The sequence below is a fragment of the Ceratotherium simum genome, chromosome 3 (assembly GCF_057802395.1).
Source record: "Ceratotherium simum simum isolate JZ-2026a chromosome 3, ASM5780239v1, whole genome shotgun sequence".
In the NCBI taxonomy this organism is placed as follows: domain Eukaryota; kingdom Metazoa; phylum Chordata; class Mammalia; order Perissodactyla; family Rhinocerotidae; genus Ceratotherium; species Ceratotherium simum.
In genome coordinates, this window is record NC_141902.1 from 94,865,981 (window position 1) to 94,995,662 (window position 129,682).

The following is a 129,682-nucleotide window of genomic DNA, read 5'->3' on the forward strand; positions in this document are numbered from 1 at the left end:
GGTCCTGGAATCCCCAAGCCACAGGCCTCCATGCCTGGAGAAGAAGGGTGGTCCCAGCATCAGAGACGCCCAGGGACAGAGCACCATAGATGGGCTCCTGGGGGGGCCTCAGACCAGCTTCTGCTGCTTCCAGTACCACCCTCCCTGCCCCAGGCAACCCAAGCCAGTCCGTGAGTTTGACCACACAGTCAGTTGCATTCATGTCTGATAATTACCCAGTGCACCAGGACGCTGGACTGCTCCACAGGGGTCCAATGGACTCTGCTGGGTGGCTTAATTAAAACACTAAATTCTGTTCATATGTTTGAGTGAACAAATATTTATTAAGCACCTACTTTGTGCCAGGCACTGCTAGGCACCCTCACCATGTGCTGTTCCCACAGCACAGTAATCTGCTCAGAAATGAAAACCAAGAAAAGGAACATTGTTGCAACCCTACAAACGGGAGTGGGTGGAAGGGGGTCGAGTGGATAGGTGATTCCCATGCCAGAAAATACACCCACCAGAAACTTGTTTTCTTTTTCTGGACAAGTCTCTACCAAGTGCTTGTTTTAAAGCATCTCAATATTTACTGAGAGGGAAGTTGTCACCTCCATGCCCCACGCACTGGTGCCTGGTGGGCATTCAAACACTCTGAACGCTATTCAGAAAAAGGAGGTGTAAAGGATATTCATATTTGGATTAGAAAATACTTTTTTCAGTTCATATGGTTGCAACAGCCCTTAAGAAAGATATAAACATCCCTGCCCTAACTGCGTAAACATTTAAGGTAGACCTAGTTCTGGATTCCTGAGTCAGAATCTTCCAGTTGTCCACAACCTCGCAAGGCCAGACAAGCGAGAGATTTCTATTCTGGAGAGGAGAGAGTGGACGGCACAACTGGTTTGAAAACACGACAAACTGCGCCTGCACGTACAGAAGCAACGCAAACGGGAGAACGTCCTAGTCCTACTTCGTGTCACACACACACTGGGGACTCACGAGCGGGCCCAGGGCCGCCCTAGTTGTCCACGCCCAGCTTGGAGAGGCCTCGGCGGAAGTCGTGGAGGTCGTCGATCTTCCCATCCAGCACCTCCAGGAAGTTCTTTAGCTCCACCTTCAGGTGGCGCTGTCGGTATTTACTCTCCTCAACGTCCGTCTTGAGAGAACGCACTTTGTCTTCCAGGTTTTGATTGTCTCTCTCTGCCGCCTGAAGCAAAACAAAAGGGAGAAGGGTCTGGAGAACAGAGTGATGCGAGCTGTGCGTCCGCTGAGACCTGCTACAGCCAAACTGTCCACTCTCCTGTGGGCCTGAGTCCCCAGACGTGTTAAGTCCCACAGCACACAAGTGGGGACCGCTGATGGCAGCATGGGGCATTTCAGTGTACCCCTCCTTTCCTGCCTGCTCCCTGGGAAAGGTGCCCACAGGCAGAGTGTACGACCAACATCTGGTCTGAAAAACAACGTCCCTACACAGAATGCAGAACTTGGAGTCCTGCCTGGGGGAGCTTGATGCTAACGACCCTCTGACACAAGGTCCAGCAGAGAAAGTCTGAAATCCCAGCACAAGGGATTTCCACCCCAGGCCCAGAGTAGTCAGCAGAGGCTACCTTTCAGTTCCGTTCTGAGGGAGAAACAGAACCAATGGGAGAGTGACTTGTTCCTCTAGTTCCAGAGAGGGGAGGCCTTTGGCCCCAGGGGAGGACTGGCTGTGCCAGACTCAGGGACAGCCGGTCTACGCACCATGCGTCTGATGTGTTACCATGGAGACCTTCAAGCTCCCAAAGGCAGGACGGCAGGAGTCCTTAAACAAGGCTCAAGCTTTGCACTCTTCATATCAAATAAGAGCTTCTGTCTTATGAGTGGGAGGCTTTTTTGAACATCTGTACAGGAACCAGTTACTAATACTGGGGTTGCGTACCTGAACACAGTGCTCCTGAAGGGAGGAGGCCCTGGGAGGTGAAGGAGGACGTGAAAACCCTCCTTTTGCGGATCAGAAATCCGAGGCCAGCGAGGGGGGGCCTGCTCAAGGTCGTGTCCAAGGTCGGTGGCTAGGGAGTGGCGAGGTGGAACAGCACCCGGGTCTGATGCTCTCAGCCCCCTCTCTGCTGTCCCCGCTCACCGCCTCTCCGGCTCTGTAGGGACTTCTGTGGGTGGGAAATAGTCACCTACACTATGGTTATGCACAGGACACCTTTGTACAAGGGGAAAACTCAAAAGACACGCACTGCTGAGTCCACACCCAGGGGGCAGAGATGGCACCTGGCATGCAGTTACTGCTGGCTCTTTATGAATAGAAAATTGCTCGCGTTTACTGTGCCAGGTATGAAAGGGAGAGGCCTTGGAGAAACAAGCAATGTGAAAAACGCCTTCTCGTCTGAGCCAAGATGGACGTGCTCCCGGCCCTTACCTCTAACTTCTCAGAGACGTATTCACACTCTGACATGAGCTGAGGTATGATTTCACTTTGTTTTCGGAGGTCTTTCAACTCCTACAGGAGACAGAAATTTGAAAAAGAATGTGAAAACAAGTCAGATAAAATGTACTCTTGAAAATCTCCAACTTGCACATACACCCATCGAAGCAGCTTTTGCAACCTGTACTGTGCATAAATAATAATGGCGATGATGCTGACACTTAACACACATCAGATAATTCTAAGGGCTGAGTGTGTTACATGCATTATTGCGTCAAGTCCGTACACCCCCAAAAGAAGACAGGTATTCTTACGATTCCCGTTTTGTAGATGGGGAAACCGAGGCTAAGAGAGCTTTGGTAACTTGCCCATGGTCTCCAGTGTCTGCGTACTTAGTTGTCCTGCTCCCCAGAAAATACACGATTGTATGACTGATGGCTCTTGCTGCATTAATTTCACAGCAGAACTCAACTTCTGATGATAGGTCATTTATAAAAGTTTCTGAGTATTTTGTAAAATGTTCATCCCCTCTTGGATGCGAGTGACTGACCATACGACAAATACAACGAGGCTGCAGAGGGGAACGGTTAGGCCTCTGCTCTGCAGTATCTGTGCCTTGGTGTGACTCCTGGCTCTGTCTCCGTGCTGATGTCCAGGCAGCTGCCGGGGCCGGTCACATGCCCCACAGCCGCCTGCTGTGTCCTTGTGATCACCTCACAAGGCCCAGAGGACACCGAGAGCACCACTCAGAGCGCTGTTACTCACTGTCTCCTTTTCTTGGAGTTCCGATTCCAGCTCCTCAATTCTTCTCTTCAACTGAGTATTCTTCTCCTTCTCCCTGTTTATCTCACTGCATTGTTCTTCCAGCTCGTCAATCTTCAATAAATATCACATGTTAAGGCAGGGATGCTGGTTGACTTTAAAAACATCACCACAGCTCTGTCAGCCTTCTTTTAAAATAAACCATAAACTAACCCACTTATCAATTTTTCCTTGCGGCTATGAACGAACTCCACGTGATCCCCCCCAATCCCCCCTACCCCGAAAAGCTGTCTGCCCCTGCCTGCACGAGATGTCTTACTTAAACAAGTCACAAAACCTGGCTTCAGGGTGCTACGGGCTTCTGGTTTTCTCTCACAGCCACAGGACAGTAACTTTAGGTTTGCTTTAAGGATCCATCACAAGCAGGGGTCAGATGTCCCATGAATCTATCTGCTTCTCTCCAGAACGATTTTTACATCATTTTAATCATGTCTTGAATTATTCTGTTTCATCTCAAGGGTTTAAGCCAGCAGGGTAGAGAATCGAGCAATTCTGTGGGACAGTGGCCACCAAATGGGATGTAATGACATTTCAAATATTTTATATCAGGATGACCTTTCCCTATTGATGCATGCAGAAGGGGCTGGGCTGTGGGCCTCTTCCTGGAGGGATGAGAGGTACAGGCTGAACTGGCAAATGCCCAGAGTGCATCTTTCTCTCCTTCCCAAGCCTGACCCCTCAGAAGGGATGCAAAGGCCTGAGACCCCCGGCACTGCCATCTGATGCTGAGGGTTTCCTGGGGGCCGATGTGTGGGCACAGAGTAGACAGGAGGAGTGGAACCAACGCACTATATTGATGGGGTCCCCACAAGCAATATAGCAGCAGTCTTTGAGGTGAAGGGCACTGGGTGGTCACCATGAGGACACTTCTCAGGGGTGGCCTGCACCAACCCTCAGGGTCTGAACCCCCAGCCACAGCAGCTGCTGTAGACTCCACCAACTTCTTCCTCCTATCCCGGAAATCAAGTTTTCAGTGCTTCCCATCCAGGGAAGCTGACACTCTTCTCAGGGAGCAAGTTCTATGAGACGCACTTCCCCCCTCCACCAGCACTGCTGTTGGTTCTTACACTCAGGCGCAAAGTGAGAAATCCAGCTCTTTGCTTGGAAAAAAAAGAAAGGGCAATTGATCCCTCTGGCAAGCAGATCGGCCAGGCCTCAGAAGGGAATGTGCCAAGTCAGCACTTGGCCTGGGCTCCTCACTGCCAGCGCTCTCGGGAGGGAAGTGAAACAATGACACAAGGCAGTTTTACATGTCAGCTGTACCGAAGTAAGTCGGTGAAACAGAGGAGTGGTCGCTGGTGGCTCTGTGGGTTGGGTGGGCAGGTTATAAACAGGGGGCAAGGGAGAGTGAAGACCAATCTTACTGTGACATGTCCCACTGAAATCCTGCACTTACAAAGCAGCCTTTGTTCACGGCCTGTGGAGTAAATGCGCTGACCATCAAAACACAGTCAGCACAGCGACCTTGCGACCTCAACTGAGGATCCTCTGGCCACCCGAAAACTACCTCATCAACTCAGCCCAGCTACAAAGAGTCTGGGTGACTAAGTACAGGGAAGGCTGCAGGTGAATTCTGAAAAAATCAAAATGTTTGATGTCAACGTAAGAGAGCAGAGGGCACACGATGGCCGTCAGCACCCACCCACCTCGTACAAGTGCCACATTCCTTTTCTCACTTCCAAATTCACATTTTTAGAAATAACGATTTGCGTGGAAGCGGGGTTTCTGAGCAAACACTCCTCATGATTTCCTGAATCTATTTTCTTCACTCACCCTCTGGATCCCTTTTCTCCACCAAAGATCACTGAACCACAGAAAATGCCAAGGGAGGGCCACCACAAGAAAAGGCCCACCCACAACTAGCATCAGATGGTGCTCTTTGTGAGGGACAAAGCCGAAGCGTCTCATTTATCTTCTCCTTCACAACAGAAATTATAAAACTTGGTTCAATAAAAGTAACAAATCAGTTATTTATCGTACGGTTGCATTCCTACCAAGACAGGCAGGGAGACAGAGGGAAGTTCAAGGGGGGAGAGGCAGCAAGTCTTCCTCCTGTCTGTGGGCATGAGGGCGAAGTGAGAGGGAGGAAGGAAGGGGAGAGAGAGAGAGAGTGTGGCTGCCCTCTCCCAGGGCCGCCTCCAGCTAGCCTCGGACCCTCCCTCCTGCTGGCTGCTCCTCCGCTAGGCTCACCCAGCGCCCACCTTGTTCCGGAGCCGGTCATTCTCATCGCGGCAGATGGAGAACTGCCTCTTCCACTGCTCCACGCTGGCAGCCGACTCCTGCAGCGCCGCGGTCAGCCGGGCATTGCTCTCTCGCAGGGTCTGCAGCTCGATCTCCCATTTCTTCACGTTGACGGCACTGCAGGGCAGGGGCCAAGAAGTGACCGAGATGGCAGGCGCCATCCATCCTGCTGCACCCCCACCCGCCTGGGGAAGGAGGATCCTGCCACCCCCTCAGTTTGCCCCTAGGAGGGCCACACCCTCTCCCACTGGTGGCCTGGCTGCAAGGACCAGGGCCAAGAGTGACTGGTGTGGCTCTCTAGTGCACACATGTCACCTTGCTGAGCTATTTTCTTAAAGAACCACTTTAGAAAACAACAGAATTCTTCTAGAAGGAAGAGATGAAGCTAAGAATGAAGCCCTTGAGTATGGTGAGACACTCCTCCCTCCTACTCCCTACTGACTCCCCACCACAGAAGGGTTCTCTCACATCCGGTTCATTCCTGAAATGAGCCTCAAGGACAGAGGTTCTGAAGTGCTGGGCAGACCACTGGGCCCTCTGAGAATCTCAGGGAAGCTCCACGGACCTTTCTGCAAGTTCCTGACACTCCTCTCCGGAGCCCAAGGATCCCAGGTTCAACAAATACACAAGCCTGGCTGCAGGTGATATGGGTCCCACTGTAACTTGTGTCTTTAAACTTAGCTCAGAGCCTTAAAGGAATCCAGATTTGAGAGCTGAGGACTTGAGGACATGGGAGTCAGTGACCAGGAATCCCTTGAGGGCAGAACTGGGGTTCTAACCCCAGTGTGTGTAAGGGAGCCCTAGCCACCCCAACGTCACCTCAGGGGCGTGGCAAGACCACAGGGCTGAGGGGCACCTCCACGGTACCACGAAAACCTTGTATTTATCTTTGATCCTATGTGTTCAGTGAAGAAGTTTTAAAAAACAAATGAACTGGAATCAGGGTCCCCTCAGTTGCTGTTCGCTTTTGACACTCCTTTCGTTTCCTTGCTTGGAGTCCATGTATCTGTGGTGCTGAATGTGACCTGAGGTGACAGGCAGAGCTGCGCATGACAAGCCCATCACAACGTTTCAGGCGTCTAACAACACCGCCTGGCTGAGGAGAGTTCTCTCTAAAGGCTTTTGTTTTTTTTAAGTAAATAAAACTGTATCTGAATAATCTGTATTACCTTTCATCCCGCAGCCTCAAGGATTTAGGAATGTGATTGGAAAATATATACTTTCAGTTTCAAATACCACAGACTGGAAGAACAGTAAAATATTACCTGATTAATTTTAGAGTTGATGATGGAGAATTTAAGGAAATGGCTTCACAGCCACTCCTGTAATTCACTTCTTCATTAAATTGAGATTTAAAAACACTTATTTTAGGGTTGAAACATTTTTATTCAGGCAGCTCATTGTGACTTAAACGACTAAAAATAGCACCTATAATTGCCTGATGAGTAAGAAAAGAGACTGGTCACAGTTTTGTCCTTTGAAGTACCTGACAAAACCCACAATCCAAAGAAGGTGGCTGAAGCTAAAGGTCACATGTTCCTTCTGGAATTCCTAGGTCAGATCACAGGAATTAAGTTCCAAGAACTGGCCAGGCCAGCTGAGTTGGAGAGGTGGGTGCCAACCCTTTGGTGGCTCCAGCTGTGGGATATGACTGGCCACCTCAGGGAAGGTTCCTGAAGAGACTACAGCTGCAGCCTTACCTGAAAGGAAGGTAGTATGGGGTGGTGGAAAGATTTACTAGCCATGTGACCTTGGGCAAGGAAGGACTCGCTTTACCACTTGGGACTCAGTTTCGTCATCTGTAAAAGGGGGAATTCATATGATACAGCTCTTAAACAGGGCAACTCTGAGGAGAGCAGCTTCTCAGCCACAAAGAGGCTGGGGGAACCTGGCCAAACCCCCTGCCAGGTGAGCAGGATTCCAAAAGACAGCAGCTCTGAGTGTGCTAACGGGGCGAGCCCACACCGTGAAGTCCAGCCTAGCCTTTGGGAAATGGGCCACATTCTCAAGATAAAAAAACACAAGCACAGGGGCCGCCTGGTGGCACAGTGGTTAAGTTCACACACTCTGCTTCGGTGGCCCAGGGTTCGAGGTTCAAATCCCAGGAGTGGATAGACGCACTGCTCATTAAGCCATGCTGTGGCAGCATCCCACAGACAAAATAGAGGAAGACGGGCATGGATGTTAGAGCCAATCTTCTTCTTCAAAAAAAACATAAAACAAAAAACAAAAAACCACACAAGCGCTCATTAAAACTAAAATCTTGTTGATATCATTATGGGGACTGTATTAAATTTATAGATCAATTTAGGGAAACTGATACTTTTCAAAATATCAAGGCTTCCTACCACTTCCCAACAGAATATATCTTTCTATTTGTTAAATTATTCATTTATGGTCCTCAAAATCATTTTAAAGTTTTCTTCACATAGATCTTTGCATTTCTTAAGTTTATTCCTGTGTATGTTACGGTTCTGGTTTATATTGTAAAGAAAATCTCTTCTTCAAATATATATTCTATGTGATGTTTGTATATAAAAAAGCTATTGATTTGTGTGAGATTTTATATTATTTTTAATAGTTTCTTAGGCTTTTACATGTTTTTCTGGATGTTCAAGATTCAATCTTATCATATACAAATAAATGATAATTTTGGCTCCTCAAAAAACAAAACAAAACACAAGCACAGGGACACATCTCTCTCACATACACACACTCTTTCACACACTCATGTACTTTGTCACATACTACTCACATACACGCATGCAAACACAGTCACTCTCTCTCACACCAACACACTCACACACATGAATTGTGTATGATGTGGTCTGTCAGACAGAGAACAGCCATGAAGCCAGTGGTCTACCTTTGGCCAGGAGACAAGACTGGATGACGCTCTGAGCAGAACTCAGTCTCCTTTCTCAGTTTCGTGAACCCCCACCCAGCAGGAAAGTCTTCAGGGAACTGCTGAACTTGGAGATAATAGCATCTGGATTTTAAACACCCTTACCTCTGTGTCAAAGCGATCTTCAGCTTGTCATTCTCAGACTTCAGGTGTGTGTCAGGACCCGCATGAGAGGCCTTCTCATCGTCCGTCCCATTGACACTGGATGCCTGAGTAGAAGATGGGGTTTCACACCCAGATTCCTGGCCAAAGCCAATCACCTTCACACATTATTGCTCATCCTCACAGCGGCAGCAAATCAGGCATGAGAAAGTGTGTTTATGAGTGTGGGAGAACCAACATCCAACCAGAGTGCGGCTAAGACTAATAACAAAGAGGATCAAGAGCGAAGGAAAAGGCCTGAAGTGTCCACAGAGTTCAGAAAGTCTGTGCACTGTCCTGACAAGAGAGCAGCCGGGGCCGTCATTCAGAGCCTTTTCACTCAACTTTACAGACAAATCTAACAAGCTTGGATACCTGATCTCCTTAAATGATAGAGAACAGAAGCCACAGATTAAAAGGGGAGGAGGGATTTACAACAAGGAACAAGAAACAATGAATGAGGAGAGAAAAAGTATTAGAAGCTGAGACAACTTAAAAACCCTGGGGCTACAGAGAGTTAGATCAACACACTCATTAAAAAAACAGGAATCAGGGGCTGGCCCCGTGGCTTGGCAGTTGGGTGCGCGTGCTCCGCTACTGGCGGCCCGGGTTCGGATCCCAGGTGCACACCGACGCACCACTTGTCCAGCCATGCTGAGGCCGCGTCCCACATACAGCAACTAGAAGGATGTGCAACTATGACATACAACTATCTACTGGGGCTTTGGGGAGAAAAAAGGGGGAAAAAAAAAAGGGAGGAGGATTGGCAATAGATGTTAGCTCAGGGCTGGTCTTCCTCAGCAAAAAGAGGAGGATTGGGGGGCCGGTCTGGTGGCGCAAGCAGTTAAGGGCACGCGCTCTGCTGCAGCAGCCCGGGGTTCAGCGGTTTGGATCCTGGGGGCGCACTGATGCACTGCTCGTCAGGCCATGCTGTGGCAGGCGTCCCATGTACGGTGGAGGAAGATGGGCATGGATGTTAGCCCAGGGCCGGTCTTCCTCAGCAAAAAGAGGAGGCTTGGCAGATGTTAGCTCAGGGCCGATTTTCCTCACCAAAAAAAAAAAAAAGAGGAGGATTGGCATGGATGTTAGCTCAGGGCTGATCTTCCTCACACACACACACACAAAAACAAAAAAACAGGAATCAGATATGGATGTTTGCTGTCTCCATTACTATTTAGCATTGCTATGAATATCCTGAAATGTTTTCTGTGATAAGTCATACCACATAGAGGTGAAATCTCATTTGGTCTTGGAGAAGATCTTAGAAAGACCTTATTCAGCCCCCAGTAAGCATAGAGGCAAAGGAAGGAACCATGAAGGGAATGAGGTATAAATTTGACTCACTTTAAATTTCTGCATTGCAAAAAAATGCCATAAACAATATTGGAATGCAAACAAAAACACGGAAAAAATATTTGCAGCAGATACTAATACCAGAATGTTAATATCTTCCCTATATTAAAAAACTCTTAGAGTCTTCATCTTTTAGTGCTACACACTGAAATATTTATGGATGAAATAAGATGCCTGGGATTTGCTTTAAAATATAGGGGGAGACAGAGGGGGTGTAGATAAAACGACTGGTCACAAATTCCTAATTGTTAAAGCTGACCTACGGGTCCATCGGGTTCATCACACAACTCTGCCTAGCTTTGTATACGTTCAAAAATATGCATGTGAAAAAATAAAGTTCTTGAAAATCAATACAAAAAGATTAACACTTTAATTTTTTTAAAAAAGGAAAGAATACGCAATTGACATTTACAGAAGAAATGCATGGGCTCAACAAACAAAAAAAATATTTACTATCACTAGCAAAGAAATACAAAATGAAAAAAGCCAATAACATATTTTTCTTCTGTCAAATCATCAAAGCTTTGTTGGTGAGGCTGTGGGAGGAAAAATCATTCTCATTCACTCTTAGTGGGAGTTAGAATTGTACATTTCATTTCTATTTATTATTTTTTTTGGTGAGGAGATCAGCCCTGTGTCAACATCTGCCAATCCTCCTCTTTTTTTGCTGAGGAAGACTGGCCCTGTGCCAACATCCATGCCCATCTTCCTCCACTTTATATGGGACACCGCCACAGCATGGCCTGCCAAGCAGCGTGTTGGTGCGCACCTAGGATCGAACCGGCGAACCCACGCGGAGTGTGCGCACTTAACTGCTTGCGCCACCAGACCGGCCCCTAGAATTGTACATTTCTATAGGCTAAGTTTGCAGAATTCATCAAAAGCTTTTTAAATGTTCCTACCTTTAACCCAATACTTTCACTTCAAGAATTGGTTCTGCAGAAGACATCAAATGCACAAAGATGTACAAGAACGTTGATCATGCTGTTATTTATATTAATAAAAAATTGGAAACAACATAGATGTCCCAAATTATAGGAGGTTAATGGAATAAGCTGTGATACAAACACTGGAATACTGTCTAGCCATTAAAATAGTTTTGAAAAGGGGATATTTGAAATCATGAGAAAATGATCATAACATATCTAAGTAAAAAAAAAAAGTTAAAAAGAATAACATAAAATATATTGGAAAACTACATTAGGAAGATATACCAAAATATTAACAAAATAGCTTTGAGTGGTATGAAAGCAGGTAATTCTTATTCTCTTCTTCATAGTATGGCATATTTTTTATTTCTGCAATAAATATGTATTGCTTTTATAGTCAGAAAAAAACCCACATTAAATGATTTGTAATGAGGTTGTTCAAAGTCTTCAAATATTTGGAAAACTTGGCCAAAGTGTTCATTTACTTAGAGATTCAAGAAACCAAGCAATTGTATGATTTCTAACAAAAAGAAAAAGAAAAATGTACGATGAGCTCTACATCTGGGGAAACATCAGGAAGGGTAAATAAAAACTTAGAGGTAAATAAAGCTTAGAGGCAAAAAACTATATATAATTAACACATACATATAAAATAATATATTATGGGTACACTTGATTTTTTAAGGTTTAAAACACTTTTGGGGGGAAAACAAACATTAAAACAAAAACTTGAAAGAAATTCAGGGGGCCGGCCCTGTGGCACAAGCGGTTAAGTGCGCGCGCTCCACTGCGGCGGCCCGGGGTTCGCTGGTTGGGATCCCAGGCACGCACCAATGCACCTCTTGGCAAGACATGCTGTGGGGGCGTCCCATATAAAGTGGAGGAAGATGGGCACACATGTTAGCCCAGGGCCAGTCTTCCTCAGCAAAAAAAGAGGAGGATTGGCAGATGTTAGCACAGGGCTGATCTTCCTCACAAAAAAAAAAAGAAGAAGAAGAAGAAAGAAATTCTGATATTAAAGTTTAAAGATATTGCTATAATATGTGGTATTCAGAAAAAGATTGTATATTAGAAACTCTTTAGACCATGGACCATTTCAGGTACCCAATTTTATAGATCCTCAGAGATTACTCAGTACAGTAATTCGTATACTAAATTAACAGTATCATTTAGATTTATACTAAAAATTATTTATAAAGATTCAGGAAAGTTCTTGATCACCTGACGTCTAATGTACATTCATCTCCATAAATCCATGTGAGGCATCTTGTGTATGATGCAGCCTCAGCCACGGCTGCTGTAAGGCTGACGGTCAAGTCTAGAGTATTGATCCTGACTACTCGAGATGCCCAGGCTTCCCGGGCCTCTTCCTACCAGTTGTCCCTGGCATCCATCCCTGTGGCTGCTCTGGCCCAGCTGTTCTCCACCTCCAGCCTCCTTGCCACCAGTCTTCCTTCCCTCCATCACTCCCTGACTTCCTTACCATCCACATGCAACCCTCATGTCGATTCCTGTTCCGTAGTCATAAAACACCTCCAATGTCTGCCAACTTCCAGCAATAAATAATTAAATAAAAAACTAAGAAATAATAAACTATCCACTAATGAAGAATTCCAGGTCTTTCACAGTATCTCCAAGTTTATCTCTGTTCCTCCCACAGCACACCTCAGCCCAGCCAGGCAGACTCCTGGCTGTCTTGCTATTACATCATGCCTATTCCTAATCCCAAACCTTTGATCTTGATGTCTCCCTTTCCCTGTCTATCTACACATAACCTTGTCACTAGGTGAAGCCTTCCGCCCACCACTACATATGCCAATCTAGACATCAGGAATGCAGGTGTTTTTATTTCAGGTTAAAATAGGTCCCTTTTAGTCACTTATCACACTTTTAAGTAGAGGGACTACTCAATTCCTGGCAAAGCCACATCTCCTTTGGCTAAGCCAAAGCTGTTGGAACACCATCTCCCACCTGACTTTGTTAAAATAGGCCAACAGAGATGAGGGCTCTCTGGTATCAATCAAGTTTTCTCTCTCACGGGCACAAGGCACCTGCATTTGTCAATAAGCATCCTTCATATAGATCTCACCTCCCAGCAAAGAAGGGAGACATGCTGCCTTGCCATTGGGATTTAAACACAGGGACCAGAGAATGCCTGTCAGAGGCCAGGGACACGTATTAACTCTAATCTCATCAACTGTTTCCTGTCAAAAATACATCATCGTATCCTGAAAAATTCAAGAGTCTCATAAAAACATATCACATCCATCTCACTGTGAGCCAGCTAATAGTTGAAAAAGCCTTCAAAATGCCCTGCTGCTAAAATTCCCTATTTTTTGTCAAAAGTGACAAGAAACAAAGAATCTCCATCACTGATCGCAGTCAGACTTACTTTATGGACAAACCACTTACTTGGGAATGATTACTCGGGGTCTCGATTTTCTCGTGGGACTTGTCTCTGGCTAGTCTGGCCGCTTCTTTCACTTCCTGGAATTTCTCTGCAAACTGAACACAAAGAATAGTTAACGAGGTTTTTCGTAACCTTATACACAGCTGATATTCAGAACCTACGTTTATTATTTTGCATTCACTTTAAGCCAATAAATTCTGTATAAATCCAGAAGAAGAATCTTATTTGAGATTAGAAAGAAAGGAATATAAGGAATGCTTTTCCAGGAAACACTGTTAGCCAAGGTCAGATCTGAACCTATTTCTAAGCTATTAAAGCTAGTTTGATGATGAAGTATTAAAAACAAACACTTCTGGTCAACAGTAACTAATGCAAATACAAGAAAAGAAATTTATCTGTACCACAAAAAGAATCCATGAAAAACTTCATAATCTCTATCAAAAGATCCAAGAACTCTTACAAGTCACTGTCACGAAAAACAAAAAGTTGGGGAGAAGGAACTGTTCTAGATTTTAAAAGCTTAAGATATAAAATAGTAAAATGCAGCATGTAGCCTATGAGTCAATCCTGTTCCAAACAGACCAACTATAAAAGACTTCCGGGGAACAATGGGGGAAATCTGAACACAGACTGGATTAGATGACATCAAGGAATTACTATTAATTTTATCAGAAGTGCTAATGATGTAGTTATGTTGGAAAATGTCATTATTTTTTAGAGATAAATACTGACATTTTTAGGCATGAAATGTCTTGATGTCTGTAATTTACTTTAAAGTACTTCAACAACAATAAAATAGATGAAGAAATGTGGCAAATGTTAACAACTGTTAAATCTAGGTGATGTGTATATGGGTATTTATTATACTATGCTCTCTATTTTTTTTAAATGTTTTAATATTTTCATAATAAAAAAGTTCTTAAAATCCCAGGACAATCACATCAATCACTGGCTTATAGTTACTGACAAGGCAACTGATTTTAATTAGCAACTACACTGTTCAAACAAAGAACATTCTGTGATAGATAATGCTGGCATTAAAAGGCAAAAGAGACCTAAACGTGGTTGCTGAGAAACAAAAAAATCTAGCAAGTTGCAAGGCTACCGGCAATTCAGTGGCTTTTTCCAAGAACGCATTGATTTCTGAGCAGAGGCTACACTCCGAGTATCTTCCTAATGCCGACAACAGTGGTCTGCTTTGGGAAACCCTACTGGACGACAGACACTGGTGAACCAAGCCCCTGTCGAAGCAGAAAAGGCCAGCTTTTCTGTTCTGGCCTGTGTTGCTTCCACAGGCCTGTAAATAAAGCCACAGCCACAGGGCTTCATATTTAACCATTCCAGAGCTCAGAGGAAAATCACATTACCTGTTGCTTAAACCATGTGAGGTCCAGCAAGGATGGACAAGGCACCAACCCTCCCTTTTCGGGGCTCCTTTAAGTAAAAATATCATGTCATGTACTCCTTGACAGCAGAGACCATGCCTTTCCTCTTTGCACCCGCCCTCCACTCCTGGCAGAAAGCAGGCACAAGCAGGCTTGTTCAGTGAATGAACGAACTCTAGGCTCCAGGTTTGCACACCTCGGCCACTTGAAAAAAAAAATCATGTCAAAGGTGCAGGCCTAACCTAAGAAAGGTACAGCTCTTCCTCGGCCAGATAACCGAGAACGCAGCTCAAGGAGGTACTGTGGTCAGCGTCTGGGAGTATTCTGCCCCGTCTTTCTGCTTCCTAAGCTGACCTGATTGGATCAACCTAGGAACTAGGGAGGGCATCTTTCACAATATGAAGCTTATCCCAGAAGAGATTATGCACAGGTACCATAAAGGCTTTCAATCTTATTAAGACATTAAAAGATGCAAATTTTAAAGGTATTATTTTAAATGTTTTGTGCCTAGTATCAAAGTCAAATATGATTTGAAGAAAATTGTAGCACACAAGGTTCGCAATAGACACCCCTGCTAATTGAGTCTTGCCCATGCTGTGCTCAGTAAGGTCGGGGCTGGCTCTCTCCCCACAAGCCTCTCAATGCTTTACCAGGCTCCCAAATCAAAAGTGCTCTGTTTTTTACAGATCCTTCCCGTCTCTGTCAGGTCCCTTTCTCTCAGGGGTCTTATTCAAAGTTGCTTGTAAACTAGATTGGACATGTCATCAGCCAGTGTCATGCTCATTTAGTCACCAAACATGGTCCAAGCACCACTCCCCCTTTCAGTGAACAAATATTTCCACTGTACCTGAACTGGGCCGTGCACATAGCTGGGTGCTGGGGCATGTACACTGTGTCAGCATCAGATACTGCTCCTGCCTCCCAGAGGGCCAAGAGTTGAGTAGTAAGAGACAATGGCAAACAAGTCAGTAAATAAAGTTTTGTAAGGCTTTGATAGAACAAGTTGCCTCTGGACAGAGCTTGGGGCCTCCATTCTGTCTGCCTTCTCCTACCTTACCCTGAACATCCCCAAATGGTGCAGACCTTAGCTCAACTCTTGGAGACTCTCAGCCCAGGGCACAAACCTTCAGTTCCAATGGGCTCTTCTCTCTTTGTGCCCTGACACCCATCATGGTGGCCCTTCCTGTTGTCCCATAGTCCTTGCCTTGGATGGGCATACTTACCACCCTCTTCCCCCAGACCCTCAGCACAACCACGTCTATACGTTAAGGAGTTTAACGGCTTCTTGACACACATTCTCTCGTTTGCTCCTCATCACCATTTCTAGTTTGTAGGACAAACTAGAACAGGAATTCTCATTTCTAGTTTCCAGAGAGGTTAAGACTTGTCCATGGTCACATGGCTAGTAAATGGTAAACCCACACCTGGGCCCAGATCTGACTTCCACACGATCATTCTACATGCCCAGTTACCTCCTTGTGCCAACAGGAATGCCAAGAGTCTTGCCCATAGCAGTTGCTAAACATTTATTGATCGGATTTTCCATTTGTAAAGAGAAGCCCCATCACCTCAAAATGTAAAACAAAATCGTACTCACTCTCTTTTTAAAAGAAAATTACTTATAAAATAGACCATGGGAATCTTTAAGGCAAAGACAGAAGATCAGACATGGGGTAAGGGGCCCGGATTACAAGTTCTGATTTCACAGCTCTCCTCAGCTACCTTGTTTAACTGTCCTCCTTCTCAGTTATAAAAGGGAGACAACGAGCAACTGTCACATGTACATCAAAACACACATCCTTACAGGACTTCAAGGTGATAATGCCGTTATAAATAATAACAGCCTAGAACCTCTTAAAAAAAGGAAAAAAGGACATGTATTCTTGGCTCATAGGGATGAAATAAGAGTGGTTATAACATATAGAGTCTTACCATGCACTCACAGGACCCTTAGGTACGCTTACTACTATCAATATACAGATGGGGCACAGGTGGGTTTTGTTAACTGGCCGAAGTCACACTGGGATTGAACACAGGCCATCTCACGCCAGCACTGGACGCTACAGTGTCCTATGATTTACCTGCTTAACTGCTACCTCAGCTAAGATGCCCAACCGTGACCCTTATCAGCCTTTCAAACGCAGGCAAATGAACCACTCTGAACCTCAGTTTCTTCATCTATAAAATACGGATAATACTGCTCGTCTACGGGTCACTGGAGGACAAAAGACAGGGCTCTGCTAGGTGTCTGACAAGGGTTCAACAAAGGGAAGCACAGCTCCTCTGGCCTTGATTTGACTTGTTTCTTCAAGTAAAATGACATCTAAAGCCTTAAAACCATGACCTTTAGTAAAAGAGCTCCACAAAAGGGCAAATTCATTCATTCAAAAATATTTACTAATTATTTTGATGTGTTAGGGACAGTGCTGGGGAAGCTGAAACACTTAAGAAAGACTTGGTTCTTGTCCTCAAAGAAACTCTGAGTCCATAGAGGATTTTGTTTTACATTCAAACAGGTGCGAGTCAAAAAGAAAATAAGCTTAAAACGTAATGAGGTAGGATAATATCAGATAAATTTTAAATAAATACTCATTTAAGAAGATGTATATTATCATGCATTAGTAGATGCATGATGGAAATAGCCCTACCATTTGTACAAAAATTAGCTTATGACAAAGGAGCAATCACAGATTAATGGAGAAGATTATTTAACATATAATGATAGAGATAACTGTAGTAAACTGGGGGAAAATGAATTTAAATCCTTACCACAAACCAGTAGCTTGATTAAATTATTGATGAATTAAAGGGGTAAGTATTTTTTAAAAAACAAACCTTAAAAAAATCTGTATGCAAACAAAATCGAACATTTACCAAACTTGTGCTTGAGGAGTGAGAGAGTAATTTTCTAAACTTGGAAGAAACGAAAGAAAATCACAAAAGTGACAGACTTGACTATATAACAATTTCAAGCTTTTGAATATAAAAGGAAAAAAACTAAATCAGAAGGGAAACAACAGCCTGGGGGAATATCTACAGCTAGACCAGTACAACAGAAAAAAAGGCTATTACGTTCAGTATAGAAAGTCTGTACAAAATGAAAAGGAAAATATGAAAACTCCAATATATAAATGGCAAAATTCACAAACAAAAAATACAATGAGTAGGGGGCTGGCCCAGTGGCGTAGTGGTTAAGTTCATGCACTCTGCTTCAGCAGCCCAGGGTTCGCAGGTTCGGATCACAGGCACGGACCTATGTACCACTCACCAAGCCATGCTGTGGTGGCGTCCCATATAAAGTAGAGGAAGATGGGGCATGGATGTTAGCCCAGGGCCAATCTTCCTCAGCAAAAAGAGGAAGATTGGCAACGGATATTAGCTCTGGGCTAATCTTCCTCACCAGAAATAAAAAAAAAATACGAGTAAACAACTTATAGAAAAGATCGTTCAGCCTCGCTGGAAATGCAAATAGAAATAATGAGGTACCATTCTTTGCCTGCTGAATTAGCAAACACTAAATACAACGATAATACCTGGTGCTGGTGAGAAATTTCTGGAGCATTGGCTATTGGTACAGGCCCCCTGAGAAGCAATTTGGAAATACCTATCATAAGCAAAAAAAATGGTCTTACCCACTGACTTAGTGATATTACTTCTGGGAAACTAGTCTATGAAAATAATTGAGAATATGAAAAAAAAGGCCTTCAATATAAAGAAGTTAATCCTAGCATTATTTACAATGAAAAGCTGGAAGCAATCCAGAAACCCGAGGAGAAAGGTGGGAGAGCATTTCCCGTCACAGCCTCCAGCTGTTAGGAAAAGAAGACTAGTCACTGCGAGAGATGCCAGACGACTGTCCTTCAGTGAAAAACCCCCTCTAAGTCTTCAGTTTCCTAATATTCCCCCCTCATTATAAACAAGCACATACGCTTGTAAATTTAGAAAGTATAGTTTAGAAAAAAATATTTTTTTAAACCTGTAGTCCCATCCCAGAGATAAGCACTAACCACATAAACTTGTTATTTCTCTATCTGTATATATGCATTCATCACACATATTTCTTTTAAAAAATGGAATGATATTGTACATCCCATTTTATAGCTACTTTCACAATTAACAACATGACATTAATATTCTCATGCAATTATACGATCTTCTGCTACATCATCTGAGTTGCTGCACAATATTACCCTGAAGGATATACTGGAGTTCATTTAATTTCCTACTGCTGGACATTTAGGCTGGTGTTTTTGTTTTTGCTGTTATAAATGATGCTGCAAGGAAAATCCTTGTAGCTAAATCTTTGTACTCAGTGACAATTATTTCCTTGGAATAGATAGAATAGAATAGAATAAATGAGGGCCGGCCCCGTGGCTTAGCGGTTGGGTGCGTGCGCTCCGCTGCCGGCGGCCCGGGTTCGGATCCCGGGTGCGCACCGAGGCACCACTCCTCCAGCCATGCTGAGGCCGCATCCCACATACAGCAACTAGAAGGATGTGCAGCTATGACAGACAACTATGTACTGGGGCTTTGGGGGAAAAATAAATAAATAAAATCTTTAAAAAATAAATAAATAAATAAAAAAAATAAAAAAATAAAAAAAAAAATAAAAAAAAAGAATAGAATAAATGAAACCCATGGATCTAAGGATATTCAGACCATAAAGCTTTCTGAAGTATATGCCAAATTCTCATGTCCTTACTTACTAGAATCATTTTCTGCAGTTTTTAAACTTGTGGTAATAATGTTAGTCAAAATCAAAATCATTATCTTCGTCATTATCATGATAGAAAATGAGAGACTGTTGTTTTATTTTACTTGTGGCTTTTTTTGGCCTTGGCCACTGAAGACCATGTGGCAGACGCTACCTACTTGCTTATTCAAAATCCATTTCTTCTTTTCTCTTAGCTCAACAGAACCTCAAATTTGTCTGGAGCAGGAAATTTCCTGGGTAGTAGAGAATGAGAACTAGTCTAAGCTGGTCATGGCAACCTACTTTCCTGCCTTTTTTTCCTCTGGGTGTGGGTGGAAGAGGGTGGCCTAGGGATCCAAGACTGACAATGGGACCCAAGAAGAAGTCTGCCAAGGGAGTTTACAGGGAGGCTACTGTGGAACCACCCTTCTGCCTCTTGCCTCTTGCCATGAATGCAGATGTGATGGATGAAGCTTCAGAAGCCATCTTATCACCATGAGGGAAAGGCCAATAAAAGAAACAAACAAAACATGCAAAGCCCTCAGCCCCAACACTATGGAGCCACTGTACCAATGCTGGCAATCTCCGGCCTTAGGACTTCTCTTTTGTATGAAAAGAATACCCTATTTGTTTAAGCACTGTGATTAGGTTATCTGTTACTTGCAGCCAAAAGCATTCCAACTAAAGCATATCAAAAGAATGATCAATATCCCCTATTAAAAAAAATTGGCCCCTAATTCAGGAGACAGAAAGGTACGAGATGAGACAGGGCAATGTTCTTACAACTACACTGAGTTAATGCAGTGAACATAACGATACAAATTCAAATTACAGATGAAATCATTGAAACGGGTAAAAGCGAATGCCTTGTGTGTGTCAGGGTTTAGACAGATCAATCACAGAGCACTAGCAATGCCATCCTGGATCACTCCCCTCCATGGCAGAATGTGTTTCCTTCTGTCTGTGATGAATGAGATGGAGCCAAACTTAGAACAGTGACATCTCAAGGTCAGATGCCAGAAAGAATCTAAACTTTAACAACTGGCTCATTCTCACATTTGGTTCTCCTTCCTTTCGTCTTTTTTCACAAAATCCTCCTTTGATCAGAACATGCAAGTCTCTTTTCAACATCCTTTAGTAGCTGGGGTATTACGTCCTCTCCAGTGGGTGGACAGATGAGGCCCAGTGTACCTCTGCGAATACACAGCTTCTATCATTTTTGGAAAGCCTATCTAAAGAGCAGAAAGTGTCCCTGTAATCCTTTTTGGATGGTGGTGTGAAGTGGTCCTTATAATGGAAGCAGTGAAGACTAAGGTATCTATTTTCCTTCTGGGGGTAGAGAGCGAGTTGTGTATAAAGTGTTCTTAAATGGAAATACACACTGCCGTTCCTTTTTCTAGCCTAGTTATAGTGTTTGATCACCAATTCCTCTTTCAGGTGGTTGCTCTGTGGAGTCAGGAATATTCAGCCAGAGCTGTCCCCTCAGCAACACATCTTGGGAACCCTTTGGGCCCAAGCTCCTCTTTGCTAGCTAATTGCCATGTGTCGACACGGCCAGCCTCCCTTCATAGTAATTGATCAGTGTGTGGTTAATCATTCCTTCAAAGAGAAGGGGAACAGTGGATTTGGAACATTTTGAACAAAAGAAACATCTGAGGCCTTATCTGATAAGTCTTTGTGACAATGGCAGGTCACAGTTACTGAGTGGAGACTCCCTCGCTGCCAGAGGAGACTGAGTGACTCAGGAAGACGGGCACTCCTCCTTAATGACAGGACACTTTTTCCTGTCTAGGAAAAACCAGAAGTGGCCACACTTAGAAGCAGGTGCAGCTCAACATCTCCCCAGTTCTCAGAGGCACAAAGAATTGAACGTTAAGAATTTGTTCTGATTTTTGTTTTGAGTTCTCCCTTCTTTCAATTCTTTTCACTGAAACTTTTCCCCTTTATCCTTCCTAGCTGCTTTGATTCCTCCAAAGATGGAAGAAATTGGTCCAGGCAGCTGGGAGTGATTCTCTCAAACCATCCTGGGCTTCAGTGAAGAACTCAGGCCCTGGGCGGGATCAGGGGCACATGACCGAGGTGGGCCTGGCCAACACCGTGTCTCTGACAGCAGACCCCCCATCTCGCCCTTCTCCAGAGGTCTGAGGCTTCCAACCCTATGAGTCTGGATATGAGGCAGGTGTGGGAAGGGGCCACTTGGCAGGGGAGGGGGCGCTCCCACCACTCCTCTTCCCCCTACCAGGTACTTCTTCAGAGGGAAAAGGCATGCAATTCCCACTCCCCACTTCGGACAGAGGTTCTGGTATCATTCTTTCAACAAATCACCATCATACTTGCCTCCACTTTATATAAATTCTCTCTGATCCTCACAGCACCTGTTCCTCTTCCTCTTTTCAGAAAACGGCAGCACCATCCATTTATCATCATTGCCGAGTCTTTGCCTCCCACGTCCACTCACCAAGTTCTGCCACTTGAGCTCCTCAATACCTTCTAAATCTCTCCAACTCTTACTCAAGCCTTCATCATCTCCGATCTGGACTAGAACAACCTAATCTGTCTCGATGCCATAAAAATCTACCTAAAATGCAAATCTGATCATTTTCCTTCTTGGCTTAAAATCCTTCACAGGCTATAGGATAAAGTCCAGAAAGTAGCATGACATATAATGCCTTCCAAGGGCTGGCCTCCACCAGCCTTAACCCCCCAACCCAAAACCTGGACACCCTGTTAACAGTGAACCATTTGCAGCTTTCCTCGCCCAGTGTCAACGATTTTGCTCATGCTACTCCTGTCGTCTGAAGGATGACGGAAAAGAGAAACCCTCCCTGTAGGCATGACGTGGAACGTCTCCTTGTCCAGTGTGCACAGGGGAGGCGCCTGGAGTAGGGATCTACACTGAAACCTGGGAAATGGTGAAGGGCTGAACTGCACGGGTAGGGACTGGGAATAAATAAAGTCAGAGGGTTAGTGACAAATAGATCTGGGAAATGGCTACAACAATGGGCCCAAATGGAACCAGAGCCTGAAAATATTCACGTTCCACATGAATGCTTGCAATGGACTGAACGGTTGTATCCCCCACAATTCTTATGTTGGAATCCTAACCCCCAATGTGATGGACTAGGAGGTGGGGCTTTCGGGAGGTGATTAGGTCATGAGGGTAGAGCCCTCATGAAAGGGATAGTGCTCTCATAAAAGGGACCCCAGAGTGCTCTCTTGCTCTCTTTCTACCATGAGAGGATGCAATGAGAAGTTGGCAGTTTGCAACCTGAAAGACGGCCTTCGCCTGAACCTGACTAGGCTGGCACCCTGACCTCAGACTTCCAGCCTCCAGAACTGTGAGAAATCAACTCCTGTTGTTTATAATACCCAGGCTATGGTATTTTGTTATAATAGCCTGAACGACTAAGACAGTGCTCTTCCAAAGTCTCCACCCTTCGCAGCAAAGAGAATCCTTAAAACTAGGAGGCAGGCACGGCTGCTCTCTGGATCCCCAGTCATTCTCCTCCTGCAGGCAGCCTAGCGCTTGCTCAAAAGGCTGATGGACACACTGGCCTTGGTGCCAGGGAGAGAGACGCCACGTGGCCTTGACAACACATACTCCTGCTCTCCACGGCCACCAAGACTTCTGACCCTGCTGAGTGTCAACTGCCAACAACAGTGACCCACTCTAAGTCCCCAATTCTGCATCACACCTCTAAGTGACCAGCCAGCTCCCTGGTGGAAAGCTGATTACATCAGGCTCCTTCTTCCAGAGCAAACAGTGCTTTATCCTCATCAGAACAGACACTTCCTATGGACTGGTGTGCCTCTGCCAGCCCCACCACCCAAACACTGACTTAACGTCTTCTATACCACATAGCACTGCCTCAAACCAACCAACGCACTTCTCCACAAATCAAATGAAGCAAGGGTGTGATTGCCATAGGATTCTCAGTCCTCCCATGTACCTTCTCAGCAGAAGCAGCAGGCCTTCCAGGACTCTGCTGTGCTGCCTGCTAGAACACCACGTCTTTCAGAGCTGTGGGACGTGATGCTTCTCTGAACCACAGTCCAGGGACCGAGGGATCAGGGATGGAGAGACGTCTCCCATAACTATACCCAATGTATGTATGTCTGTGCACACACATATGCACATACGCTAGACAAATGAAAGGTGAAAATTAGCAAGCCTCTGTCAGGGTGGCTTCCTGACTCACCTTAACCCTCCCTTCTTTGAAAACTGTCCTCAGTATACACAGGGAACCGGAGCAGCCCTGTCAATTCCTAGGAATCTGGAATTTTGTAAAGCCCTCTGGGGACAGGACCACATTTCTGCCTCAGTGCCTAGCACGGTGTCGGCACAGCAGGAGCTCAATAAATACTTGCCCAGCAGTCAGTCAGACGCTCAAGGCAACCAGTCTAAAGCGAAACAACTCCTATGGCTGAGCTTCCCAAAGCCAGCCTAGCTCCAGCCCTTCCCAAGGCCTGGATTTTCAACTCTCCCTAGGACTCCTTGAGAGACTCTGAGATTCTTCCAGTAAGTTCCTGTGTCATGTCTTGCTTTCAGCCAAGTCTTGCTTTCAGCCAAGACATTCTTAATACCTACCCAGCGCTTTCCTGCCACCCTAAAAGTAAACGTATTTTCCTAAAACAAGCTTTCGGCCCCTTCAACTGGCTGGGTGAGGCCTCTCAGAGACCATCAGTTTGTTCCCACAGATCTTGGGGTTCTCCAAGTCTGTGGTCAGTCAAGATCTGCTCCTCAACACCTTTCTAACTATCCACAGGTGTGCCGTAGACCCCTCAGAGAATTGAATCAAAGCTATGAACCCACTCCCTAGACAAAAAGCAACACACACAGAAAACACTGCGTGACATTTTAAGGGGTGAGGGGATTCCAGGTTAAGCCCTGCTATTAAGCATCGCCTTACCCCCTCTCTCTAAGGGCTCCAACCAGAGAGCCATCGACGCTGATGGCTGTCAGAGAGACCTGGGCACGGGGAGCAGGGCTGATGTGGGGAAGGATCGACTGGCAAAGCTGCTTCCTGATGTTGCAACCTCAGGCTCTGAAGCAGCATTTGTCACATATGTTTTCCTTCCTCAAATGATGTCACCATTTTCAAGGAACCTGGTGTTTCTAAAAGGTCATCTGGTTTGGCAGCCCTGCGGTGCCAGAAGGGGTGGCATGGAAGTCCAGAGAGGAATCCTGCTCACCAACGGCACCACTCAGTCCCTCAGCAGGGATGACCTAATGAGGACTGAGTGCGCCGCGGAAAGGACCACGTTACCTTTGTCAGCTGCTGCTCCGAGGAAAACCCCAAACCAAACACCGTGTTGGCTCTGCTGTCGGCCCACTGCCCAAACTTCTGCGACGTTTTGGTGAAAGTCATATTGGGTGTGATTGTGCTGTTTATGATCACCTACAGAAAAACAGCCCAAAGAGCAGAAATTTAAACACTGAATTAGACACCAAAGTAACTCCTTACAAAGTCTTCTGTTGGCAAAGCTAGTACCTAAAGTATGCATCCCCGTTCATTACACTTGGTCCTGAGCTCTTCCTCTTCTCGCACGCCCCATGCTGAGTCAGACATACAACCATGATAAGGGCTAATCTCAGAGACTTAAAAACAGTCAGTCAGCCTAAAATAAGATCTTACAAGTTATCAGTGGGAGAAAGCCTCTCTTGAGCATAGTTTCTAAAACTGCTATTTATTTCCCCAAAGCTGCCATGCATCCAATTGCTCTTAATGACTAGCCATGTCACACATTCTCTGAAGAACTGCACTGTATACCTTTATAAGTGCCTGGGGCCCCAGTGTCCAGCTCAGACAACTTAAAATCTCCATAAGCAGTTGGGGCTTGCTGCTTCCCAACAGGAAGGAAAAGGTACACTCCAACCGGGATAATTTGTGGAGGGTTAAATTACAAACAGATCGATTATACAGGTGTGAGCTGGGTGTAGGGAAAATCAGGGACAGTGCAGGGACCTGGTGCTAGGTCTCACCACTCCTTGGCCTTAAAGGATAAGGGAAGGAAGAGGCCATAGCATGTGGAAGGAGAAACGTGGAGAATAGTTGCCTTGACAAGAGAAGTGACCTTCTGTTGAGGGACACACCAGCACATGGTGACCCCCACAGGAGGGGGAGCCAGTGGAACAAATACCCTCGCCTCTCTCCCTCTGATCTCCTGTCATTGGCCAAACCCAACCAGAAGCCAGAGGCCCCGGGGGCCCGCTGACGTCATCTGCAGGTTGGCCTCTCAGGGACCAGAGCAGGGTGAAGAGGGGCAGAGAATGAACCTGGAGGGGTAAAAGGGTGCTGTCCAACACACGATGCATTCATTCACTCCACAAACAGTTACTGAGCAGTTACTACATGCCAGGCATTCTGCTAACCAAAGGCACAAAGATGAGCAAGTCATGATTCCAGGTCCTCAAGTTGCAGGCAGTCAGGAAGAGGATAGAGACATGTAAATAAATAATCACCCAACAATTGATAAGTGTTATGAAGAATCAACAATAGGCTCACTCTGGCAGAAATCCTTGCAAGTTCTAAGACTCTAAGAAACACTCAAGAAAAATGTCCTTGGAAATAAGGGATTCTTAGATGTTTACTTATGGGCAGGGGTAGCATAATCCACTGACTACTTCCTCATCCAACAGCTTTTGATGATCTGAGCAGGGAACAGTAGCAATCTAAGCAAATATTCTAAAAAGTGAATCTACTAGCAGTTTTACTTACTAGGGCTGTGTTTATTCTCAACAGTCAACTCAGAACACTTCTCTTTTAACTGTTAGAACAGAGAAGAGAAAACATTTTTGAATGGTACAGGCCTTGCTTAGCTTGGTAGGAATATCAGCCAATTATTTTGCTAAAGGACAAAACTTCCAGACACAGATCCTTACCTTAACTAATAAAGACACGCAGGCAGTAAATCATAGTTGTCACTGGTAAGAGAAATGTCCTTGCTATGTACATATGCAAGAGCCTGTTGAGTTCGCTGATGATGCATTAGCTCAAGAATAAACTTTAGCTTAGTTGGCAAAACAACTTTTAGAAGTTAGTATTAATAGCAACTACTATTTATTGAGCACTTATATAAGCTCACTTAAACCTCACAACAAGCCTGTGAGGTATGACTATCACCTTCATTTCACAGAAGGAGAAACTGAGCTGGTATGTAGCAGAGCCCAGAGATAAAACCCAGATTGTCTGATTCCAAAACCTGTATTCTGAACTTCTATGTTACGTCTTTCTCATTTTATAGCATGATAACTTCTCCTCTCCCCTCATCTGTGAAGGACCGATGCCTTCACTGCAGTCCAGGCTGCTGTTCCTTCTTCTGTGACAACTCTTCCACAATAACAAAGTCCATGCGAGTTGAGACACTTTATCAAGTGTTTTCCAGATAACTGAATGCAACACAGTTACTAAAGAGCTCTGCCTGCAGTCACTGGACACAATTAGGAAATGGGGGCAGGAGAGTGGAAAATGCAGACCTAAATCAGGGGCAAGTATAAGGGAATGCTCTGGGACCTCAGAGGCTGGCTGGGGTCCGGCTCAGTCACAGGCAGGACTGATATGGTGGAATCAAGGCAGGTCTAGGGAAGGTGTGCAGCTGGGACTGGATCAAAGTGGATCACATGATCCCAGAAAGCCAACCCTGGTCATCTCTCGATTACCAGGCTCCTGGGAGGGCCAAGCAATGACCAAACCCATCCAGAAGCTTGATTCATTCTAAACCTTTCTGCTCCTTCACAGGAGACCTACGCCTTGAGGTCAGCCTCCACATCCCCTCTCCGAAGTCCCCTTAAAAGGCAGAGGACAGAGGCTGACCAGAGTTTAGCACACAACTCTGAAGCCTGCCCCAACAGGCCGTCCCAGAGTCAGTCAAGCTGGAATAATAATGGTGATGTCCCCTGGTATCTCTTTAGAACTTAATAGTTTATAAGGTAATTTTTCACAGTCTTTCATCTAATTCCCATTTTTACAGATGGGGAAACTAAGGCTCAGCAAGGTCAAATGACTTGTTCAAGATCATAAAACTAGTAACAGGTTAAAAAGAACATAATGTCTGGATTACTTATACAAAGCAATGATTAACTGATTTTGAGAGCTAAATCTGTTTTTATCCTGCTTGGGGGTTCATTCAGCTTCTTAAATCTGTGAACTCATCAATTTTGGAAAATTCTCAACCATCCTATGAATACTGCTTCTGCTCCATTCTCTCTCCTCTCCTTCTGGGACTCCAAGTACACATATGCTAGATCTTTTGAGTGTGTCAAATACGGTTTACATTCTTACCAGTTTTTCACCCCTTGATTCTTGGTTCTCTCTGTTTCAATTTGGGTATTTTCTATCGATCTGTCTTCCAGTTCACTAATCTTGGCTACTGGTATAGCCAATCTGCTGTTAAACCTATCCGTTGAGTTCTCAATTTCAGACTCTGTATTTTTTAGTTCTAGAATGTCCATTTAATTCTTAAAAAAAAAAAAATCTAAGTCTCTGGGAATATCCTTCTTCTTTTCATCCATTCTGTCCTCTATTTCCTTGAATATATTAATCATAGTTATTTTAAAATCCTTAATGCTAACTCTAATGTCTGGATTATCTTTGAATCTGTTTCTATTGTCTGGTTTTTGCTCTCTTCATTCTAGGCATATGGTCTTGCCTTTCTGCACATCTAGTAGTTTTTTATTGTATGTCAGAAAATGGGTATAAAAGAACTGTTAGGGCTCCACACGATGTCATCATCTGCCAGAGAAAGGGTCCCCTTTCCTCTGCTAGGCAAGTAGGGTAGACAGGGAGTCCTTAATCCACTCGGGGACTCGGGGTTCAGTCTCAGTTCTGGTAAGGCTCAGTCTACTTCTGGTTCACCCTGTTTTTAGGGCAAGCCCTTGAAAGCTTTCAATTGAGAGCCTGAAATGTCTTTATCTCCTCCTCCTTGAAAGACTGCAGGAGATTCAGTTCTGTAGACTTCCAAATCCACCCATCTTCAAAATTGGGGAAATCTTGAAGGAGAAACTAGCCATGCATTTGGGGCCACTCAAGTCTCTGATTTTGTCACTCAAGCTCCAAAAATCTCTGCTGGCTTCTCTGTCCCTCAGCTGCAGTCTTTTCCTAAGGACTAAGCCTGGATTTCCAGCCTCTAACTGTTCCTAGAATCAGTGAATGCCCCAGGTGAAGAGGGTGTATAGAGGCCCAGTGTCAATTTCCCACTCCCTCTGGGGCTTTCCTATCTTTACGGTTCTCTTTTCAGGCTCTTTGGCAGGTCTTTGCTTTGTAAGCACTCTAAATATGAGGGAAATTGTACTCTGCCCTTCAGAAATGTTCAGCCTGACTCTTTACACTGGCACAGACTTGGAATTCAGCAAATGTCTTGTGGGGAAAACCAGCCATAGGCATGAAACCCCTCAAGTCTCCACTTCTGTCACTCTAGCCCTGTACACTGCTAAATGCGTTCTCTTTCTCCCATCAGTGCCCCTCTACCTGGGCCAACTCCCAATCTTCAGCCTGCACCTGGAATTGGCAAATGCTCCCAAGAGAGAAAAGAGCTGCTGATTGTCACCTCTGAGTGGTCCTTGCCTCTCTAGAATTTTAGTCCCTCTAGTCCTCACTGTTTCTACAGTTCTCTGATGCCTTTAAATTGTATTTATCCAGCTTTTTCTAGCTGCTGTCAGAGGTAACACTAGCCTGCTGAAATCTGTACACCTTATTCAAAAGCAGAAGTGCTGAATCTGTAAAAGTTCACAGAGACACAATTTAGTATGTGTCTCAAGTGACATTTTCTATAATGTTCATGGGAAGCATGCAACCTCTCATAAGGTTGCTGTTTATATTAAGAGGCAAAATTGTACTTTGATACGCCAATCAAGCTTATTAGTATGACCTCAAATGGGTAGCTAAGATTAGCTGCAGACATTCCCCTAATCCTCCAACATCTCCTTGTACTCACTGTAAGCAATGACTCCAGACCTCTCCATCTCTTTACTCCCCTTGTACATCGAGTGTGTGAGGAGGGTATCAAAATACCTCATTCTCTGCAGTCTCACAAGAGAAGGGTCCACTCATCTGCCCAGAACTAAGCCTCCCTTGGTCCCCTCAGTCCCATCTCCTCACCTCCACCTCTAGGATGTCCCTCCTATCCACACCACTGCACTGGGCAATCACCACCGCTGACCCAGAGCAGACAAAACGTCTAGATGGAACACAAGATGCTGGTCTTGCAGGAAGTCTTCTTCAGAACTTTGCAGTGGGAGTGGCTTTGTCCCCTCATTCCCTACTGACATGCCTGCTCTGTTGCGGTATTGCTTTGATCCTGGTTCAGCGTGGCTACCTTGCACTCCGTCACCAGCAACAAGGTGTCCAGGCATTTACCAAACACAACCTACAGGATCCCACAAGCTGGAGGTCAGCCAGGAGGGAAGAAAAGGAAAGCCTGCTCCCTTCACAGTGCTGCTCTTGCAATCCCTCAGGCTGGTTCCCTGCAGGCTTTGTAATGCCCTGGCTGTCTCCTAACAGCTTATCAAAGGCTCTGGGCTTCCAACTACTTCCAACTTCCAAGACCCAGAGGGGAGGAGGAAAGGGGTGGGGAAAGAAAGGGAAAGGAAAGCCTCATACTTCTACAACATCCCACACTGCCACGACTCACCAGAAGTAGCTAGTCTGAATAATCCCAAGGCCATAATAGTAAATCCATCTCTACAATTAGTGAGACAACCAGCTGGCTGCTCTCCCAGGAAATCCAGTGCACTGACCTTCTCAAAATCAGCAAGATTGACAGCAGGAACAATCATGCTATCAAAAATAGTCAATTCCAGAGCCTTCTTCTTTCATTTCCCACTAACATAGGAACTCTACCCCATGCTACACTTGGCTCAGCCCACCAAGACTAAGTCCTCCTGAAAAGTTACGCAGATAGAAGATTCTAAGGATATGCTCCTTCTGTTTATGTTCCTCTCAGGCCCCCCAAATCATTTTTGGCTGACTGCTCTTGTACCTGGAATCCACCTGAATGCCTCTGTTTCTCTTTGAGGCTCTGACTCACTTCTGACTTTCACCCTCCTAAGGCATGCATAAAGGAGCAAGAGGAAGTGGACACACAGGAAAAAACTACTACTCTGGGTTTGCGGTGGTGAGTGCCCGGTGCAGTGGTGTGGGCAGGAAGGACATCCTGGGGGTGGGGGTAAAGAGATGGGACCTAGGGCACTGAGGGAGGCTTAGTTCTGGGCAGGTGAATGGACTCCTCTCTTGTGAGACTGGAGAGAATGGAGTGGGGTGAGTTTGATGGACATATGTTAAAAGCTCAATTTCACTAGTAATGTGGAAACTGCATTACCGTTATTACCCTTATATCCTCACCGAATTCAAAATATGTCTGATGATACCAAGGGTGGGGTGAGGATGTAGGGCAATGGGGCAATCACAGATTGGTAAAATCACTTTGAAAAACAATGTGGCTTTCTCTGATGAAGTTTAAAATGCACATTCCCTGGCACCCAGCAATTCCACTCCTAAGTATACATCCAAGAGAAACCTTTGCACAGGTATACCAGGAGAAATGGACAAGAATGTTCACAGTAGGAGTGTTTGCAAAAACAAATGTCCACCACCAGCAAAAGAGATAAAATGTGGTATATTCATACAATTAAATATTATCCAGCAGCGAAAATGAACCAAGGCTGTAAGCATCAACATGGATGAATCACAAAAACTTAATGTTGGAAGGTAGTCAAAATGTACAAACTTCCAGTTATAAGATAAATAAGCACTAGGGATGTAATGTACAACTTGATGACCAGAGTTAACCCTGCTGTACGATATACAGGAAAGTTGTTAAGAGAGTAGATCCTAAGAGTTCTCATCACAAGGAGAAATTTTTCTTCTTTTATTTTACTGTATATATAATATGAGATGATGGATGTTAACTAAACCTACTGTGATAACCATTTCACAATACAATATGTAAATCAAACCATCATGCTTAAACTTATACAGTGATGTATGTTAGCTATTTCTCAATAAAACTGGAAAAAAAACGTTAGCAAAAGAATAAAAAGGAAGTCACAAAAGGAGGCATACAGTATGGGTCTCCAGTATGATTCTACTTACATAAAGGTCAAAAATAGGCAAAACTAAATAATATATTATTTAGGGCAAGGGTCAACAAACTATAGCCCTCAGGCCAAATCCAGCCTATAGTCTGTATTCGTAAACAAAGTTTTATCGGCACACGGCCACACCCATTCATTTACACATTGGTCTATGGCTGTTTTCTTGCTACAAGAGAAAAGCTGAATAGCTGTGACAGATGCTGTATGGCTCATAAAAAATAATTTACTATCAGGCCCTTTAGAAAAAATGTTTGCCAACCTCTGGTTTAGGGATATATACACAGGTGGCAAAACTATAAAGAAAAGTAAGGCAATGCTTAATACAAATTTCGAGAGAGTGATAACCTCTTGAGGGGTGGACGGGAAGAAGAGATAATGAGAGCGAGGCCCAGAAAGACTTCTGAAGGACTAGTAAAGGACAGACCTCCTCAACTGGGTGGTGGTTATATGAGTGTTTGCTTTATTATCAGACATGAAATGGTACAGATAAACAGTTAAAAATAAAGTACACAAAAATATAACAGAGTACTCAGGAACTAACCTGCAGGGGGAGCAGAGGCTTGTGAAAAGAGCACGTGGTGCCCTGCACACGAGGACACTGGGAAATTGTGTTGGGGGTAGAAGAAGTGGCTCGACCTGTGGGTTCTGGCCTCAGGGGAGAGGGGGGCTCAGCAGACTACAGGATGAGAAGTAAAGGGGTCACAGGAGTGGAGGGTGTCACCCAGCAGGAAGAGACAGAAGGACAAGAGAAGGGGCCTGGGCAGAGGCTGACATGAGGCAGCACCAAGGAAGAGCCAGTGAAGGAGCACAGAAGGTGGTGGGGACAGTCAAGAGGGAACAAGAAGAATAAGGTCCTGAGAGCCAAGGGTGAGGGTACTGAGGAGAAGGGCACGCTGTGGGTGGCAAATGCAGCAGAGATTCAGCAGGATGAGAACCAGAACCTCCCTGTGGAGGCGGAAGGCGAGTCTGGGGGAGAAAGTGAAGCCCAGAAGGTGCTTTATGCAAAGCATCCTGGGGCATCAGCTTTAATGTGGGCTCCTGGCTCCTATGCACACCCCATTCCTCCTTCGTGAGTTTTCTCTGAAACTTTCACAGAGGGAAAAAAAAAAAAAAAGACTCCCTAGTAAAAGACCCAGTTCCTGCAGCTCACTGGAACCAAGTTTTCAGAAAATACACAAAGCATATGTAATCAAGAGCTACCTGAAGAAACAAAAAGCTAAGCTCCTCCAGGCTCTAGTCCTGTTCTGGACTTCACAGGAAGCTGCTCATCACAAAACAGGAGACAGGCCCCCAGGATTCCTCTTCATGGAAAGTCTTTCCCAAATCCAGGGAGAAGGAAGTTGGCAGAACTTGGAAGTTTTCCACAAGAAGCTGGGACTGGGTTACAGCAATTAAAAGACACGTTGCCTGCCTCCAGAGTAGGTATTAATACATGCTTTTTTCCTTTTTTTTAAACCACAGTCAGGAAAGAAACCAACATTGTTTGAAAGCCTACTGTGTGCTGAGAACCTTCCATATGCTCACTTCCTTAACAGAAAGTGCTGTGTTTTATCCAAAAGAGAAAACTATAACTGCAGGTGGAGGAGGGGACCCTGACTGTGTTCTTGAAAGTAATTTCACATTCCCAGAAGAAAATACCAAACAAGTCAGGGCTTCAGAAACATATCCTCTGGACTGTCACGATTAGGCAGTATTTGCTACACAGCAGGAGCTGTTAAATATTTGTAGAATGGATGACCTCTAAGGTCTCTCCCAATATAGGTTTCTGTAATCCTATAAATAACTGAGAACCAAGGGCAGCAGAGCCATCCACAGCACCTGGGAGAAACACCTGCTCCAGGCAAGTCTTGTCTGCAGGCGCAGGCGATTTCTCACAAGGATGGCAGTGATGAACGCGGTCTGCAGAGTGCCAACAGCACAATGAAATCAAGTGCTGGGATGGTTCCATTAACAAATGCTCCGGAAATGGAGTTCCTTTAGAGTGGAGCTGGCTGTTCTGCCCGAATTTCGCCATAAATCTTACGGCTGTTGGTGTGCAGCTGTTGGTAATGCGATGGCTCACATCAGTGCTTTGGGAAGCTGGGAGCTGGGAGATGCCTTCAGGTGGCTCCCATCTGTCCATGCACAGGGCTGACCTTGGGTGACGTCCTGAGGTTTTGGTTCTGGTTCCCTCTTGGCAGCAGTGACCCTACCCCTGCCCACTGTCCTTCTGTTGACACATACACCTGCTGCAGGCCTGGAGAGCACGTGGCCAGGCCTGACTTCATTACCCACTCATTCTCCCACCCACTTCTATGGTGCTGCCCACTCTAGCTTAGTGCTGGGACTCCAAAACAAGCCAGGCCTGGTCCCCAGTCCTCAAAGAGCACAATCTCCTGGTAGCCCCACACACAGAAACGGGTCCACATAACCCCCTAGAGTTCTGGCAATGCTGAGGCGATGCACCACAGCATTCCCACTGCTCATGTCTCTAGCAGCAGCTGGGACTGACACGTGAAACATTTCCCCCGAGAAGAAGGAAGCACCTTAGTGTTTCATGAAGAATGAAGAATAGGTCTGAGCAGAGATTTTCCCTATGATGAGCAGCACCAACTGCTCTTAGGGGAAGGGGAGCTTCCCATGCCTTCTTCCCCAAGTAGAGCACGACAAACGCTTGAACAGGGCAGAGAAGCTTCCTGTGCCCTGGTGTGGAATGAAAGCTGCTAAAGCTGCTGGCTGCACTTCCTCCTTCCTGGGGAGCCTGTGCTCTGCGGGCTGCCCACGGCTGACTCAGTGGCTGAGTCTGCCTTTGCTCACAACCACCTCCAAGCACACACCACACCCTTCCACACCAGCTTGTTACTGAAGCCTGTCGACTCCTTCATTTGGGAGGGGCAGAGCAGGCTTGCCCTTCCAGCCCACAAGAGCCTCCTGCCTTGGGAGGGACTCAGAAGCACCAAGCAGAGGCTCGAGGTGATGGACCTGACGTGCCCAGGTCAACAGAGAGGCAGGACCCGAGCCCTAGACTGCCCAAGGTCAAAGGTGCAGCCCATGGGCCAAGACACAGCCCCAAAGGCTAAAAGCATCTGACCATCTGTCATCTCAGTTCGGATGAACATTTGGGACTGAGGGCCTAAGACAAAGTGGGGTTGTCCCAATATGGTGGAAAACAATGAGGGGGAAGCCAAGGGCGGGGCTGCGGGTGGGCAAGGGCAATAGACAGGAGGCCTGTAAGGGGAGGTATTGGCATCAGCCCAGCATATGGCGCCCTCTTCCCCCAGAAAGGAAGGAGAGCCATCTGGATTATTCAGGCAGGGTGGAAGCTGGGGCTGGGGGATTAGGAACTCAGCCATGGGGAGGGAGGGGGAAGGTGTAGAAGACCAGACAGTGGCAAAAGCTGCTACCACCCTGAGGAAATCACCATCCTGGGGTCCTTCTCCATGCCCCACCCGACCTGTGGAGCAGTCGGAGGCACAGGATCTGTTGGTTTTACCCATTGTTGCCCACCAGCTTGAGGAAACGTCCAGCAGGGCTGAGGCAGTATTGGGACCACTGTCCGCTGTTCTGTGCTCCAGTTCTCGGGGCAGGAAATTTGCCCCCACACTTGGCCCCAAGTGCCAGTCACAGTAATTAAATGATTGAGGCCCATCCCTACCTCCCCACTCCCCGTGGGCCTTCTGCTCCCTCACAGGAAACCCCCTTTGCAGGACAAGGCCCTGCCACAGTTCTGGTGCCACACTGGTAAGGCAGGAACTCTGGGTGGGCTGCAGGAACACCAGGTGGCTGGCGCCATAGGAGGGGTGGCCTGAGATTCGTGGGCTCCATCTCTGAATTTCTGGCCTGGGTTTCCAACTCCCTTGTAAGTGACTCCATAACTTGATGGACACCCCCACACTGAGCCTGAATTAGCTCTATTCTGTAGCTAGGGGTTAGCCCACCCTCCTACACTCATCCGATTTCTTATAGCTGGCTCATTTGGCTTGGACCCCACCACACTGTCACAGCCTTCAGGAACTGCAGAGCCATACAACACAGTAGCTGACACTTTGACAAATTACTAAAAGCCCAGCTAATAGGAGTAAAGCACTTTCTCTAAGAAAGTTGTTTTATCTATGTTTAAGCCCAATATATCCTTGGATAATTCAAATGACAAAAGTGCAAACCCATCTCAAGGATGGCAGACGAACTGACAGAATCTACAGATAAAAGACAGCAGGTCAGCCTTATTCACCACCCCTATCAGAACATCAGTGTGGTATCACCATGTCTCCCAGAAGAGAAAAGATAATGAAGGCACCTTTCAGATATGCACTCGTCACCTACTACGTGCCAGGCTTTCACACTTCCTTAACACCCACCAGAGCCCCCGCCACACCTTATCTTCCTGCTTGCTTAGATGAAAAACCAGTTCCTGCGCCTCTTTCGACATGTTTGCCAGACCAGCTATTGCAATCTGAACACGGAAGGAGACAAAACAACGGCCTGTATGATGCCATGTCAGGACCTGCTCCACCAGCCAGGGGGAAGCCTGCTCCAACCCAAAGAGCTGGGAGCCGGTGTGCCAAGAAATGGGCATAAGCACCAGCCTCCAAGCCTCACCGGAAGTGTGAACTCGGCCAGGTCACTGCTTCTGTGACCTCAGCTATAACGTGAGGACTTCTGGGCTCCCCTCCTGAGGAGGAGGAAGGGTTGTGGCAACCGGAAGGAAGAGAAAGAGGATCAGGGGGCCAAGGTGACTTTATCTGCAGTCTCCATGGCACGGAGAGCACAGAGGTGGTACTTAGAGAACATGGCTGAAGGGAGAATTTTGCCTTAAAACAGGGAGCCTCCTCAAGAGATCCGGAAGCACCAGCAGGCTCTCATGCCTTTCCTGGGGGATCTTGCAATGGAGAGTTCTCGCATCTTCTGCTCTGTGGTTGTGGGGCTGTGGAGGGAAAAGCCTATAACCAGGGCCCATCCTACTTCCTGGCCCCCAATTCCCCTGCTTCCAACTGCCTAGGAAGGCTGACCTAGAGGCAGACAGCAGCAGAGACTGTGGGTGGGAGAGCAGGTAGCCAGTCAAAAGACTACGGGAGAAGTCCAAGCAAGACTGTACCAGGACAAGGGTTATGGCCCTGAAACAAAACATCAGGCATAAATGTGAGACACCTCGGAGGCAGATTCATTTGACCAACGAAAAACAGAACGACTCTGTGCTTTTCTGTATTCCTTTTTTTTAGCCCAAGTGATTGGGCAATGAAAATGGAGAGGTGGTTTAGAGGGCAAATAGGCAATTCAGCTTCAGATACATTGAGTTTTAGGTGACAGCAGATAATCCATGTAAAAACGTCCAACAGGATGAACACAGATTAAAGACAGAAAAGAAATTATACAGCATTGTCTACTTTTTTTTCTTTTGTAAACCTAGTGATACTTCTATTGATATCCCTTCTTTATTCTGCTCCCATAATAATGTGGCAAAAATATCGAGGAAAACAGCAGAAAAATGAAAGTACCAGGAAAAAAATTATTTCAGGAAATACTCCAAAGCCATTTAATAAAATTTGACTCCTGTGTCTAATAACACCAAAACTAGACTAGATAGAATACCCATTGCTGGCAAGGGTATAATAAACTGGCATTCTCTTTTTTTGTGTGTGTGTGAGGAAGATCAGCCCTGAGCTAACATCCATGCCAATCCTCCTCTTTTTGCTGAGGAAGACCGGCCCTGAGCTAACATCCGTGCCCATCTTCTTCCACTTTATGTGCGACGCAGCCACAGCATGGCCCAACAAGCAGTGTGTCGGTGCACGCCGGGATCCGAACCCCGGTCGCCAGCAGCAGAGCGCGCGCACTTAACTGCTGTGCCACGGAGCTGGCCCTAAACTGGCATTCTCATACATGCTGGAAGAGAGAACTCTTTGGAAAGCAATTTGGCAATATCCATCTAGAGCTATAAAGTGTTAATATCTCGACCTATAATATTACTTCCAGGAATCCGTCTTAAGGTAATATCCAAAAGAAAGCAATAGGTACGTGATGAACAAATGAGAGTATGTGTTGCATTAAGATGCTCATTACCTATAACAGCAAAAATTGGAAGCGACTTAAATATCTAACTATAAAGAGAGAGATTAAGAACATTACAGGTCCTTGGTGGAATTATTACACAGGCATAAAATGATAGTTATGAAGACAATGTGGTAACAGGGAAATCTTTGTTTTTCACTTGCCATAACTTTAAATGAAAAAAAAGGCAGGATATGTGATAACACATACATTATAACAATAACATCCGTGTTAAGGTGGCAGGATTTTGTGTGCGTCTTTCCCTACACTTTTCAAACATATTGTATTGCTTTTGATGAAAAGTAAGTGACTGTGAATGTTAAAATCAGCCGGTGGAGTGGTACCTTGGCTCCGTCAACACTGATGATCCGATAGCTGTTCCTGGTGACATCGTAGAAGTAGGACACTGTGACTGCCTGCTTGCTCGCAGGCATCCAGTTCTTCTTGGTGTTGGGGTCAATCTGGAAGACATGCGCTCGGGTGGTGAAGATGGGCTGCTCTCTGCGAGAAAAGAGAGAGGCGTGTGAGTTGATGGAACAAGACTTCATGTATAATTGATGATTTCTAAGCCACATACTGCCCCCAAAGATTTTAATAGCTTCTAGGGAAAGATACATATGCATGAGGACAATTAAAATAAGAAAAGGGAAGAGAGAAGAAAAAAGGGACGCCAGCAGAGTTACTGCAACCCCACGCCCTGAGGCTGCAGAGCAATTGGCCAAATGAGCAATTTGCTTAAAATGTGACTCCTTGTCCAATGTTTTCACATCCCGTCAAGTGTCTCATTCTTTTTCTGACATCTGTGGGCATTTTTAGGATTTTGCAACAAATTTATTTTGGGGGATTCTGCAACAATTTTAGGATTGTGCAAACCATTTGCGACTTCATATTACGCTTCTATTAAGTACTTCTCAAATTCTCAGCACTTTATGAACGATGCATTCATTCATAATTGACCAAGCCTTAAAGTTTTGTCTCCAACTTATAAACCCTTTGAGTTTTATGTAAAATTCATCACATCTCTCTCTTGCTATTCTTGCCTCTTACTGTATTGTTGCTTTTTCACTCCACAGACCTGTAAATTGTTAATGTGATTATTAACCAAATTAGCACATTATCTATGAGTCTGCCTAATGGGGAATTAATTAGATTTTGACAATAAGCATTAAGAAATAAGGCAGATTGATAAAAATTGTAATGCATTTCATTGCATTTCATATTTTAAGGTATCTACTTCACAAAGTAACACAAAATGAAACAGGCTCGTTACAAAATAGACTTATTTTTGAGGAAAGGGTCTTCAGGCAAACTGGCTCAAAAATCCTTTAACGTGTTTGAAATAAGATAAAATAGGGAGCAAATGGCCACCAGGATGTAAAAATAACCCGATCATTCATAAAAATGCTACGGATTTAATAAGCATTTATTAGAGATAAAAAATGAAATCAAAACGTAGCTTAGACAAATTAATTGTTTTTTAATTCTTACAGTGTCAAAAGACGTGACATAAAAGAAGAGGACACCCAAGTAGATACAAAAAAATCAAAAGGGAAAAATGAATTTTAAGTTCTGGTCTCTAGATGCAGCAGTTTTAGGCAGTCTTTGAACCCATCCCGACTACAGAAGGCTCATTATTGGAAAGAAAGCTCTTTTTTAGGAGAGAAAATTTTTCCTAGAAAAGCAATTTATTATTTGAGCATCACAGAAGGGACACTGAACAATACCATGAATACCAGCACCAACCATCAATTGTGGTTGTAGAGAAATGCAGAAACCTCTTTTGTGACTATTTCTCCAAATGAAGAAAAGCCAGGGCATACTCTTCACGCTACCAAAATGCAGCTGTTTCTTGAGGCCGGCTTTCCAGAAGAAGGGACAAAGACCAGCATTCCCTGCCCCCTGAATTTTCCCTTCTAGATCCTGGGAGCAGGACAAGTGATTCCGGGGCTGTGGATTACTAGGACATTTCTCTTCCCTCAACACAGACCAAGTTCACCCACCCGCTCAATTCCAAACCGACGCCCTCCCAGTGGCAGGGTGACAGCTGTAGAAACAAAAGGAATATTCCCACTGTAATTTCGGGCATCTGTTGTCAAGAGAGGCCAGCCTGTGGGGGAGCGTGTGTGTGTACACGAATACGAGCCCTCCTGATCAAGTCCATGTGGGGAAGTCGCACGTCCGGATCCCCCAGCTGTGCGACTGCCAGCCCAGGCACCATATTTTGCTCATCATCTAAGCACATCACCATAAAGGAAAACACTTGCTCACATGGTATTCTCCTGCATGTGTAAGAGGAGAGAGCAACCGGAAGGACAGTAATACACAAAAGGATTTTAAAGAATCGAATTATGCTAAAATCTCTGCATCCTTTGTGCAGAGCACTAACAAGCTGGGCAGGAGTCCACAGGTCAGGCAGGAGCCCTCCTCGAGGAAACGGCCGGCTTTCAGGCCTTGTGTGCCCACACCGAGGAAGAGGGATTGGGTCTGGGTTTTAACACCCTTAGACTGGTGTTTTCTAAACCTCCAATAGGAATTAGCTGGGGCACTTAAACTAAAAATACAAGTTCCCAGGCTGCAACCTTGCCCCCCGGAATCTGGCTCTCCAAGGAAGGGGCCTGAGTAGCTCTATTTTTTTTTTTTTTTGAGGAAGATCGGCCCTGAGCTAACATCCGTTGTCAATCCTCCTTTTTGCTGAGGAAGATTGACCCTGGGCTAACATCCGTGCCCATCTTCCTCTACTTTATATGGGACACCACCACAGCATGGCTTGACAAGTGGTACATCGGTCCACACCCAGGATCCAAACCTGTGAACCCCAGGCAGCTGAAGCAGAGTGCACGAACTTAACCACTATTAAGTGATTAAGGCCCCTGAGTAGCTCTATTTTTAACAAGAGCTCCAGGTGATTTTTATCCTCAAGGAAGCTGGGGAGACTCACATTAGACATTATCAGATGATCTAGAAAAAAATGGACAAAGTGACCCTACAGCTGGCATATCTGCTCCAGAATACCAGGCTGACTGTGAATGACACAGAATGACTCCAGAATGTCCTCCCACAGCCTGAGGGGGCAGCAGTGGGACCAAGAACAGGATCTTTGGGTGCAAAGGATGGGTGACAGGTGAGAGGAGACAAGAGGAGCTCTGGTCAGGACAGAGGGCAGCTTGTCATGGCCAAGCAGTGACCTTCTAGAAGCACTGTATGTCCCTGAAAGCCAACAGGAGTGAGAAAGTGAAGAAAGCAAAGCAAAAGAGACAGAAGAAGCGGGACAGAGAGATAAGAGAAGACGGCAGAGCTTTCTGATCAGGGATAAGCAAGTGCAGTGAGTCCTCAGCTGGGCATGATTCAGGTCAGCATGAGCATGCAGACCAAAGGGCCCCATCTCCCAATCAGCCTGCTCAGCTCTAGAGTGGACTGAAGCCATCGCGGGTTGCCCTCAAGACCCCAACGAGAAATGCGATTTCTTGGGCAAGCACAGTGGGCTCAGCTGGCCACACTCTGGGTGGCTGCAGCCCTAGTCACCGCGGTCAGGCCTCTGCAGGGGAAGGAGCTGCTCCAGCGCAGGGAGAAGCACAGAGCCCAGGAGGAGAGCTGCAGGGACTCCACTAGCCCCATTCCAATGGTGGGCCCTATGGGAGGAGCCACGGCCCTTCTGAGGGCAAAGACCTGTGTTCCTTGGTCCCGAGGCCCTGAGCAAGCCAGGGAGGACCTGTACAGCCAGCCTGGCAGCAGCTTTGTGCCCAGGAAACTACCACCAGACTGGGGTTTCCACATGAATAACCAAGTCTGATACCACTGGGGGGATTGCATTTCATTCTTCTAAAATTCAAAAATCTCATGGTATTTAAAGAAAAAGAAAAAAAAAGACAAGGATAAAAAGAAAAGCCAGTATCTAATATTTACTGGCTACTTACCATTCTGCCAGGCTTTACATGTGATCTCTCATTTAGAATCACAAAGATCCTGTGGGGAACGTGCTGTACAGGTAGGAAAAGAGAGGCCAAGGACCTGCCTTACATTACACAGTTAGGAAGTGGCAGATTGGCAGATCTGAGATTTGAAGTCAGTTCTAAATGCCATGGACACCCTCTCTCTTAATCATTATGCTATACTCTCTTCCTAAAATAACAGCTGTCTATAGAGGCAGCTTCTGATGTGTCTCCCAATGATCCCCAACTCCTGGTGCTCACATCCTTGTGTAAGCCCCTCCCTCTGAGCATGGGTGGGATACTGTGACTTGCTTTTAACCAACAGAACGTCGCAAAGGTGATGGGATGTCACTTGTGCGAGTAGGTTACATAGGGTTGTGGCTTCTGTCTTGCTAGCAGGCTGTCTCGATTGACTATCTCTTGCCGGCTTTGATGAAGCGAGTTGCCATGTTGGGGAGGCCCACATTGCAGGAACTGAGGGTGGCCTCCAGCCAACAGCCAGAGAAGAACTGAGGCCCTTAGTCCAACACCCCTCAAGGAAGTAAAGTTCTGCCAACAAATGCTTGGAAGCTTAGAAGTGGATCTTTCCACAGTTTGGGTCTTCGGATGAGACCCCAGCCCTGACTGACACCTTGATGACACCTTAAGAGAGACCCTGAAGCCGAGGACCCAGCTAAGCCATGCCTGCAGTCCCGACCCACAAAAATGTGCTCTGTTTTAAGCTGCTAAGTTTGTGGCCGTTTATTACACAGCAACAGATAACTAATACACTGACCTTCAGAGAAAGTTTACTGCACACCAAGTAGATCGTATATGTTCTCATTTAATCCACTGGACAGGACTGTGCATGGGCAGCATCATCCACACAGAAAATTGAGGGTCACAGGATGACTTCAGGCAACCTGGACAACAAATCTTTAGATCTTTATCAGCAAACTCAGAGTACTCCACAAACCTCACCAGAAAATTCAAAAGGTAGACCCCAACTCTGAAAGAGTATCTTGTCTCACCTGAGAAAGTAAGAGTTGGAACTAGGACAGACACACAAGCCAGTTCCTCTAAGTGTGCAAATCAGTATAAATAGAAAAGTTCAAAAGAAGCAGAACTTTCCAACCCAGGAGGCCACCTTTCCTTCCCAGCAGGGAAAAGCTGAAGCGAGTATGTATCAGAGAACAGAAACTTACCTTCATACCCAATTTTATTCTTCTTTCTTTAGTGTTCAATGCCTAGAGAGTCTATTTCAAATATACTCCCATTCTTTCTTCAGTGCTTTAAATAGAAAGCAGATGTTTCTGGATGGCAAAACGTCTCTTTAGGCAGACACTATAACCTACTGTTACTTTGCATGGTCTTTTTATAGCTGAATAAACACCAATTGCTGCTCATTGAACATAGTTTGGAACCTGACAGTAATTATCCCCAAGAATAATTAGACGCTCTGTACAACATATGTGTGTTTAGAATATGAAAACACTCGGCAGAGACCACTCCGGCTCTGAACGATTTCTGGCTCCACGTGAAATGATTCTGCAAAGAACTGGCATGACTACTTTTTTCAAAAAAAAAAAAGGAAAGAAAAGAAAAATGCTGTTTTAATTTATCATAACCCCTCACTTGCAGTGCTCCGCTCCGGGCTTTTTCTGATATGAACCTCTAAAACTTCACAATTCTTATTATTTCCACTTCTATTTGGTTTGAATTAAAACAAACCATTCAGACATTTTTTTTTACAGCCATTTAAATAGTGTTTCAAAGTCTCATAGGATGCCCTAACTAGTTCATCTGCCTTGAGTCTTAACACCCCTCCAAATATCATTCATACAGCACCAAGAGAAAAATCTTCCTCCACTCTCGAGGAGTAAGGAACTGCCCACCCAGCTTCAAAGCCTTTCACGGCTCCGTCCCCCAGAGGACCAGCTCCAGGTGCATCAGAATGATCCACAGGCCTCTGACTACCTGGCCCTGCCCCTCACCAGATAGGCTCTGCTGCTTTGCTGCTAGCACTTCCGAATCACCTGCATTTTCACATGACCATGACCATGCACGTGCCCTTCACTGGGCCTAAAACGTCCTTCCCCCTTGGCCGCCAGAAGAGTTCCTATTAGTCTTTCAAGTCCCACCGTAGCATCTTGAGACATCTAATCTGCGCTCTGAGGATGCAGGCCCTGGACTGAGTACCTGTCACAAGGGACCAGAAGCATGGGCTCACCTGGCTCCTAGCCATTGCTCTAGATGGTCAACAGGCCCCTAAGCTGGCAGGATCAAATCCCCAGAGCCTAGGACAGAGAGCTGGGGAAAAAAGGAGATATGGACAAAAGGTTCTTCCAGCACATTCTTCTATGCAAAGAATCTAACTCATGAGCATATTGTGGTTCTACTTTCACACAAAATCCCCATAACAAAGCTACCATTATTTGCAGACAATATGACCACACATCTAGAACACCCAAGAATATCAAGTGAAAAAGTGAATATGAAGAATAAAATTCAGTAAGGTGGTTAGGTATAAAATTACTAATAAAAAATAAAATCAATAGCCTTCCTATACACACAGACAACCAGATAGACAATATAATGGATTTTTAAAGATCCCATTTACAGTAGCAGCCAAAAGGACACAATTTCTAGGAATCTATTTAAGAAGTATGCAAGACCTAATGAATACAGTGAAGTTGCAGGATAGAAAATCAACATACAAAAATCAGTTGCGTTTCTATAATACACTAACAACGAAGCAGCAGAAAGAGAAATTAAGAATACAATCCCATTTACAATTGCAACAAAAAGAATAAAATACCTAGGAATAAACTTAACCAAAGAGGTGAAAGCTCTGCACTCTGAAAACTATAAAACATTGCTGAAAGAAACTGAAGACGACACCAAGAAATGGAAAGATATTCCATGCTCTTGGATTGGAAGAATTAACATAGTTAAGATGTCCATACTTCCTAAAGCAATCTATAGATTCAATGCAATCCCTATTAAAGTTCCAACAATACTTTTCACAGAAATAGAACAAAGAAGCTTAAAATTTATGTGGAACAACAAAAGACCCCGAACAGCCAAAGGAATCCCAAGAAAAAAGAACAAAGCTGGAGGTGTCACACTCCCTGATTTCAAAATATACTGCAAAGCTATAGTAACCAAAACAGCATAATACTGGCACAAAAACAGACACACAGATCAAGGGAATAGAATCGAAAGCCCAGAAATAAACCCACACATCTATGGACAGCTAATCTGACAAAGGAGCCAAGGACATACAATGGAGAAAAGAAAGTCTCTTCAACAAATGGTGTTGGGAAAACTGGACACATGCAAAAAAATGAAAGTAGACCATTACCTTACACCATACACAAAAATTAACTCAAAATGGATTAAAGACTTGAATGTAAGACCTGAAACCATGAAACTTCTAGAAGAAAACATAGGCAGTACGCTCTTTGACATCAGTCTTAGCAACATATTTTCAAGCACCACGCCTGACCGAGCAAGAGAAACAATACAAAAAATAAACAAATGGGACTACAGCAAACTAAAAAGCTTCTGCACAGCAAAGGAAACCATCAACAAAATGAAAACACAACCTAACAATTGGGAGAAGATATCTGCAAACCATATATCTGATAAGGGGTTAATCTTCGAAATATATAAAGAACTCATACATCTCAACAACAAAAAAACTAACAGCCCAATTAAAAACTGGGCAAAAGACCTGAACAGACATTTCTCCAAAGAAGATATATAGATGGCCAACAGGCACATGAAAAGATGTTCAACATCATCAACTATCAGGGAAATGCAAATCAAAACTACAATGAGATATGACCTCACACCCCTCAGAATGGCTATAATTAACAAAAGAGAAAACAACAAGTATTGGAGAGGATGTGGAGAGAAGGGAACTCTCATACACTGCTGGTTGGAGTGCAAACTGGTGCAGCCACTATGGAAGACAGTATGAAGGTTCCTCAAAAAATTAAGGATAGAACTACCATATGATCCAGCTATTCCACTGCTGGGTATTTATCCAAAGAACATGAAAACACCAATGCGTAAAGATACATGCACCCCTGTGTTCACTGCAGCATTATTCACAATAGCCAAGACTTGGAAGCAACCTAAGTGCCCATCAAGGGATGAATGGATGAAGAAGATGTGGTATATATACACAACGGAACACTACTCACCCATAAGAAACAATGAAATCCAGCCATTTGTGACAACATGGATGGACATTGAGGGTATTATGCTAAGTGAAATAAGTCAGAGGGAGAAGGTCAAATACCATACGATCTCACTCATAAGTACTAGATAAAAACAACAACAAACACACACATAGAGACAGAGATTGGATTGGTGGTTACCAGAGGCAAGAGGGGAGGCAGCAGGGTGAAAGGGATGATTAGGCACATGTGTGTGCTGATGGGTTGTAATTAGTATTTGGGTGGTGAATATGAGAACATGATGTAATCTATGCAGAAATAGAAGTATAATGATGTACACCTGAAATTTACGCAATGTTATAAACCATTACTACAATAAAAAAATTAAAAAATTAAAAAATAAAGATAAGAACTGCTAAGGCACACAAAACTTTAATAAATAAGACATATCCTGTTCTTAAATGGGAAGTCAATATAAAGATGTCAATTATCCCTAAATTAATATATACATTTAACACAATACAAATATCAACAGGATTATTTTTAGAACTAGGCAGGGTTATTTATGTGGGAAACTTAATATGTGAGGATAGCCAAGAAAATTCTGAAAATGAAGAGCAATGGGGAGGTTTGGCCGTATCAGATATTGAAATATATTATAAAGTTATAGCAAATGAAATGAGGTATTAGCAAATAAATAGACAGATTAATGGAACAGAACAGAATGCAGAAATAGAAGCCCAAGAAATTAAGTATATGATGCAGGTGGTGTTACTGATCAGTGGGGACATAGAAATCATTCCAAAAACCCTATTGCAACAATGGATTAGCAACTCCCTGGGGAAAACCTACACCTGCTGGACCTTAGCCAGAAGTCCATCTCCTCACTTGGACCCCTTCAAGTGGGTCACAGCAGACCAATTCAATTAAAGTTACTTCCACCTGCCCCCAACCTGCTCAGATTAACCAACTTGATAAATGAGAGATCTCACGTAAGTCACATCTGTCACAAATCCTCCTACTCCACTGACTGGGAATTCCCTTTTCGGGTCACATTTACATCAGGGAGTGGAATGTGGAAAGTATGAATGCTGACAGGCTTTCTTGATGACACCACCTTATATCCTAGAGGGCCTGACAGTTTTTCAGGAGCTCTCAGCACACATTCTCCTGCGAGTCTCCTGTGATGTGGATTTGACTAAGTTCCGGGACTGGTTCACAGGCTGAGAGCTGCCCCAGAGGGCCCATCAGTCCATTCCCATGTGCTCTGGAAAAGGGTCCATACTCTCCGAAAGGGGTGGTAGCTCCAGAGCAGTGGGTGACGATCCCGACAGTCAGTAGGGGGAGAGGCAGAAAAGAGAGTTTAAGAAAAGTAAATCCAGGATGGAAGGCAAATATTTGCGTGGGGTGGAGTGGGGGGCTTTTCTGAGGATGCAGGATAGGTAAACAGATTTGGGGAGGACGAGACAAGAACAGGAACAAGAGAGAAAAGAAAACGAAACTCACCAGCAATACTGCAATGCCATATCATGTTCCAATGGCACCTTCTCCCTTCCACACATACATACCCCTGTGCCCCAGCCCAGAGCCCAGCAAACCTGCTGGGTTTAGCAAGTGATAGGGAAACGACTCTCCAGACCTGAGCGGTGAGCTCAAAGACCAGCAAGTGCTACAGCAGGAGGGTGGCAAGAGATGAAACCTGAGGGGGCTAGAGCCAGACGGCCATGGACTCCGAATGCCATGCTGAGGAAATCAGTCTTTATCTTGGGTGCCACCATCTCCCAACCGTGCTCCACAGAAAATTTATGTCAAACCTATTTTCTCTTCCAAATACATTCCAAGAAATATAATATAGGAAAACGTTAAATGCACTTGGATAGTTGTTCCCATAATTATGTGATATCACCTTAGGAAACTGTGTTCTGTAGCCAAGATTGCTGGGAAATCACATGGGAGCGTGTGACGCACCAGTGTCTGTCTTCTGAGCTGCACGCAGGGGTGTGACCTGCACTTACAAACCAGGTATCACATGGATGGGCACCTTCTATTAATGCCACTTTGTCTGTGGAAGGTAACCTGTCTTAGGATTTCAACATACATTCATGATTTTATTCCGTATGCAGCATACTGAATATCTATACTAAAAAACTCATTCCACCTGAATCTATGATGAACAAAGGGAGTTTTAAACAAAAAAGCAGAGTTTTATGATTCACATACTGTGAGCTCCAAAAGCCAAGAATCAGAATACATCCAAGTGATGATTCCTAAAAAACCAGGTGGCAAGCTGCCCAAGTCATAAGAATTAACGATTCCCAGGACAGCCAATTCAAGAGCACAAAATATTGCCCAAGGAGCCGTGTGTGTTCTTCCTTTTGCTGTAACACATCTCTGCACAGAGATTTTCACATTACACCGCAATAAAAACAAAATAAAGACGACTTTATGCCATACCTGATAGGAGACTATGGCTTGGCAACACCATTCCTAATACCAAGCAGATACGATTTTCTTAAAGGACTGGAAAAATAATGTTCTCAATTTAAAATGTTGAGGGCTTTTGTATTCATCTACAGTAAAAATAAAATGGGGAGATTGCGGAGTGACTGCTAATGGGTTCTGGGTTTCTCTGAGGAGGGATAAAAATGTTCTAAAATTAGACTGTGTTGATGGTAGCACAAGCTCTGAATACAGTAAACAAAAATCAATAAATTGCACATTTTATATAAGTGGACTGTATGGCACGTGAGTTATCTCTTAGTAGAGCTGCTTTCTTTTCCCTCCAAGATCAAATGTGGAAGAGGATGAGGGACAAAAGAGCTCCATGACTGCTTTCTGGCTTGGGCAGCTGACGGGACTTCTGGGTCATGCTGAGTGGGCCCTGCCAACAGACCATCTAGAGATGTTGGAAGGCAAATGGGAGCCCTTTTCGGGGTGACCCTGCTGGGTTGGAAGGCTAGACCGGGGAGCCCACTGCAGCAGCTGAGTAGAAATCATGGATGGATGAAACCAGTCAGGAGAGTCCACAGGGAGAAAGGAGGAGACAGACAACTGAAGCAGGGAGGCAGCAGGGACCGGGCAGGCAGAGGAGCCCGGAACGTGGCGGGAGAGCCAGGAAAGAGCACTGAAACTCAAAACAGTCTCAGCATCATTCAGGCTGACTGATCTTTCCAAAAAACCATTCGGCTACGTATCATACCTAGAGCCAGCACTTTACCCTACCTTTACTGGGAAAGGAAAACAACACGATGAGCGTGTGACACACATATACACTGAAAAGATTTCACAGTCCTCGTTTTGTCTCAGGAACATAACAGGGTGTTGTTTTAACTCTAGTTTCTGTTGGGGCTCTTTCTACCTGTCAGAGACAAAGCTGAAGAAGAGGAAGGCCACTCCCCAAAACTGTGCTGTTTCTCTACTTGAAGAGTAAGAGAAGAACTGGGTCAGGGCCCTGGAATAGTGTATGCACAAGGTCCATCTGTGTGACCTTGGCCAAGTCACCTCATTCTGTGAAGTGGGGACATTAATATAAGCACCTCAAGGGACTGTTAAGATTAAAAGTGATAATGTGTACAGGACGCTTTTTTGTTATTAAGAGCAACCTGTTAAAGGAATATTATGTTAATTATAGGTGTAAGATGCCGTTGCCGGGATGACAATCCCTTTTCCAACTGAGACAGCTTGACTCGCCCAAACACAATCTAGCCCTCTCTCCCTATTATCATCAGCAAATTAAACAAAAAATATTTAAAAAGAATAACTATGCTTTCATAATTCAAAATAATTTTTCAAAGTTTAAAAAATTTAGAAGTCTGGGACTGCTTTCTCCTTTTCTGGTAAATTAGTACTAGTTGTGGCAAATTGGTTTCGCGGCTCACTTTTCCCTTCTGGGTTCCCGGGTGGCAGCAAGGGGAATTGGAGTACCAGTTCTAGAAGCCCACCCTTGTTAAGTGTATGGCTACCACTCTGAATTTGGGTTTGGGGGGAAAAATCTATTCGTATTTTCCTAGGAATCATTCTTGTTGAAAATTAGAAGTGCACGGTGTGAAGAGGCTGGCAACTTGCCAAGTCAACTGCAGAAGGTGTAAAACACAAACCAAAGGTGCAGACATACTTCAAAAGGGTACTTGTGATGTTTTCATTTACATTATCAGTTGGTCTCTTAGGCTAATCGATATTTTTATATGTGTATTACAACAAAACTTTATTTATAAAAATAGGCAGTAAGTTTAGAGTTGCCATATTTGGCAAAAAGAAAGAGGACTTCCAGCTAAATTTAAATTTCATATAAACAATGGATAATTTTTAAATTATTTTTATTGAGTTATAATTCAGATACCATAAAATTCACCCTTTTAAAGTGTACCATTTAGTGGTTTTTAGTTTATTCAAAGAACTGTGCAACCATCACCACTATTTAATTTCAGAGCATTTTCATCACCCCCAAAACCCCACACTCATTAGCAGTCACTTCCATTCTTCCCTCTCCCAGCCTGCAGGCAACCACTAATATACTTTCTGTCTCTATGGATTTATCTGTTCTGGACATTTCATATAAATGGAATCATACAATATGTGACTTTCTGTGTCTGGCTTTTTTCACTGAGCAAATGTTTTCAAGGTTCATCCATATTGTAGCATGTATCAGTACTTCATTCCTTCTTACGGCTGAATATTAGCCCATTGTACAGCTATACTACATTTTGTTTCTTCGTTCATCAGCTGATGGATATTTGTATTGTTTCCACCTTTTGGCTATTATAAGTAATGCTGTTGTGAATATCTGTATACTAGATATATGTGGACATGTTTTCTTGGCTCTTGGGTATATACCTAGAAGTAGAACTGTTGGGTCACATGGTAACTCTATGTGTAACTTTTAGAGGAATGTCAGGCTGATTTCCAAAGAGGAAAGACCATTCTGCATTCCCGCCAGCAATGTATAAGGGTTCCAATTTGCCCATATCTTTGCTAACACTTGTTATTGTCTGTCTTTTTGATTATAGCCTTCCTAGCGGATTTGAAGTGGAGACTAACAGATACTTAGTACATCTCTAGAGGAACAATCGTGACTTAACTGAAGGGGACCTACACCCCAAACAGAAAGTGAGCCCACTCTGGGCCTCCACTGACTTTCCTGGGTTGCTGCTGCCCATGGAAGGAACCCCACCTCACATTAGGCTGCCTATTTCAGGGTCTCTTATTAACAGGAGAATTTTTAAAAATGCTTTAATAAATATTAAAAACAGAGACCTGGGGTTTAGAAAGAAGCAAGAAAGGAGTCCGGTAAATAAGGAAGCAAATGGTTTTTATGTAAAGCAACGTTGCGAGATACAGGCAAAGTTGCAGACCATGGGCAGGCCACATTTCAAAGACTAGGAAGATGTCCTACTGGGCTCTGCCATTCTCCGCTTGTCCGGAGTGGTCTGGACAGAGTTAAAGCTTAGTATCCCTGTGCCCTGCGGAGAGGTGAGTATAGAAGCCCTCGGTGCCCAAAAGGCACATCCACTTTGCTTACTTTGCCTCTAAGTTACTCTGACCATCCTGCAGAGGCTGGGGCTATATGGAAAAGAGAGCTCCAGAGCCTTCTAGAACTTCTCTTGTGCAGCTGAAAACCCTCTGGCTGCTCCTGGCCAATGGTGCCTGCAGGCAGCGCCTGAGAGTCCGACCTGGTGCCTACCACCCGGTGCACACAGCCTTTCTGCCCCCTTATCTCGGCCACTGTCTTTGCTTCTGTTAATTTCATCCCAACAACAGCATTCTCTCAGGCCATCTTCCTTGAAGCCACAGAAGCCACTGCTCAGAAGAGTAAACTACCCACAGGCAGACAGTTGATTCCACAGTCAAGCTTTGCCCACCTAGACGTGGTTCTTGCCCCAGTCCCTCTGCCTGAATCCCTTTCTCCAGACTCCTAGGTTCAGGGTCCTCGCAGGGCAGAGTCCCTCAGCCTGGCTCGCTGGGGAGTCTCAGGTGCCATCTCCTATCTGGTCATTTCAAGAATTGCGCTGGGACTGTGGAAAACAGTTTGGCGGTTCCTGAAAAAGTTAACATAGAATTACCATACGATCCAGCAAGTCCACGCCTAGGTATATACCCAAAAGAATTGAAAGCAGGGATTCAAACAGATACTTGTACGCTAATCTTCATAGCAGCATTATTCACAACAGCCAAAAAACAGAAATAACTCGTGTCCACCAACAGATAAATGGATAAACAAAACGTATATACATATAATGGAACAGTATTCAGACATGAAAAGGAATGAAATTCTGATATATGCCACAACATGGATGAACCTTGAAAATATTCTGTTAAATGAAATAAGCCAGACACAAAAGGACAAATATCGTATGATTCCACTTATATGAGTCAAATAGTCAAATTCATAGACAGAAAGCAGAATGGTGCTTACCAGAGGCTGGGGATAGGAGGGGATGGGGCATTATTGCTTAATGGGTACAAAGTTTCCATTTGGGAAGATGAAAAAGTTCTGGGAATGGGTAATGGTGATAGCTGCACACATTGTGAATGTTCGTCATGCCACTGAATTGCGAATACATTTAAAAATGGTTAAAATGATAAATTTTATGTTATATATACTTTACAATGACAAAAGCAGAGTGTGTGGGGAGCAGCTCCTGGGGCGGCCATGACGGAGCCAGCCTCAGGAGGACAAGGCGAGAGGAGCAACCTTGAAGAACAGCTCCACGGCACCAGAGAGAAAATTGTAAATGGTGTGCACTGAAAGGGCAGGTGCAGCAAAGGAGGCGGGGAAGTGGGGCGGGTAGGAGGAAAACCAGTGAAGGATGCTAACACCGAAGCCTGGGACAGGCAGAGTTCAAGGAGGGAGCGGTCCACAGCATCAAATGGCTCAAAGGAGCCAAGGAGGCTGAGGACTGAAGAGTGCCCAAAGAAACAGAAACACCCACAGCACCCGATAACAAGTTACACCTTCTCAGTAAAAAGGAAACGGGAACTAAAACGACAAGAGCCTTTTCAGCATCAAATTGCAAAGAGTGAAAAAAACATCACTCACCTTCCGAAAAGGTTCTGGAGATGGATGGTTAGACGACAACGTGAATGCACTTAATGCCACCAAACTGTACACTTAAAAATGGTTAAGATGGCACATCTTACGCTGGCTCAGAGCCAGTCTTCCTCAGCAAAAAAAGAGGAGGATTAGCATGGATGTTAGCTCAGGGCTGATCTTCCTCAAAAAAAAAAAAAAAAAGATGGCACATCTTATGTTATGTACATTTTACCACAATAAAGAAAAGATTTAAAGAAATCCAGTCTGCTAAAGTGGAACGCATCTGTCTCTTTTACACTACTAATGGGATATAACTTTATAGAATTCTCTGGAAGGCAATTTATCATTACATATCAAAAGCCTTAAAACCGCATACTCCTGAAGCCAACAATTCCACCTCCAAGAATCTATTCAAGGGCAGGATGAGGATATGCAAAAATACTTAGGCAAAGGACAGTCACTGAAGAGCTGTTTATTAAAGCAAACACAAACACACACAAAGAAAAACTTTGTAAATAATCTAAATGCTCCAAAGTGACGGATTGGTCAAATAAAGTGTAATGTATCCACGCAAGACATACCATTCAGCCTTTAAAAATTGTAAGTGCATATTTACTAACACGGAAAGATGTCCTTTTTTCCTTTACCTATTATGATTTATTCTCTACTTCCTTAGCCTACAGTTCAATGATTTACATCCAGAAGTTACCAAATAAGGAGGCTACCAAGTGTCTCTGTCCCTTTTCCTTCTGAACAGAACTAGCCAGACCTTGAAGGACTTGAATGTCCACTCAAAATCTCTTGCTTCAGAGAAAATAAAACAAAAACAAAGAAAGAAAGAAAAAAGAACTCATAGCTTCCAGAATTCCAACAAAAACTAACCAACACAAGGACTCAGGATGTTAAGGACATAGTACTAAGTGAAGAGAGAAAGTTACAAAATAGCATCATACTATGCTCCCCTTCTTACAAATATGTAACTAATATAAATTTACACCAACTTAACAAATATTTACTATGCAACTACATAGGAGAGCTATGCTGGGCACAAGAACAACCCAAGACACAAGAAAGCCACAGCCTCTGCCTCAGAATCCAGGGAGCTCTGTGTGTGCATGGGAAGCAGGACGGAATGGTGACCATACAGCTGGGGTTTTCTCCGGAAGGGGAGAGAATAGGTTTATTGAATGCCTGCGAGGTGGAGACAGCAAGCCTCACTGCAATGTGAAATCGTGTCTGGGCAAGGAAGAGGCCAGTGTCACCTGCTTTCCAAGCTAAAGGTCAAACGCAGAACCACCTGCACCAAATAAAGACAGGTGTGAGAGGTCCCCAAACACCACAGGTGACAGAGGGAGAGAGGGAGGTGCTCTCAAGAACTTTATACAGTACAGTGCCCATAGTTAACAGTACTATATTGTCTACTTAAAAACTTGCAAAGAGGGCAGATCTTATGTTAAGTGTTCTTATCAAACACACACACAAATAATAAGAATAATGAGTAAAGGAGGGGAGGAGGAAGCATTTGGAGGAAATGGATATATTTATGGCATAGATTGTGGTTGGTGATGGTTTCATGGGTGTGTACTTATCTCCAAACTCATTAAGTTGTAGCCATTAAATATGTACAGCTTTTCGTACGTCAATTATACCTCGATAAAGTGTTTTTTTTTTTTTTTTGGTGAGGAAGATCAGCCCTGAGCTAACATCCATGCCAATCCTCCTCTTTTTGCTGAGGAAGACCGGCCCTAAGCTAACATCTATTGCCAATCCTCCTCCTTTTTTTCCCCAAAGCCCCAGTAGATAGTTGATGTTATAGTTGCACATCCTTCTAGTTGTTGTATGTGGGACGCCGCCTCAGCATGGCCGGAGAAGCAGCGCGTCAATGCGCGCCCAGGATCGAAACCCGGGCCGCCAGCAGCAGAGCATGCGCACTTAACCGCTAAGCCACTAACACTTAACCACTAAGCCATTAAGGGGCCGGCCCCTCAATAAAGTGGTTTTTAAAAAAAAGTTTAGACAGCAAGGGAACAGAGATGACAGAAGCTGGATGGAGATTTGGTACCAACAGAACTGAACACTCAAGGTGCCCTCTCAGAGCCCAGATGCATGGCTGGATATCTGCAAACCACGGGCTGCTCCAGAAAGAGCCAGAGCCCTCATTTTTAGTTGTTGTTTGGGTGTGTTTCTAACTCACAGTTAACCCACTGGTTTCCAAGCTAGTGACCAAGAAGTCGCCATTTATTACTCATCTCTTCCCCATGGACCCCATCTATTGAAAGATTTTGGCCTTCCAGGCAGTGTTTATGGAAGAATAATTTGTTTTCTCATTTCTTTATTGATCAAAGTCACGCATAACTGCCAAATAGCTTTCTAATCAGCAGGATTTCACCAAGATGGCCCCAAGAATTGATGGGATTCCAGCCAAAGACGACAGTATGTTAGTTACCAGCTCAAGCAGCCTGAAAGCAGAACAACTGCGCTTTGTCTTGGCGGAAATAACGAAATAGCCTGGGCACCTGTCCCTGCTCTCCCAGGCCCCTGGGTGGGAATAGCTTGAACAGCCATTTCCTTTGCACTCAAGGACATAGCACATGACACCAAGACACAGGCAGGAAGGCACAAGCAGGGAGACTCTGCCCCCGTGGGGACAGCAACAAGTCCCAGTGCACATATAAGGGAGAAGTGACGTGTTTAGAATTTAATATAATGAGGTCGAAGCACTGTATGTCTTAAGGGAAGAAAACTTAGTAAATAAAAATAAATCCATTGTTCTAGAGCCACAAAGAGCTTACTGTGACAGGCAGAAATAGTGCGTCTCCCACCAGCCCTTTATTTGCTGCAGTCCCACGCACACAGTAGGTCCAAAATATTTGCTAAATTATTTGGCTTTGATGTAATGTGGAAACTATATCACATATGCCCAGCAAGGCAAAACTCCTTTCTATGATTTCCCACAATGTCAAGGGCAAAAGTGTAACCAGCTCATCTGGTCCAAAAGGACAGGTGTGGGGGCCCCAAAGCAGGCCTGCTTCAGTCCCTAGGAGTGTCCCTGGGACAGCTGCCGAGCCAGGGCTCTGCAGGACCGAGCCAGCCTGGTCTCGGCTGGACCATATGTGGTGTGGAGCAGCTCAGAGTGGCATCACGGAGAATGTCTGGGCAGCAAATGTCCCAAAGGAAACTCGGGCAGAGAGCAGGCGGGGCTGCTGGAGCCCTGCGTCACTCATGCACCCGAGTCCCAACCTCTATCTACACTCATAAGAGCCCTTCAAAAATCTAACACTCGGCCACAGGGACAGAAGGATGAATGAGACGCCGTCCCTTCCTGACAGCACCCACTGGCAGTGACCCGGGGTGAGTACTGGGCATAGAAAGGCAGCACCTAAGGGTGCAGATACTCAGGCCGCCGTGCTTCAGGCTCAGGGATGGCAGCCAGAGGTCTTTGGCAGGGATCCTCCCGGGGGCATGATCTTGTTGGGACAGTGTCCACAAGCCATGCGACAGGACACCACAGTGCCCAGAGTCCCCTCCCACTGGGGCCTCATTTCTATGTTCTACTTGAGTATCGGGCCCCACCTTAACAGGGGGGCTGGGTTGTCCACAGGGGCTGGTTCTAGAGTTCTTTTTCATGGAGTTTTTTTACACGCTCACTTCCGCGGTTTCAAGACCCATCTCTACGTGATGATGCCCAAATGTATACCTTTAGCCCAGGTGTCTCTCCTGAACTCACTGCCCACGCCTTACCTCCCTGCCACTGCTTTCCCTGCAGCCCTATTTGAGTGACTCCCACCATCTGATCTGTCACTATAGCAGAAACCTGGCAGTCTTACACCAGCATACGGCAGGAACGTCTCCAGTCTCTGTCCTCTCCCCAGCTGCTCAGGCCCTCAGCCTCCTTCCCAGCAGCATCCTCAAATGGGCCATGAGTGTGCTGAGCCTGGGTCCTGCAAATGGCTGTGAAGTGCAGAACTCTGAGGGCATCCATCCTAGTGTGCTCATAAAAGATTTGCATACTTATTCTGTCAAATCATATCTGGCAGATAGCAGACATCCAGAAGGTGTCTTGAGAAAGAAGTAGCTTTTTCTCATTTGTACAATGATGTCATTGGGCTGGGAGCAAGTAGCCTGTTGACAAGGGGATCTCTTCAATGCTCCAGGTGCAGAGCAGAGCCTGGGGCAACTGGAGTGCCCGGACAGGTCACTCCTGACCATGGGCAGTCTTGTTCATTTACCCACGTGCTGTCCAAATATTTTCCATGTGTCCACGACATTAAAAAGATTGGGAAACACCGATCTCAATTACGACAATAGTCTCTCTGTTTCTGGATCCTTACCGTTGGCATATAAACAAGCTCAGGTTTCTCCCATTTGTACCAGACCTGTAAGTCAGCATGTGTGCCCCACCCCTCAACCCCTTCTGCCCACAGGCCCCTGCTCAGGGAAGCAGCACTAAGCTGCTCATCAATACAGGATCAGGCAGGACCAAGAGCAAGTTAGCCTGTTGGCCCGATACCCGGCACAATAAGGGGGATGGTCTAGATAAGCCAATCAACCACCTCCCTTCAGAATTCAGTCATCATTCTTACACTTGGGGGGGCCTTCCCCATTATACATAATTATACATTACCAGTCTAACAATTCAGTTCTCCAACTCTTCCAACAAAGAGGCTTCATGGATCAAATTGACCTCAGATTCCAGCATTATTTACAAAAGAAGTCAACCAGGAATTAAATGGAATGTCTAGTACCAGGAAAAGTTAAGTCAATAAATTAACACAAGCGAGTACTATGTAACCATTTAAAAAAGAGAATATTATTATGACCATGTAAATATTGTTCCCTGCAGACCCAAGAAATGTGCCAGAATTATATTTCTTTCTGTGTAGTTCCAGGGTCAAGAGCCAAGTGTTCTTCCAAGAAAAAGTTCCTAGCATCAAGGTCAAAGAGAAGCTTCTCCTCTCTAGCACTCCCCCAATTGTCCAAAAGCAGGCAGTATCTTAGTGTGCTTCATATTAGAAGTATATCATGCTTGCGGTCATTTTTATTTTTTGTGGAGTTTTTCTATTGCCTTCTTTTTCCTATTGAGAAAAGAAACATCTCCTGTAACCCTAATGTCTCCCTATTCATTCTGTCCATTGCCTGGAATCCAGTCCAGTCTCTGTCCTGAATATACTATTCTTGGAGCCAACGACTTCCAGTTCCGATCTGGACTGGGTGCTTCTGATGCCCACTCCCAGGTGTCCATTTGGAGTTCTTTTCTTTAGACTCCCAGAAGCCACCAAGTCTCTTTTTGCCTCCTTCATAGTATTCACCCTTGTTTTGCTGGTATAGACCCTCAAAATGAGCGGGAAGTAAACTTTAAGTCCTTGCATACCTGTGATTGCCTTTACTCTCTCCCTACACTTGACCGGTTTGGCTGGTGGATTAGTGTCTTGGGTTACTGTAACAAATTACCACTAACTCGGTGACTTAAAACAACGGAACTCATTCTCTCACAGGGTGGAGGCCAGAAGTCCAAAATCAGTTTCCCTGGGCTGAAACCAAGGTGTTAGCAGGGCCGTGCTCCCTCTGGAGGCTCTAGGGCAGAATCCGTTTCCCAGCTTCTCCAGCTTCCAGAGCTGCATTCATTCTTCGGCCTCTTCCTCCATCTTCAAAGTCTGCAGCTTAGCATCTTCAAATCTCTCTATCTGCTGAGGTCCTCACATCCCTTCTCTCTTCTGTCCGGGTGTAGTGAAATCTCCTTCCGCCTCTCCCTCACCAAGACAGTTGTGATTGCATTTAGGGCCTATTGGGATAATTCAGGATCACCTCTCCGTCTCAAGATCCTTACCTTAATCACATCTGCAAAGACTCTTTTACCAAATAAGGCAACATTTAGAGGTTCCAGAGATTAGGACATAATATCTATGAGGGACATCTTTCAGTCTACCACATTGGATAGAAAAATTTTTTTCAATGGTTAAAAAATGATTTTCCTGGGGCCAGCCCAGTGGCATAGTGGTTATGTTTGTGCACTCCGCTTCAGCGGCCCAGGGTTCACAGGTTCAGATCCCAGGCATGGACCTATGCACCACTCATCAAGCCATGCTGTGGCAGGCGTCCCACATATAAGGCAGAGGAAGATGGGCACGGATGTTAGCCCAGGGCCAATCTTCCTCAGCAAAAAGAGGAGGATTAGCAACGGATGTTGGCTCAGGGCTAATCTTCCTTACCAAAAAAACAAAACAAAACAAAAAAACTCCCAGAGCCAGCCCTGATGGCCCACCTGTTGAAGTTTGGCGCACTCCACTTTGGCGACTTGGGTTTGGTTCCCAGTCATGGAACCACACCACTTGTCTGACAGTAGCCACGCTGTGGTGGCAGCTCACATAGAAGAACTTACAACTATATACGACTATGTACTGGGGCTTTGGGGTGGGGGGTTGGGCTGGGGGAAGTAGGAAGAAAAAAAGGAGGAAGATTGGCAACAGATGTTAGCGAAGGGAGAATATTCCCTTGGGGGAAAAAAATGACTTTCACTCAGCATCTTGAAGGCCTTGCCTCACTATTTTGTCTAGCATCTATTTTACCTGATGAGAAGTTTATTTTGCTGGTTCTTCCTCTTCCTGACTCCTCTGGGTTGGAGTGCTCCAAGATCTCTCCTTAGCTGATCTTACCTAATACGATGGCTTTAAATACCATCCAGCTACCCAGGATCCATGCCAGACCAAGGAAGACTTTATTCTAGAATGCCAACACCCACACTCCCTGGCTTGCCTCTGCCAGCGAAGTTTGCTTGTCCTCATTTTCCCTAAGAAACACGGTGTCCCTAAGACCTTCAATTAAACTTCCAGCTTTCAGCATCACTTCTCATTCGGGCCCTGAGCTGGACCTATGGGCTTGGTTAAGAGGCTCTCTGGAGTTCTCCAGGGCAGACTGGCCCCTACTCCCACCCTCACGGACCCCCTCCTCTTGTACTTTGGGCTCTGGTCTCCTCTGCTATGTTTCTGACATCGCCATTCCTCCACTGCTTTCTATTATCCAGAAATTTGTTGCAATCTCTCAGCTGCTGCTAATTCCCTCCCATTCACTTTGCTGTCACAGGATTATACTTTTAATAAACTCTTTATTACCATTTTAATGGATTCTGGGGAGGAAAAGTATAAGTAAGCACATGTGTTGAATCCTCCATCTTGAACTTTAAGTTAATCTCATTAATTCTTCAGTTACAACTTGCATATGCTTAAAAGATAATAAGACATTCTATTCTAAGCCCCTTGTCCATGGGGTCCTATTGGTGGGAGGTGGGGGCAGGGGGTGGCAGGGTTCAGACTTCCATCCCAGCTTTTCCCTTACCTGCCCCATCTCTGAGAAACACAGACCACCTTCCTTGTCTGAGCACCACTGTTCATGATACAGATCTGCCAGTATGAGTTAAGGAAGTGGCCAACTGCATGTGGGTTTCCTCTTTCCAGGATTTTCTTTAAAAGCAAATTTAAAGAAAATTCTGTGGCCCTCCCTATAATGCTGGAATATATGCATTGAGGCATTAAATGAAAAGAATGTACAACTTTAAACCAAGAACATCTTTTGCTGGTTCCATCAGCCCAAGAGAACCTTTTTACTCAAAAGCAAAGCCTGCATGATACATACCTGCCTTACAAAGGCTCAAGTTTAAAAATAAACACGGGCATTTGAAAGAGCACAAAAATAGCTTGCGTCCACAGCTCTGAAGAGCCCCACGGTGCGACATGTGTGCTGGCTCAGAAGGAGCCAAGACAGGCCACGTTCAATCGAAAGTTACCCTTGTGGACCTCAAACAGGCAATACACGAGTGAAGGGAGCCTTTTTTGTGCTTGATTCCCTTGTACTACGCCGTGTCAGCCACGTCCCATTCAAACCAACCACAGGTGTCCACCCTGACAGCTATTCACATACAGGCTGTGAAGGCAGCCCCGGGAGCCAAAATCCAAGTCCTCACTCAGCCTTTGTCTCTACCTGACTTTGCAGCCTCCTCCCCATCAATCCCTGTACCAAACCTACAGGCTCCACAAAACAGAAGTCTCTGCTCACCCCATATCTGAGCCTTCAGATGAGCTGTGCTCTCCCCTGGGAATGCCTCTTGCTCATGTCCACCTGCTCCTCAGCCTACCACCACTGGTCAGAATCCCACGTCCTTCAAGGCAAAGTGCAAGTTAGTCACCTCTTCCATCAGAGGCACCCGGCTCCACCACCACACTAGACTCTCTCCCTGGCGCCCAGCTCTCTGTACCTCCTTTGCGGCCCATATTCTGCCTTGTCTTTGGGTAGCTATAGGTGTGTTGTAACCCCTAAATTGGGCCATAAGCCCCCTTGGGCGGGGATAAGGTCTTCATTTCTGGAGCCCTTGCAGCCCCTTAATAGAGGAAGTGATCGAACTTGTGGCCAGAGCTTTGAGTGAACCCAAGTCACAGAGGGCCCAGAGTGATCAGCTGCCAGCTCATGGGACCGTGTGAAATTCCACAAGGCCATCAGTAGATCCTTGTGGACAGCAGTGAGAACCTCTCTCTACAGCAGGACTACTAGGTAATGTTTTACACACACACACACACACACACACACACACACACACACACACACAGGCATGTGAAGATATACCGACACTCTCAGCTCCAGGCTGCACCAGGACAGCTGGAGGCCCAGCTTATGGCTTCCTCATCTGCAACCTCCTCCCTTTCCCCAGCGTTTGCACAAATGACCTTTCCCAATGTGCCCTGCTTGGCCTGAAAGAGGTTGGAAAGCACAGCTCTACCAGGGTGAGCTCAAGGGCCATGACTATGTCTTATGCACCATGTCACAACCAGAGCCTGGCACCCAGAAAACATGTCTCAACACAGGAGAGAGAGAGAAAGGTACACGCAGAGAGAGAACAAAAGTAGATAGGAGCAAACACCCAGTAGAGTTCCTTAATGCTTCCTTGGGTGTGGAAGGAAAATGTACTGGTAGGTGTTCAGTAGATAGAAACAAATGACTAATAGAAGAACGACATGTTTTCCTGTCACTTTACGGAGTGCTCTGGCTGCTGTGTGGGTAACAGGTTATGATGAATCAGATGTGCGGTACAGTACTGGATCTTCTATAGTTTCTTCTCCCTTTCGGAAAAGGGAGAAGATGCTCGACTTTTAGCAGAATGAGGTAGCCAGCCGGTGTCCGACAGCTGGGGCCCAGGTGTGCCGGCCCGGAGTCTGGCCCCAGAACAGCCCGTGCTTGTTTCCATGCACCAAGAACACATCGCCCTTCTCCTCCAAAGGGCCAGATGGCTTGTGTGTAGACTTCTCCCCACTTCATTTTTATCTTCTCCAAGTGCTTTGCTTCAAGCCTCCATCCTCAGATATGCAGGTTTCCATGCACATTTACATCTTCAGTACAATTTGTCTTCCTCTCCTAAAAGATCTGTTTTTTAAATAGGAAATGCCTTTCCATGGTCATACAGCCACACTGAGACCCACTCCACCCGGGTGTCAGCAGTACCTCAGGAAAGGTACTTTCTGGAGGTTCTGGCATGTACTGATCATCTGTCCTGTGCTGCGGTCGTGCTGGGCACTGAAAGACATAGCTCATCTAATTTTCCCAACAACCTTGAGAAATCAGAGTCTGTGTCTTCATTTTACAGAGGAAAACAGAAAGGGGATAAAGTATAAGTAATTTGCCCAAGGCCACACACAGCTATTAAGTAAGAGTCCCCTGAGCGACCTAAACCCAACACATGCTTCAGGCTCCCTTCACACTTGTTCCACAGTGTCCCAGCCATCTCCCACACCTGGTTCTACTGACCCTACTCCCCAGACACCTCAGCCGCTTTCCTCGCCCTCCCCACCATGTTCAGGTGGAAGCCCTCTTGAGGAGCTCTGCGGTCTCAATTCTGAGACTATCTGTCTGGAGATAGCATCAGATCCCACAGATTAAGACAGGTTCACCCTTTCCATCCCTTACCAAGGCTGTCATCCCAGGCATTAAAGAATGATCCAGAAATCCAAATCCTGCTCACCAACAGCATCCTCACAGCCTTTCCCCAAGTCAGAGAGCTCAGAAAATACCTCCTGAGTTCCCTAAACCTTCAGGTTCCTGACCCAGGGCTCACAGCCCCTAAAGGTGCCTCTTGGGCCTGTTTGGACCCTGTTGATCAACCAACCACCAGATCAATAAGATGGGATAGCAGGCAGCAGCTGGCTAATGTGGTGCTTCAACAGCCCATCTCCTGGGTGGCCAGAGGGAATCTCCATCCGGCCCTCCCTGGGTCTCTCTGCAGCTTCCAGCTACCCACACAGGTCTCTTCCCACCGCAGCACTAAATAAATACCTTGGGAAACCCCCTATTCTCTCAAGCTCCTCATCCACACTCACCCCCACCCATGAGCCAGGCCTCCTCCTGAATGTGTAGCCCTAGAGAGTTCCTGCTCCCTCTTGACCTCCTCTGGACCACATCTACCCACCAGCCACCCTCTCAAACTGTACTTCCTCAGGGAAGCTAAGATTCTGCACTCAATTCTAATTATCCGAGACACCAGTTGGGTGTCCTACAATTCAACTCAATTCTGAGACTATCTGTCTGGAGATAGCATCAGATCCCACAGATTAAGGGCTCAATCCTACAAGACTGCTCCCACTTCAGATGCCAATCGCAAGTCCAGGTTGTCACCAGCGCTCTGACCGACTGGCTAGAGATCAGACATTCCAACAGCCCCCTCCTTGGGTTTGATTAATTTGCTAGAGCAGCTCACAGAACTGAGAGAAACATTTTACTTATTAGATCACTAGTTTATTATAAAAGAATATAATTCAGGAACAGCCAGACAGAAGAGATGCATAGGGCAAGGTATGGGGAAAGGGCATGGAGCTTCCATGCCCTCTGGGCGCACTACTCTCCCCCAATCTCCACATGGTCATCAACCCAGAAGTTCTCCGAACCCCATCCTTTTGGGTTTTTATGGAGCCTTCATTACACAGGCATGATTGCCATCATTGGCCACTGGCGATTGATTCAACCTCCAGTCGCTCTCCCCACCACGGACTGGGGGTGGGGGGCACTGAAAGTTCCAACCCTCTAATCATAGGACTGGCCTCCCTGGCAACCACCTCCCATCCTTAGGTGCTTTCCAAAAGGCACTTCATTAACATAACAAAAGACATCTTTATGGCTTTCATCCCAGGAGATTCCAAGGGTTTTAGAAGCCCTCTGCCAGGAACAGGAAGGAAGACCAAACATATATTTCTTACTATAAATCACACTATCACAAGAGCCTTCCCCAGCCTCTCCACTCCAGGACAGACACCCCTGTTACCCATCCTCAAGGCACCCTGTAACTCTCCTTCAGAGCACTTTCCACAGCCGGACCAGTGGGCTCCTCACTGCCCCTCCAGGCAACTCTCTTCCCTCCTGAGATTCCTGGGCTTTGAATCTCTTGTCATCATCAGACTTTGTCACCTACTACCCCTCACTGCTGCCGTCAACCACCAGTGCCCGTGTCACTCCCCTTCTTTTCTCAATGATTTTAGCTCCCTGATCACAGTCCCTCTCTCCTACACTACTCTGGTCTTGATTCTCAGTCATTTCAATACACACATAGATGATCCAGCTGGCCTCTCAGCTGCCTGAACTTCTCTTCTCTCCCCCTGCCTCCACCTCTCCAACTCCCTGTCATAACCTGTCACTTCTCAATAACTCCAACCATCTGTAATTTTCATTTCATGCATCCCACTCTCTACAAGTGACACCCCCCACCCGGCCAGCCCATACTCCCAATCACCTTTACCTGCCTCTGCTTCCCGCAGCACTTTCTGCCTTCTAACATGCCATAAAATTTACTTATTTGTTATATTTTTATTTACTGTGTGTTTTATTAGAATGTAAGCTTCAAGAAGGCAGGAATTCTTCTCTGTCTGGTTCACTGATATCCCCAACACCGTGAATAGCACCGAGCACACACTAGATACTCAACAAATACTTGCTGAATGAACAAATTATAATGAATTATTTTTGTAATTATTCAATATCCATTTTCCCTGCTATACTACAAACTCTACAAGGACAGGGGCAAGTCCATCTTAGTCACCCCTGGAAGTACTCAATAAATGTTATTTAACTGAGTGAATGAAGGAGCAAACTTAGGATGTAAGAAGTGCATTGCTGAGCTAAATCTGCTGTTTGCAAGGGTCACCTCCACCTGGACTGCTGGGATGCAGTTCTGCTGCCACTGGCCGCCACCTGAATGCAGGTGACCTAAACAAAGCTGCCGATTCTGATAAGCCCAAGCACGAAGCATCAGAAGCCTTTAGACACAGAGGTCTGAGCAGACACAGTGGTTTCTGCCTCCGCCATGCAAATATTTGATCCCATGGGTGTGGGGGAAACTGATTTTACCTGTTACCAAGATCAGTTCCAGAGGCTACCTGAAAATTTTCATTCTAAAAACAGATGACCTAGAAGACCCTCAACCATGAACTTCTTCCTGCAAAAAACACTTACCCAGATCCTATCTAGGTTTCAGATCATAATTTCAGTTTGACTTCCTCTTCAAGGTGCACTCATGACTCACTAGGTTGGTTTAGCTATGAGTGGGTAAGAGATTTGCTCCAGGAAAAAAAACAAAAATAAACCAAACAATCAGTTTTTGTAAGATGCACGGAGAGAAATTTCACTACTTCAGACTCAGTCTGACCTCTCACCTAGGAGGGAAGGGCTTGAAACCCCCAACTTCTACGGAACGAAACTGCTGTTCATTGGGAAATCAGTCCTGAAAACCACATCACTAAAGCATCTTCCCCTCACGTTCCCAACGGGGCGTCCTTCTATTACAGCCAGGAGAGCCCTGGCTGTGACAAAGCAGCTACATCACTTGGCCAAAAAAAAAGGGGGGCTCTGGTGCATCTTTGAGACAAACAATGCAAGTAACCCCCTAAAGCGTGAACCACTGAGAAGTATGGGAAAGATTCTGATTCACAGCCAAAGGTAGGGTGAGCAACGTGGGCTCTAGAGAGCTTACAACCCTGCTGCGTCAAGATTAATATTGATATAACTAATCACACATAGACCCAGCCTAACAGGTTTACTTATTCAAGATTTAGATTTCTATTACATGATCTGAATAATGTCTTAATAGATGTGATTGTAACATATAATTCACCAAGACTGAAGAAGTAAGTCATTCTGAGAACCTCTACTGAAATCTGAGAAAAAAGGACCAGGGAGAAACTGGGAGATGGAAGGATGAGAGGGAAGACAAAGGAATGGCTCAGTGGATTTTGGGCAAAAGAAATCCGTAGAAAACTCAGACAGCTGTGTGAATGGCCATGTGTTTGCATCAGAGCAAATCCCTGTTTTTAACCCCAGCCCCTTGAAAGGTGTGCTAACAGAGCTTCCTTGAGGCACATCACTGCTTTTTTTTAAGACCTCAAGTTGTCTTTTTGAAACAAAAGTTGTTTTCCTCATGGAATTGAAAAAGTCTTACAGAGTGTGAACCTCAGACTGACTTCCCTCAGAGTTGGACAACATATATAACCACCAGCCCCACTCTGTCCTGACTGTGTGACCTTAACCAAGTAACTTAACCCCTCTGAACTCCAGTTCCTCATCCACAAAACATTGAAGCTTAAATGAAATAATGCATATTGGTAGTCAATAAATATTAGTTCCCTTCCCCCTGGAAGAACTCACTCTTCTACAAAAATCAAGTAAGACACCACAATGACCATCGGGCATGACCTTATGTCTGTCCAGCATACCCTTCTGTGGCCTCAGAGATAAGGATCCTGTATAATCACAGAAGGGGCAAACATCTGGGAAACAATCGGCCAGTTCCGAGATGCCACCATTGCTCCTGAGGGAAAGATCTTCTACCAGAAGATAAAGTAGCCTTCTCTTCCCTGCACAGATTCTCCAGAAATTTCCACCTAGTACATACAGAAACCAGTGCCAATACTACAGTGCTTGGGAGGACAGAGACTTTGCTCAAGGCCACAGTCATCTCACGTGGGCAGTCACCTGGCAGGGAAGGGACAAATAAGACCAATTAAGAATTCACCGGGCTGATACAAACAGCTGATGGATGCAGCCTCTCAGGGGAAAATTTGCATTATATCACATGCCACCTTCACTGCCTTTCATGACACTTCCATGGTGGTGCCAATTTCCCAAAATGCTTGAAAGGCTGCTGTTGGAAGCTGTATCAATTTTTCTATGAGGACAACCTCTTCAGGCACCCACCCCAGCTCTCCCCTTGAGAGAGAGGGTCCCAGGGGCTACAGCGTGACCAAGCCTGGACGATACTGCCATTCTCAATGTTCTCTACTTAATTATTTAAGGAATAAGACATTGTTTCCTTTGTAGGCAAAGCTTTCAAACATTTAAAATTCATGGGAGAAGCCAAGGAGTGGCTTTTTTTAGCTCCCTCCCTTGAAGCAAGTGATATGGCTTTCAATCAGGCTGTGGGAATTCCAATTCCAGTTTTCCAGAATATTCCATCCTTGGTGAGGTATGCCTGCTTTAAAAAAACTGAGAGAAGGAAAAAAAAAAAGGAGGAAGCTCTGACATAGCCAAACTCGATTAATCATCAGTTGTGTCCCAAGGGAGACACTTTTAAATTTAGCAGATCAGACTCTGCTGGTGCCAAAGCAAGGTAGGAGCACAGCCACCACTCAGAACACACTGGGTGCGGGGGCGTACAGGGCCCCCTCTAAGAGACAACGCTGTGCTCAACCCAGGCCTGCGAGCCCAATTCAGGGCTTGTCTCACCCTACTCCACATCACGGAAAGGACTCCAACGCCACAGACCGTCTAGGTGGGTGACTGAGGGCCCAGGAAGGTGAGCTTGCCACCCTGAATGAGATGTGGGAGGAGCCAAGCACACCCAAGGCAACACCACAAGGAACATCACTCCCACACCACGGCAGAGGCCATGGAGGCCCAAGACAAGTAGGGGCCCTCTCCCTAAGATTACGTTTAATGCGCTGTCTCCAGAAAGGCGAGCAGGCTTTCAGGGGCCTCTGCACCCCAGAGCTGCACAGCTGAGCACCTGCAGGGGCTTCATCGTTCCCAGGGAAGCTCAGCGCAAAAGACAGCCTCCCTGAGGACAAGGAAAACCCGGCAACATCCAAAGCCGTTTACCCTTCAGAACAAGAAGGTTTGGACAAAGGTTTTGCATCAAAAGCATCAGAGGCCACCTCCTTCTGTCACCTGCCCTGTGCATACCCCACCTGCGACAAGTGCTCTCAGGTTCCCTCAGACACCCAAGGGGCCAGATCCGGGCTCCCTCTACCTCCCTCCACTGATCCGAGTTCCACCAGTTGAGTCCACACAGCGCAAACCCTCCTCCCCAAACAGCAGCTAGCTGTGGAAACAGCTCTCTCCTCCCCCTGCCCTCAGCTCTTGGACGAGTTCTCCCTTCTCTAAGATAAATACGCCCAAGTCCTTTGAACAAGTGGTTCTAATCGCTTTCAGGTCAAGGACCCCTTTGAAAATCTGATAAAAACTAAGGACAGCCTCCCCAGAAAAGCACATACACACATACAATTCTCTGTACAGTTTAGGGGGAGGGGTGTTCACAGACCCCTGAACTGCATCTAGAGATCCCACTTTAAGAAACCTCCCTTCAACTCATCCTCACGGAACACGTGTCCAGACCCCCCCCCCCCGCTCTGCTTTGGCCGCTCCAAATATCCTTCCACACATCTCAGTTTGGATGAACTCTGGTGCCCAGAAGCCAATACAATATTCTAGACGCAGACCGAGGCAGACCCATCGTCTCCTTTATTACAGCTACTTCATACTTGGACTAAGGTCTCAAAGTTTTAGTCAGCATTTGGAACAACCACGTCACCAGGGCTGACCCACATGGAGCTCACCATCAACTCGAAATCCCCAAGTCTTTGGCATGCTCAGAAAGATCTGCCCCACTCTGCACCTCAAGACAGGAACACTTCCCATCCCTTTACCGCAGGGAGAGCCGGGAGACCACACCTTCCTAGTCACCCAGCATCACTCAGGCTCCTGGGTCTTCCCTGCTCTATTCATTCACAAATCTGAGCCAGGCCTTCCCTCCTCCCTATACTCTCAAATCCTCTGAGGGCTCACTGAAATCCTTCTTGAAATCAGCAGGCACCAGCAGCCCAGCCAGAATGCTCCCTTCACCTTCATGCCCTAACTGAAACCAGGCTGGGCCCTGAGGACAGCACTGCCCCACTACACACACAGGTCATGTGCTCCTCTCACCTCCCACATACGCAGAACACAAGGGGATACAGGGGACTGGTGTCCTTGTGGTGCCCCCACTCCCCACACGTGGCTCTCTCATGCCCTTGGTGGCCAGGCCATTCCAGCCACCTGCCTCCCACCTAGCCTCCAAGTCGTTTCCCACCATTGATGAGGGGCTTCAGCTCCGAGCCCAGCTTCTTCCTCCACCCACCTCCTGTCACTGTCACCATCCACATGGATAACCACCAACACAACAGGCTCAGTTCCTTGAGCACCTCCACTGAAACACCTTATTCCCCATGCCCCTTCAGCGACGCTCTCCCATGGCCTTACTCAGGACCCCTCATCTCCAGGAATGTACCACCTCGGAATGTGACTTTCCAATCCCCAGATTCCTGCCCACCCACCCATCCTTCCAGCTCACTCCCTTAGGTATTTCCCACCTCACAGAGATCTCCAATCCACTGACTTACCCACTCTCCACCAGCCACCTCCTGGCTTCACTCTCTTGCTCGAACGGCCCATGCCATCGTCTATGACTGTTACCAATCCCATGAGAATATCCCGTGTCCTCAGCCTGGCAAAACCCCAACCTGATGCATCCTGCCATCTGCCTCCTCCATGCCCACACTCAAGCCACTGGGTAACAGCGCAAAACTGGGTGGACAAGTTTCACTTTAAATTCACTCTGACCTCAAACTGTCACTCTGCAATAGCCCACAAGCCTGGGTTTCTCTAGTAGGCTTGCCACCCACTCCCAGACAATTTCACACCTTCTGCTTCTCAAACTTCCCACACCCGTCCTCCACCCTGGCTCTCAGCTCATGACCCTGCCTCATCTTCATGGAGAAAACAGGAGCCGTGGACTGGAACTTACGTATCTTCCACCACACCCCAGCCTGCCTGTATCTGTTGCCACTGCGGCCTCCTCCCTTTCTTTCCAGGAGAGGGTGCCTCCCTCTCCCGCCTCCAAGAGACAGTCCTTCCTCTGGTGCCCCGAACCCCACCCCTGTCACCTTCTCAAGGCCTAGGCTCCTCTGTCACGCCCCCTCTCTCAGGCAGCATTTCCATCAGCATCCATGCACGCTGGAGATCTACCTTAAATACATTCTTCTTTACCTACGGCCTCTCATGTTATTGTCCTATTTCTCTGCTCCCTTAACAGTCAACTTCTTGAAAAAGCGGTCCACACATCCCCACAAGACCCCCTTCCCAGACTCCCATTCATCTTCTAACCCACCTGGCTCCTGGCTCCACCTTGCCACTGACTGGGCTCAGCTCAGGGCCACCAGCAGCTGCCACGCTGCCTAGTGCTGGCCCACTTCTGAGCAGCACTCAACACCAAGGCTCAAGCCCTCCTCCCTGAAACACTTCTCCATCAGCCACCTTGACGCCATCATCCCAGTTTCCTCCTCCCTCACTAGCCACTCCTCCTCCATCTTCTTTCCTGGCTCCTCCTCCTCTACTGCTACTTAAACAATGGGCGCTCCAGGCTTAATCCCAGCCCTCTTCTCCTCTGCCTACCCTCTCTATCCTGACCTAGCCCAATCTATCTCCAGTCTGGCCTCTGCTGAGCCCCAGATGCATATAATTAACTGCCTTCTCTCCAGCTCCACTCACCACCTCAAGCTTAATTGACTTTGACTCCCCCACCCTACTCCTAACCTTCTCCTCCTCCAGGCTTCCCCACATCTATTAGTTGCTTAAACCAAAAACCAAAGGGGTCCTCTTTATTTCCTCCCTCGCCCTCACCCTTACCCCACATCTAATCCCTCTGAAAGTTCTAACAAATCCATCTCCAAACCACCTGCGTAATCTGTCTGCTTCTCTCCTTCTCCGCTGTGACCTTCTTGGCCTCAGCCAGCACCCTCTGTGACCCAAAACCCAGGAATCCTGTCACTGGTCTCCTTGCTTCAATTGTTGTTCCCTTCCAATCTATTCTCCGCAGAGCACCGGAGTAGTCTTCTTAACACAGAAGGATGGTGTCACAGCCTTGTTAAAATCTTTCAATCTGATTCAACCTCAGTGCATCTCAAATAAAAGCCATAGTCCTCACCACAGCCGACCTCGGCCCTGCCTACTTCTCTCCAATCCCAGCCTGCACTCTCTCCCCTCACTCGCTGCCATCCAGCCACGACCGTCTGATTTCAATTTCTCAAACATTCCAGGCAGCTCCTTCCCACTCTTGGTCTTTACACCTGTTCCTGCCTCCACCTAGAATGCTCTGTTCCTGTTCTTCACATGAAGTAGCAGCTTAAATGTCACCTCTGCAGAGAGGCATCTCATCACCATACATTCTCAAGTCTGTCTCAGCCCCTGCTTCTTTCCCTCATGGCACTGAGCACAACTTGCAGTTATTTTATTTGCGGATCTATTTACAGGTTGGTTGATTTCTTTTTTTTTTTGGCAGGGGGGCGGGGGAGCAGAGACAAGCGGAGTCTGTCTCCCTCATTGGAATGTACATTCCATAGCACTCCATGTGATTTACTCACCACCGATTACATGTTGAAATGATAATATCTTGGATATACTGGGTTAACATACATTAGAATTTATTTCACCTGTCTTTTTTTTAATGCAGACACTAGAACATGTAAAATTACAGATGTGGCACTCATATTTCTACTGGACAGTGCTGGTCTGGTTGGCAAGGGTGGGGGAGATGCAGAGTACGATAATATGTTGACATAACATTGTGTTATAATTAAATGTTTTATGTGATAAACAATATAGAGGCGCATGGGCGAAGTATTCAGGATACACAGAAGACAGGTAAGTCAGGCTAGGTTATAGCAGACTTGAAATGCCAATAATGAAGATGAAGTCATGAATCATTGCTATTTAGCTGGACGCCTTGCAAGTAGCTTATGTCAACTATCGAATACATGTGCAGATTTGAAGGCCAACATTGGGACGACAGAGGATGTGTTTCAACGTGGTCATATAGCAAATATCCTAACATCCCTCCCAAACCTAGTGGATCCCCAGGCCTCTGTGCATGGACACACAGTTTAGACATTCTTGTCTGCATAAGACTCAATGCTTCTATCTCCTCCTTTCCTCTTCTCATACTTAAAGAATTAGGCTCACTGAAAGAAACAAGGGTTTGTTACGGTTGGGTTTCTCTGGCCATCTCAACTTTGGGCCACTGCAGGGCTCACTGAGTCGGGCAGAGGGGAGAGTGATGTGCAGAGTAATGGGCCCATCTTCCAGTGGACACACATTCAATCAGATGACTGAGGGGAGAGGGCACAGATAAGCTGCCTCCGCCTCACCACCTCTGCCCCCAGGCGTCAAGCTCACCCTCCAGGTCAGCACATTAATGTTCATTCCCTCCAAGAGATTATCCGCTCCCATGGAGCAAAGAAATCCACTTCTCACAGAGGTTAATAAACTTACAGATCTCATTACTCAAAGAGGTCATGCTGGCAAGAATTTTAATGCATTTTTTAGAAAGGGTCTGGAAGAATTATTAACAACAGAACAATGACTGACTACTTGGAGAAGTGAGGGCAGAAAGGTGACCGATGGGGATGTAGCAGGCTCTCTCTCCTCCCACGTAATATCCCCCAGGGCTGTGGATGGCGGAGCACTCAAAGTCTGACAGGGTGGCCATCTCTGCGTGTCCACCATCTGAGTCTGGGACTGCTTACCTCTGCTCCTGTTCCCAGGTCGCTTGGCATGTTGGCGAGTTATCTAGCTGCGGCTAGCACCTTTACAAACTCACATTCTTGAATCTCCAACTGGGCCTTCAAGGCTGCCCACGAATCTGTATTTGCCCCAGCTAACTCCGTACCCCAACTCCCACAACCAGCTGTATCAATCCATTTCCTTTCTTCCTGATGTACTGGCTGGTTCTCAGATCAATTTCTTAGCTCATGCTGAGAAAGAAAAGGCCGCCAACCCAGCTCCCTCATTTCCCTTCCCGCCACAGCCTCAAAACGCCTCTGTACCTGGACTTTGCCTGGTCTCTGAGGACGAGCCTCCCAGCCCCCTTCTGGAAGTTTACTTCTCTAAAGCTCTTGCTCTAGTTCCCTCCTGCCTCCAATCTCAGTGCCTCTCATCTTTCTCTAATATCTTCAGTCTCCTCCTTTTCTTTGTCCTCAGTCTCCCAACACACTCAACTTACGAAACAAAAATCAACCTCCATTCTACCCTGACTCACACTCAAGCTCACCTTCATCTTCAGCCAGACTTCTCTATTCCTTCACCACATACCCACTCCTTAAATCACCTGCAAATGGATTTGTGCACACTTGGCTGAAGCTGCTCTTAAAATCCATCAGTGTCCTAACACTGCCACCCCCACAGCATTAACGGTGTGCACCTTGGTTCCCCCCACCCTACTCTGACCTTTCTGAGGGCTTTGCCCCTGTTCAAGCAAACAGCCTTTTTCAGCCTCCCCTCTCCTGGCTTCTGCGACATCTCTCTCCTCCAGCCTTCCTCTCACTCTCACCACCTCTCAGTCTCATCCACGACTTCTTTTCCTTCCCTTCAGTTGTAGTCCTTTCCCAGAGTTCCATCTTCTTGACCCCCTCTCTCCTTGGGTGACCCACCCATTCATCTCAGGTGATGACTCCCAAATCTGTATCTCTGACTCTATCCTAATTGCTGAGCGCTAGAGCTGAATTTCATGGATGACCCACCACAAGTGGGAATTTACCACATCCACCCAAAACTCAACTCTCATCATTTCCCCCCCAAAAAACACATCTCCTCTTATGTTCCCAATCTCAGTCAACGGCACCACTATCAAACAGCTCAGTCACGCAGTCAGAAACATCTGAAGTGCTGGCAACTCAGCCTCTCCCTTTCTCTCATTCCAACAATCAAGAGCTGTGGTCCACCTCCCACATGACTGTCATGGGGGCTTTGGCCCCCAGAAAGTGCATCTTAAGAACATGGATTTTGCTCTCAAACAGGTTCGAGCTTAATTCCCAACTGCCACTTCCTGGCTGGGTTCTTGAGCAGATTATTAAATGTCTCAAGCCCAGTTTCTCCAACTACCAAAGTGGGAGTTGCTGTCAGAATTAAATGAAATATTGTACAGACTGCACTCTGCATAGTAACTCCAACCTACTAAGTTCTCATTAAACGATAGCTTAATTTGTATCCTAATTTAGCAACTACACAGGGAAGACTTTCAAGCTTTATACCCTCTCATCCTCAGCAAGATGCCTTACATATGTTTTTCTATTTTATTGTATTATGCACATTCCTGGAGGCTGCCTCAGATCTATTACAGAACAGGGCAAGGTTTACATTACATAAATCCATGCCATATCTGCTGTCTCCTCTCCTCCATCCCTTCTGCTCTCAAGATTTCTTGCCTAGACTGTGTCTAGTTCCTATGAGGTCTCTTCCCTCCAGGCTCTTAACTCTCCATGCTACCCATCATTACTATCTCTGGAATAATTTTCCTAATACAGGTATTATTCTTCTCTTCAAAACTGAAGATGTTCTCTCATTGCCTATAGACTGACCCAAATTCCTTGGCATATAGCATGCTTCTTTCTGCCTCCTACCCCAAGTCGTCTCTTCCCCTCCGAATACACTGCCTGCCACTGTCCGGGTCAGGCCTCATTCTCTGATACCAGGACTAACTGCTTCCCTACCTCCAGTCTCACCCGTGGCGGGCTTCCTGCCACCCACAGGATTAAGTGCCAACACTTGGGCACAAACGCCTTTCTTTTATGCCTATACCTTCTCGACCCCCCCTCCACATTCACCATGTAATCCACAATCTTTCTCACCTCCCTGCCCACTATTAACAGCTAATGCACATCAAAATGTGTGTTTCATTTAATCTTCACAACCACTTTATGACATTGGTGCTATTAATATTCCCATTTCACAGATGAGGAAATTGAAGCTCAATGGTCAGTATCTTGCTCCAGGTCACAGAGCCAGTGAACGGCCAAGCAAGGACTGAGTCCAAGGTCCCTGTTATTCACCTCCATACTTCACTGTTTACCATGGGCAGCTCTCTCCATCTAAACGTCTCCCCATCCTCCCATTTTGCCTGCCTGGGAAACTCCTACTCATCCTTCAAGACTCAGTTCAAAGGTCACTTCCTTCAAGAAGTCTTCTCTAACTTCTTGCAGAGTTAAGCATTTTACCGTTGTTCATACTTCAATAACAAGGCTTATCTCATTGCCCTAATTACCTGCTCACCATCCATCTCCCTCAGGAGGGCAGGGACCCTGTTCTAACAACCTGTCTTCCTGGTGCCTGGTCCAGAGAAGGCGCTCAACAGCCAGGTGATGGTCATTGGTCAAAGGGTCAAGAAAGATACAGGAGCTGATGAACAGATGAAGAGTGATCAGAAAGGAGTTCATATGCATATGAGTGGGTGGGAGTCTAGAGATGTGAGAATCTGAAACCTACTACTGTATAGTCCACATGGCCCCTGGTGCCATATCCCGCCATATTAATCCATTAGGTAATGTTTGTTTGATGTCCACCTCTCCCACTAGACTGTATGCATCATGGGGCCATAGATGCTCATCATTGTGTTCCAGGCACTTACAACAGTGCTTGACACAAGGTAGATGGCCACTATTTCTTGAATGAATGAGTGAATGAATATACAAATAATCAAATGAAGAGTTTTCTGACCAGCAACACAAATCTCTAGTCTAATGCCCACAATAGGGAGAAAGCCCTCTTTTTTTTTGGTCCACACTTGCACCTCTCTGTGAAAGCAACTGGTTGGAAGCCTGGTTTCTTGTTGTCATACATGGGTCAGCTCTGCTGACATTCCTCATCCTCAGGCTGGTAACACTCCTCCACCCACTACCTGAGAGGCTTAGCGACATGAGGCAAGGCTTCAGAGGGCAAACCTCATACTGTCTGGGTCACCTGATGACAAGGAACCAACTCTGGCACTGCTCAGGACTGGGAGCGAGCAGCCGAGGACTTGAGGAGTGCCCAAGAGGATTAAAGATGAGGGATGGACCATCCCTGAGCAGGTACTCCAGCCTCCCACCCAAAGTAGAAATGATGATGATGATGATAAACTTGGCCACCATTTATTGAGTACTCATGTGTCAGGCATTGTGCTAAATGCTTTACGCACATTTTCTTATTTAATCATCTCAGTAATTTAACAGATGAAGACGGTGAAGCTTAGAGAGAGAAAATGACTTGTCCACGCTCACACAGCCAGCCAAGGGGGCTGGGATTTGACCTGCCTATAGTTAACCATCTTCCTCAGGACCCCTGACTGGTGGCTCTCCATGACAATGAACTCATACTTGGTGAGACAGTCAGTTCTACCTTCAGTCCACTTGGAGTTAGAGAGCTCTTCCTCACACCAACTGAGCTGAAATGTGCCTCGATGCCACCTCCACTGGGAGCTCCTTTTCCTGCCCGTTGGAGCCTCCCAGAACAGGCTCCATTCCTTTTCCCCATGAAGACCTTCTCCACCACCCCCCTCCCCCAGGACAACAGAAACCAAACCAACTCTCCTATTCTCCATTTATCTGAACAACTCCAATTAAAAGCTTTTCCAATTAAAGATCCCAAAAGAGATCCAATGCCCAGGCAGTGGGGTCTGCAAGATACCTCACTAATTGGGTCCCTCTGGACACCCCCACCCCACGACCCACAGATGAGATTCCCCCCAAGAGCTGAAGGAGGACAAAGGGCTCATGGGCTTGGCCAGTCCCTCACTGGAGGAGCCTGCCAGAGCCCCTCCAGTAGCTGGGACACAGCCTCAGTTCTGCCCTCCTTTGGCTGGGAGGCACCTGTAAGATAAACGGTTTCTTAACGCACGGCTCTCAGGCTAACCACTTTGGCTGGTGGCGATGCCTTATGCTAAGCTTTTCTGCACGGGGTGGGGACGCCACAGTCCCCAGTTCCTCAGAGGAATAATAATAAGACTATCAACCAGGCTTGTGAATAAAAATGTTTTTAAAAAATCTCTCTAGTCGTTGACAAATGTCTAAATGTGTTCCCCACAGCATATTTTTATGCTAACAAGCTAATTTGAAATATAATTTAAATAAATTCTACCAGAATGATACCATATGACTAACAGCCCCCGGTGGCAGAACTACTGGAGACTTCATCGTACATTCAGCAGAGGCTTCCAACCTGACACTCTTCCCACACGAAGCGAACCCGCTAGGAAACCGGATCATGATGCCAGCGCTCACCTCCAAACCTATAAATACAACTCGGGGGCAGCCTGCATGCGCAAATACCTCGAAATGCAGACACATAACAAGCAGAGCTTAGAGACCAGTGTACCAAAACCAACGCAAATTAGAAGCTTTTTGCCCCATTTCCTTACCATGCTTCTTTGTGCTCAATTTATTTTCACACTGGAAAAAAAACAAAGTCTAACTCTCAAGCCCTAGAAGGTGAGGACTTGCAACATCTGAGATTTCTAATATTCTGAAAAATGCTTTTTCTCTATTGTAAATCTGTTTTTGACTGCTGTTCACTTCAACTTTTGACAAAGGTGAAGGAAGTTTTTCTTTTCAAATGGAAAAGGAGCTCCCATCCCCACTCCATGTACCAAAGGGAAGCCTTTTTCCAAAGGTTTCAGATGCTGATGCTGCCTGAAGTGACATGTCACAGAATTTATCCGGGTGTTCTTTTTTTTAATCGCTTTACAGCTAAAGCAGGAAATATAACATCCTTCTTGTATATATGTCCCTGCTAATCCTCTCGCCAAGGGAATTCTGTGAAGGAGGGGGTGTGATCCCCACCAGATAAAGGGCTTTGAAGCAGAAGGGGTGCTCAGGTGTGGGCACGGGTGCTTTCTGCTGGCAGAGACGCTCCTCATCCAGGTCTTAAAGCAGAATCACCCTGCCCTGATACTGCCAAACAAGCAGAAACAACCTGAGCAGCTGGGTCCTGGTCCACCAACCACCCTTAGCAACCACGATGAATCCTTGACGTTCATACGAAGATTCACTAAGGAGTAGGGACTCACCCAAAATTACACAGTCACTGCAAATTACCCAATTTTAATTGTGATCTTGGTCTCCTCCACCATTTCTTTCCTTCAGTAATTCATCTAAAGCAAACAACAGCTTTAATGGATTGTCAACATGTCTTTTTAATTTTTTTTAAGTGTACCCTGCCTTGTTCTAGAAAGGATTTAAGCAGGTTTACAAAGATGTATAAAATTCAACAAAACGACAGATTAGAAGCAGGCATGGATTTAAATGATGATGTATATTTATAGTTATTGGCATGGAAAGATGTCCACTCAAGGCATTTTAAATTGAAAAACTTACGTTACAAAATAGATGTATATGATTCCATTTTGTTAAAAGTATATTTGCTCTATGCAGACACATAACTAGACACAGAGACATACATACATGGGAAAAATCTGCAAAGAGACATCCAATCGCTGGTGGAGGTTATCCCTCAGACGTGGGACGACAAGTAATTTTCACTTCCTTCCTTATGCTGTTATTTTTTAGTATGAACATGTAATATTTTCATAATTAGAAAAAAAGCAAAGCTATTTTCACTTTGTTCAAAAACAAAAGGAGTGGTAGATGAGAAGGGGTGAAGGCGAACAAGGGCAGGGCCACAAAACTGAGCAAGGAGTAAAGGTGGGGACGAGGTCTGCTCAATTTGCCAACGGTGACCACACATTTGACTCCAAGTTCCCCAGGGGCCGTCACAGAGCAGAAACCTAACAATTTACACAAATCATTGAGCCCATTAGACAAAAATAAACCACCTGCTCTGCTCTGGGTCCTCCTTCAGGGGACCGTGTACAAGCAGCAAACGTGCCCTTGACTCCATCCTAAAACGCTCAAGGCCAGGAGATTCAGGGCTATTTCCAATAACAATGATGGCATCGCCCCAAAGTAAAAGTCAGCCCAAAGAGAGTACTGATTCATTCCTATTCACTCATTCACTCAATGCACGTCTATTTAGTGCCCACCCCATTCCAAGGACAGTGTATTTTTCCCACTCAGACACTAAAGGAGATGACTGTCCAGATAATGAGGGTGATCCTACATGCTAACAGCCCCCCAGCATCTCCCCATGGTGTACTGGGGCATCTTTCCCAAGTTCCCCAAATAGATGGGCACCCCCACCACCTCTGACACCCCATGGATTATAACATTTTGTTTAAACTCACAGCATTTCACACATAAAGCTGGTACTTGTGATGTGGCTTATCTCCCTTTCTGAAACATAACCTCCACAAGGGCAGCAACTAACCAGCAGGGCTGCTCATCTTGGATCCCCGACAGCAGTCACCAGTCACCTTACAGATGAAGGGACTGAATGAACCTTAGAAAGTGACGTTTAAAAAACCTCAACAAGACCAAGAGAAGACAAATTCACCTCAATATATCTGAAAGACTGTATCTACTTTAGTCAACACAAACCCCAAAGAAAAGTTCGTAATTTGTAAGAACTACGTAGTTTAGTGTGATTCAGGAGGGATGGAAAATTAAAGAAGGAATGAACATCAAAAGAAAGTTAATCAGTATAGATTACCGAAAGAAGGCTCAAGGTTTTAGATAACCAAGATTGTGGCATCCACACATTGCAACATAATCTTGGCTGAACAAAATAAATGAGTGTAAACTGAAGCCAAACAGAAATACAGTAGATCTTGTTTGTAAACACTGACAAAATCAGCTAAAAGTCACAACAGCAGACAAGCTGGCTTTTCTATTAGCCTTTTGCAGGCGGGTAAAAGGATAATTTACAACCCCAATACTCAGATGACAGCCAAGGGCCAGAATATTAACCCAAGTCACAATAAAAGCTAAATGGCTTGCTTTAGCATTAAAAGAAACCTGCATCCAAAGGTAATTCTTTCTCTCTTGGCCCTTGCCACTCTCAATTAAGCAAGATATATAGAAGGCAATCTAAAAATTACCACAACTTCCAGGCCAGCATCCAAGCAAGGCTGCCCACCCCATTCAAGCACTCACTCAATCAAAAAATATTTGTTGGGGGCCTATTAGGGGCCAGACACTGTGCTAGGTGTTGGGATGCACTGGTGACAAAGGTGAGACCTATCCTTATGGGATGCCCCTGGGGAAGACAGATTATAAATAAGTAAACAAAGCCCAGTGATTGCAGGAGTGCTGTGGTGAGCAAGTGAGGGAAACAGAGGTGTGGCTATGTCAGTGAGTAGGGGGGGTAGTCAGGAAGGACTCTGAGCAGGTGACCTTGATGTCGAAATCCAAAGGATGAGAAGGAGGAAGGTATCTGCAGAGCCAGGGCAAGAGCATTCCAGGCAGAGGGAACTGCAAGTTCAAAGACCCCCAGGCAGGGCAAGAAAAAGAAGAGGCTCGTGTTAGCAGACGGCAGTGAGGGACGGGCAGAACGGCTGGCAGAGCCGGAGGCAGGGCACAGGCCAGCCCCTGCTGGGTGTTTAAGGCAGAGAGTGATGTGATCTGATTTGCAATTTTGAAAGCTGGTCACTTGGGCTCCCATGTGGAGAATGGTGACACCCTAGAGTGGAAGCTGGGGGCCTGTTAGGAAGTTAGTCTAGGAAGGAGGTGACAGTGGGCAGGACTAGAGTGGGAGCTCTATGATTATGGGGAGAGGTGAATGCACTCCAGATACGTCCCAGAAGTAGAACCCACAGGACCCACTGACAGCCTGGACGTGGGAGGGGAGGGAGTGTTGGTTTGTAAACTGTCCCCCTTACACGGAGGGCAAGGAGAGACCACAGAGAAAGGCAGACCACTCCAGATGGGAAGGTGGCAGGTTTAATGAGCAAGGGAACTTACTTATGAGGTTTGTCTTGGGTGGCTGCAAGACGAGTAGATCTCCACACCCACCTGCCAGAATCAAAAGTTTATATAGAGGCCTTGACTGGGTTCAGTCACGTATTCAGTCCAGATGGCCTCAACAACACCTTACTCTCTCAAGGCTATGTCCTTGGAACAGTTCCCACATGGGAACGGTGGGCAGAAAGTACATTCCAAGGACAGAGGGGGAGGTGAGGAGCCTCTGATTGCCCGGGTCAAGCTCACAGGTCAACCAGCAGTAACGTCCTCTCGATGACCTCCTCCAACAGGGAGAGAAGAATCAAGGATGACTCTTAGCAAGTGAGTGGACAGAGGGGCCGCTGACTGGAATGGGGAAGACGGAGGGAAGGAGTGAAATGGAGGGAATATCAAGACCTCCATGCACGGACAAGAGTCAGAAGCCCTGAGAAAGAGCTATGTTAAGAAATAAAACACGGGAGTCACCAGCATATAGATGGTATTTAAAGCCATGGGTAGGGGCTGGGGGTGAGGAGGTGGATGGGATAACATTATCTAGCAAGAGTATTGACAGCGAAAACGAACCAGGACTAGTCCCTAAGCAACCTCATCATTCAGAGGTTAGGCAGAGGAGCAACCAGCAGAGACTGAAAAGGAATCATCAGGAAGGTGAGAGGAAAACCAGAACAGTGTGGAGGCAAGAAGCTGGGAGAGAGTTGTTTCAAGGAGGAGGGAGCGGCTGTCGGTGAGGACCACTGTGAGAGGTGAATGAAGACAAGGGCAGAGATCTGGCAACGCGCAGGTCATCGGTGACCCTGGCAGCTTCCGTGGAGAGGTGGGGGCAGAAGATAGACTGGAGAGTGTGGAGGGTGAACAAGGCACCCACAGGCAAAGGAAATGAATGGACACAGTGGGCTTGGATATACCTTTTGAGATATTTTTCAGGTGAAGGGGAGCAAAGAAGTGGAACAGAAGCAGGAGAGGGATGTAAGATGAGAGACACTAGAGCTGTGCTGTCCCATGAGGCAGCCACTAGTCACATGTGACTATTCAAATGTAAACTGAATCAAAAATTCAGGGCCTCAGTCACTGTGGCCACATTTCAAGTGCCCAAGAGCCACATGTGGCCAGTGGCAGCCATATCAGACCATGCAGATATAGAACATTCCCATCAGCACAGAAAGTTCCATTAGACAGCACTGAACTAAAGTATGTTCGCGTACTAACGGGAAAGACCCTGGAGAGAGAGGGAGGTGAAAGGAGAAATGCTCCCTGACAAGGTGAGAAGAGATGGAATAGACAGTCCCCCAGAAGGGGCGGGCCTCTGGTAGGACAAGAGGAGGGACTGGCCATCCAGTGAAATAGGTGGGAAGGGAAATGCAGGGGCAGCTGCAAGCTGAACGGTAAGCATGGTGGGGAGGTGAGGCGGGCCTTGGTCTGTGGCTCCTCTCTTGTCAATGAAAACGGAGGCAAAGTGTATGTGGGGAGGAGAGAGAGGTCTGAGGAGGGGAGAAGTTACAAAACAGCTGCCTTGGGGAGTGAGAACACGAAGATACCGGGGAAACCACACACAACACAAAGCACTTCGCAGAAGAGAAGCGGGAACGAGCAGTGAACGTCTGAATGAGGAAAAGCATCTCAAGTGGGGAGAGGTCAACTCAGATTTTCTTTTCTTAAATCCTGATCATGTCTACACAGCAGAGCGATTACAAAGCTGTAGGACCACAGTGAGGTTTTCTACTGGCTTTTCTACTGGCTGCCCTTTCTTGGTTCTTGCCCTCCATCCTACTCAACTCTCGGGAAGGATGACATTGGTTCTATTTCAGGTAAAATGGCTCCCTCCACCCTCCTCTGTCTGAACTGCTTATCCAGCCCTTAGCATCATCTCAATTTACAACCATGGTTTGTACGTTCACATAAATTATAGAAGAAGTGGATATATTAAAAATGACAGAAGTAGGTAGGAGTTACAAACCAGCCCTTACCTACAAAAGTGAGTAATAGACATTTATTGGATGATGTTAAAATTACATGCAAGACATATTCCATGTTTAAATAAAATCCCCAAGCTACTCCTCCGGGCTTCTCCACAAACAAAAATTATTTTCTGACATTTTCTTCAAGCTTTAATGAGTAAACATTCTCATTTCCACAGAGCTATTTGATGGCAACCACAGTCGGAGTTTCAATATTTGTTTTTGATCATGCAAATGTGTTGGCTTGGTCTTGTGTTGGCTGGGGAAAGGGGGCTGCAGAGAGAGTTAAAATTACCAGATCCCTTTTATCTTCCATCTTGAGACCTACATTTGCCAACTCCTTCTTCCTGTACATATTTTTTTTTAAAGAATGAAATCTGAGAGCCTCAAAGGTTCCCACTGCTCAAAGAGCAGCCCTTTCATAATCTACCAAGGGGTCACTGGAATGTTACAGAAAACTGCTTCCCAGCCAGGGTGCCTCTGGTAAGATCACCCACAACTTCTGTATGTGTGAAATCTCCTGGATGGGCATCGACATCTTAAGCAAATCTCCTGGCCCACTCTGTCCCCTGACCTGCTCTTGTTGGCCCAGAGCCCTCACACTTCCCTTTCTCAAAATTCCTCTTGGTCTGCCTCTGATTCCTCCAAACACTTTGCAGACCTGATAGATAAGGCTCATGGGTAAAATGACCCCAGAAACTTAGGTGGAGTAATGCACAATAAAGCCACCGACGCACGGTAGCTGGGTCAGGCCACCAGGACAACCTTGCCCCTTTCCACTCCTTACCAGTCCCAAACAGGAAAGCAAGATCTCTAGACCCACCAAGCAGAGGTCTTTGGGTCATGAGAAGGACGCTGAGCTCAGCAGCAGAGGACACAGAGATTCAGGAACTCTGGTTCTTACCCAGCCACCCCATCCCCCAGGCCCACTGCTCGGCTGGGGCTTCCCCTCTGCCTACGCACAGCGTGCCCCCCTTCTACAAGCGCTCATCAGCTTCCCAACCTGGGGGAAGTCACTGAACCACTTCAGGCCTCAGTTTCCTCATCTGTAAAATGGGCACAATAACCGTTCCCTGAATAGGGACGTGCACATCATCAACAACGTGTGCTCACATCGGTGAGCAGACGTGAGGAGTTAACTGTGTTATTAGCACAGTGGCTCCCTGACTCACAGAGCCTACTGATCACAAAGACGCCAAGGAGAAATCAATCCTGCTTTTTAAATTACTTTATATACTCAGAAGCATTAGTCACTTCGACAGAGTATTTCAACTTCTCTCCTGAGCATCCACTCAGTTGTTTCAAAGACTGAAGCCTCACCTAGGCTCCTTACAGACATCCAGCATCCTCAGCCATCTCAAAGCAGACTCAAAGTCCACTATTCCTATGCTGGGGGTTTATTATTATTTGCCGTGCTCCTTTTCCAGGAAAACTTCGATTTCCATTTTGTTTGCAATAAATCCAATCGTGGAAAACGACCAACTGCTTCTTACACTCACAAACACAGGCCCTGAAGTTGATCGCGCCCGGGAGCGAGGCGACGGCGGAATGGCCGAAGCACGGAGGCCGGGCAGGGCGCCTGTCCCTGCCCGGTGACCCCTCGCCCGAAGGGCTCAGAGGGGAAGGGCCACTGGACGCGGAGCCGCAAGTCGGCGCCCAGGCCGGGGCGCCCCTGCCCGGCGTCCGCGCGCCGGGGCGGAGGGTGCGGTGTCGGGCGGCCCCAGGTTCTCCGGGGCCGGCTGCGCGGTCGCTCCAGGCTCCAGGCGCGGGCAGCGAGAGCCAGCCGGCCCGGGGGCTCCGAGCCCGGGGACGCGAATCGCGGCCCCGCAGCCCCTCCGGGGAGCGCGCAGGGCGCGCGCGGCGCGGGCTCACTCACCCCATCTCCGGCGCTGCTCCGGGGGCCGCTCCGACGGGGCCTCTCGCGCTCGCTCTGCGCCCGCTCCGCAGCCGCTCCCCGCGCGGCACATGCGGCGGCCCGTGCGCGCCCGGCTCAGCCCCGGCGCCGCTCCATTCCGCGGGCTGCGCGGGGCCGCTGCCGCTGCCGCCGCCGCCAGGCGCGGGCGGGCGGGGGCTGGGCCGCCGGGGGCTGCGCCGCCGCGCTCGGGCGGCGCCCGCCCCGCCCGCTCCCCCTCCCGCCTCCTTACGTAACCTCGTGGCCCCCGGGCCGCCGCGCCGAGCCAGGGAGTGGGGGGCGCTGCCGCGCGGTCGCCGCCTTCCTCCCGGGCAGCGCCGTTCTCTTTGCGATCCGGCGTTGGCGCGCCCCGCCCCGCGCCCACCTGGGGGCTTGGCGCAGTGTCGCGGGCGAGCGTCGCCAGCTGTACTGAGAGCCCCACTCGTAGCTGGAAGGGGCTTTGGGACTCTACCCTTAGTTTGCAGATGAGGGAACTGAGGCCCCGGGAGGGGAAGTTATTTGCCCAAGGTCACACATTCAGATCAGAGGTCAGGTATTCAGAATCTGAGATGGGCACGGCCATGCACCTCCTTGAAGCCCTACTTCCTCTGTCTTTCCAGTGCCAGGTTGGGTGGCTCAGGATTTTGGAAGCCAGTGTGGCAGGGAGGATCCTACACTGGCAGCAGGTGCTCTGGGCTCTTCCCTAGGTAAAGATGGGATGGGGGCTCCCAGCTAAAGGATAATTGCTTTTAAGGAGGCTTAATCAAGCTTGGCTTTATTCTTTTTTTTTTTTTTAATAATTTTATTTATTTTTCCCCCAAAGCCCCAGTAGATAGTTGTCTGTCATCGCTGCACCTCCTTCTAGTTGCTGTATGTGGGACACGGCCTCAGCATGGCCAGAGAAGCGGTGCTTCGGTGCGCGCCCACGCCCGGCCGAACCCAGGCCGCCAGCAGCGGAGCCCGCGCACTTAACCGCTAAGCCACTGGGCGGCCCAAGCTTGGCTTTATTCTTAAAGTGAGGGAAATTGAGATGGCAAAACTGGAACTGAGAAGAGCAGTATCTTCAACCCCCCTTTTCACATAACAGGTCCTGACTCCCCATTAAAGGCTGGCATTGGGACTAACCTAACCTTCATGCCCCCTCTGGGCTTCCATAGTATCACCTTTTGCTGAGAACACACTAGCCACATGAACCTGGCATCTCAGGACAGTAAAAACTCACGGAACAAGCAGATGGAGCAGGGCCACCACCCAAACCCTACCCTCATCTCTCCTGGAACCACAACTTCTCTTGCTAACTAACCCCCAAAGTCTTCTCATAGGGGCACCTACCCCCTTCTAATCTGTGCTTCACACTGTGGTCAGGAATTTTCTCAATTACAAATCTGATCATATCACTCTTCTTAAAATCCTTCAGTAGCTTCCTTCCCACTGTCCTTGGGACGAAGACCAAGTTACCAAACATGCCTTCAAGGCATTGCACCTCCACTGCCCTCTCCAGCCTTTTGTCCTCTCATTCTCTCCCTTGGTTTTTGAACTGTAACCAACTGGCCATCCTTTCAGCCCCAGGATCTTTGCACATGCTGTTCTCTCAGTCTGGAAAGATTTCCTCCTCTCCTGTCCCTGTTTCCCCAACTGCCTTGTCAAGTCAATTCCTACTCATTCTTCAGATCTCAGTTAAACTGTCACTTCCGGGACCAGCCTAGTGGTGTAGTGGTTATGTTTGTGCCCTCTGCCTTGGCGGGCTGGGGTTCAGAGGTTCAGAACCCCAGGCACAGACCGATGCACCACTCATCAAGCCATGCTGTGGCAGGCGTCCCACATACAAAATAGAGGAAGATGGGCACGGATGTTAGCTCAGGACCAATCTTCCTCAGCAAAAAGAGGAAGATTGGCAATGGATGTTAGTTCAGGGCCGATCTTCCTCACCAAAAAAAAAAAAAAAAAACACCATCACTTCTTTGTGAAAACTTTACCTAACACTCCAGACAAGACTGTGAACTCCTGTACTTTTTCTTCATTGCACTTATCCTTTGTATTATCTATTTGTGAAATTATTGGCTTATTATCTGTCTCCCAGGCACATCTGCAAACACAGTGAAGCCATGTCTTTTGCTCATCATGGTATCTCCAGTGCCCAGAACTGGGCCTGAAAGTCCTCCATAAATATTTGTTGAATGAATGAATAAGCAAATAGGCCAGGCCACAGATGCACAAAATTGGCCAGGGTCTGTAAGCACAGGGAGTCTGTTTAGAGCCAGGGCTGGGAAAGCACTTGGTCCTGGAGGAAACATCCATCACAAGCTGAATTCCAAAGACGGAGGCCTGGGGTGGGGGTTCCCTAGCAGTGTCAAAGAGAGAAGTCTGCAGAAAGGAAATGAATGGCAGGAGCTGGCTCAGCTGGAGCAGGGGTACCAGAAAACAGACTCACGCTGCATGGGGCCCAGTAATGCCCCAAACCCTGAATAGGAGTTTCCTTTGTTCCACTGACCGAAAGGGCACACCCGCGTTACCCTGGGTAGATGCAGCGAGGCCAAGCAGGCGGGGCCGGTGAAGCACTTGGGCTGCTTCACAGTCAGCAGGAAGCAGGGCAATGCTGCAAGTGTGGGTCCATGTGAGGTTAATACTCTGTGACTGAAGCGGCTGTCGCTCTGGGTACAGACTCTCGCCCTGGGGTAAGGAGCGGGAAGGGTGGATCAGACAAGATTTGGAAATGGATGCCTCTCCTATCCTCCAACTTTGGGCTGCCACCCTGTGAGGAGTGGCCTCCACTCCTGTCCCTCAAACCCAAGTCTAGGTCAGGTCCTGCCTCTCAGGAGCTTTCCCAGACACCCAGAGCCTTCTCTAAGCTTCCAGGGTTGTCCTTACAGGCAGGATTTTGTCATCTTGGAATCTTACCTAGAGAGGGTCTATTTAATTTCTCTATCAGTGCCTCCCCCCATTGAAGCCAATACAGTCACTCTTTTTCTGTGGAAAACTTTCCATCAACATGGTCTCCATGGCCTCAGTTGTCAAGGGACATGACTGGTGAAGTCTCTTCTTTCAAGAGGCCTGGGATGAAGGGGAGAGAGATTCTGTGCTGTGGGAGTCTGAGGCAAGGCCCAGAAGCATCTTTTTAGGCCAAGAGACTTGAATATCCTTTTAGGCTGAACAAGAGGACCCAGTGAGTGGGGGCAAGGCTGAAGATGTGAGAAAGAAGGGGAGGTCCCGGCGGGAGAGCTGGCCTTGAGAGGGGAGGAGGGTCTAGAGGGGAGGGTGAGAGGCTAAGGGAACACTTGCCAGGTGGGCTACTTTTCCTAAAGGAAGCAAGCACAGCTCCCGAATGTGCACGAGAGAGAGGAGGTGGGGCGGAAGGCAAATTTGAAACAACAGCCCGGGGAAAATAAAAACGGGTGTTTGGATAGATCCAGAGTTGGGAATGAGCAGGGCAGAGATGCCCCAGAAGTCTGGGAGGCCAGACCTTGACCAGCACACACTCAGGGACCGGAATTCCTGCCATTCTATGTGGGCAGCAGAGGCTTCCAGAATCTGATCACCAGGCACAGACAGTCAGTCTGAGGAACATTCTAACCCCAGCACCTCTAACCGGAGCAGATCAGATAACCATGGGTGGCTCACCAGAGAGCTGTATAAGCCTGAGAAACTAAGGAAACAGGGAGCAGGTCCACAGGTAACCTTCCTCGTATTGTCAACTAATTCTCCCAAGCATCCTGGGCAGAAAAGTGCTGTGCACCCCCTGTGCCTAAGAGGTCCACATCTCTGACTTCTCTCAAAGGCTAGCTCCTGGAGAAATGGCTGACTTTAGTCTGGGGCAGGGAAAATACAAATGAACCTAGAGCATCTTGTAGTATCAGAAAGCAAGGAAGGGCTCAAAAGAAACAAAAGGATAGGGGCATGTCGAAGGGACACAGGAGACAACTGAAAGCTCCCAATGGCCAAAGCTGGGACAATTTGAACAACAAAATAAATAACATTGCACAGCATAATAATGCAAAATATAAAATAAATACACATGAGTCCATACTGATATAAATTATTAAATAAGTGGAGAAGACACAAACCTTCCCTACACAAGAATTCCAAATAATACAGGTAGACACTCCCCGCTCCAGGAGGTGGAGATTAACACCCTTTACTTTCCCACCCCCTTGAGAGTAGGCTAGTCTTAGTGTCTTGGTGATTTGCTTCTAAAGAACAGAGTACGGGAAGGGAAAAATAGGAACTTTACAGTGGAGAAACCTGGCAGATGCTACCTTAACCAAGTGGTCAAGGTCAACATCACCAGTGAGAAGCGATGTTGATATCGTGGACCCTCTCATAGGATATGATGAGAAGTGTACTTCACTTGTGATGTTTTTCCCCTAAACCCATAACCCCAGTGTAATCATGAGAAACACACCAGACAAATCCACATTTAGGAACATTCTACAAAACACCCATCAGTACTCCTCCGAACTGTCAAGGTCATGAAAAACACGGAAAGACTGAAGAACTGTCACAGACCAGAGGAGACCAAGGAGACGTGATGACTAAATGCATATGGGACCCTGGATTAGATCCCAGAAGAGGAAGAGGAAAAACTGGTGAAATCCAAATAGAGTCTGGAGTGCGGTTAATAGTAAGGTACCAGTGTCGGCCCCTTACTTATGCCACGTGTTCGTGTCACGTAAGATGTTAACAGTGGGGGAAACTGGGTGAGGGGTATATGAGAACTCTCTGTATTATCTTTGCAACTTTTCTGTAAATCTAAAATTGGTCCAAAATAAAAAGTTTATTAAAAAAGAAAGTAGCCTCAAGAGTCTCTTGTCCACTAAACCCTCCAAGCAATCCAGTCGCTGGCCATGATGGAAAGGTGAGCATGTGGAACGCTGAACGAGTAACTCATCAGGTGATACCTGGGACTTGACATTGCATGTGTGACTCCAAAAGCGAGCCAATGCAACTGTGCTTCTCAATGTTTTTACTGCAACCCACAGTAAGAAATATATTTTACACTGCAGCCCTGTACATACTTCATCTATAGTTACAGCTACATAAAATGGAAACAAAAGTTATATATATTAGTGAAAGTTATGCAAAACAATTCTTATCCTCTCACCTATAATGCATGCAGACATTTTCCATTCTATTGTATTTTTAAAGCAGTGCTGCACTGCACAACCCACTAAATTGATTTCAAAACCTGGAATCTATGTTTTTTTCTTTCAATAGCAAAATTAGGCTCACCATGTACATGTATAATGTTATTATTAGTGTGTTCAGATTTCTGATATTGCTGATCTAGGGACTTTGAACATTTTTTTCTTCTAACCATAAAAGTTCAGTTGTCTCAATTGCCATGAAACAAATGTCTTACTAAAGCCATTAATTAAATGGATAACCATCAGGTATAATGCAGCTATTAGATTATATTTGTGAAAACTATATAGTAACATAGAAAAATATTTATTCTTTCAACAAATATCCATCACCTACTATGTATCTGGTACTGTGCTAGGCATTACGGATAAGGTGCTCAGCAAAAGAGACACAGTTCTTCCATCATGGAACTATAAGACTGGGTGAAAGATATTAATCAAATAATTACACAAATATATAAACTGTGATCTGTGTCAGTAAAAGGGACCCCATTTAGGTTGAGAGAGGTGGTCAGGAATGGCCTTTCTGAAGAGGCATTTAAGAAGAGGCCTGAAGAACAAAGAGGCGCTAGCCAGGAACAGCGTGGAGGGAAGAGGTCCCAGGCAGAGGACACTGTGCAAGGCCTTGAGGCGGTAGAGGACTGGGCAGCTTTGAGGAGCTGGAAGGTTAGTGTGGTTAGAATGCAGTGAGCTTAGCGAGGTATGAGATGAGGTGGGAGAGGTACACAGAGCCCCAAGGCTGGGTTAAGGATTTGGGATTTATCCAAATGCACTGACAGGGTGGGGAACGCCATGACCTGGTTTACGTTTTTTAAAGATCACTCTGGCTCCTGAAAGGAGAAGAGATAAGAAGGGGACAAGAGTAAAAGTAATAGACCAGTTAAGAGGCTCTAGCAGAAGCCCAGCCAAGAGAGAACGGTAGAGATGACAGGAGTGGGTTACAGGTTAGAGATACACATTGGAGAAACACTCACCAGGACTCAGCGATGGACTGGATGTGTATTACGATATAAAATTCAGAAAATAATCTGTTACAGCTGTGCTGTGAGTATAATTAAGTAAAAACTCTTAGTATGTCTGGAGAAGGCCTGGAAGCACAGAAAATGAAAAGGCTGATTTGTTGGGATAACAGAAGGAATATAGGATAAAAGCACAAACACTGGGGTCAGGCAGACCTGGGCTGCATCCCGGCTCCGCCGTGGACTCTCTCTCTGACAGTGAGCAAGCTTTTAACCTCCCTGAGCCTCAGTTCTCTCATCTGTAAAATGGGGATCCCTCATTGGACTGTTAAGAAGATTAAGTGTGATAATCCATGTAAAGTGCTCAGCTCAGTCCCTGGTATAGTCCATTCTCAATACTACAAGCATTATTATTATTACTGGCTATAATGGTGGAACCGGGGTGAAATTTCCATTCTTTATTGTGACTGAATTAATACTGTTATAATGGAATTTATAGAGTTAACATTTTAAAATTTAGTAATGTTGGTTTGAATATCCTGGAACTGTATGGAAAGAGCCTGTGCACTGTCTGCCAGGTAACAATTGGCTAACCTGTGTCCAAAGCTCTCCATAGCTTCAGGATTCCTCTGCAGGGCACCTGAGGGTCAGAGAAGACTATGGGGCATCTCTTTAAAATGACACCAGATCAATATGGGACCACCAGCCCCAGCCCCTTCTGTTTCCAATCTAGCCGAGGATCCGCCCTTAGAAAGGGAAGCTGTAAACCATTCCAACAGTCCCTACCGTCCTCTACTCTTCCCATCCAGGGCTCTCCTAAGTCTGTCTGTCCTAGATGCCTCCGGGGATTCTGACAGCATTCATTCATTCATTTAACCTTAACTGAACACCTACTCTGAGCCAGTCTGTGTCCTCAAACAACCTAATAAGCAAATGTAATGTAACTGAGGTATGAATACAAGTCCATGAGATACTGACTCTGCCCGGGCAAAGCTTCAAAAAGGGGATAACTCTGCTGGATCTTAATGGATGTATGGGAGAGAAGGCCAATTTCAGCAAATAGACCAGCTCTTGCTAAGGCATGGGGCATAAAAGGGCTTGACTCACAAAGGAAATGACAGGGAATGTCCACATGGTTGGCTCAATAGTGGGTGGTGGGAAGTGGCCAGGCAGGAGTGGGAAATTTGGACCACACTGTGAAAGACCTCAAGGTCAAGTTAAGGAGTTTGGACTTGATTCTGAGGGCCACTGGGAGTGAATGGAAGTTCTGAAGTAAGAGGATGGCATGATCAAATTTGCATCTTAGACCTTCTGGCAGCAGTAGAGAATGGTCGAGAGGTAGAGACTGGAGGCGGGAGAAGTTCGTTAGGAGGATCTCAGTGAGACAGGTTTCAGCCAAGGCCAGGCAAGGAGTGGAGGTGTCTTGATCAGCTTCCAGTAAGGCAGGGGAGCCTGAAGCAAGAGCTGGGAGCCAGGGAGCTCCTCTGATGCAGGGTCCTGGGAAGCTGCAGCTGCTAGACTGAGGGATAAGAGTCATCAAACAACCCAACAACCTGGAGGAGAGGCTAGACCTCACTGGCTGCCTCCCAGCAGAATTCAACCATAAGAGGCAAAACTGGGAATGACCATATGGGCAGCCCAGCCAGCTGCAAGTGCCCCTGGGAGCATCCAGGTTATGCTGCTCTGCTGCCTGGAGGTAGCACGCTGATTATCACCTTTACTGCTCCTTTCGGATGTGTGAACAGGTGAGTCTCCTCTACTAGACAGCGATCTTTAAGGGCAGGATTCCTCCCTGGGTTTTCCTTGCCCTGTTTGGGCTCCATCCTCAGACAAGCTCTCTTCTTGGTTCTAGTCTCACATTCAGGTCTAGCAAGAAATGAGCAAATTCCCAAACAATTCAAACCAAACTCCCAAAATTGAGTTGCACTGTGTCTGACTGGCCTGCCTTGGGATACAGGTCCATCCCTGAGCCAATCGCTGTGGCCAGGGAGATGAAATGCTATGAATGGCTTAGTTTGGGTCACATGCAGTCCTGGAGTGAGGTGTGCAGGCAGCTTCTCACAAAGGACGAGGGACTGGCAGTCGGACTGGAGCAGACACCCAGAGGAAAATCACAGGTTGGGAAAATCAAAGTAAATGGATACAGGGTGGTGGCCAAAAAATAACAGATGCCCATCATAAGTACGTAGTTCTATTTGTTTCCCAGTGGCCAGTACAGAGTAGATGGATGAATTGTTGGATGAAAGATGGTCGAGGACCTAGTAGCGTCATTCCAAGTTAAGCTATTCCTGGAGAAAAACTTGAAAGGACCAGTGTGGAGAGCTGGAGAGGAGGCACAATTCTGAGAACCTAAGGCAGGGAGAGTGGACATATATGCTTTAAACCAGTCATTCTCAACCTTGGCTGAAGACTAAAATCACCTAGAGAGCCTTGACAAAATGCCAGGGCCAGGGCCCCACCTCCACGGAGAATGATGTAATTGGTCTGGGTGGTGCCCAGGCATCAGTAATCCTTTAAACTCCCCAGATGATTCCAATGTTCAGCCAAGGCTGAGAACCACTGCTCTAAGCCTCATAGTGCCCAAGGAGAAGCAGATCTGAAACCCACAGCCCCAGGAGTTTGGAACCTGGTAGGAACAAAAAGGAACACACCCTAGTTCACTGGCTAGGTTTTCTTGAGCTTAGGGCTCCAGAGGGGAACCAAGAAACCTAAGGAACTTGTGGGGCCAAGGAGGTGCAGTACCTCCTCTGAGCACAGGGCAGCAGAAATTCATTCTAAAGGCTGTTAGCTCTCTCTGAGAGGACCTGGAGTTGTACAGATTAGTTGCCTCTGATTGGCAGCAGCAGCAGAACAGCTAGGCACCTGTCTGTATATCTGGAGGAGCTGGGATGGGGCAGGCTCAGACGAGTGAGGCGAGATTCCAGAGCCATGACTGAAGTAGACCCAACAAGACTGGGGATGAGTTAAGAAGACGGTCGAGTCCTATGTAGCACTGAGGTTTCCAACCAGAGACGCTGAGCAGATGGCGATGCCTCTTAAGGATATATGGAATCCTGAGGGAGAGGAGCAGCAGCAAACCAGAGAGGAGAGAGGATGAGTGCAATGCTGGACACGCTGAGATGCAGGAATCTGAGGAACAAACAAGAGGAGTGTCCATTAGGCAGTTAGATACGGCAGGTATAGAGCTTGGAAGGAAGATTTGGGAGCCCACTGGCAAGATACTATCTGAACCCAGGAAGAGCAAGTTGAAGGACCAGAGGTAGGGCTGAGGAAGGCATAGCTGGACTCACCAGGGGAGGACAAGGAGCCTGTGAGGATGAGAGTGTGGCCATTAGGACCCAGGGGCCGTCCTGTTCTAGATGTGGATCAACCCCCTTTTGATTTAGCTGAATCAAATATCTTCTTTTTAAAAAAATGAAATAACTCTTTACTAGCAAACTAAGAGCAAAACAAAAACAAACAAACAAAAAGCAAATAATACAAAATAGAAACAAGTGGGTTTTCAGTTCATTTCAACGTAGCAAATATTTATTGAACACCTACTACGCACCAGACTAGCCCCAGATGGCTCGGCCGGCATGGATCGCTTATCAGACCCAGCCCCACTCCTACTCTCTCCCCAGCCCCATCTGGGAGGCCACAGTGGCTCCAGTTCCTAGCATCTTTGCCTCCCATAAAGCTCAGCTCATCCACCAGTTGTTCTAAGTGAGGTCCCCCTGCAAATCTGGGGTCCTCATGGCAGGTAGCACCTTTCCTGAAAGCCACCTGTTTCACATCAGCTGCCCAGTGGGTTTTTGGCTCTGTCTGTTCCACAAAGCCCTTGCCTAGGCGAGGCTCCCCGGTAAGAGCTGGCTTCTGATCCAAGGCCCACCTCCAGCTCTTCCCCAGCTCCTGCACAGGGCAGAGATGCACGATCTGGCCCAGAAATGAGTACACCTTTTCAGGATATTTCTAGCCATCTCCAACATCCACCCCTCAGAGGTCTCCAGGAGTTTCCTTTCTGTAACTTCAGAGCTATAATACCAGAACGGTTAGCAGAAAATCACTTCGAATCAAGCCACACCTCTCTACTCACTCAAAGCAAGAGGCTGGTTGATCCCTCACAGTCACCACCCACCCACAGAGACTTCTCTTTCCACCATTTTCTTTGTAATTCCTCATCCCCTCCTTCGCCCAGCCAACACTTCCCACACCCAGGTTGGTTGGTAGTGTGAGGGCTGTCTCTTCAACAGACCCTTCCTTTTAGAAATTTTGCTTTTTATGATATATGATCTATTGTTCTCTTTGCACATGAACTCTCTTTTATTTGCATAATTCTCCAATCCACCAATTCTTTACCTGCTTCAAAACCAGCACAAAAGCTGTCTGAGTATTTGGTCTACTTTACTCAACTATCCTTTTCAATTCACTTGTTTCTTTACATTTGCTGGTTTATCACTTTCTAAATGCCTTCCTCAGTTGGGTTTTGGGTGCATTGTCTCCTGAACAAGTTGTTTTTTTTCTAATTGTAGTAAAATATACATAACATAAAATTTACCATTTTAATTATTTTTAAGTGTACAGTTCAGTGGAATTAAGTACAGTCATGTGCCACATAACAACATTTCAGTCAATGACGGACCACATATACAATGGTGGTCCCATAAGATTAGTACCATACAGCTTAGGTGTGTAAGTAGGCTGTACCACCTAGGTTTGTGTAAGTACACGCTATGATGTTCGCACAACGAAATCACCTAACGACACACTTCTCACAGTGCATCCCTGTCATTAAGAGACACATGACTGTATGTTCACATTGTTGTCCAACCATCATCACTATCCCTCTCCAGAACCTTTTTGTTATCCCAAATCTGAACAAGTTTTTCAATGCCTAGAAAGTATGGACATGTTTAACTTACTTTTTTTCCTAGTTCTGCACATAGTACATGCTCCATAAATACTCTTGGCTAATCAGAGCAAAGAAGAGGTTTAGTATAAAAGGCACCAAACTGGCACCAATAGCCCTCCAAAGCACTTCTTCTAAAATTACTTCTCATTGAAACAAGAGGGGGAAAGCCAGGGGCCAGCCCGGTGGCGTAGCAGTTAAGTGTGCACGCTCCACTTCAGTGGCCCAGGGTTTGCAGGTTCAGATCTCAGTCACGCACCCATGCACTGCTTGTCAAGCCATGCTGTGGCAGCGTCCCATATAAAGTAGAGGAAGATGGGCATGGATGTTAGACCAGGGCCAATCTTCCTCAGCAAAAAGAGGAGGATTGGCAACAGATGTTAGCTCAGGGCTAATCTTCCTCACCAAAAAAAAAGCGGGGGAAGGCTGACCCCAGAAAAGGGAAAAAATATAGATACAATTATTCTAGCTGGGGCCCAACATCTGGCTATGACCTGGCCTTGGCTAGAGGGTCTAGGAGTCCGAGGCCCCTGAAGAAGATGAGGATAAGGAAGATAAGGCCTTTGTCATCTCTTCTGAGAGGACATGAGACCCTTATGGAGTCCCAAGTAGGGCCAAAGAAACAAATTGACAGGAAACAAAAGCACTTGGAGGTAATGGACTGAGCCCATTACCACTGAGTAGGACACCTTGAACAACTAGGGCAGTGTTTCCCAAACTCGCCTCATCATATCAATCACTCAGGGCGTTTATTAAACAGACCAGCTCAGTACTTCTGAGGTAGGGTACGGGAACCCACATGTTCAACAAGTGCACAGAGTGATTCTTATGAAAGGCAAATTTGGGGATGAATGAACTAGAGTGTTCCATCAGCAAGGTGGGGCCAACCTAGCCACTTGGGGCTGTGCAGGTAAAGGCTCCCAGACAGACTTACTTCACGCTCCCAGGAGCTAGTCAGACCATTGGGCTGCTTTCCTGAACCCTCCCAGGCCTAGTGGGCTCCAAGACTCCCAAGGGCCTGCTGCCTCTGCGCACTTGGCCCTTCCTCCTCCAACATCCTCCACACGGGGCCCATATAGAGTCTCTTACTTCTACCTGTACTGCTGAAGGCCTTGGATGATCCCAAGTTCTGGCAGCCCTGTCCCCTGGCTTGGTTCCCCACAGTTGAGGGATGACAATGAGATGTAGTCCCAATTTAGAACAAAAGAGCTAGGTATTCATTGGCCAGGTATTAATTAGGGAATGACTATAGATAGCTGGTGACATCATATTCTACCTTTAGCTCCGGCTGGGTCATCGTATGGAAAGAAGTCAGGAAGTTTATATTTATCAAACCTGAGGTCAGTGTTTACAGAGAGAGACACTGGATACCAACTCTACCATGGAGCTGAAATTTCACCTTGGGGCCCTTCTGATACAAGCTGGCCGAGTGGAACCTGGGAGGCTCATCCACGTTCAGACTGCTCCAGAGAACCCCCAAGCCTATACACAGTGCAACCTTACCATGACCACTCCTTCCCCACAACCACCCCAGGGTACAGCGGGTCAGAGCGAGCTATGGCAAAACAGGCTAGACATTCACAAGTGTCTTGCTTTTAATAACGCCAGTTTCTGAGTACAATTTCTGAAACAGCTCCTTGTCATCTGTACTCCAGAAAGTTTATATAAAGCAGTGTTTCCATGGAATGTCAACAAGTGTTATGCAGCAGGCAACGGTTTCATACTCCATAGGTTTAGGAAATACTTGGCTAAACAAAGTGAAATAGGTTTCTTTACTGGTCTTTTTTTTTTCTTTTTTAAGAACCTTTAATATGTCAGTGTAGACTTAGAAAACTCTAAGAAGTGAACACAATGTACTATATTTTCTAAATTAAATGAATTTATTAACAACGAAAGCTTAAGTAGTTTTTCAGAGGACACATTTTTGTAAATTCTGAAATAAAGGATACTATTACTCAGAGCCAACTTGAACTACAGGAAATAAGCAGTTGCTATTCTGATTGTTCACAGGTGAATGTCACCTCCCTCTGAGGTACTGTTCTCTGTAACCACAAAAATCACTTCTTAGGGTTAAGCAGTAGAGCACAGCAGTTAAGTGAGCAGGCTGTCTGGAGTCTTGCCTGGGATCCCCCACTTATTAGCCTTAGACATGTTATCTAACTTTCCTGTGCCTCAAGTTCCACATCTGTAAAATGGGCAATATTGGTACCTCCTCTTCAAGGCTGTGGTGAGGATTAGATAAAGGCACACATTGAGCTATTATTGTTAAGCAATAGAGGCATCTCGTGAAGAAGGGTGGGTCCTCTAGCTCACTTCTGGGCTTGATTTTCTATCAGATAACTAGCGGTCATTAGAGGGTATAGCAAGCACACTTGGCACTGGGAGTAGAGTAGAACTGAGGGACAAATGAAAGGAGTAAGAATAAACTGAAGAGAGCCATTGTGCTAAAGCTCAGAGCATCTGGGAGGCAATGTGGAGGTACAGGCCAGGGCGATGGGCACAGGATGAAGGGAAGAGTTCATTAAAATATGGAGAAAGAGGAAAATAAAAGAATCAAGTCAACCTTGTAACAGGTTATGTAGAAATATATACTTATGTGGGTCAATAAATGCATTATAAACACAAAAAAGAGAAAAAAAGTAGAGGAGGAAAAAGACAAGAGTCAAACCTCAAAATTTCTTTTAAGACAGCATTAGGTGTAACCTGTGATGCCCTTGAGTAACCCATCACTCCCTGAATCTCTATGATATTTGTCTGGACAATGCGGAAAAGTGAATTTTAGTAAGGAGCCTCCAGAGGGAGAGGGAGGGTCATGCAGAACTGTATTAAATGAAGATGGGGGAAAGTTAAGAAACTAACAACCAAGAGGGAGAATGGAGAGGTTCTTGCTGGTGCATTCCAGTGCTAAACTGGGGCCTCTCAAACGAGGGTTGCACTCATCTCACTGGCATTTCATGACTGATATCTACTGCCACACAGCAATGTGGGACACAGCGGGCAAAGCAGCTCCTCAGAAACTCTTCAGAAAACGTTTAAGTAGAAATGGAACTTTAATAGCATCTTGTCCAACTTTAGTCATCTTCAGATAAGAAACTTGAACTTCCTTAAGATTTCATTATGTCTAAGAATGAACTTAGCAGGTGAGTTCTGGGAAAAGTAGTTTGATCTCTTTAAAACCACAAAGCAACAAGTCAACTCTAAAAAGGATATTTTTGAGGCAATCTGGGAAATTTGAATACTGTTCTTGATGACATTATGAAATAATTTTTTAGGTATGATAGTGCATTGTAAATAAGTTTTAAAAAAAGAGTCCTTAGCTTTTAGAGATGTGTAGTGAAATATCTACAATTTGCTTCAAAATAATCCAGTAGGTGTAGAGGAGAAGTGGCTCAGGGTATAAATGGAGTTAGGTTGGCCATGAGCTGATAATTGTTGAAGCTGGGTGGTAGGTAAGTGCAGTTCATTATACTATTCTGCTTTTGTATAAGTTTGGAATTTTCCATTAAAAACTCCACAAAGCATAGACATCTCACTGCACAGAGAAGCCATCTAATGTAAATCTGTAAATATAATAAGCATTTTATTCATTCATTCACTCATTCAAAATAATATATATATTAAATTATGTTAAAATTCACATAACATAAAATTCCCTATTTTAACCATTTTAAAGTGTACAATTCAGTGACACTGTACATTCACAATGTTGTGCAACCATCCCACTACCTAATTCCAGAATATTTTTATCACCCCAAAAGGAAATCCCATACTCAATTAAGCAGTCATTCCCCATTCCCCCTTCCTCCTAGCCCCTGGCTACCACTAATCTGCTTTCTGTCTCTACGGATTTGCCTATTCTGGATATTTTGAATAAATTCAACATATTTATTTTTTTTTAATCACTAAAATATTCAACAGGGTTTAAAATTTGAAAGGTACAAAAGGGTTTTCTGTGAAAAGTTTCCCTCCCATCTCTCTTCCTCCAGCACACAGGCCTTTCCAGAGGTATCTGGTTTCTTACACATCCTTCTAGAAAGTAAAAGTTCCTTTCCTCTTTCTTCACGCAAACAGTAGTATTCTATACACACTGTTTTGCAGTTGGCCTTTTTTCACTTATCTGGGGGTTCATTCTATACCAGAACAAAAAGAGCTCCCTCCTTCTCTTTACAGCTGCATAGTATTCCATTATTTCAGACTGCCTCACACACTATGTAAGTGCTTTGGGGTTACAGAAATGAGTAAAATATGGTCCTTCTCCCAGGCAGTTCTGAGTCTAAAAAGTACCTTCTTTTTAGAAGGGGAGGAAAAAAACCACAAATTAAAGACTTCAGCTTCAGGGCTCATCAGAATCTCAGCTATCTTCATATCTTCAGCCAAGCACTTGGAAGGGAAAAGAGAGATCTAAAATTAAGAGTTCTGAGAAATCTTGGGGGATTAGCCAGGCATCACTGGCAAAGGTGGCAGCAAATTGCTGCCTTTCTTCCATATTCTCCTCTAAGACACAAATGATCATATCCCTTGTTTCCTCTCTTACTTCTTTTCTGATTAAAAAAGAAAGGAATTCTCATTGGGGAAATTTAGAAAGTACATAGAGAAGCAGAAATTATCCATAGTTGTCTGTAAGCATTTTTAATAGCTGCTTAAAACTGCACTGCATTGACACACCATAACTTACTAAATTATCTCCCCATTCACTTCTGCATTTTAGAATTCCAGGAACTGAAGCCACAACAGATGTTTATTTTAAGGAGACAAAGAGACATCTAAGTACGTACATTAAAGGAGACAGGTAAGACAGTTGGAACTAGATATGTATATTTGAAAATTATCTCTATGAAATTGAAACCATATTAATGAATAATCTTAGGGAGAAGGAAGGGATAGAAAGAGAAGAATAGTAGCTGGCAGTTAAGACTTCAGGGATTCCAACAATTATGGGATAGCAAAAATAAAAATAAAAAACTCTGCAGATTAAATAGAGGAACATTCACTTAAATAGAAGTAGAACCTCTGTATCCTCAGTAACTACAGATGTCTGCCAAACATATGTAACAAATGTTTGTTGAACTGAACTGAACAGGCAGTGGGATGAAAAGGGACCTAGGATGTCTGATGGGGAACAGGAGAGGATTCGTGTACAGAATATACTGATGCCTACACACAGTCAGGGCCGTACACAGTAACTGAGGGGCAGAGGCTCCCAGCATATAGGTGGTAGTTGAAGCCAGAGGAATAGATACAATCACACGAAGAGCATGGAGAATGAGAAGAGGTCACGGGTAGAGTCTTGGGCACACTGACCTCAGGGAGAGTAGTGTCATGGCAGCCAAGAGTTTTGAGCAAGATCTCCTCAACCTCAGACCAGAAACTCTTCCTGCCTGAGGCAGGGGGAGGACAGAGCTGTCACGGAGGTTTGGGGTCTCTAGAGCAGCAGAGGATTTGAGAGGGCCCAAGAGTAGGGGAGGCCTGTTTTGGGGCCTGAAAGAGGTCCCTATCATCAAAGACCTTATCACCAGGGCTCTGACAAATGGTCAGGACTCTTCCTTCCCTAACAATAATAATTTTCCCTGAAAACAGAACTAATAATGCACCTCACATTACCATCAAAGCTAAATTGGACTCCACTGACTCATAAGTCTTTTTATGTCTTCAGTTCTGATCCTTGCTTCCCATACAATTCGGTAAATGACAGCACTGTTCTTTCTACTGAAGAATCTATTTCAGGGACAGGTGGTGGACAGTCCACAGCTGTGTGTGCTATTATTACCTGTGGCATAATGGAATCCTTTAGAGCATTTATTTCCAATGTAAAGGAAAAGGGAAAACACAAAAGGAAGTAGAGAGATATCTTGCTAGGTAAATCCTCTGAGATGAATTTTCTTTTTTTTTTTTTTTGTGAGGAAGATCAGCCCTGAGCTAACATCCATGCCAATCCTCCTCTTTTTGCTGAGGAAGACTGGCCCTGGGCTAACATCTGTGCCCATCGTCCTCCACTTTATATGGGATGCCACCACAGCGTGGCTCGAAAAGCTCGTCGGTGCGCGCCCGGGATCCGAGCCCGGGCCACCAGCAGTGGAGCGCGCACACTTAACCGCTATGCCACGGGGCCGGCCCCATGAGTTTTCTTTATAGTGAAGTCATCTGTTTGGAAAAAAGAAATCAAATGGCCACTTCATAAATCTTGCCATGCAGTGTTTGCATAGATCCTTGTGGCTCAGAAACAGCATTTGACTAAGCTAATATGTGGGGTAAAAATATCTCCAGCTCCTGTTTGACCAAAAATGGCTAACAATAAACAAGTCTAATCCTTGGCAAAATTTAATCCAGTTTGGCAAATATTTATTAAGCATCAACTGTGTTCTAGGGATGCAGAAGTGGAAAGCCATAGTCCATGGCCCCCAGTGTAGCACCCAGACACCCAGACACCAGGAAAGGGGCACCCTGGATGACTGATGGGAAGGAAATAGCGCATTCAAAGGGAAGGTGTATTTCTCACCGTAAATTAATAACTGACATCTGGTTGACTGAGAATCCAGTATGCTCCCTTGCTTACATAAGCTTGGTTAGCATAAGCCAATTCTTGATAATGAGCAACTCTGATTTCTGGATACTTTCAGCTGAGGCCTGGGTGCTGGATCACGCCACAGGTGCCGGTAATTAAAATCATTTTGGGAGCTCGTGTGCTCCTTCTCGCCATCCCAACTTTCCACAGGGTGCTGGGGCATGGTTCTTGTTTCTAACACTGGTGACTCCTGTCCTTCTCGCAAAAATTCTGAACCAGGTGACGGAAGAAGAGTGGTCAAAGGCAGGAGACAGAGGCGGTGGGGTGGGGGCAGTGGTGGAGAGAAAGAGGCAGAGAGAGAGACAGACACAACACACACAGAGGGAGATGGACAGAGGCTGCTGGGGAGGCAGAGCCACTGTCATTTTTTTACTTTGAACCCTTTTCAAATAAATTTTGGTAATTGTGGCACTGAGTGCCCCTATCCTGGGTGGCTAGCCAGCCTTACCCTGACATTTCTCTTTAGAAGCAACAACTCTTACCGTGGAGAATTTTTTAAAAAATTCAAATAGATTGGGGCTGCCCGGTGGTGTGGCAGTTAAGTGCACGCGCTCTGCTGTGGTGGCCCGGGGTTCGCAGGTTCCCATCCTGGGTGCACACCGACACACCACTTGTCAAGCCATGCTGTGACGGCGTCCCATATAAAGTAGAGGAAGGTGGGCACAGATGTCAGCCCAGGGCTAATCTTCCTCACCAAAAAAAAAAAAAAAATTTCAAATAGATTTTAAAGGATTCCTAGAAGTAAGAAGCTATGGCTCTTGCTATTAATCTCTGACTCTGCTCAAGTCAGTACAGCTCTGGACCAGTGCCTCCAAACCCTCTCTCTACTGTGGAAGGAGGAGGGAATTGATATGGGGTGGGGGAGGGAGCTAGCTGTTTCTGCCACAGCCACTATTAATATTATGATTGTCATCTTGCCAAGGACACCAGGAGGCCAACTACTCAGAGTCAGATGTTTGGACACTAAGATTTTAATGATTAAATCCTGCCCTTAACATTTTCTAGGCCAAAATCTTCTCTTCTGTGCTCTGTGGCCAGTTACCCTGGCGTTTCACTGAAGTGCCTGCCATAGATTCAAGCAGATCCAGAGCTGCTTTTCTTTCTTTCTTTTCCTTTCCTTTTCTATATGCTTTGGACCTGGTGGGCATCTCACTTTGTGTGGGCTCTCAAGATACATCAGACTGTGGGGACACCTCCACGAGACACAAAAAGAGGCAGACGCCAGGGAGCCCCCAGCCTCCTCGCCTCCTTTAGATCCCTTGCACTGTTTGTCTCCTGCTTCCAGAATAAACCAAAGTGAAAGTAACTACAACCTGAGTCCCAGCTGTCACTTGAACCCTGAGAGACTCCAAGTTCTGGCTTGAGCAGCATCTAATATGAAAGCAAATGGATCTTGCTTCAATCAATGCCACAGAACCTCTCTCACCACAGAAGGCAATCTTGACTAGCCTGCCATACAACTCCTATTTCTCGAAACTACAGCTGAAATACGTTGTTATTCATGTTCCTTGGTATCCCTTCTATGGGCAGGAGAGAGTCGAGTTCAAATCTCATTTCTCCTGCTTGCTTGTGTAACTTTGGGCAAGTTACCTACGATCTCTAAGCCTTGTTTGTAAAAGAGGGATACTATCTACCTAGGCAGGTTATGGATAATACAGATACAAAGCTTTGCCTAGTGCCTGGCATGTAGTAAATGTTCAATAAACAGCAGTGGTAGTAGTGTTCACATTTGGACATGGCTGTTTTCACAGGACTACTGCAAAACGTCTGCATCAGAACCTCTCCCTACTGAAATCAGCCAAGTCAGAGTGTTTTACTTTAGTTTGGAAAACAGTAAGGAAGGAGAGGGGGAACTAACATTTGTTAATCCTTACAATCATAATCTAGGTGGTAGAAAATAATAACCAATCTAATCTCATTTTAGAAATGAGGAAACTGAGCCTCCATCTTGGCTAAAGTCACTCCGATTGGTCTGCATCTAAAGCCAATGCCCTTCCCACCTAAATATGCTCAAGATCTCTGTGCAGCAAAAGCCCTCCACTCACCTGTGGGAGGGGGCAGGCTCCCACCCGCCACAGGGAACGCAGTCAACTCTAACTGGGATATGCTGAAATGCATTTCCCCAAGTGAGCTGGGATCACAACTCATATTCCAAATAGGAGTATGAGGGTGTAATGTCAGGGATGACATTACACAGGGGTCCCTGAGGTGACTCGGGAGAGAGGAGCAGTGAAGAGCCCTGTGAGTTGGCCTGAAGGGAAATGGAGCAGCCTTGCAGTCTTCCTGTGAAGAGTATTCAGCAGAAGAATTACCAGTCTCCATCCTCCACACTCAAAAATCCAAATTCCTCACACAGTCTTAATTCTGGCGATCCATATATTTTGTTTCCCCTGGTTAATTTCACTCTGCTCTGATATTTTCCTCACTCTGAAGTCTCTCCATACTTGGGTATCCAGTTGGAATTACCTTTTCATGCACTCTATCAGGTTACCACGCACCATTTTATATAACGCACGCGCTACATCAAAACTATCTTCTGCTTGACCTTTCAATTAGATCTTAAATTTGTGTTTCACATTTTTTGAATTCTCTCCACTACCCCAAAACTAAGCCTAGAAATATACTGGATATTGATAAATACTTGTGGAGTGAAAAAATAAGTAAGGTCACAAATCTTAAGAGAGTCTTTAGATTAGGGTTTTTTTTCCTACAGTCCTATCTGAACAGAAATAAAATATTAAATAAATGACAAATCTCATGTTTAGTTTACAAAAATGAGAAAATTAAAGTGAAATGCTACGGGAAAAAAAATTAATTTTTGCTGCAGAGAAATAATGTGCTTTCAGCTCATTTCTAGCCAATGGGGGTTTAGTCATAGGGAGGTTGTCAAGCACCTTTCTGAGAAGCTCTCAAGGCACATGTGTCATCGGAGGGAACATATGGAACCCACCATCAGATGCAAACGGGGTGCCTGTGACTACCTGGATGCACTGTTTTGCCAATGTTCCCCACCCTTTTGGAGGATTCACCTTCATTCTGACTCACTTTCTTAAATGTTTACCTTTATATTTGCCAACTGTTTGAATTGGTGTTTCAACTGTTCTGACCATCTGCTGGGAGAAAACTTCTAGATCATGTCACAGTTTTTGGAACCTCAAATCACACAGTTTTGGAGTTGGAGGACAACTTAGAAATCTAGTCTAGCTCCTTCATTCATATGTTCACAATGCTTCTTCACAGCTGTCTGTGTGTCAGCCCCAGTGCTAGGAGCTGGAGACGCAGAGACATCACACATAGTCCCCGGACTCCTGGCACTTACACTCTAGCAGGGAAGATGGACACAAAAACAGACGGATTCAATAAAGTGATGCAGTGCCATGATAAAGGGGTGTCCAGAGAACACATGTGCTATGCACAGGAGGTGAGCTGAGTCTTTACATATGGTTGAGTGTTTACAGAGGGGGTTGGAAGTAAGTGGGCAAAGATTAGTCAAATATAAAACTTGAGAGGACAGTAGGGGCCAGATCAATAAACATTTACTGAGCACCAACTCTGTATCAGGCTGCCAGACTGACACAGCCTTACTCTCAAGATGTTTATAATTTAGGTGGATATAAACAAATTACAATACATTGTGATAGATGTGTTGACTATATAAGTTAAAGATATAAAGGAAGCAATAATCAGTTCAACTTGGAGGTGGGGACAAAGTGGGGGTGTATTATGGAAGGCCACCTGAAGATGACATAATGGGCTAAGGTTTACCAGGTAGACCAGAGTAGGGAGGGCACTGCGTACAGAAGGAACAGCATGTGTACAACACAGGATGAAGTCTTCCAGGAACTTTAAACAGTTTGATATGTCTGTGTACTTACTTCACTTGGGGAGAGGAGATGTAGCTGAACAGATAGGACAGAACAAAACCTTAACGGGCTGTAATTCCATACTATGGAGCTTAGAGTATATCCTAGAAGCAATTAGGAACCACTGAAAGGTGCATGGATCAAGAGAGAGATGTAATCAGGTTTGTGTTTTAGAAAGAACCTTCTCCAAGCTGGCTGGTAGATACATAAGAATTGGTTATATTGTTACCAATTCTTTTCTGTATGTTTCATAATAATAAAAGAAGAACACTCTAACAGCAGGGTAGAGAAGGATCTGGAGGGGAGCAAAGCAGGATATACAGACCAGTTAGAGGCTATCACCATGGTCTGTATGAGAGGGGATGAGGGTCAGAACTAAAAGAGTGGTGGATGGAAATACAAGCAGTAGACAAACAGAAGAGATGGCCAGGAGATGAAATCCACAGGACTTGGGGAGGGACTGGGTGTGTGGGATGAGAGAGAGGGAGGAGTCCAGTATGACTGCCAGGTTCTGGGTGTGGGTAACTGGGAGGAAGCATTCTCTGAAAATGAAGATAGAGGCAGATGAGCAGTTCAGGAAGAAAGATGAACTCATACTTAGACATATGATGGAAATGCCTGTCGGACATCCAGATAGAAACTTCTAGTAGGCAGGAGTATGTATGAATCTAGAGCCCAGATATGATGGATGGCTGGAGATATCCATTGCTGAGTCAGCAGCACAGAGCTGGAAGCTGAAGTCATAAAAGAGACTGAGTCTGCACAGGCAACACAAGGAAAGTACAAATGCGGCCATGGGGACACCAACATTTAGGGACAAGCAGGGGAATGAGTCAGCCGAAGAGTTAGAGATAGAGAAGAAACAGCAACCCAGAGCAGAGGAGAATGATGAGAAACTTGGAAACAAAGTGAGAAAGTTTAAGGGAGGAAAGAGATAAAAGTGTCAGTGCTGCATGGCTATTAAATAAACTGAAGATTTTAGACGGTCATTGAATTTGGCCAGAGGCCGACTTTGTCCCAGTGAACTTTGCCAGAGTGGTTTCAGTGGCTTCTCTGGGGGTAGAAACCTGACTGCAGTGAACAGAAAAGAGAGGGCAGCGTCCTACTGCAGGTGTGGAGGACTCCGTACGAGGTGGGGAAAGGAGATCTGAGATATTGAGAGGAGGACACAGCACTGAGGGCAGGTATCGGCTTTCAGACCGGAGAAACTTGAGCAAGTTTACATGGCGGGTGTGGGGGTGGAGGCGCTAGTGACGAGGGAGAATTGAAAATGGAGAAGAGAGAAGGAATAACTGCAGGAGCCATGTGCAGAAGGGCACAGGGCGCACTGATCAAAGACACAGCAGCAGCAAGAGACTGAAAGACAAGAGGTGAAAAGGGGCAGGAAGAGGTCAAACCATAGGTATGGGATTGGGAAATCAAGGGAATGAATGCTGGAGCCTCAATCTATCTGCGGAATAAGAAACAAAGTGAGAAAACTAAGGCCCAGAGAGGTGATGACTTGCATGATAACCCCCAAGGAATAAGATTTTAACTCAAGTTTCTTGACTCCTTGCCTGGTGCTCTTTCTATTCTCTATGTTACACTCACTTATGATGAAGATACTTGCATTACTTGCAGATTTATTTTAAAATGGGGCTTTTTGTACCTTTCTTTCGAAAGATTACTAGGCAAGGCTGGCTGCACACAAGGGCAGAACAGGCCATCTGTCACAAAGGACAGTAAGCTTGCCAAGACCCTGGACTGAGACTCAGAAGACTCACACTCTTAAAATGGGGAAGACAGCAGAAGTTCACCCTCCAATAAGGATCCTGACTTACTCATGCTACTTTCGAGTGCTTACAAAATGCTTAGAACACTCCAACTGTGATTATCACTTCAATGAAAAAAATTCTGGAAATTACCTGGAGGAGAGAACATGGTAGCATGGGGAAACGAGTGGTTGAGAGGAAACTCTGGACAAATCCCTTGGCCTTTCTGCACACTTCCAAGGGCTCTTCTAACACACATATCTGATGAAGAGGTGGATAGGACCAAGATGCTGAAGTGGATTAGCAGAGCTAGCCAATGGAACATACAGAGAAAGCAACGGAAGCGAAGGAAGGATACTAGAGATTAGAGGCATCATTTGGCCTTGGATAGGCCCTGTTAAATGGAAAAGAAATAGGCAGATATTGTATAATTTGAGCCCAAAATACTTCCACTTAAAAACATAGTAGGTGCCATTATTTACATAACAAATATTAGGAAAAAGGAGAGAAAAGACCTTCATATCACAATCACAGATTTTAGAACTGGAAAAGATTTTAGTCCAACCCATTAAGCCCAATTCACAGCTTTTTCTTTCCCAAGACTGCTCATCTTTCCTCCTTCTGTGATTGCTTCACCGACATCGACAGAATTCTATGGTAAACAGTAATATTCAGGCAGCAAACAAACTTGCAACTAGCAGTGGCTTGCTTCCTCCACTCTCCTGAGAAAAGTTCCTACACAAAGGACTCCTTTTGTGGCATGATGACACTGAAGTGGAGAACCCAAGTGAGATCTTGAAATCTCTAATCAAAACAATTCCATGTAATTAAAGCTACAGAAGTACAGATGTGAATCTAAACCAATGCCTCATATAACTTGAAATGTTTTCTCGGAGAATAAACATCTAATTAACCCATAACTCTAATTATCATTAGCATTTACATAGTATCTTTCTTCACTTGAGCCTAAAGCACTTTATATGTACAATAACTAACTCTTACAAGAACCTCATGAAGCAGAGAATAGCAAGGGTTATTATTCCCATTTTGCAGAAGAATAAATCAGGGCGGGGAAACACGAGGAGATTTGCCCAGATCAGAAAAACTGAGCGGAAGGCTGTTATTTTTTAATTCTTGTTTAGGAACTTATTTACTGAGTTACATCCACGTGCTTGGCTCTGTGGAAGATGGGCAGTGTGTTTGTGGTTGAGGTGGCGGTGGGGGGGGAAGGGAAAAGTGGTTTGAATAACATAATACAAAGACAGAGGTATGTTTGGGAGTCTGTAATTCCAACTCAAGCTATAGGCACAGAAGTTCGGCTTTGTCACTGGGCACAGCCTAGGAACTACAAACTCAGCTACGTCTGTCTTGTGCCAGATACGACAGAGATATTCATCTACTCATTTATGAAGGAGAAGGCTGTTAAAAATAAAGTATTCAATTTTTACATTCCTGATAGGAGGGAAAAGTGTGAGGGACTCTGCCTCATAAGGAAATGGACTAAGACGAAAACTATACATCACACATTCCCTGACAGTGCTATCCAGAGTAGCAGCCCGTTACCCTCTGTCCCCTTGCTCTGCTTAATTATTCGTCATAGCACTCTTCATATTCTCTTTTTTTATTGTCCATCTCCCCCCTAGAATGTAAGCTCCATGAGGGCATGGCTTTTATCCTTATTCATTGATGTTTTCAGGGCCTGCAACAGTGCCTGGCATCTGATAGGTACTCAAAAAGTGTTTGTTAAATCTATGATGAATGCCTGAAGTTTATAGTTCCAGTTCTGGCACTGATCAATTTTGTGACCTTGGAGAAGTCATTTCATCTCCTGGGGCATTAGTTTAAAAAAAGAAGAGCATTCAACCAGAAAACGCTTTTCAATGATTCAATGTTGTGATTTTATGTAGTCAATGAACCATAATACAAGGCAAAATGTGATAAGTAGTACACTAGAGTGTAGCGGATAAGTCACATTTCCTGTCTGCCCAGTATCTTTTGAATACCCTTCTTCTGTTTAGAGAATTTGCTATGAGTCCTCCCTCTCCAAGGAGGAAACTAGAAGCTCACTTACCCAGCCTTCCTAAATGTTGCTAGGGACTAGCCATAGGACTTGGGTTCTGCCTATGATACGCACCTTCAAGAGATTTTTTTTAAAGGTGAGCAATGTGAGGAACCAGGTACCTTGTGGAGTTCACCTTTGGTGGGGAGGCTGTGGGGGCAGAGCTCCTGCCTTCCAGGGCTCCACATCACTGGTGTCGTGGAAGAGACTGGGCTGTGCAGCAGCAGCTAAGTTGTTCAATGTGGCTCAAGATTTATGGAGTAGGGAATGAAAAGGACAGAATAGTGTTTCAATGAAGAAAAAGCAAGGCTGTTTGAAGTATCACAGATTTGATCCAAATCCTACCCTGCCACTTACCAGCTGTACCCTTGAATAAATTATATAACCTCTTGAGCCTGTTTCATCATCTTTAAAATGGTCATTATCCAAGGTCACTCAGGGGCTCTGAAGGTAGGGCTTTTTCAATGTCAGGATTCCCCAAGGGACTTTTGCTGGTATGTTTTGCCTCCAGATCACCAGGAAAAGGTAAGGCTTAAAATTAGGTTAATTTATAAGTTGCTAGAAGATAAAACACTGAGATTTAACACTAATAACAGAGCCAGCAAAATCAACTAATAAAAGGCAGTCTTTTCCATGAATATCAATAGGCCCAAGGACATTACTATGCAGCAGAATATAATAATTGATGCCATAATGACGACTTTGAGTTGCCAAGCAAAGATTCAATTACGGCCCATATACTCTGGTTACTGCAGAGAAGTAAGTACTACATTTTATGTACATTTCCATCAAAAGTGGTTCCAATGAAAACATTTTGGTGCTTAAAGGCTAAGTGTCAGTTAACTAGAAAATTCCCTTTCATGGAACAGATTATTTCCTAATGATGCCAGAAAGTGAGATATAATAACTGATATCAGAATATGAAAAAACATTATAGGCATAAATAGTTTCATTTGAAAATTGGCTGGAATACTCAGAATTCTTCACAGAAACTCTCAGAAACCTAGGAGCTCCTAAGTGCTATTTACGAATTGAAAGAAAAGAAATATACTCTTTTGTCTGTAAGTCCTCATCACCTAGAACTAATGCCATAATTAAATCACAAGGAAACCAGCAAGCCGGCCTTCAACAACACTCCTTTTTCCAAATATCCTCCCTGACTCCTGATACCAGGTGGGGAAGCATTTTTCTGAGTTTTTCAACTCTTACATTGCTACCCATGTATTTATTCTAATCTCCTCTTCAAGTTTATATTTCCTACTCCTGCCTCCCAAATATGGGTATTTCCTGAGGCGTAGGCCTTGGCCTTCTGCTCTTCTCTATAAATACTTTCTCCTTTGGAAAGATCATATACACTGATTATTTCAACTGTTGTTTCTTCATGGATGACTCACACATTTACATATTTAGGCATAGCCTCCCTTTCCTCAGCTTTAGTCCTGTACTCCTAACCCCTAACATTTTTCTTTTGGATATTTCACTACCATCTCAAATTCTACAAATATTTTTGAGGTCTGAGCTCATTTTTGCTTTAAAACCAGCTCACCCTATAGCTATCCCTTTTCAGTCCCAATTTCCCAGGCTTAAAGAATTGGAATCTTCCCTGATTCTTCCTAAGCGTTTTCTCCCATCATCCTCTCAGTCACTAAGGATAGTACTATTCAATTATTGTAACCTTGGTCTTTCCACTTTCATCTTTACTATCCAACATCAAGACTATCATGTCTCCCCATCCATACGATCCTATACACTTTTGTTAGGTTAATGTTTCTAAAACATGGCTTGGAACATTCATAGTTCCATCATTCATTCCACATTTACTGAGTGCTTACTTTATACAAAGCAGGATGTTGCCCACTCCAGAGTGTAGAAATGAATCAGATAAAGGTCTGTTTATGTCTAATAGGGGGAAGACGTGTACATAAATAATTTTAGTTCAAATTAGAAAGTGGTAATAACTGAATAAATACACAAAGAATGGTTCAGAAAGTATGATGGACAGTCAGTAGAAAGAAAAATTATTTCTAGATGGAGATGTCACTTCGTTTGGCTTTAAAGAATGGGTAGAATTTCAACCTCTTGAGAAGATGGAGAGGGAAGAGTATTCCAAGCAGAAAGAGACAGGAGCAATCTTTAGAAAGGTAATGAATAGTTCACCCAGGAGGTGCTTCACATGGTCTGGTTTGCCATGGACAAAGGGAGAATGAAAGGGGGACAGCATAAAATAAAGTTAGAGTTTTGAATCCAAGTTCATAAATTTGGCCTTTAATCTACAGGCAACAGGGAGCCAACGAAGATTTTCAATCAGAGCTGTGCTTAAAGATTGAGTAAACCATAGCAGCTATCTGTAAGCTGGGCTGGTAGTGGAGTGACGCCGGATGACGGGCATCACTGAGACAGGCAGTGCATGTCCACGCTCAGGGGACAATAAGGAGAACTTTGATTAGGTGGAGGCAGTGGGTAAGGAGAGAGGATGGATGCCAGAATTAATGCAGAGGTAGAAGGGACAGAACTAGTCAACTGATGGGAGCAAGTAAAAGAAATAAATGGCACCAAATATAGACATCAATGTTTCCAAGCTGGAAACTGGTGGTAACATCAACAAAAAGAGATGCAGAGTCTGGAAAGCAATTTGGCGGAGGGTGGGGGGCAAGTTAGGTTTGTAATATTCAGCGTTTATACAGCTGCAGAAAATCCAAGAAGAAATGGCCAAGACTCTTGGCGGCAGCCGGGTACTGATGACTTAAACTGGAGCAGAGGGGGGGTGAGTTTCAACAAAAACACGTACAAAACGGACTACAGAGTTCTCACTGCCGAGCCTCGCCCCCACAGGAATGAAAGGTGTCGCCTGGCTGAAGCAATCCACGCGTGGCTGCGCTCGCTTCGCGTGCTGCACAGACTCGGGTGCAGGCGGCCGGAAGTAGCCTTTCCCACTCTGCTCTGCTATCTCCAGAAATTCCGTCCCGGCCCGTCACCGTCTCCCAGCCAACCCCGCTTACTACACCGCCAGGCCGGCTGAAAGCGCTTCGTTGCCTGCAGCCCGCCACGTGACCACGCTCGTTGAGCTCTGTGCGTCGCACCAGCGTTCGAAGGCCTGGGAAAAATCCACACGGCGAGCCTTAGATATCGCGCGACTTGACAGACCCGCCTCTGCTTTTGCCTGCCGGAAGCGGAAGTCAGGTGGTCTTCCGAGTCTGGCCGAAGCGGCTCCGTTATCTGGGAGAGCTGGAGCGGCGTGCTGATCGTCTGATCGTGTGGTGGGCCAGAGGTGGGTTCTCCTGCGTGTCTGGCCGGCGGAGCTCGGCCAGAGCCGGATAGACACAGCTCTTGGCGGGTGAGTCGCCCATTGGGGCCGACGGGGAGGAGGGGCGGGGCGGCCCGAGCGGAGTGGCCGGCGAGGCATCCTCGGGCTGTGCGGTTCCAGGTTAGGCTCTTGCGCGAGTCCGGAAGCCGCTGACCCCTCGCGGCCTCTAATTACCCTCGCGTCTCGGGTTCGACGGTGCTTCGGAAGGGAGCGAATCTGTCAGAGCCTCGGTAGACGAACCCTGGTGGGCTGTGAGAGGATGAAAGACGCAGTGGCTTTTGGTGAGCATTTTCGTCTGTCAGCCCCCTCCCTGGGCCGCGGAACCCCACTACGGGTAGCCATTCCCAGGGCTGGTCGCAGCCCGAGGTGTACGTGGTTTTATTTGTGGTAAGGAAGCTAGTAATGTTCGAGTACAGATTTGAACGGCTGTACCATTGTTTTCAACGGAAAAGCACATACCTTGTGAAGCTGTTACTCATGCTTGAACTAGCGTACTGGGTTTGACGGCCCAGAGGACAGGTCTTGTAGCATCTTCTAGCTCTTTCCAATTGGCTTTGCAAGTCTTTAGAGCACTTGTAATCCAACCCCTTCGTTGACTAAGGCCCTGATGCCCGACCCCCCCAACCCCGCGCACCTTTTCAGGGTTTCCTTCAAGGAAGTCAAGTTTTTTTTTTTTTCTCTCACAGATCGAAACAACCTAAACGTTAAACAGTACAGCTGCCTCAAATCCCTGGGGTAAGTGAAGCTTGGATCAATTAAAATTCTATTTAAATTTCATTCTCATGAGTAATGATAAAGGTGATATTTGTTTGCTTGTGGGAGGGGGTCGTGGGAGAACATAAAAATAGAGTAGCACACTTGCCTCTCTTTATGATTTTTACTGCCCATCTGGTTAGATGTGGGTCATCTTTCTGGTGATTTCTGTGATTCTTATAGAAATTCAGGCAGGGTTTTAATTAGCTGAATTTATTTTAAATCATACCTTGGATTTAAGAATTTGAGATCAGTTTGCCAATCCCAGACACATTGAAAGTCTGGTATTGAATAAGGCATACTCTCTAAGAGAGCAGTAGCCTGAAAGGTAAAACCTCTGGGTATTACTTCATGCATCCAAACAACAATCTTGGTTTAATTTTGTTGGGATGAGGGTAGCATTATGTTAAAATATTTGCATATGTTTTGAGGGATTTGGAGGAAAGACAAGCTAATGAAGAAGCTGTCTTCCAATACCATATCTCTTTGTTAGAAACTTTTTATTATAAGTTGAAGTAATACAGGAAGAACAATAATTTCAGGGTGTCAGATAAGACGGAGAGATTTGGTTTTAAAGTTTTAGCATGATAGCACATATACCCCAAACCATAAAACAGCTTTTAGGAGTCTTGAGGCAAAGAGCAGAAAGATAGGGTTTGGGTTAGGAAAGGTAGGGGATGCAAATACTGACCAGTATTTGGTCAAGGAAGACTGGGAAGTGGGGGCTACCTACAGAATACTGCTAGGGCTGGCTTCTAGGTCTTGGGTGAAGATTAAAAGATGTGAACTCTTTGTCCCCTAGTTTCTCAAGGATTAGACTTTCTTCAGCCTAAGCCAAATCTTTTCTTAGAGGTAGAGAGCTCTCTGAGAATGTGGGTGAAGAAATACTACTTGAGTGAATCCATAATTGGCCCGGAAAACCCAGCTAATACAGATTTCAGTTTTTAGAGCCATTAGACAGTATCTATAGTGGTTATTTTTCATTTGTCACGGAATCTAGAATAAGAATACCTTGGATACCAGTATAAAGTAGTTACCTAGACGTTAGTAGCTGTGTTTTTAAATACCTTTCTATTGTCGTGTCTCTCCTGTATTTTCAGTCTTTCTCTTTCTTATTGGCTCTTTTTTTCCCCCTATAAACAGCCTTAAGTATTTTATTCTGAGAACAATAAGAGATAATCTTCCAGTAATCCCTTAGTTACTGCCCTTTTTTCTCCTGTTTTCAGCCAGGCTTCTTGAAAACTTAGTCTGTGAGCAGGGTAGATTTCTACTTCTTTACCTTCCAGTTACTCCTCAATTAATTGCAGTCCTGCCTCAATCCCTACTACTCTAAAATAATCACCTCTTAATGGCTAAATCCAATTAATTTTCTCTTCTTGGTTCTTTCTATCACTGTACCATTAAGTACTGATGGCCATTCATTCTTTATTTTCTAGCCTTCTATGATAATCTCTTCTGGTTCTTATCTATGTGTGTGTTCTTCTCTTATCCCTTCTTTATTTTCAACTTCTTTATATGTTGATATTCTCCAAGATTCTGTTTCTTGATACTCTTCTTATTCCACAGCCTTCCTGAGGAATCTCATCCATTCTGACAGCATTAACCACCAACAAAATTGCTAACGTCTCCCATATTCATCTTCAGCCTAGTTCTCAGTCCCAAATACTAGTTAACTGTGAACTGACTCTACATGTGAATGTATGTACCATAGCTAACTTCAAACTCAATGTGTGTCCTCTCCCCCACCCTTCTTCCTGTAGTTCCTGTGGCACCATAACCTGTCCAATTCTTTGGCCAGAAGCATGGGAGTTTTCCTTTATCCACCCCCATCTCCTCGCAACGTCTAGTCAGTGACTAATTCCTCCTGGAATTCTTTTAACACTATTCTCGCAGTCACTGTCTCAGATGAAGCCCTCAGCGTGTCACCTACATTATTGCAGTAATCTGCCTTTAGTCTAATCTCACTAATCTGTTCTCTACCCTGTTAGAAAAATGATCCTTCTAAATAGTAAATATGCTCTTAGACTTCTCTGCTTAAACCACCTATCACAACCAATTTCCTACCAGAAAAAGTGCAAAGTTGTTTGCATTGAATACAAAGTTTATCACAATTTGACCCCTGCCTACTTTTCCGGCTTCATTTCCTACCATTCACTGCTTCTCGGTTTATATTTACACCATATCTGTCTCTTCTACCAGACTGAGAGCTCTTTGGGGGCAGGGTCCGTGATATGTTGTTTATCTTTGTATCCCAGGCTCCTAGTTAGCACAATGCCTCTATAGTAGAAATCAAGAAGTACTGAATTGAATGTCTAAAATCTATCTTAAGAGTACACAAAGACTGGGCCGGCCCCGTGGCTTAGCGGTTGGGTGCGCGTGCTCCGCTGCTGGCGGCCCGGGTTGGGATCCCGGGCACGCACCGACGCACCGACGCACCGCTTCTCCGGCCATGCTGAGGCCGCGTCCCACATACAGCAACTAGAAGGATGTGCAACTATGACATACAGCTATCTACTGGGGCTTTAGGGGAAAAATTAATAAATAAGGTTTAAAAAAAAAATTAAAAAAAGAAAAAGAGAGTACACAAAGACTTTTATGAATACCCTCCCTAAAATTGTTCACTTCATGGTTTTTCACTGCCTGGTAAGATAGTGTTCTTTTTTTTTTTTTTTTTTTAATTTTTGTTTATTGCAGTAACATTGGTTTATAACATTGTATAAATTTCAGGTGTACATCATTATACTTCTATTTCTGCATAGATTACATCATGTTCACCACTCAGATACCAATTACAACCCATCACCACAAACATGTGCCGAATTATCCCTTTCACCCTCCTCCCTCCCCCCTTCCCCTCTGGTAACCACCAATCCAATCTCTGTCTCTATGTGTTTGTTTATTGTTGTTATTATCTACTACTTAATGAAGGAAATTATACGGTATTTGACTTTCTCCCTCTGACTTATTTCACTTTGCGTAATACCCTCAATATCCATCCATGTTGTCACAAATGGGTGGATTTCATTGTTTCTTATGGCTGAGTAGTATTCCATTGTGTATATATACCACATCTTCTTTATCCATTGGTCCCTTGATGGGCACTTAGGTTGCTTCCAAGTCTTGGCTATTGTGAATAATGCTGCAATGAACACAGAGATGATGTATCTGTATGCATTGGTGTTTTCAAGTTCTTTGGATAAATACCCAGCAGTGGAATAGCTGGGTATGGTAGCTATATATGGTAGTTCTATCCTTGATTTTTTGAGGAATCTCCATACTGTTTTCCATAGTGGCTGCACCGGTTTCCGCTCCCACCAGCAGTGGATGAGAGTTCCCTTCTCTCCACATCCTCTCCAACACATGTTGTTCCCTGTCTTGTTAATTATAGCCATTCTGACGGGCGTGAGGTGATATCTCATCGTAGTTTTTTTGTTTGTTTGTTTGTTTTTTTTGTGGGGAGATCAGCTCTGTGCTAACATCTGCCAATCCTCCTCCTTTTTTTGCTGAGGAAGACTGGCCCTGGGCTAACATCCGTGCCCATCTTCCTCTACTTTATATGGGATGCCGCCACAGCATGGCTTGCCAAGCAGTGCGTCAGTGCGCAACCGGGATCCGAACTGGCGAACCCAAGGCCCCCGCAGTGGAGCGCTCGCACTTAACCGCTTGTGCCACCAGGCCGGCTCCCCTCATCGTAGTTTTGATTTGCATTTCCCTGATAGTTAATGATGTTGAACATCTTTTCATGTGTCTGTTGGCCATCTGTATGTCTTCTTTGGAGAAATGTCTGTGCAGGTCTTTTGCCCATTTTTTAATTGGGTTGGTAGTTTTTTTGTTGTTGAGATGCATGAGTTCTTTATATATTTTGGAGATTAAGCCCTTATCAGATGTATGGTTTGCAAATATCTTCTCCCAATTGTTAGGTTGTCTTTTCATTTTGTTGATGGTTTCCTTTGCTGTGCAGAAGCTTTTTAGTTTGATGTAGTCCCATTTGTTTATTTTTTCTATTGTTTCTCTTGCCCGGTCAGACATGGTGTTAGAAGTTTCACAGTTTCAGGTCTTACATTCAAGTCTTTAACCATTTTGAGTTAATTTTTGTGTATGGTGTAAGGTAAGGGTCTACTTTCATTTTTTTGCACGTGGCTATCCAGTTTTCCCAACACCATTTGTTGAAGAGACTTTCTTTTCTCCATTGTATGTTCTTGGCTCCTTTGTCAAAGATGAGCTGTCCATAGATGTGCGGGTTTATTTCTGGGCTTTCGATTCTATTCCATTGATCTGTGTGTCTGTTTTTGTGCCAGTACCATGCTGTTTTGGTTACTATTGCTTTGTAGTATATTTTGAAATCAAGGAGTTTGATACCTCCAGCTTTGTTCTTTTTTTTCAGGATTCCTTTAGCTATTCGGGGTCTTTTGTTGTTCCATATAAATTTTAGGATTCTTTGTTCTATTGCTGTGAAAAATGTTGTTGGAACTTTGATGGGGATTGCATTGAATCTATAGATTGCTTTAGGAAGTATGGACGTCTTAACTATGTTAATTCTTCCAATCCAAGAGCATGGAATATCTGTCCATTTCTTTGTGTCTTCTTCAATTTCTTTCAGCAATGTTTTATAGTTTTTGGTGTACAGATCTTTCACCTCTTTGGTTAAGTTTATTCCTAGCTATTTTATTCTTTTTGTTACAGTTGTAAATGGGGCTGTATTCTTAATTTCTCTTTCTGCTACTTCATTGTTAGTGTATAGAAATGCAACTGATTTTTGTATGTTGATTTTGTATCCTGCAACTTTGCCGTATTCGTTTATTACTTCTAAAAGAGTTTTGGTGGATTCTTTAGGGTTTTCTATATATAAAATCATGTCATCTGCAAATAGTGACAGTTTCACTTCTTCCTTTCCAATTTGGATCCCTTTTATTTCTTTCTCTTGCCTGATTGCTCTGGCTAGGACTTCCAGTACTATGTTAAATAGGAGTGGTGACAGTGGGCATCCTTGTCTGGTTCCTGTTCTTAGAGGGATAGCTTTCAGTTTTTCACCATTAAGGATGATATTAGCTGTGGGTTTGTCATATATGGTCTTTATTATGTTGAGGTCCTTTCCTTCTATCCCCATTTTATTCAGAGTTTTTATCATAAATGGATGCTGTATCTTGTCAAATGCTTTCTCTGCATCTATTGAGATGATCATGTGATTTTTATTGTTCATTTTGTTAATGTGGTGTATTACGTTCATTGATTTGCGAATGTTGAACCATCCCTGCATCCCTGGAATAAATCCCACTTGATCATGGTGTATAATCTTTTTAACGTATTGTTGTATGTGATTTGCTAGTATTTTGTTGAGGATTTTTGCATCGATGTTCATCAGTGATATTGGCCTGTAATTTTCTTTTTTTGTGTTGTCCTTGTCTGGTTTTGGTATCAGGGTAATGTCGGCTTTGTAGAATGAGTTAGGGAGCTTCCCCCCCTCCTCAATGTTTTGGAAGAGTTTAAGAAGGATAGGTATTAAGTCTTCTTTGAATGTTTGGTAGAATTCAGCAGGGAAGCCGTGTGGTCCTGGACTTTTATTTTTGGGGAGGTTTTTGATTACTGTTTCGATCTCCTTCCTGGTGATTGGTCTATTCAAATTCTCTACTTCTTCTTGATCCAGTTTTGGAAGGTTGTATGATTCTAAGAATTTATCCATTTCTTCCAGATTGTCGAATTGGTTGGCATATAGCTTTTCATAGTATTCTCTTAGAATCTTTTGTATTTCTGAGGTGTCTGTTGTAACTTCTCCTCTTTCATTTCTGATTTTACTTATTTGTGCCTTCTCTCTTTTTCTTGGTGAGTCTAGCTAAAGGTTTGTCAATTTTGTTTATCTTTTCAAAGAACCAGCTCTTGGTTTTATTTAAGATAGTGTTCTTTTAAAACAAAATTCTAATAGATATTAAAAACTGTACAGAATTTCAGAATGACTGACACTTCTGAAGCTGTTCCAAATTTTGAAGAGATGTTTGCCAGTAGATTCACAGAAGATGACAAAGAATACCAGGAATACCTGAAACGCCCTCCGGAGTCCCCTCCAATTGTTGAGGAATGGAATAGCAGAGCTGGTGGGAACCAAAGAAATAGAGGCAATCGGTATGTATTACTCCAGAAGAATAAATGCAGCTGGCTGATCTGGGAGAGGATAGCTTTAATCTGCTAGCCCATAAGGCCAGTGAGGGCAAGGACCAATGTTTTTGTTTGGTATGGTATACTTGGTGCCTAGTAACAGTGCCTGCACAGAGTAAGTGGCTGATAAATATTGGCTTTAGTATTTTGTCGGCACCATATATTTTTTCCTTGCTGTTCAGTTGTGTGTGTGTTTCATTGTTTTTTTAAAAATGTTGTTTCTGTGGACTAATATTTTATTTTCTTTGGAAACATACTTGCAAAACCTAGAGTCTTCTGCAAAACTTTGTGTTAAATTCCATAAAGAAGGTAGTGTTTTTGGTTTTACTTTAGAAGGAAGTTTATACCATGGAAATTACTTCTATTTAATAATTCAAAATAGATAAAAGGAATAAATTACCATACTGCTTTTGTACAATTGAATAGATTTCCGTTTGATTCAGAACTATCCTATTGTTTTGGTTTTGCTGTTGTAGTTTGCCTATTTCTCTGCAAAGTGTATCCAGTATAATACTGGAAAAATGATTTAAATCTTAGGAAAGTTTTGAATAACTGGTGCTGTAACGTTCTTTAGAGAAAAATGGTTTTTACTTTCTTGTTTACCAGGTATTGGATTGAGAAAATGCACTGGGGTAGATTTGTCATGTGTTTTTTTAAAAGGGAAATATAAAAATCTTTTTGTTTTGTTGTTGTAGGTTGCAAGATAACAGACACTTTAGAGGTAGGGATAGCAGACGGGGGTGGCCAAGTGACAATCGATCCAATCAGTGGCATGGACGATCCTGGGGTAACAATTACCCGCAGCACAGACAAGAACCTTATTATCCCCACCAGTATGGACACTATGGTTATAACCAGCGGCCTCCGTATGGTTACTACTGATAGAAATGTCAGCAGCTTTTAGTAAAACCATTTACTCTGTTAACATGACAAAAGTTTATGTGTATCTTCTGTTGGTCATAGTTTTACATCTTGATTTCAGAGAGTGGATTATTAATTTTTTGGAACTTGAAACTTTCTTTAAAAAATTAGATCTTACTAGAGATTTGTGATGGTTGCTGGGAATAAATACTCCCCTAAAAAGGTTGTGGATTATATTGCTTGACCTCTACCTCAGATTCTTTGTTTCATGACTTAATAGTGCTTTAAACTTGGTGTTATCTCTTCCTTGTTTGACCTCCAGGAGTTCTTTGTTTTACACAGAAATAAAAATTTAAAAATAGAAAATGCTTGCTTTTACTTTGTAAGACAAGGAAGTATCCATATACTAGAATGTGCTCATTCCTAAAATTTTACAGAGGTTAGTACAGTCAACTCATGAATGCACAACCATGCTTATTTGTAATGTACATAACATCAGCAGTTGAAAAGTGAAACAATTATAGTATATTTCTCTTGGCTTTTGTTGTTATGTGACTATGGTACTTTGTAATTGCTTACTGTATAGGTATGAGTCAGCTCCACAATCATTTTGGTCTCTTTTTAGAGGGATATCCAGAATAAAGCCGTAAAATGAGGAAGGACTCATTCTCAGTTTCAGTGTCTTGATCTAGTGGTGGGTGGGGTTAGGACACACAATCATTTTATACAAACTCTAAGGCTTTTTGCTAACTTAGAAACATAGCAGGTCAAAATCCATACTTTATACAAAAGTTTAATGTTTCCCTTTTCCTTTTTAATCATGTGTAAATAATGCTGCATTTTGACTCTACTTATTTTTATGGTATTTAATGTGGGTTGATTTTACAATGTTCTGTTCACTTCCAAATGTGCACCTTTGCTACTTCCTCTTCTATAAATACAATGATGCTGTAACTTCCTTTCAGAGTGATCATTATATTTCAAATCATTTTAATGGCCATTACACTGGTTTTATTCAAATAAAATACTTGTAAGATTATTCAAATAAAATACTTGGAAGATGAAGCAATTTATCTCTCAAGTTTTGGCAGTTAGCCCATTCATTAATGTGGTCACATGAGCTTTTTGGTTTTTATTATTCTGTCCTTTATATCTGTTGAAAAAGGTTTATTTGGTTTAAGAATAATATTAAAAGTACAAGTTTCATCATAAAGCAAAGGAATTAAAAGGCAACTTCCTAAATTTGCCTTCTGCTGCCTTCTTTCTTAGCATTCCAATCTAGGCCCTTGAGGTTGACTTCTCCAAGCACTACTTCTCCATGTTCTGGATCCAACTCTCCCCTCTTCTCCCCACTTCCTGACGAGCCATCCTTTCAGGTAACTATTTCATTGGAAAGGATCTAATAAACCAGATATTCACACTCAGATGTAAATATAAGGTAAGGGTTTTCCCTGTACCCCTCTAATTACATCAACAGGCAGTAAGCCAGTACTGTTACATAAAGATAGGTCTTGATGCTACTAATATTTAGCCTAGAGAGTTAAGAATGGCCTGACTGCATGCCAACATCTCTGAAAGCAGATGGGTTATTAAAACTATCAATTGATAAAACACAGGCACTGACCAATTGGGACAATAGCTGACCCTGGCTTTAGAATGGGATCCTGGAGGCAGGCCCCCTGCTGTGTCAGCTATTGACACAAATTAGGGAGATCTGTGGGTCCATGGGGTCAGGGATGGAGTAAGGGATGCATCTCAGGAAGCTCAGAAGAAAGGTTATTTTCCAACAGTATTTAAATATTTTAACACTGATACTCAGGCTGTATGTACCCTACTGTATCAGCCCTGCTCAAAAATATGGTAAGAGTCTTTTTAACATGAGTTATTTCTGCATTCTGCATGAGCAATCTACGTGGTGGTGGTTTTTCTTTTTCTTTTTTTTAAACAGCAATCACCATCAGACTGCCCTCTGTATGCATAAAACCAGGGAGAAATAAAAGGCGTGGTTTCTGCTTCATGTGGGAGACACAGAAAACAACATCAAAAAAACTTAAGGATAATTTAAGAGTGAGAAGAAAGAATTAAAATAGTGTCAAATGGACTTAATCTCAACTAGACCGTCTGTTGTAATAGCATATAGCATTAAGCGTAATGGAGTCCTGGTGTCCAGTCCTGTCGTTGCAAGGTATGTGACCTTGTGAAAATCACTTAAACTCTGAGCTTATTTGCTCACTTGTAAAAATGGGGATGATACCCACCCTGCCACTCTCAGGATTATCATAAATGACCAAACTTAGCAGAGCTTGAGAATAGAAACTAGAGCTTGTGACCATTAAACCCCCAGTAGCACATAATTAGTGCTGCATAAACATTTGTTGAATCCATGGGCGGGAGGTATTTGGTAAATTGTAAAGCATACTGTTGCTATAAAGGATGTAGGGTAACTGATAGAAGATGAGGTAGGGCATGAGACTTATTGAGAATTAAAGGTTGGTGATTCTTATGTGAATTAATATATGAATTAGCAAAAGAAGAAGAAATTAAATCTTTTAGAAAATAACAAGCACTTTAAATATGGAAAAAGTTTATGTGAAAGTTGAGCTAAAATTAGTAGCATTTGCTGTTTGGAAATGCTCGAACACTGGCCTTAAAATGTTGAATGTTGATTATGGAACACATCAGATTAATATCCTTTTGAGACCAGCTTGCTGGGGACTTGAGATATAGAAGTTTTTTTTTTTCCCTGTGTGCTGGGAGGATTTGAGGTTATCCAAAGTGTAATAAGCATGGATCACTGCTCTGAGAATAGTTTCTGGGTTCTTAAAATCATACAGGAAAAAGATATCTGGTGAGATTCCCTAGCATGGTTTTGGTTTCCAGAGCTGCATTCCTTAGAATCCAGTGCTCAGCAGACAGGGTGTCATTTCCCTTTGTGTTTTATTCACCTGAAGGAAAATATAGAACTTGATGATAGAATGAAGAGTAATGAAATGCCAGTTTTAAGTTTAGAATACTAAAATGGAAGGAAGTGATCTTTTGCCCTGAAGGTTACTGGTATTACTAATTTTGAACTCTAGGATAAAAAGCACTGCACTTTGTTTCTAAATACAGTTTTTTAACACCTTAAAAATTTTCCTAGACTTTCTATTCCATTTGATTCGTTCAATCCAAACATAGATTTGGCTGTGTATGAAAATCTATTCCCCAGGGCTTTGACTTCTTTTAATTAGCACGATTGTTTATAGTGAAAGGGAATTTTTTTTCATTAGGAAATGCAGGAAATAAATACTCCCAGCTTGGGGCAGCTTGTAGTACTATGTAATAACTTCAGTTAGCTGGGAAAGTTACTTGTGGAAGTGCTTCCTTTGTTAATGTTAGACAAATTGAGGTATTATAAACGATTCACTGAAAAGCTTATTTGGGATTTTTCTTTCAATATCTTGTATTTTAACCAAAGAAGCATATTTGATATATATGTATAAATGAGGACTTTGAAATACTAAATATACTTTGGTTAATTCTGTGTGAAAAACCTAATTATATAGGTCACTCAGAGAATTTTTCCTCTGTTTCCTTAGAAACGTATACTTTTACAATCCTCTAGTTTTTAATTTAGAGTAGATTGAGACCAACAGGAGTAAATACTCTTGACATTGGTAGAAGTTATTGATGTTAGTTTTCAGATTAATACTTCAGGATTCAGATATACTCAGATGTGATGTTCTGTAATATCTAAACAAAGATTTCTCCTATCTCCTGCTATATTAAATTATAATGGAGCGAAATCAACAACTAGATTCAAGTAGTAAGTTATACCATTGGATGCAAGGTAGCCTTGAGAGCAAATATTTCCTCCTTTCTAGAAGTCTGGTTGACCTCTACTGGGACCAGCTTTTGGGGAAAATAGGGATGGGAGCAGAGATTCCTTGACCTATGGATATTCTGGGAGAGAATGGCTGTGGGCCAAGCTGCCTGCCTGGGTCTCAATCAATATGGCTGAACTATGTCAGGATATGCCAGAGTTGAAGAGGAAGTTACTTCAGCTGCTGTAACACTGCTGAGGCCTCTGGGTGCTAAAGAAACATTCTTATCTGAGGAGTTAGCAATGCTGTCAGATTGGAGATGAGCTGTGGATAACACCCCTCAGATTTTAATATTTACAGAATGGTACGGGAGGAGCAGGTTAATGAAGAGGACAAGTCTTCCATCAAAACTGCTAGTATGTGATTTGCCTGCCCCCTTGCAGGATTAAGTGAAAGCATTTACATAAAGTACAGATCACTGGGTGGGGTATGTAATAGGTGCCCAGTCGGTGTCAGGTTTGTGCCTCCAGAAGCAGAGTGGGGTATCTCTGGGCTACCTTGGGTGCAGGAAGTACAGCTCACAAACCTTCACCAGTGTCTCCATGGGCCAATGGGCTAGTTCGGTTGGTGTTTTCATTCCTGTCCCCAAGGGGCATAGAGAGCCCCATGTATTAATTACCAGTTAGATTTTCTCTGGGCCTCAATGACTTCTGAGACAGCTTCAGGGGATGATGTGATGATGATCTCATGTTTTTTTTTCCACTGCCAGTGCCTTTAACTCCCTAAAGGAACTCCAGCCTCTTTGTCTGAATTAGGTAAATAAAGCTGCTCTAATTGCTAAAGGCCAGAACTTTTTCATTTTTGTGTGTTTCTCTCATTTTAAAATTGCCTTCATTATATTTTTTTTGTGTGTATACAAAATAATAAATATTATACAAGGTGAAACAATACAAAAATGAATAGTCTGCATCCATCCTGTGATTATGGCCTATTGTGTTTGCTTCTGTCTCTTTCACCATGCCCACACACATATATAAATTTGATACACATATGTATTTTTCCTTTTTTTACTAACGCGAGGTTATATTATATAAATAAATAAATACACATACACACACACAAATGTATATTATCCTTTGTTCATGCAACAGAATATAATAGACATCACTCCAGGTCAATAGCTATAGATGAAAAACTAATGATTTAATTTTAATAACATAATATTCTATAGTGTGGCTTTACGATTGATTATATGATTATTCTCTAGGTAGACACAGGCTGTTTCCCTTTTTTTGCCCCTACTAACAATGCTGCATTGCTTTTGTCCATACATCCTTTGGTGGTTTTATTTTTATGTGTTCTGTGAGGTATTCTCAAAAGTAGAATTGTTGGGTTAAGAGATTTGTATTTTTAATTTTAATGAATGCTGCCACATTTTCTAAAACACTGGAGCAATTCACATTCCTATCAGCAACAGACGAGTATGCAAATATGTGTCTCCCCTCTCCTTCCCTATGACTTCAACTTTTTGTCTAGATGGCCAACAGGCTTTATTTTTGAAATCAGAGAACTTTACTAGATTGTATCTCAGTTGATCATTCTTTGCCAGTGTTTCATCTGGGACACTGCACTTTTTATTTCTTAAATTCATCTTTTATTTCTTCAGTATTTTCTTGATTATATCTTTAAATCTTTGTTCTGTTCCATTGTTTTGGTTCTCTTCTTCAGGAGCCCAGTTATGTATGTGTTGATTTTCCTTTGTCTGACTTTTTTGTGTGTGTGTGAGGAAGATTGGCCTTGAGCTAACATCTGCCAATCCTCCTCCTTTTTTTGCTGAGGAAGATTGGCCCTGGGCTAACATCCATGCCCATCTTCCTCTACTTTATATGGGATGCCACCACAGCATGGCTTGACAAGCGATGTGTCAGTGTGCGCCCAGGATTCGAACCGTCGGACCCTGGGCCGCCACAGCGGAGCGCGTGCACTTAACCGCTTGCGCCACTGGGCGGGCCCACCTTTGTCTGACTTCTGTATCTGTCATTTTCCTTTCTTTGCTCACCTTTCTCTCTTCCACCCTCTAAATTTCATGCTGTGTTTTCAGCCTCTTCTCTGTTGTTTCTAACATGGCCTTTATTTCTATGATGCTTTTATTTTTTATTTTTAAATTTGACCAGCCACATTTCCAGTGCTCAGTAGCCACATGTGTCAGCCGCACAGTTCTAGAAGAGGACTAAAGCCTTGAGTTCAGTTGACTTGACTTGCTCCCTTATTTTCCACAGTACTTCAACCCCCCAAGGTATCTCTGGGGAAACCTAACGCTCTGAAACAATTTGAAAGTCACTGCGATAGTAAAACCACATCACGGATGAGATGAGTTTCATGTAGAAATGACCATGGAGTCTGTAACGTGTGCTGCAAGACTGGGGATTCCCCCCTGCCTAAACTTTCATATCAAGGAGACTACATGGACCCTGTGGCATACAGCTGGAATAGGATTGTAAAATGCTGAGAACCTTATCAATTGAGTTTTAGGGACTGTCTGAAGAAAGCCAACGTGGGCAGAAGTAGGTGGTCTTCCTGGAGCCTAGAAAAAGGGAGCTCCTGTGCCATGAAGCACCAGTGTCCAGTGTTGTCCCAAGAGAGGGGCTGATATGATGGGTCTATCCCTGCAGCAGAAATGGGAGCTCCAGCTGGTCAGAGCTCCCTGCCCCTGGCCCCTAATTTCCTTGGCTCTGATCCCAACCTCTCTAAGCAGCCTTCAATTGATGGCTGGCTTCTTGGAGAGATTTCCTAAAGGGACAGAATGTACTCACTACATTCTGTAGTGAGTGAGGCAGATGTGTTCTTCACTCAAATGAATCAAATGGTATCTTGTTTAGAAATTAGTTCCTTGCCAATTGCCCAGCCCAATTCAATTTTTAAGAACACTGACTAAAGGGGATTTCTGAAAGCTGCAGAATTAAGAGAGGCACCTAGGACCATGCTGACGCCACCGAAGCACTGACACTGGACTCCTGGGCACCCAGCTGAGTAGCTGAGTACTGGGGTGGTCAGCCCCACACTCTGGCCTGACCTAAACGCCTGTGAGGGGATAAGCCTAAGGAACGTCTCCAAGAAGACCAGCCAAGAAGGCTCAGAGTGTGTGATGTTGGTAGTTGGGCACTACAGAAGGGATTTCCTAATAGTACAGCTCACTTCAAAAGGAATTAGGAGTCAGTTCCCTTCTTCAGATTATATGTGGCTTTCTGCTATGGCATTATGGTGCCACCTCCTGGATGTCAACTGAAAAATCGAGACTAAATTTTTAGTCTCTAGTCATGTGCATTAAAAAAATCTGAAGTAGGGCCGGCCCCATGGCTTAGCGGTTAAGTGCGCGCGCTCCGCTGCTGGCGGCCGGGGTTCGGATCCCAGGTGCGCACGGACGCACCGCTTCTCCAGCCGTGCTGAGGCCGCGTCCCACATACAGCAACTAGAAGGATGTGCAGCTATGAAATACAACTATCTACTGGGGCTTTGGGGGGAAAAAAAAAAATCTGAAGTGGAGGCCATGGTAGGTTCTAAACTTTATATTCTGCGTTATACTTAAGGAACTACATAACCAAACCCCTAAAGTCTGTTAAGAGGGGGGATGCTGGTAGCCCACAGCCCAGAAAGAACTGCTTCCTGAAGGTGGTGCATTTTTAGCTGTTTGGAACTTTAAACACTGCAGAGGTGCCACCTACATCCTCTGGTTCTCTCTCCATCCCCTGGCTGGCGAAGGAGTGAGGAATGGCCCACAAGAGTCCAAGTTCTCTGTTCCTGCCTCCAGCGGAAGGCTGAGCCAGGTTTTTCTTTCCCAGGTTCTGTCAGTGTACAGTGTAGGCAAAGCACCTAGCAGCGTCTGGCAAGTAGTAGGCACCCAAGTTATTAATAAATTATTCAGAAATCATTTTAGCAGGAGTAATTATCATTTATTAAGGTAGGGGTGATAGATGGCAGATGCAGTGCTAGAATATCACCATGATACTAGTCACCAGAGTTGGATAACTGTCTTTCAAACCTCATTCCTGGGCTGCCTCAGAGGCTGTCTCAGCACAGGACAAAAAAAGCAGTATAATCAGGTCACTTTACACACTGTCTAGCTGCTATTCACTTAAAATTAACAGGGGTAGGCAGGACTAGAATCATGTTATTAGACAAATAAATGTTATAGGGGTTGGAGATTTTGTGTCCTTGGTCCCAGGTCACTGGGCCTGCCTCAATATTCTTGGAAGACCAAGGCCCAGCCGAAGAAAGCTGCATTAACTAAACTTCCACAGCAGGTCAAGGTGCCCAGGCCTTACCTGTGATTGTCACTAGTAGGGAATGGCCCTGTGTGGGACAAGATGGCGTTAGACTGCTAAAGGCAACCTCGTTTGCTGAGGAAGAAAGGGAATTCCTGTCCTCAAACACAGCTCCTGAGCTAGTTCCTCTGGCAACAGTTTTTGATGACAAAGTGTCACTGGATGTATCCTCTTTATTAAAAGATACTGTATATTTCTCAAAAAAAGAAAAAAAACTGATCAGGCAAGAAAGTTCCTATGTTAAAATATGGCCATTTAAAATAAATAGATTATTGTAATGGATATTTGTTGATTCCTATCCAGCATCTATTCCTTTCTTCATAACTTTTCCCAATTTTTATTTGGGTATCTACCTCTCTCTACTCACTCATTTGCTTCTGAGTAGGCTGACTCCATCTCCAGCTCTAGGACAGGCCTTGATTAGTCTAAAACAGTTAGGGTAATTCTCCTCTCTAGTCACTGGTTTAGGTAACTGGTGTCATGGCATGTCATTCCCTGACAATGGGGGCTGGTTTAGACACTTCATGTGACTTAATTTGGGCTGAGATACAAGAAGCTGATTGAGAGCTTTTGGAAAAGAAATACCACAGCTCTTCTGAGTGGCATTTTTTCCCACTGGAGGGGGTGATATGTGGACCTGAAGCCTGAAAACTGCTGCCTTCTTGCCTCCATGAAGGAAGCAGACCTGCGGATGAAGCTGGCACCGCTGAAGTGAGTCAGGGAAGGGAAAGAAGGGTCCTTTATGACATCACTCGAGCTGTTGAATCAAACCCACCCCTAAGTAAACCCTGCTTCAGGACTGTCCAGGTATGTGAGCTAATAATCCTTTTATTGTTTAAGCCACACAGAGTTGCGTTTCTGTTACTTGTCCAGGAAAGCATCCTAACAGTGATCCTTGTAAAACCCACAAGTAAAATGCCTTTAGAGCACACACTGGAACAGTGTTGAAAAAGAGTAGGAAAAGTTCTTAA

General features: G+C 45.0%; 2 protein-coding genes across 5 annotated transcripts; one reads left to right on the forward strand and one right to left on the reverse strand.

Annotated features, from left to right (window-relative positions):
* Window positions 1-299: 299 nt before the first annotated feature.
* HOMER2 (homer scaffold protein 2) lies at window positions 300-84,443 on the reverse strand. 2 transcript variants are annotated; one of them, XM_087429016.1, is made up of 9 exons: window positions 84,284-84,443; window positions 37,737-37,893; window positions 24,542-24,673; window positions 13,199-13,291; window positions 8,469-8,572; window positions 5,419-5,575; window positions 3,161-3,271; window positions 2,390-2,470; window positions 300-1,189 (listed from the first exon to the last, which is right to left on the reverse strand). In XM_087429016.1, the coding sequence occupies exons 1-9, from the start codon at window positions 84,286-84,288 to the stop codon at window positions 1,001-1,003; spliced, it is 1,029 nt and encodes a 342-aa protein (XP_087285142.1). In that variant the 5' UTR covers window positions 84,289-84,443; the 3' UTR covers window positions 300-1,000. The 2 variants fall into 2 exon arrangements, with proteins under 2 accessions (XP_087285142.1, XP_087285143.1); XM_087429017.1 differs by lacking the exon at window positions 84,284-84,443 and adding an exon at window positions 42,097-42,179.
* A 28,259-nt stretch (window positions 84,444-112,702) lies between these two features.
* Window positions 112,703-121,693, forward strand: RAMAC (RNA guanine-7 methyltransferase activating subunit). 3 transcript variants are annotated; one of them, XM_087429021.1, is made up of 5 exons: window positions 112,718-112,852; window positions 112,943-113,103; window positions 113,509-113,557; window positions 119,514-119,692; window positions 120,421-121,693. In XM_087429021.1, the coding sequence occupies exons 4-5, from the start codon at window positions 119,523-119,525 to the stop codon at window positions 120,605-120,607; spliced, it is 357 nt and encodes a 118-aa protein (XP_087285147.1). In that variant the 5' UTR covers window positions 112,718-112,852; window positions 112,943-113,103; window positions 113,509-113,557; window positions 119,514-119,522; the 3' UTR covers window positions 120,608-121,693. The 3 variants fall into 3 exon arrangements, with proteins under 3 accessions (XP_087285148.1, XP_004432045.1, XP_087285147.1); XM_087429022.1 differs by lacking the exon at window positions 112,943-113,103 and having other exon boundaries at window positions 112,703-112,786; XM_004431988.3 differs by lacking the exon at window positions 112,943-113,103 and having other exon boundaries at window positions 112,704-112,852.
* The last annotated feature ends 7,989 nt before the right edge of the window (window positions 121,694-129,682 follow it).

Bases quoted from the DNA above. Each gene is read 5' to 3' on its own strand.
- RAMAC (XM_087429022.1), top strand. From the start codon at position 119,523: ATGACTGACACTTCTGAAGCTGTTCCAAATTTTGAAGAGATGTTTGCC. The intron at 119,693-120,420 runs GTATGTATTACT...TTGTTGTTGTAG, and splicing joins CAAAGAAATAGAGGCAATCG to GTTGCAAGATAACAGACACT.
- HOMER2 (XM_087429016.1), bottom strand. The intron at 24,674-37,736 runs GTACCACTCCAC...GTTTTTCTGTAG, and splicing joins TCAGTGTTGACGGAGCCAAG to GTGATCATAAACAGCACAAT. The intron at 2,471-3,160 runs GTGAGTAACAGC...TGTCTCCTGTAG, and splicing joins AACTCCAAGAAAAGGAGACA to GAGTTGAAAGACCTCCGAAA.